The sequence below is a fragment of the Larus michahellis genome, chromosome 9 (assembly GCF_964199755.1).
Source record: "Larus michahellis chromosome 9, bLarMic1.1, whole genome shotgun sequence".
In the NCBI taxonomy this organism is placed as follows: domain Eukaryota; kingdom Metazoa; phylum Chordata; class Aves; order Charadriiformes; family Laridae; genus Larus; species Larus michahellis.
Window position 1 is genome coordinate 46,268,290 of NC_133904.1, and position 140,438 is coordinate 46,408,727.

The 140,438-nt window shown below is 47.6% G+C and overlaps 5 protein-coding genes across 14 annotated transcripts; 2 read left to right on the plus strand and 3 right to left on the minus strand.

Moving 5' to 3' along the window:
* Positions 1-33,980: 33,980 nt before the first annotated feature.
* LOC141748661 (uncharacterized) lies at positions 33,981-45,837 on the minus strand. Its single transcript, XM_074601073.1, has 12 exons — positions 45,794-45,837; positions 45,431-45,686; positions 45,089-45,310; positions 44,628-44,770; positions 44,015-44,196; positions 41,089-41,445; positions 40,131-40,412; positions 39,706-39,801; positions 38,747-38,836; positions 38,169-38,285; positions 37,154-37,175; positions 33,981-36,303 (listed from the first exon to the last, which is right to left on the minus strand). Exons 4-12 carry the CDS (start codon positions 44,645-44,647, stop codon positions 36,090-36,092), a joined length of 1,380 nt encoding a protein of 459 aa, XP_074457174.1. The 5' UTR covers positions 44,648-44,770; positions 45,089-45,310; positions 45,431-45,686; positions 45,794-45,837; the 3' UTR covers positions 33,981-36,089.
* A 3,462-nt stretch (positions 45,838-49,299) lies between these two features.
* On the minus strand, positions 49,300-61,257 carry LOC141748846 (V-set and immunoglobulin domain-containing protein 4-like). 7 transcript variants are annotated; one of them, XM_074601493.1, is made up of 11 exons: positions 61,055-61,257; positions 59,705-59,907; positions 58,979-59,167; positions 57,676-58,032; positions 56,763-57,044; positions 55,824-55,898; positions 55,029-55,106; positions 54,593-54,661; positions 53,786-53,899; positions 52,683-52,704; positions 49,300-51,520 (listed from the first exon to the last, which is right to left on the minus strand). In XM_074601493.1, exons 3-11 carry the CDS (start codon positions 59,031-59,033, stop codon positions 51,325-51,327), a joined length of 1,248 nt encoding a protein of 415 aa, XP_074457594.1. In that variant the 5' UTR covers positions 59,034-59,167; positions 59,705-59,907; positions 61,055-61,257; the 3' UTR covers positions 49,300-51,324. The 7 variants fall into 7 exon arrangements, with proteins under 7 accessions (XP_074457594.1, XP_074457595.1, XP_074457597.1 ...); XM_074601494.1 differs by having other exon boundaries at positions 58,979-59,171; XM_074601496.1 differs by lacking the exon at positions 61,055-61,257 and having other exon boundaries at positions 59,705-59,917.
* Positions 61,258-64,614: 3,357 nt separating this feature from the next.
* LOC141748460 (heat shock factor protein 3) lies at positions 64,615-81,191 on the minus strand. Its single transcript, XM_074600562.1, has 13 exons — positions 80,990-81,191; positions 79,651-79,759; positions 77,841-77,968; positions 74,916-75,040; positions 73,951-74,026; positions 73,162-73,223; positions 72,640-72,721; positions 72,223-72,356; positions 71,131-71,376; positions 69,632-69,737; positions 69,100-69,165; positions 67,866-67,932; positions 64,615-67,278 (listed from the first exon to the last, which is right to left on the minus strand). Exons 1-13 carry the CDS (start codon positions 81,107-81,109, stop codon positions 66,947-66,949), a joined length of 1,653 nt encoding a protein of 550 aa, XP_074456663.1. The 5' UTR covers positions 81,110-81,191; the 3' UTR covers positions 64,615-66,946.
* Positions 81,192-81,358: 167 nt separating this feature from the next.
* HEPH (hephaestin) lies at positions 81,359-113,104 on the plus strand. 3 transcript variants are annotated; one of them, XM_074600653.1, is made up of 22 exons: positions 81,359-81,538; positions 81,654-81,729; positions 84,828-85,024; positions 87,336-87,580; positions 88,294-88,506; positions 89,042-89,221; positions 89,526-89,780; positions 90,373-90,541; positions 91,746-91,885; positions 93,400-93,531; positions 94,121-94,332; positions 96,147-96,297; positions 96,604-96,816; positions 97,622-97,832; positions 98,107-98,246; positions 99,160-99,291; positions 100,483-100,589; positions 101,369-101,594; positions 103,039-103,178; positions 103,569-103,731; positions 105,038-105,070; positions 106,671-113,104. In XM_074600653.1, exons 3-22 carry the CDS (start codon positions 84,861-84,863, stop codon positions 106,913-106,915), a joined length of 3,471 nt encoding a protein of 1,156 aa, XP_074456754.1. In that variant the 5' UTR covers positions 81,359-81,538; positions 81,654-81,729; positions 84,828-84,860; the 3' UTR covers positions 106,916-113,104. The 3 variants fall into 3 exon arrangements, with proteins under 3 accessions (XP_074456754.1, XP_074456753.1, XP_074456755.1); XM_074600652.1 differs by having other exon boundaries at positions 81,359-81,729; XM_074600654.1 differs by lacking the exons at positions 81,359-81,538; positions 81,654-81,729; positions 84,828-85,024 and having other exon boundaries at positions 87,400-87,580; positions 88,323-88,506.
* Positions 113,105-132,608: 19,504 nt separating this feature from the next.
* Positions 132,609-140,363, plus strand: LOC141748400 (G-protein coupled receptor 83-like). Of its 2 annotated transcripts, XM_074600388.1 has the most exons (5): positions 132,609-133,009; positions 133,322-133,574; positions 135,711-135,836; positions 138,151-138,284; positions 138,835-140,363. In XM_074600388.1, exons 1-5 carry the CDS (start codon positions 132,957-132,959, stop codon positions 139,457-139,459), a joined length of 1,191 nt encoding a protein of 396 aa, XP_074456489.1. In that variant the 5' UTR covers positions 132,609-132,956; the 3' UTR covers positions 139,460-140,363. The 2 variants fall into 2 exon arrangements, with proteins under 2 accessions (XP_074456489.1, XP_074456488.1); XM_074600387.1 differs by lacking the exon at positions 132,609-133,009 and having other exon boundaries at positions 133,197-133,574.
* Positions 140,364-140,438: the final 75 nt, after the last annotated feature.

Below are 140,438 nucleotides of genomic sequence, written 5' to 3' on the forward strand. Positions count from 1 at the left end.
AAAGGATGAATGAGAGTGTCTTTGAGGTCTCAGAAAGTCTTTCCCTCAAAGGTAAAACTTTCCAAGTGCTCTCCACCGCAGCCTTTCTCCACCAGAACCATTCTGAACGCATCCATGCTCCGACTGCAGTCCCGACAGCTCACGCAGCCGTGCCTAAATGGTGCCACGCTATCTCAGCTGCAAACCCCACCGATGAATGTGGCCCTGGTCAACAGTATTGTTACCTCAGGTCCTGGCTCACCTGCTCCCTTCAACTGTGGCATTTAACTGCTGCTCCATTTCTAGCTCCAGACCCAGCACTTCTGCCAACACACCAGAGCTACAGTGCTAACTTTTATCCACCATGCCAAATTAAAGAGTGGCTAAGTGCCATGCGTAAGCTTTCCACAAACACCAAGATGAGACCTACATTATCCATTGAACTTGAACAGAACAAGTACAGAAGAGGAGCTTGTGCTCTTGTTGCTAAAGCCTTGGCACACTTCCCAATGCTAAAAACTGTACCCGTGGTCGAAGGTAAAACAAATGCCAAAATGACTGACAGCTCAGGAACACGCAGAGTATTACAGCCCATGAAAAACTCCTACAGCACACTCATTCTAAGGCAGGCAAAACGCTGAGTAGTGTATGCTGTGCTTGTGAGACCTTCATCCATCCGTTACACCATTTTGCTGAAAAAGCAGTGATCTAACCAGGGAGGATCTAGAAAAGAACGATTTGCTGACTGGGGATTTTAAGGGAAAAGCTTATGTAAAGGAATCGAAAAGGAATGAACTGGGAGATCGCAATATGTGTAATCCTGTCCTCTCCCTAGTCCACGCAGCACACCAGAAAAATTTGAAAGCATAAGCACTCAGGTGGGAAGGAAATTATTTATAACATTCCAGCAGGACTTATCTGGGAGCTGTATGTTTCAAAAAACCAACCAAACAAAAAGGTAGAAATAATCTCAGGAAAATGCCTTGACACTGAGACGTGTTAGGCTGTTAATTGTTTCCTGAAAAGAATTGGTGGAAGCTTCATCACCTAGGAAATTTTAAACTTTTCTCCAGCAAACAATGCAAACTGTCCCATAGGAACCAATTCTGTGCTATCCAAGCAAAAGGGATTAGACCTATCAGCAGGTCTTTTCTATATTTAATTTCTGTGATGCATTTATGGAATGCTGCCCATGTGCCAAACCACAGGAAAGTCTTTACACATTCCTAATTTAAAGAGTCCTTGCTGCAAAGCCCCAAAGCCTCAGGCCTGTCCAATTTAGATTCCAGCAGCAGCATAGGCTTTGCTCAGTGTTGAAAACTGTTGGCTCCATGATTATTTTCCATTCAGCTGCATCATTGCTTGAGTAAAAGATCCCATGTAGAAGTACAGTCTGGAGAGAAAAATGGGTATTGGCCTTGTTGGATTGACTTCCATAGGGGCAGATGAAACCTGGTTAAAGGCTGAAAGAAGCAAATTGACAGGTACCTCCTGCGCACATAGAAAATACATAGCTCATTTTCCCATGTGGGACCGTCTTCCTTTATTACTCAAGAAGGACCGCAGTTATTCATGAAAATGCCTGTTAATAAGCCAGAACCTGAAAATTACAAAGGGCTAAGGCATTCCAAGAAAATCAAAGTCTCATCACGGGCAATTAACTCATCATTAAAGTAGGCTGAAAGAGGGCGATGATTAGAGCAGTCTGATTTTGTCAAACTCCCTGAGCGTATTAAAGTTGATAAGCTGCTTCAACAATTTGCGTATGAGTTCAAGAGAGGGTGGAGTGGAGCCATGTGGCCATCCCAGAACAATCTAAAGCCTTTTGCACTAGTTTTTGTCTTTTTGTGTGTTTTCCCTTCATACTGGGCATGTCTGTGCACAAGCATGTATCACTTTCTAAGGCCACTATTTCCAATCCTTAAAAAGAATTGTACATTACACTCGTATTTTCAGCCTTTTGCATTTGCTAATGTTTTAATCAGTTTTAGTACAAGTACAGTATCCTCTAAGAATATGCTCCAGGGACTTATCTAGCATAGAGTTGAAAGGCCTGAGAGATGGATTTAACATTGATTAGGGGTTGTAATGGTGTAAAAAATGCACAGGTAAAATACAAAGGCTTTTGCTGTTTTTCTTGGGAGGTTATATCTCACTGTAAGGTACTTGTTAGAGTCCCCTTTGCATAATTTTCATATTCCTCTCAGCTGTAGGCTTCCAATCAAAATATGTAATTTCTCCCCAGTCTTCATATCTCCAAGCGTGTGCCTGTGCCATCTCTGTGCTCCTCCTTGCCTAGTGTGCAAGGGTTGCCCGGCGTGTATCTCAGCGCAGAAGTCAGCCACGTCATTTTATTTCCTGGATCAAGATCTATAAAAAGTCACATTCCTGGAATCAGAAACCTCCCAAGTCCATCCTGTGCCCAGTGCGACACCGGCGCCATGCTGCAAGGAAACCCCTCCGCCCTCCTTTTGTAAGATCAGTAACAACGGTGCGTGAGTCCAAGAGCCCATGTTAAAAATAAATGACAAGTCCTAAATTGAGCCATTTCCCTGTCCCAGAGCAGGGTAATTCATCGCTGTGTTTTTTTTCCATTTCCACTGCTCATCTCCTTCCCCTCGCAGGATCCCAGCGTGGAGCCTGCACGGAGCCCAGCAGCAGAGTGGTCTGAGACCTCGTGGGGTTACTGGGGACCATACACCATCCTAGCGTCTCTCTCCTTCATCTTCCCTTTCCCCTCTTCATCCACACAAAAACGTGTGCTCAGGGGGCCTCCAAGAGACAAAACCCTCCTCACTTTGCTTAGACCCTGCAAGGTCCCCAGAGCCTTGCTGGTCTGTCCCTCCTGGGGTTCGCTGCGAGGGCAGAGGGGAGCTGAGGGAAGCTGGACAGCCAGCACCCTGGCAGTGGGAAGAGGTGACCTCTGTCTTCGTCACCCTCTCTGAATCTCCACGCTCACCTTGGGAACTGTAGCAAAACCCAACATTTCTGGCCATTCGTGTGAGCACATCTCAAAGAAAATGTGTTGTTTGCACCGGCGCGTGCCTGTCACAGCCTGCCGGGGAGGCTCGTTGGCTGGAGGGTAGGGGGGACCTTGCTGAGTCACAGACACAGAGCAGCACCAAGATCACACTGCAGATGCCGACATCTCTTTTCCTTCTTTCCCCACATGTTATTTAGCTCGTTAAACCTTTGCAAAAGAGTAAAGTTTCCCTCTCACATCTTTTCTGGTTTTTTTTTGCAGTGGGTGCATTTCATGGAGCGAGATGGTGGCACCACTCACACATCCAAAGACATGGATTTGTATAAAGTTAAGGTAAAACTTAGGTGTTGGTGAGCTCTGCTGGGTTTCAGATCTTATTGCCCCAGGCTTGCCATTGCTACCTTCTGTTACAACTCCACAGTGGCTTTGTAGATCTGCACAGTGGAAACCATTTCAGGCTGTTGGGTGGCTGACGCATGTACACCACTTGCTGGCATGGGTTTCTTCTCCTTAAAAGGTATTGTTTTGAAATATCATTGAAAATGATTCTTGCAGAAGTTGGAGGACCCCCTTCCTGTGCCACTGGCTGCTTGGGGAGGAAAGAAGAAAAACAACAGCTCAAAGTATTCACTTTCTCTTGAGAAGCCCGACACATCCCAGTGCCCTTTGCAGAGGTTTGGGCCTTGGTGTGTGTCAGAGCTGTGGGAGGGACCATAAAGTCTGGAGAAGGTCCTCAGGGCCTGGAAACATGGCTTGGCAAACTACAACCCTTCATTTTTATGCCCTGCTCCCTCCAAACACATTCAACACCTTGTCCTGCACTGGTCAAGACTCTAGCCTCATGTCTCATGTAGAGAAGCTGGTCATACACAAAAAAGTAAACCACGACATCTCTCACAGAAGGCAGAGCTATAATACAGCTCTTCCTGAGTTATCTTTTCTTCTAAACAATGAAATAGTTTCCACTGTTTGCTATGATGAGCAATCGCACTTACCTAACCTGCTCCTGAATTTTCTCAATATCAAAGGCTCAGAGGACCTGCTTATCTTCCAAGCTTTCAGTATCCCTTGATGAAGGTGACTCTGTATCCCAAGCCACTCTCTCTTGCTTTACTACCCATCCCAGCAAATGGTAGCAGCAAGCTTTGAAGTACGGCTATGTCCTGAAGTTATTCTTTCCTGTTGACAGGGAAGAAGAATACATCTAGCTTCAGTGGATGTACTTAGTGCCAATAAAAATGGTCTCCACAAACTGTGGAAGGTGACGGTTTCTGCTTAGCTGTGGTATAAACACCTGTTTATAACTGTGCAGCAGGGGAGGACTTGACAAACACTCATCTATTTTATATAATCAGTCAAGCGGATATTGGCTGATTATGCTGACTTCAGCTTGAGTTGAGCAGGTGATGGACTGCGTCAAAGCTGTAGCTTCAGTCAAAAGTCTTACGGAGAAAGTAAAATATCACTTATTGATATGCTTATCCCAGCACAGGATTGCAAAGGCTACGCCTTTGTTATCAACACGCCACCTTCATTCTTTAGCTTCTTTATTTCACGTCCCTCGCGAGTAGCTCCCTTTATCACAGCAGTGATACGGCCAGTCTTTCCTACAGGAGGGTGTGCTTGGTTAAAGGCAGGGAGAAGAGAAGCAGTGGAGGACAGGGGACACAGCCAGAAAAAGGATGGGTGTTAACATCCATCACTGGGTGTAGAAAAGCAGCCAAAGAGCTGTCAGGGAGTAAGGTGGTTTTGTGAGGGTGTGTGTGAAGGTGGTTTCAAAATACAAAACGTACTGAGCTTTGCGCTCCCTTTTTATGAGCTAGCGTAATCTGTCGGGGACTCAATGAAGGGGAGAAAAATAAGATGAGATCTGATCCACTCAAGGAATCAAGAAAGCAGAATTTCTCCTGAGCTTTACCCAATACTTTACTGACCTCCTGCTCTAACACATCCCTCATGAAGACTGCTGGTCTGAAATCAATGGCCTTGACACCAACGACAAGCTCTGCAGAGACAGAAGTGCCCTTACTCTTTGCAGGACCGGGGCTCAACTTCGCAAGTTTTGTGAGATGACATTTCTGCGAACTATTGGACTGCTGATGCTCCCTGTTCTGTGAAACGGCAGTTGAGAGACATTGTGTAACATCTGCCCTTTGATTTGCATGAAATATTCATTGCAGGCAGACTCCCACCCAGACCCAGAGGTACAGACGCACCCCTCCAGGCATAACCGGACCTACAGTGTTTGATTAAGAATTCATGCCCCAAGGCTTTTAAATTTATTTTTTTGTGTGGGTTTCTCCCCCTCCCTTCTTTGCACTAGTGCCACGTGCTTCCTAGGATAGAAATTAGTAGGAGAAAAAAATAATGATGGAGACAGATGAGCAGAAACATCTGTCAGCCAAATGGTCTCTCAAGACTGAAGCTCCAGTTTTTAGTCTATGAACGGCACTTTTTGTCTCCTGCCAGAGGGTGAATCTGGATGGGTGCCCAGGAGTCAAACAAGAGCTGAGCAGAGAAAGCATCAGCACAGCCAGTAATACAGGAAAAGGCGGAATTTTTGTGGAATCTTCACTCTTTCCTGCTGGTTTCCTGCTTACTCCATGTGAGCAACAGAGACAGCTTTTGTATTGGAAACTGAAGCACAGCAGCTATTCCGGGATGACCAGATTGAGAAAAATAGCCCGTGGATAACCCACTGCCACTAACCTGACTTTAACCTTCGTTGTGTTGTACGATCCGGCTAACAACTGCTCTGATATTCCAGGAGTTTGGTCGAAGTCCTCTTTCTCTTTATTTTATTTCTCTCATTCCTTTGGTAAAAAAGCCTGTCAGCCATCCAGCATCAGGGAGGATGGGCACGCTGGAAGTCCGTGCTGTTACCAGACCTACCGATCTCACACATATGCACACGAGCAGCTCCACTTGCATGGATTTTCCCTCTCATGGTCATAAGAATTTCCTTTTATTGACATATGTCGATCTAGGTGGTATATTAATTCAGGAAAACATTCATCTGGAGATCTCACAAGCTTTTTTTGGTGTGAGGACTAATAAAAACCTTGCACTTCATAATCCTGCCGTTGAAGAACAAAAATTAAGATGGACACTCACCAAAATGTTTCTTTCGTTGTGCTTTAGATTTGGTACGGCAGTGAAGTGGTATGATTTATGGCGAACACTACATCCAGCACCAGGCTGGTGTAAGCTACGTAAGTGTGTGTTTTTATAAAGAGTTTACATTTATCTCAAAGCCAGAAGGCTGGTGGGAGAACTTTCCCAGGGTCCTGAGAGTATTTTGCATCGAAAGAAGGAAAAAAAAAAAACAACCAACAACACAAAACCTTACAAAAATACATCATGCTGCAGTTTTGGAATGGCTTACACTACAAAAACCTGACCTACCTGAGAATAAACCTCAATCAGATTAAACGAGTCTGCCTCTTTTGAAAGAAAAGCTTGCTTTCTTTTGAAAGAAAACAGTCCATGCTCCATCCCAAGAAACTGGCCTACAAGCAAGTGCCAGAGGGATGGGAGGCTTGAGAGATAATTCGCCAACCAACCCTCTGTTATCATTATGGCTCAAACATGATTAATTCCTGTGGAATTTGTTGTAATAATATTAGTCCTGGTGACCTCATTTGTTATACATGTTGCTGCCATTAGGACTCCAATGTGTTACCTAAAAGATACTGAGCTCGTAGCCATCTGTGCTGTACCTGCTGTGAGGGTCTCTGGATTTCCTCATCTGCAATTGCTGCCCATTTCTTCCCCCCTTGGCAGCTGAAGCTGTCAAAGGAAAACCCCTGGCAGCGATTCAGATGGTTCAGGACTGGCCCAACGTGCCAGCAAGTTTAGACTTTGCTTTGCTGCTGCTCCACTCACCGAGTTTAATTTGTCTTTGTTGAGTTTTGGCATTCATTTTTTTTGGTCATCTTTCATCGCCCTGGTCGAATCTCTCTTCTTTATCCTTCTTCTTATCTCTTTCTCCTGATGGATACTGGGGTCTGCTGACCGGGACTGCTGCTTCCATCCACAACGTGACTCTCATCTGGACTCAATTATTACAATTACTTGATTATTACAATTAAAAGAGTTTAAAACTCTCTTTTGTTTGCCAAATGTATGTGGGATGATGGCAGCTACTGTCAGAGGTTGCTGGACTCAGGTCTTCTACCCAGGGTTTAGAATACTAATCCATTTTCAGTGAAGTGACCACTACAATTCCCTCTATGCTGTTTAACTCTCATACAATTAAACAAGGTCTGTCAGATACTTAGAGTCAGATTAATGCACTTTTCTTGAGTTTGAGCTCTTCTCCTAAAAGTTACCCACTTGCTGTGTGAATCCAGCGACCCAGCAGGTCCAGAAGGTTCCCGTGTGGGTGCCCAGTGCTGGAGAAGACCTTCTGACTGTGTGGTGGCAGGACTCAGAGCTGCTTGGTGCTTCACAACCCCTGTAATCTTGTACCTTGAGCCACCTTGGTCCTGTGCTCGCTTTGCAGATCCGTGCTCTGAGGTTTAACACACACTGACTTCACAGCCCTTGTAAAACTTCTTTGGTGTCTGCACCACGAGATATATTATTAATGATCAATTTCTTTGTCCTCCCAAGGACATTTTGTCCTGTTCTCTCAATGTGCTCTGCAAACATGACTTAATGCATTTCCCTTGGCTTCATTTCACGTCGTTCTTTTTAATTTTAGCCTGTATCTGAAACCAATGGGATGAAACTGTGCAAAAGGACATTTAAGATTGAAACCCAGTTAGAAAAATGTTCTAGCAGCAAGAACTGCAAAACCTTGGCAGCATTTCCCAAGGTGAGGGCATAGAAGCCCTTCCACTTAAATCATGTTAATCTGGGCTCAGGAAGTGGCTTGGGAATGTGCTGCAGGGAACCAATTTATGCTGGGACAAAGTGCCTTTCTACTCACACGAAACTTCCCACCCCAGATGTGAGGCTTGAAACAGATGGCACAGAGGGCAGACATCTCTTTGTAGTCTCCCTTTTTGAAAAGAAAATAGAGTTTGATTTTCTTCTGCCCTCACTTTCCACGAACAGTCCCTGGAAGAACTGACTGGTAGACATAGCTAAGAAAACATGAACTAACGTCAAAGCTTGCTGAGAACAAATTATAAATTAGGGAACGGCAGCAGAAAAGGCAGTCCCTTGGTAACGGCCATCTCACTGGGAACAGACGAGCCAGGTGTATTCACCAGCAAGGTCAGGTCCTGACTAGTGCATCTGAGCCGGGAGCTGCCTGCGAAGTGACTGCACAGGGAGGATGCGTTCTCAGACTGGAACAAGCAAATAGTTTTAAATAGTGAATTAAACAGAGAAAATAAGGGGGGGAGGGGGGTTTGTCAGAACAGAAAATTTGCAGAGAGTGAACTGCATTGAATACATTACTGACTATGAGTAATTCCTGCTGTGCTCAAGAGAAGAAAATGAGCTGTTTAAAAGATTCTTATGTCCTTCAAAACACATTAAAAGTCTTTGTTCTTAAACGCTTTTTCTTTTAGCTTAATGAGCCTGAAATGTTTGTAACTACTTTTCCACCAAGTGTGGACCACCCTGGATTTTAGGAATAATCAGCAATGATTCCTTCCCAATCCCTACTGCTCCCGTGGTATTTCTATTCCCTACTAATAGTGGGAGCAAAGTAGCTTACTGGGCATTCAAAGAAAAACAACAAAGGCAGCCCTTCAGAACCTTCATCACTGCATGCAGCCCCAATCCCTCTTCCTTTAGTATCCGCAATACCTGAGCATGACACCACGGATGCTACCTGTGGTGCTCTCATGATGTCAGTCTCCTTGGAGAAAAGCCTCCTCCTGCTCTCCAGGTGGCAATGCTCTGCTTGCTGCACAGACCCAGCACGTCCACCACATCCCACGCCTCACACATGTCATCACTCATGATCTTGCTCCTTCAGATCAAAACAACCTTCATAGTAGAAGTAACTTTGTGATGCTTTAGACAAGGATATAAATATTACAGTGCTTGAATCATGGTATAGCGGCTGATGGTCACTGAAAAAGAGCAGCGTAGGAAGGCCCAAGGTTTCCTGGTGCTCTGGGATGTCCCAGTTGGCAAAGCAGTGTATAAACTACATAATTCCCCGATCACGTCCCTCCAGCTTCAGTTGATTCCCAGGCTATGTCTGCGCTGCTGAACAAAACATTGCCAGCTTGAGAGCTTAAGCACTGGACCAGTGATCATCTGTCCTTCTTAATTATTAGCTCGAGTCCTGGCACTATTTTAGCCTCTGCTAATAGTACTCTCCAAAATGATGCCCGAACATTTTTTGGACAATACCATAAATCAGGAACCACCGCCAAAAGGCAGCACGGGCAAGCGTACAGTTTTATGCTATGAAAATATTGCTCTGATGGATTGCAGCACAGGATGTGTGTTCTTTCATGTGCTTTGAAGTAAAAAAAAACAAAAAACACACACACGAAAAATTAAGGCTTATGCCTTGGGACCACAAGGCCTCCACATGCTGGAGACCAAGGACTTCGTAATGTGGACACAACCAAATCCAGGCTGTTTGACCCCAGGGCTCAGGAAATGGCCCGCTCTGTTCGGTGGCGTCGGCAGAGCTGTGTGCTCCTCACAGAAACCGGGTTTGGTCCTGGTGAGAGCAACGCGATGGGGACGGGCCGTGCCCCGCTCTGCGTGAGCAGCCCTGCGCTGCGGACACGGGCGACTGCTGGGTGGGGAGGTGCTGCCTTCCCCTCCTCTTCTCCCTCCTGCCGGGTGGGATGGCCGGCACATCACCTCCCGACCCTCAGAGGGTCCCAGACCCGTGTCCGACGGCGGGCACCCAGGCTGCCCTGTGACTCTGTGCCATCCGGAGCTCCCCAGGGCACTGCTGCACCTCGCTGTGGGCTACAGGAGGGAGGAAGCTTTTGTTTTGGAAGAAAAAACCCTCCTTTAAAGCATGATAAGGACCAGCCAGGAATGAAAGAAAATGGGAAGCAGTCCCATTGTGCCACTTCAGCCTTTACTGGCCTTTATCAGTTGTTATCAGGAGAGCTGGGCGATAGCACTGAGGCCGATGGCCACTTCTGCCTAGCAGGTACCCACCAAAAGTGGCAGGTCTAGGGGAGGTATGATCTGACCAGTCAAATGTTTTCAGCGTGTGGCAAGCTCAAGAGAAATGCTGAATCCACGATTTTGTCAGAAGTTCAATGCTTCCAATCTTTTTTAAGTGAACTAAAAAAACCAGGGAGAGACAAACTTGCTTCAAGCCGTGGTCAGGGTGTGTGTGTGTCTGTATAAAGTGAGAAAAGGTTTAGAAAACAAAAACCCCCGAACTCTCAGGTCACACGAAGTAACAAATGTTTGGGTTTTTTTCTCATGGGAACATGATGCAAAAGGCCAAGAACCAATAGCTGAAAGAAAACAGTATCTGAAATATGCATTTATTTTATTCTTCCCATGTTTTTGCAAGCAAAAAATGTTACATATGGCAAGAAACTGGAGAACCCTTTCGCTTTATCAAATAAATGAAAGGAAATTTGAGGAAGACCATGCCCCACTCCGTATACACACATATTTTCATTGATCTGCAAAAGATTGATTAAAGTGAAAAAACGTGGCCCTGAATAGAGAAACAAAATATTTCAGTCCCTGAGAAAATGACATTGCAAAACACATTTTCGTTGACAAATTGCACCACTGACAGTGTGACTTGGGAGCTGCTCAGAGGGGATGAATGACCTCTGGGTAGCTACGAGCAGGAAAGCTTGTGGGACCTCAGGAACAGGGACCAGAGCCCCGCACAGATCGGCCGGGGAGCTCCAGGTCTGCTGCAGGCGTGAGGCGCATCGGCACCGCCGTGCAGCTTACGGAACAGGCCCTGCTGTTTCATAGGATCATAGAATGGTTCGGGTTGGAAGGGACTTTAAAGACCACCCAGTGCCACCCCCTGCCCTGGGCAGGGACACCTCCCACCAGACCAGGCTGCTCAAAGCCCCGTCCAACCTGGCCTTGAACATCTCCAGGGATGGGGCAGGCCACAACTTTGCTCTCCTTCCCCACGCGCTCATGGGAACTCTGATCCCCACTGTGAAGTGCGGATACTCTTGATGATTCAGCTCAGGTGTCCTTGCAGAGTAATAATGTCCCTTCTTTTGCTCCTGCTCCACTGGGACTTGCAGCTGCCATCACTCTCCGCAGCCCAGCCAGACCCACCTGTTTGCACTTACTGACAGAGCCAAATGCTGGCGCTGCTCTCTCCTGGGGCTGGCTGCCCTCTCTCAGGATGCGAGCAGCCCTCGGGTCAGCTCAGCTCCGCTCAACTCCTCACCACGTTTCACATCCTCTCGGCCCCGGCGCTGCCACCGGCCCCTTTCCTGCGGGACATTCCAGTGGTGAGTACTCACTGGCACCGCAGCTGATGCCGCATCCGCACGCCCAGTGCTTGGCTGCGTGGCATGGTCTTTCACTCACCTATCCCTTTTGTTCCTCAAGTTTCCCCTGTCTTAAGGCATTAGTAGTGTAAAGCTTGTTACAGTGCTCATGCCAACTGGAAACACCTGCAAAACTCGTAGGACTGTAACTGCCAGATAGTGAGAAGGACCTTTGTGAGGGTCAGGCTGAAGGATGCAAAGCTATGCTAACGGGGGAAAGATGGTAGAGCTGGTTTCTGAGCCTTGACAGTCAAAGCTGCTCTGCCTCTGTGTGCTGAAGGTCTGCTTTGTCGCTGCAGAGTGGGTCCTGTACCTGTCCTTGCGAAGGTTGTCTATTTGCTGTCACTTGCGTCTGTCCCCTGACGTTAAGTTGGGAAGGCTGAGTGTGCATCTCCAGGTCTTGGGGTGTAAAAATCATACAGGGATTCCTGCACGTGTCTTCTATTAAGGCAACGATGGGGAGCATAGACCACCTTTGGACCTCACACAAAATATTCACCTAGAGAAGTTTTGCGTGAGCTGACAAAGGGGCCCACAAAGGAGCCACCCAAACAGGATATGGGCAGTTTGGAGTCAGAAGGAGAGTAGTTACACCATGTAACGCAAGCCCAATTGAGCCAAAGTTGGAAGCCTTGACTCTCTCTGTGGTCTGTGCAGGAGGGAAGGTCTTTCCAGAGGCCAACTCAAGATAGGCAGCGGTTATGGTGCATCTTCTGGAGGCACTTCTAGCCAAATGGGATCTATATTTCTATATCAACGATATGCCTAGCAAGGGAGCCAGGGTCTTAGCTTGGGAAGTTAAATTAGGTGCCTGGCACCAGACTGTGGCAACAGTAGGAGTAGTAAGTTTTTAGGTGTGTTAATTAGGAGCTGAGCAATTTAAAATCATCACTATATTTAAGATGCACTTTGCCATGGAGGCCTGGGGCTGCCATCAGCAGTTCAAGGGTTGAACTCGAGGATCACTCATGTGATCTGGCTCCCAGGACCTTAATCATGGTGGTTGTTGCCTTCTCAGTTTTGTCTGTGCTCCATAGTCTGCATGTCCGCTGGGGTAGAGATTGCCTTCCCCCTGTTTATAGGCCCTGGTAGAGTCAGGCCCTGACCTCACGTACAAATATACATAAAAATATGATTGTATTGCATTACAGTTCAGCAGAGTGATTGTGATAAATACTACACCTGCCTTGAAGAGTTTGAAACACAAGATAGATGAACTGCTGAGAGCAAGGGGAAGGCGTCACTTTCAAGGTCTAATATGACAATGAATCCACATTGTGGGTCTGTGCAGTGATAGTATTAAAGTTAATTAAAACTGCCTGCCTTCGATCAGGTAGCGTAACAGATGGAGGTTTGGAGGAGGTATGTGCAGGAGAGGGTGCTGCAGCCCTGTTCAGGGCAGGTATTCTAAATATTTGGGGTATGACAGGCAGCTGTAGGCTTCTGAGAAACATTTTCACTTATAATTGCCATTAAGTACAGACATGGCTGAAAACAGGGCTGGAGAATGAGTCAGAGAAAGCCCTGACCTCCCAGTATCTGTATTCTCCCATGCATGTTCCCTGTTGGACCTCTGCGAGGGTCTCCCACTGGCCTTATGGCATAAGGGACACTAAAGGCGGCAGCATGGAGGGGTTTAAGCAAGAAGTTGACAAGTCAAGACCACCTTCGGTTGCTTTCCCCGGATGCAGTGCCTACATTGACCCGTTTTCTTGAAGAAGCAAAAATGTTTCTGTTTCCTCCCCTACTGCCCTCTCAATTTCTCTGTTTCCAGACCCTAAAGAAAGTAATTAAGTACCCCTGCCAACGTGAACCAGAGACAGTGCTTGCACAAAAGGAACAGACAGTTCACTTCTGCAAGTTTGTTTTCTTGGTGTGCCTGCTTTTCTGTGGAAGAAGGCAGCCCCCGCCTGCCTGGGAAAGCCACCCCCTGCTCGGCTCCGCAGTGGCTCAGCGAGGTGACAGAAGCCCCGGAAGGCGGCAATCCCGTGCAGCCACACAACGTGCTCTGTGACCGGCCACCAGACCCAGCGCCTCTGCTCACAGACGCTCCCAGGGAACGCTGCTGCTGGTGGTCTCTGAAAGCACATGGTGAAGCTGCACGGCGGCTGTGATGGTTTTGATCGTTGCTTGGTTTGGAGGTCGACAAGAACCAGGTTCCTTAAGATTACTGTAGTTAGCAGACCCTTCTGTGTTTTCTTTTCTTAATCGGGTCCTAGCAGAATGCCGGAGCTGACACAATGATACCAGAGGTCACATTTTAGCTGGTAGGAAGGCGATTCCCAGGGCAAAGAATTCAGTAGCGCCGCTTTTATTTTCAGTTGCAGTCATTCAGCAGGACTGCTCAAAGCTGCCTGGGAAAATGTCTCTGCTGCTGCTCCACCACTCCGTCTTCTGGGCCCAAAAGCAGGCACAAATCTTTATTTGCATTATTTTTTTACACGGACTTTAAAAATAAAATCCAACCCCTAGACTGAAAAGTCCTCCTTGTGTTTTTCTGGCTAGCAGCTCTTTCCCTGGAGAGACTGCGAGCCTAGGATTGCAAAGAATGTTCCCATGCAGTTTCCACAGCGCCACCCGTCATGGAAATCGGGTCTCTGCCAATTATCGGGCCATCGGAGAAGCAGCGAGGGCAAGCAGGGATCCCTCGGGCGGGTTGGCCAGGCAGAGCGGGGAGCGGAGACCGGGCTCCCCCGCCCCGGCTTCGGCAGCCGCGCTCCGGCACAGGCGGGGCCGGGGGGTGGTGGGGGGGCAGGAGCGTTTCCAGACCTGGAAACGGCACCGAGACACCGGCACCGAGACACCCGCACCGACGGCGAGACGGGCGCAACGGAGCGGCGGCGACACCCGGCGGCGGCGGGAGGGAGGACGGGGCCGGGGCGGGCGGTGAGCGCCGCGGCCGCTCCCTCGGGTCGCTGCGGGCTGTCGGTGCCCTCCGTCCCCCGGGGCTCAGTGGCCCAGACCCCCGTTTTTGTGGGGGTAGGGGGAGGCCAGCGCTGCGGTTCTCCGGGCCCGAGGGGCGGCTGCAGTCCCCGTTTCCCCCTGAAGCTCCGGAGTCTCTGTGCCCGGTGTGACGCTCGCCTGCGACTTGAAGCCATTTGTCTCGGCCACGGGGATACAGCGAGAACGCTTTGAGCAAGAGGGAGCCTTGCAGGAGCTGGGCACGGAGGCTGAGCCCTTGACCTGCTCATTTCAAACCCTTCCTTTGGCTTTCAAGGAACGTGCTCGCCTTCAACCTCTGCTTCTGTGGCTGTTTCGTGGGCTCTGGTCAGGTCTGGTCACTTGTCCATGCTCTCTAGTCTTGGCCAAAGTGTGCGTGCTTTTCCTCTGGGCCTCTACAGACCACCTCCGAGAGCAAGGTCACAGCTAAAGACAGGCTGTTGAGGACCCAGCTATGTTATCGGGATGTGCAGGGAGCAGATTGGTTTGGGTGTGGAGAGGGAAGGAGGACAATGCAAACACAACCCTAGAGGAGGCTAGAGCAATGTGAGCGCAGGGCGGTGGTTTTTGATGCAGAGCATGTTCCTGCCACATTGCTTTCCCCTTCCTTGCATCAGTCACCTTAAATTTGGCTTTGTATCTACTAAAAAGTTGCAAATCCTTAGGTAAAAATATGATGTATAGAAGTGATACACAGCAGAACAGTTTTTAAAGTATTCATGCCTGTCTCTGGGCCCTGTTGAATTCTGCACTGAGCTTTCCCCTCCACAACACTGCGAGGGCAGCTTTGTCCTTGCTTGAGAACACCACGTCTGCAAACCTACCCATCAGGCTAGGAAGTTACCTGCTTAGAAAAATTACCTTGCCTCACAAAGTCACCCTGTCTGCTCCAGTTTTAAGATTCAACATTCACATTTACTCAGCCTTTGACAGGAAGCCCTGAGAACAGCCCTGACCCTATCAAGATCTCTGATCTGCCCTGCAGGCAGCCTATAGTCCGCCTCTCTGGTTGCCTGCTGGCATTTTAACCTGCTCGGTGGGGTAATCAGTGCTCTGACAGCTAATACCTTGCTCAGGCAATGTGCTCCGATGGGCAATTTGTTGTCTCTCTCGGTGATAAGCGTGTTAAGTTCACTGTCTGGATAAGGCTGGGGTGCTGCTTAAAATACACTTTTTATGTGCCTTGTTGGATTTGTGCAATGTTCTGTAAGCTGCTTTGAAAGGAGACAGTTAGTTTGTTTATATACTTGAACTCTTCAGACTGAGGGTTTTCAAAGCTCATTGGCATTCGCATCCTGGGATAAGATTAAGCCATGAGGTTCAATAAAACCTCTTCCCTCTCTTATTTTCCCATGTTCTTGCCTGAAGGAGTCTGATTCATACCTGATGTCAAGCAACTCAGCTGCTCTGGGAAAGGGGGAGAAATCCCCAATTATTACATGCCGGCATTTCAGCCTGCATCCATGCTCTAGGCAGTATCCATTGCAGTGGGAAGACATGGGCTGATGGAATTTCACTGAAGTGGAAAACACCCTGGAATGTCTCAAGAGCTCCATCATAAAAGGGAAGATGTGCTGGAAATAGATACTGGGTGTTGGAGATATTCTGGTCTGTTCGGTGAGTCCATCCCAGTTCGGCTATAGCACGGAGGCGTATGTTTTAATGAATACTCTCTTAAGAGTCTCAGAAGAGAAAGGGCTGCCCAGGTTATGACTGTGATCTTCTTTCGAAGTCTAGTTTTCCTCTTGGGAAGGGTGAGAAGTGTTGCAGGCAGTCAAGGCAATGCTTACGAAGAACAGGGCTCATGCTTTTACAAAACTTCTTAGCCATGGCACCAGCCCACACAATTTTGTTTGGGATTTTCGTGTCCCACTGTGAAGGGGTCGGATGAAGCAGGTGATCCTGCTATAAGAGGTGGGTTTTGGGCACAAGAGCTGCAAAGATATCCAAACAGGAGAGGACAATGCAACGGTTACAGGGAGGCCCAGCAGCGTGATACCTCATGGACTGAGAGGTCGGTCTGTATGTTGTACAGCAAAACCCCTTTTGTTCTGTTACGATGGTTTCTGCAGCTGAGGAGCAGCTCTGGTCTTGGGGAAGCACTTCATTGCCACAGAGGATGATGGCTGATGTAAACCCAACTGTCACTGTTGAGCAACACAGCACGCTGGCTGCGAGCTGGAGCCTAGTGGTCACATACTTCCCTACGACGATGACTCTGCAAGCAAAGGCAGCAGTGTTGAAATGTCCTCCGTGTGCTAAAAGTGGGGCGAGCGATAAGCTACACATCTGCCTCCTCCCGGAAGCCCAAAGCGAAGGGTCCGAGAACGGCAAACGCTAACATCTTGGCGATGCTGCGGTGGCTGCCTGTGGGAGCACGGGACTGATAAACACACCATTTTGGTATTGTAGGTATTCCTGGTACTGTTGGTCCCGTGTTGTTTCTGCAGTTGTTTCTGAGGCTTAACCGAAGAGCAGAACATCTGCCCGGGGTCAGACAAGGCGCCGGCCACCCTGGTACCCTATCGCTTGGGGTTCGCCAGCAGCAGATGCCAAGGGAAGAGCGGAAGAACAGGGCAACTGGTATCTCTCTAGTGCAGTCCCGGTCTCCAGTTATCTGTGACTCGGGAGCCTTTCCAAAGTGGTATCTCTGAACTTAGAAGGCCTGATGTGTTTTTCTTCCCTGACTTTCCCAATGGCTTTTGCCAGCAATGGCCCCTTGAGCAATGGGAGGGGAGCAGCCTGAAACGACCACCTCAGAAGACCACTCTGCAGAGCTGCTTTTTCCGATGCGTCCCCCTGCAGGAGAGAGCCTGGTGGAGTTCAGAGACTGTAGTCGCAGAGCAAGAGTGTGTGAGTTTAGCAGAGGCCTTCGCTTGCTATGCCATGTAGTAATCGGCACTGCTTTGTACCCAGGATGTTCATTTGATAAGATCTCCAGAAACTGGCAGCAGAGAAACTTGGCTAATACTTGGTTTCTGAAAGTAATATGCAGAGAAAAGTAATTTAGCATGTTCAGTAGAAGACAGCGATTAGCGTCAGAAGCACAATCTCTCCCTGCCTTCATTGTCTGTGAAAAAGAATCAGCACAATCCTCTCTTTTTGACAACTTAAATGCTTGTTAAAACTTTTTTGTGTTTTCTTTTTTTTTTAAAAAAAAAAAAGAAAGAAAGAAAAAGATGTGAATCCATGGCTGTCTTTCCAGTATGCCAGGGCTGGATTCTGTTCTCGGGGATAATTTGTATGGAGCAACTGTATTGACATCGGCAGTGAATAAAGTGCAGCTCCATAGCTCCTAATTTCTTTAAGAGATAAAGTCTATCAATCTTTCACGCCCAGAGTAAGACTTGACTCTTTGCCTACCCCCATAACAAGATTACTGCAAGAGGAAAGATAGTCCATTGAGGGAGTAAATATGGGACAATATGGCTTTGTTTTTCAATGATGTGCTGGAATTAAGGAGATAGATGGCTGCAATATGAGCTTGTTTTGAGGCAAAACCTCTAGGCAAGGTTGCGATTCTTACTCCTGTGAGTAGAGAACTGGTCTCGACTGAACAGGGATGGCAGACTTGGGAAAAACAAAAGGAAATCTGTTTTTCTTCTCCTCGTATAAAAATCTAGATCTACTAATTAAGGTGGACTAAGAATGAACCCAAGCTACCTGAACCCACTTGACCTCTGGCTGGTGCTATTTTTCTACTTCTTCAGAATTACAATGTTAATGCTACTACTACTTGTTGTATACGATCATTATTAGTAGCGTGTGCTGTACAGGATGTCTTTTGGGTCATTCAATGGCTGTAACAGTTAGTGGGTTTTTTTTATCTGTCACTGTCCATCTGAAAAACAGCTTTCAACCTCTTGGTTTGTGTCTTTCTTTTCCTCTCGATCTCTTTTTTTTTTTTTTTTTTTTTTTTTTCCTTAACCAGAGGTCTAAAATAAAAGCGACAAACGCGTAATCAACCATGAACAGAAACATCCTCCGTCTTCTGGAGTCCGGGCTCTGACCCTCACCGCTGTTCACCCGCCTGAAGAGGGGGCGGGAAGGGAGGGCGATATCGCTTACGGCAAAACTGGAAGGTCCATGCGGTGTGTTCATTTGTTTTTTCTTTTCTGAATGAGGTAAAGAATGGAAATGGAAACAAGGTGTTCATGCAACTCGAAGCCCAGGTTAGCCAGTGAGGCAGGGTTCAGCCGTGCATTTTGCTGAAGGAACTAGCAAGCAGGCGGACCAGTGGTGAAGTCTTGTGTCCCCAGGCAGGCTGGTGGTGAGGATGTAATTTCTCTGACCTACCTTGCTGGCCAAAGAGATTCCTCCCCAGCTGCAGAGGTGAAAGGCCGGGGTTGCGGGAGGATCTCCCCAGCGAGTTCCTCTATCATGCACAGCTCAGCCTTCAAGGAATAGTTGTCATTTTTTCTTGCATCGTTGTAGGGGTTTTTTTTTAGTGCCTAGAGCTAAGCTGTGGCTTCACCAACCATCTTCTGGAGGGAAGGAACTGTGACAACACTCACCCCATCTTGTTCCCTGGAGGATCCAGCACCATGAGTGCTTCCAGATGTAAGACTCCGGACTGTCTCCCGTTTCTTCCTCCCCTCATTCTGGTATGGTCACTCATGTGAAAGACCTTCTTCGTACTGGTTTTCCCCTGCGTGCATTCGTGCTAGGCTCACACCGGACCCCCCCAGCTTCGCCCAAACAGCACCTGTAATGCTGAGAAGTGTCAGAGTTCGGCAACATCTGGACAAATTGCCAAGGGCGGTGTTTAGAGCTGACTGCTGGAGGATTTGCTGCCGGCTTCTTCAGAGCCTGGGGCACTGACGCCGTGCTGCAGGGCACGGCACAACTGCTGTTCACAGGGACAGCTCAGGAGAAAGTCCAGTAGCAAATGTCTCTTTGAGATTTCACCTGAAAGCTCGCCAAGCCCCAAGGAAACAGGAAAATAATTTGCAAATGATGCTTAAAACAGTTAGCCAACGCAGGAGTAAATAGTATTCTTCACCTGGGAGAGGAACCTGTGGGAGAGTGGTCTGGTATTTTTGAGGCTGGCGTGTGAAGAATTTGTATTTGCATCTCTGCATACGGTGGCTCCAAAACGGATGGACTCAATTCTGGATGCTGCTGCATGGTAGAACTGGGTTGACTGAGCAAACTGAAATGGCAGACAGTCACCAATGACTGGAATGGGGCCTGACGCGGTAACATACAGCTTTAATTCCTTCATCAGGCGGAGCATGTTGGCTTTGAAGATATTTGTGCAATGAACTCTCCCAAGGAAAAAAAAAATCTCCTGGCATCCTGGGAAGGTACATGCTGACTGATGGATCGAACTCTGCGTTCATCTGGCCTTGGCTAAGCTGGTGTGGGTTAATGAGTGCGGAGCAGCACCGCTGTAGAAAGAGCCCCAATTTGTCTGTGTCCAGGTACAAACCTGCTGATCCGTCAGGCCTTACTCCACGGCAGGTAAAAAGTACAAGAACTTGAAACTACAATGCAAGAGAACTCGCTGCGTGCTAGTCAAATGGCCTGTGACCCATTTTTCAGCCACTTTTTTTTTTTTTTTTTTTTTTTTCAAGTTGTTTTCCAAGAAAGTGTTGTGGCTTGGGGAACAGCGTGCAGAAACCTCTGAGACAGTATTTGCTGGCAGCCTGTAATCCCCCCAGCTCCTCTGCCTCCTTTCTTCCTCTTCCCAGAGCAAGCCACAGAGCTGCACGCTGCAAACGTGCTGGAAAAAAAAAAAAACCAACCAGCTCGATGAGGAAATGTTGAGCGCAATTTCAAGGCTATTGCACAGAGTGGGGTAGTGTGGTGACATTTGCAAACTATAGAGGAAATCAGCTTCGCTGTGAAATACCCACCTTGGACATCGAGGTTGGCCTATAGGACTGTGCAGCAATAAGGTGCAGGGGGTCCCGTCACACTGATTCAGCGTCATTACTGCTTGGGTGATATTTTATTAGTCTTTTTCCTGCCCTGGATGTGTAAAGTCAATAATAATTTTTGTGACCACCCAAGGGGAGTATGAAATACCCAAAGAGCTTTTTTCCACGTGACTCAGATCCCAGATTCGCAAGGCTTGCTACCAGGTATGGCCAGATGCTAGAAAAATGAGCAGGACGCAATCACCAAAGTTGTGAAGAGTCTCCTAAACTCCTGAGATCTAAAGGGCCTGATCTGCAGGAGCCTGTATTTTGGAGGATATCGCGTCCTTTGCCAGAGGGCTGTTTTTACAGCCTATCTGCAGATTTAGTATCCTGTGTTTGGGCATCCGAGTTTGATGCTTTTCGCAATTCATTTTTGAGGTGCAGTGGCCAAAAAAGATCATTTTGATTAATTGCTCTGAGCTCCTGAGTAACCGATGCAGTGCGTTTTGACAGTCAACTTTAGAACGATACGGGGATGTGTGCCGTGACGATGAAGCCAATGCGTTCTGCAACCGAGCATTGCGGTTCATTCAGGGCAATTTAATTTGTGGAGGAGTGTGTAGACGCTGCTCCTGTTCTCCTAATGAAAGCATTTGAATAGTCTGTACATTTTGCATATATATACACACGTAGTCCTGGGTGTGTTTCTTTCTTTCTTTGCCTGGGGGCCTGAATCCTTTCTGATCCACACTGTGGTACAGCAGCACTAGTCCCAGTAAAGTGCAGGGAGTCCCACAGATGTAAACGGCACGTGAGCAGGATCAGAAATAAGCCACGGTACTTTATCAATCGTGTTGCAAACTCAACATAGAAACAAGCCAAAAGGAGTAAATAATTCAAATCTGCTGTTTACGTAGCAAAAGATGAATTAATTATGAATGATAATTCATCAAAAGATGAATTAATTAACTGCTGCTGTTTCAGAGAATAATTGGGAAGATCTCTGCTAAAGATGGATGTGGACTGAGGATTTTGGGTCTGGGTTTAGATCTGGGCTTTTAGAAATTACAAAACGTAGTGGTCTTTGCTTTGGGTGTTCTCAGTCACTCATGATTTTTTTAAATTCAGCACTGACTTATGTTCCAGTAAGAGTGACCAGATGTTTTGTCTTTCAGCGCTTTCTTTGTGCCGCATCCCCACAAACAACGGAAATAAAGCATCTGCCTTTTTTTTTTTTTTTTCCATAGACATTGACCTGGAAGTTCACCCATTTCAAAGCCTTTTGGGTACAAGTAGGAGAAAGAGAGAGTGAAAAAGAAAGCCTAGAAAAAAACTCTGCAAACTACATGAACAAACCTACTTCTTTCCCCCAATTAAAACCAAAGCAAAAACAAAACCAAACCACCCAGGCCTTTCCATTCCTCTTTTATCGTATATTTTAAAACGCAGGCAGATGAAAGAGGAACTGAACAGTAACTGTATTCCTCATTATCTGACTATCCCTTGGGCTCAAGGGCCAGGTTTTGCTTTTAGCAGGAAGGTTGGCCAGGCTAAGCGTCTGCACGGAGGCTCAGGAGTAGCTTGTGAGCGCTCCCAGGGAGATCGGTGCACGTAGTTACTCAGTTACTCGGAGGCGTAAGTGTTTTCCAGACCAGGGGTTTGGACAGAGCTGCAGGAACATAATAAAATACGTGGCTGCAGCCCAAGCATGCTGATAACGTAACAGAAAGCTGCTATATGAATGCAGGCCCCGGCAGCAAGCACTAGAGGATTTCCGTGGGGTTTGGCTGGAGAGCCGGGCAGCAGTGGGAAAGCGAGAAAGGGAAAACCTGAGAGGTAAAAGCTGCAATGGAAGGGCAGCAGCTGAGTGCTGGGAGTGAGAAAACCGGTCCTATGAGCAGGACCCCAAAGTCTCCGTCGCAGTGGCATGGCTAGCTGATGGCAAACACGCTTGGGATAAGGCAGACACAGATTGACATACTTTTAATGAGTCCTGGCCTTACAAAAATATGCTGTCCGGCATACTCGGCATACCGGCCTAGAGAGATTCGGAATGTCCCTCTACAATTCCTGCTTTTGCTTGAAGCGGTTTGGCTTCAGCATCGCGAGTTGTGCCACCAGCTTGGGCACAGGTGGCTCGTTGGCCTCTGTCTACAGAGCTGCGTTGACTGGTCTGGCTGCCCCCAGCCAGGGTAGATGAAGATAGCACTAAGAGGTGATGGGTGTGTACCTTAGAGCACCTCATATTGCAGGTGATCCCAGAGAGGACAGGAGGTGGGAAACAGCGGAACTTGCTTTGGTTGTAACTCTAAACAAAACACTGGTGATTATTTTTCTGCATGGGCGCTGTGGATGTCGAGCTGCTCCAGACCCAGGGACCTTGGTGGACAAGAGGTAACGGGCACAAACTCAAATATAGGAAGTTCCATCTAAACACGAGGAGGAACTTCTTTCCCCTGAGGGTGTCAGAGCCCTGGCACAGGCTGCCCAGAGAGGTGGTGGAGTCTCCGTCTCTGGAGACATTCCAAACCCGCCTGGAGGCGTTCCTGTGCCACCTGCTCTGGGTGACCCTGCTCTGGCAGGGGGTTGGACTGGATGATCTCCAGAGGGTCCTTCCAACCCCTGCCATTCAGTGAGTCTATGATGCTGGAGGGACTGGCAGTGGTGGGAGCGGAGGACCAGCGCCAGCTCTTCCATCAGGTGCTGTGACTGGGAAAGAGAAGCCTGTCTGCCCACGTGAGTGCTGGGGAACAGAGGCATTGCTGCCCGTCCTGTATGTTCAAAAGGGAGATGAGCCCTGTGGAGAACCTTTTGGGGCAAAACTGCCCGCCCAGGCTGGTGAGTCAGCTCTCCCCTGCGAGCAGAGCCCTTCTCCTTACGCAGCTGGAGGTTGAGAGATCCCTCTGGGCAGAGCATCGGAATAACCCTGCCTCCTGAGACAAAGCCTTTCTGGTGGTCTCTGCCCCCATGTCCCTCACAATGGCTCTTCTGGGAGCACCAAGGGCATGGGTTCTGACTGCTGCGGGCCGGGTGGCCGTGAGGTGGCCGGAGTTGGGGCAAGCCGGTGTGGCTGCTCACACAGCTTCCCTGGCAACCTGCCCCACGCCGCCTTCAGCTCGGGTGTGAGGAGGGTGGCCACAGATTCCCTGTGGCCCGGGCCGCTGAGGTGACATGGTTGCGCGGGGCGAAGGCGCGAGGTGCTTGCCCTCCCCCAGCCGCCTCCCGCCCCGCTCGTGAGCTTTGCGCCCCGGCGGCAGGATGGGGACAGCTGCTTTCACAACCTGGACGTGTTGTCACTCGCATCCAGACATTTCCTGTTATCTAACCTCAGCCTTATCTTCCTCATTCGCAGCTTCCTCTCGAAGGAGGAGCGGCCCCTTCAAAAACGAGCTGTGTGCCTGGGCTGTGCCCCCACTGTGCTCCTCCTGTGCAGCCCCGCGCCATGCCGGCCCCGCGCCATGCCGGCCCTGCCCGCCTTGGGCCAGGCTGGCTCAGCACGGTAGGTGCCAGCTCCCCGTCCTGCCTGGTGGAAGGGGTGTTTGGGGACAAGGGAGGATCAGACCCTTGGGGGTGACCTCCTGTTTCTCCTCCAGGAGGTCCCAGAGGACCACAGGGGTTGGGACACCGAGACCCGCGGGGTGTCGGTGTTGCTGACATCGCAGAAAGCTGTCCTCCCACCCCACGTTACACCTCCAGATTTGGGGGGACGGAAGCCAGCTCAGGTTTGAACTGCCTCCCCTCGGCTTCGGGAGCAGGTCTGCCTGAGCCAGAAGAGCTTTTTGGTTCCTCCCTTCACAGGGAAGGTGGTGGTGTTGGGCTGGGTGTACTTTGGTGAGGGTAGGTGAGGGGATGCGATCGCCACCGGTCCCAGCCAGGGACCGTGATTCATTGATGAGGTTGGATTACAATTAATAGCAATAGCGATGCGTACGTAGCCCTGTTTGGTACCGGGATGCACGTGAGCGTGCTCCCCCCCCAGCTCGCACGCACGCACACGCTACAGAGGAGCTGCTGGCAGTAGGGAGATTTTGATCTGAATTAGTCATAGATGAGACAGCGCGCGAAGAGCAGGGGAAGTTGCGGGATGGAGGAGGGTTTTACTGAGGAGAGACGGTGTCCCAGCTGGGTGCGAGCGTGCTCTTCAGCTCCTTTTCTCGCTGTCCCGATGGCTTCAGGATGGCAGACAAAGGTTTACTGTGCACTTCTTCCCTCCCTTGGGGCTTGGTGTGCAAACAGGAGCTGGGACAGAGTCCGGCGTGCTGTGGGAAGGGGCCGGGGGCTCAGGTGAGTGTGGGGGCTGTGGGACGGCGTGTGGCCGGTGGCCTCCAGGGACCTGGGGGTTTATCGGAGCCTTCCCGGGTGCTTTTGGGTGAGCCATGGGTGCCAGTTGCAGTGTTTCTCGTTCCCAGCCTCGCGAGTCATCAACGAAACCCACAACCTCCTCGCAGGAGTGTTTGCCGGCTGTCGGAACGGCGCTTTGCCTTTCTTTCTCACACAGCCAGCTCAGGCCTGGGCTCTGCATCTGGCTTTCGACGGTCCCCAGCCTCAGCGGTGGTTGGTCTGTCCCCCAGTGGGGCAGGTTTTTACTGCGAGTGGCTGCCTGCCAGCAGAGGGGACGGTTTGCTCCTGGGCGCTCCGGGGAAACCTCCCCTGGATTCAGTGTCTGAACACCCTGTGTCAGGAGGGGGCCAGGTCCGTGAGTGCCGGCTGGGTGCCTCCGGAGACCACGCGGAACAAGGGCACCTGCACGGCGTTGGCGTTTCTCCGTGGGTGGTGGTGCCCCCCCGGTAGCGATGCTGAGGGCGCGGGTGGCGGGTGTCAGGGTAGGAGGTATGAAACCATGTGGTTTCTCGGTAGAAGCAGGGCATGTTTCTCTACGGGGGAGAATACTGAATTACGGCTTTCACTTTTTGGAGCAAATTTGAAGAGGAAGTTGGTACTCGTAGGGCAGGATGGAGAAGAAGTTTATGGTGAAGCGGGGCTAGGCAGAGGGGATGTCCAGCTGAGGAAGGAGGGGTTGCTTTTAGTCTTATGACAAAAGCAAGGGAAAAAAAAATCAGTGTATGCAGGGCTGCAGGGTTGGTGGGGTGACAGGGTGGCACGGATGGCAGCAGTGGGAACACGTGGCTGGTTTTATGCTTCCCATAGTTGTCTGGGTCCTCACTGGAGCACTTTGTGCTCTCTCTCACCTAGGTCCTCTCCAAAGCTGGGACAACTGCCGCAGTTGCCGGATCACAGTTTGCAGGCGCTTTCCTTAGGACAGGGCGGCTGCTCACCACGTTGTCCTGTAAACTGCAGCCTAAAGACAGCTGGAAGCCCAGGGTAAGGAGGGCAGGGAAATACCAGTCACTCTAGAGCCGGAGGGAGAGGGCATCACCTCCTGCCTGACACCTCCTGCTTTTAATGACGATGGGGACAAGGGTGTCACAATAGCTGGTTCCCTGTGCTGCTGCTGCCCTGCTCAGGCTGGGGGATGAGTGATTTGTGTGCCACCGAGACGGCTCCCTCTTTGCCCACATGAGCCCTCTTGGAAAGCAGAGCGTGGCCTCGTCAGCAGCAATAGCATCCTTAGCCTGGAGCTGCTCCCTGCAGCAGAGCAGGCAGCCACGGAGCTGCTTTGGCACCTACCAGCTAAGGAGCAGGAGTTATTAATTAACTGGCTGCACCATTTGGCCTCTTCCTCTGTTTTTGTATTGTTAACTGCCTCATCCAAGTCAGCAGATGTGCTACAGAGAACTCTGCTTGGGTACACAAGCCCGGCTTGCCTGCGATGAAGCAAGCCCTTTGGGCTGCAGCTCCAGGCTTTGCTGGAGCCTGCCTGATAGATGAGATCAGCCTTACTGAGCCAAATATTCCAACATTTGTCAGGCAAAGCTCCCAGCAGTGTCAGCTGCAGGGCTGGGAGAACAGGAAGGTATCCTATAAGGAGCAGGACGGCATCCAGTGGAAGTCTGCCACGAGCAAAGCTTCATTTGGGTTTGGCTTTTTTATAACGAAGGCTTCCAGCTCCTAGGAGAAGCACACCCCGAGGTAACTGATGGGCAGCGGTTCAGCAGGCCCTCTTGCCCACAGATCCGTGGGGATTCTTGCTTTCAATCCAGGCTGTGATTTGGGTTTCACTAAGTGGAAAACAGAGGGGGCCTTGAATGCAGTTCAAATCCGGCATAATAAGGTCTTGAAATGGCTGCAGCCCGCGTCGTGGGGCACTGCTGCTCAGCGTGTGAAAACCACACAGCCACACTTTTATGCACACTGTTATTAGCTTTAGAGTCAAGTCTATACAATAATTTTACTTTTCACTTATTTTCATCACCGGTTGTGGGGCGATCTGACAGGCCTGTAAAAATACCTGGGCGACGACATGCAGCTTAGAGGGGGAAAGGCAAAGGTTTTTGTGACTTCGATAAGGGACTGAGTGAAGAATGCGGGAAGAAGAACTCGTTCTGTTCTCCCCTCAGAGGATGCAGTTGATTGCTCAGTCTGTTTTATAACACTGAGCTTTTACTTGGAAATACCCACTTCAGCTCGAAACCAGAAGCTCTGACAATGACAAATCCATTCAGATCAGATCCTATCGTGATGGGGTAGGGTAGCAAGCTCCATTCCCATCTGCTGATAGAATTATCTCCACTGCGTACCCTCCTCTTATCAGTCATTGACAGCAACATTTCAAGTGGCTGTTTTTCCCCTCCGAAAGCCGCAGTGGGGGATTATTTTAAGCTACAATTGCAGAAGCAGTGCTGTCTTGGTTTTTTGTTGGTTTATTACTTTTTTTTTCTCTGCCACTCAAGGCCAGATCTTCCACTGTTAAAAATCAGCATTGAATTTGAGGGGAGTCTTGTCACTGATACCTGCTGAAGATCCCGCTCGGTCGTTCTTCGTGCAGCCTCCCCATCACACTTCGATGTGTCTGAGAGTCCTTTTGGGGACAACAGGTTCATTTTTCTTTTACCCCCGTGCTCTCATTAGTGTGTGGTGTCTAAATCTCACTGAAAATCGCTTTCAGGCAGAGAGCGCGCGTCCCTGCTTTATTAACATCAGCAACAACCGTGCAAACAATTCGGAGCTTGATAAAAAAACTTTTACTTTCCATGGTACAGCAGAGCTCGATGCGGAAGAGGAGTAATTTGACCAACCGCACTGACAGACAGACTTGAGGCAAGGACCCAGGTGTCTTTATGACTCGTCTGTTGCTAAAACCCATAGATCAGAGTATTTTGGATTAAGAAATGTTAACCCGGATCTTTGGCTACATTTAAACACGTGCACAAGGGTGACAAAATGCAGGGAAGGCTCCAGTTTCCGAAAATGGCTTGGCATCCCTCTCCCGCAGCCGGTGCCTGGCTGCTTTGTGCTGCAGAGAGCATCGCGGCAGTGGTGCAAGAGCTTGAGAGAAATAACACAAATCAGTTTTAATTGTGCTTAAACCAGCATGCCTTTTGCTAGGCTGATCTCAAATCAGCTTATTAACACTGTTTGCTAATGCTCGCAAAATACACATGCTTCTCTTATCCCTTGCAACATAATTCTTTTATCTGCCATGGCTGAAAATTCATTCTGAATTAGGAGCCAGAACAAAGAACTGGTCACTATCTACATCTCACCAACGGCCTAATGCGGAGGGCAGGGGGAAGGTAAGAATTGCAAAGCCTTTGTAGTAACCCAGTCTAGAAACTGATTTTATCTTTAAAGCTGTAGCTGTTCCCATGCTGTTAAATCTTATTTCACTCTCTGCTGGTTTCAGAGCACGTGTAAAGAATATGTCTTTGATATTACCATTTTTTATCTTGTGCTTTCACATGAAAAAAACCTTGCCCTTTCCAGGTATATTTCGGTGTGTGGAATATTAGATCATCTGTATAAATTAGGGTCCCAGAAGTTAGAGGTAGAAAAGGGTTAATAAATTGCCCGCTGGAGGATGCTTGTTAATATACCTCAGCTGAATTCTATTTTTGTGTCTTTAATGGTCTACCTTCCAAAATATAGTTAACGTATCCTTTTCAGTTTTTCATTTTGATACTAAAAATAGCGCAGCTGCTTTCTCAGAAACGGGTGCTGCCGGTCACGTGAAATTAAAATCAGGGGACGGGGAAGGAAGCTGAAAGCCCCGTGCTTACACCTCGGCTATGGCTGGGGCTGGCCTGCGGAGAATATGAATGACATTAAAACAGCATCATGCCGAATGGCTGCGGTTTAGGAGCCGTGATGAATTTTTCTGGGAGAGTTGCACGGTGTCAGAATTTCAAATCTGTTTTTAGACTTAAATGCTGAACGGTCAACATCTGAGAAGGACCCAGAGCACAGTAATACTTAGCAATATCTCCTCTTACGTTTTGTTATTTAATTTTAGGTGCGTTTCTGCATTTAATACACACACTTGTTAAAACAATAAGGGGACTAATGGCATTTTTTGGTCTTTGTGCAAAGGAATAGTGTGTGTGTGCGATATGTTCACCCTTAAAGGCCAGATTATGTCAGCGTATAGGGGTGGAAACCTCCATTTATTGCCGGAGAGGCTTTTTCTGCGTGCTGGAAATGAAGGAGAAGGGGGTTAGTTTGACAACAGAAGAGAAAGTTTCACTTCATTCCTGAAGTTCATTGTTTGCCTGTGTGGCGGTCTGGTCTTCATTTAGCATCTGCTGGCAGGCAGAGATGGGGACTGGGGTTTGTGGGGACAAGAGGCTGCTCTGGCTGCTTTTTGTTGCAAAAAGAAACACAAATGGCACCGGCCTTTGGCACTGGGCTTCGGCAGCTGACTTTGCCTCCAACGGAGTCAACGACGAACACCTACATGTATGCCCAGGGGCAGAGCTGTACCTCTTTTTTAGACAGGCTTGAAGAGGTGCCTCTTCTGGTCTTAGGTCTAGGTAAAAAAAAAGAAATTATTTTAGCTATCAGTGGGAGAATAAGAGGTACAACCCTGAGCCTATTCCTGCCAATAGAAATTTTGTCTTTGGCATGCGTGGAGCCACCAACCAATGTTGAATACAGAGGCCCCATCCCATGTTCTTTGGGATCTGTCAGACTGGTTACAACTGAAATATTCACATATCTAGAGTTGGGCGCTTAAATGAAGTACCTTACGACACAAGGACACTCCGGCATGCGTGACCGCTTGAATGCCAAGTTACCACAGGGACCTAAAGAGAAGGAATTAAATGTGAGAAGCCCAAACAACTTGTTTAAATTTAGCAGGTTAAAAATGAAAGCTGTGAAAAGTCGGTTAGATTATCGTGCCCTCATCTCTGTCCAGTGCGAAATTGTTCCCCTGCAATGGGATCTCTGGGTCTGTGTCTAGTCTTTGTGTGTCTAGAGAGACATTGGTCTTCATGATGTTGTACCCAAATGGCATGGCTGAGTGTTTGCATGGACATTTTGTCAATATTTCAAGCTACCAATGTAGCCGTATATCTAAGGCAGAACGTTAGTCTGGAGCTCTCGGCATCATTTTCAGCTCCGCGGAGCTTCAGCTTTTGCATTGAGTGGACATTCTTCCGCATAGTGGACATTTTCCTCAGCAGAAGGCGGCGTCTGCTTGTGTAGGTCTCTCTCACCCAAAGAAAAGCATTGCTGGGGGGAAATGCGGGAGGGATAATGATGATTTTTGCTAACTGGAAAAAGCCCCTGAAGTTAACAGCGGCTTCAGCCCTTCTTTTCCCTCTCCGTTTGCGCAGGATGGCGCTCCGGCGAAGACCTCTGCGACCCCCGCCCCCGGGAGGTGCAGTGCAGCACTGCGTGTATTTGACAAGCTGAGTCCGACACTCAGTGTGCAGAGTGTCAGTTTGTCAAATACCCCAAGTGAGGCATTTGCTGAGCAACGCGGCGGCACACCCCGGGCACCGGCTCCTTCCTGCCCCTACTCCGCTTCTCTCCGATAAACCCGGCGAGGTATTGAACCACCCATCCCATGGTTACTGAACGCTTGCCTCCCATCCTGTGCTGCCAGGTTTCTCTTCCACCCCGATTTCGGAGGCGCCCATCGGGGTATTCCTCCTAACGGCAAATCCGTACAGGAATGGTGCTGGTACAATTCCTCTGCGTTGCGAAGGCAGAGAATTGTGTCCTCCTTATTCCGTGCGGCCAAAGACAATGCTGTTCTTTTCCACAGCACTAACTAGCCGGCTGTTAACTAATAATCCTGCTCAATTAACAAGAACTCTGGCAGCTCTAATCACAACATCACGGGTAAGGGCAGCATTATCCATAATACCAAATGTTTTCTTTGAACATGTAAGAATCTTTTTTTATTTGGAGTACAAACAAATGATGCTGCTGATTAACTTCCCTCTAGCCCATTAGCCAGTGAAAAACGCATGTTGGCTCCATCTGTTTTTAAATTAGGCCGTGGAGTCCGTCGCTTCTCCTCGAAGCCTTGTTGTTTGGAGGAGGCTCCTTGGTTTTGGATGGTTATTCCTAGTCAGCACTTGCAGCAAGGTTGCCTATTGCTTTCCTTGCATTTCTGCTGTCTAGCTAAAGTAATTCCCTCTAAATCATCCCACTTGAAGATCTACCGATTGGTAAGCGTCTTTAATAACTGACTTGCAGCGTATCAGATTTGCAGCCTGAGATATCTCAGGGGGAGGGGGATGACGGGAGGGGAGTGCACAGCCCAGTCTGACAAATCAAACTCTCTGAGAGCATTTAACAGTGAAAACTCAGAAACTAAGAAAAAAATCCCAAGACGCTACTGACTTGTTTTAGGACAGATTTAATATTGAAAACTCAGAAACTAAGAAAAAATCCCAAGCCCCTACCGACTTGTTTTAGGACAGTACCACCAGCAAATTTTGCAGTGTCTGAGAATATTGATAAACTTCAGTACTAAGCTTTCGGGTTTTTTTGTTGCAGCTATTTCTTGCTACATATTTTGAAGAAGTTGGAGTTTGTACAAAGCTGGGACAAATGAATGTGTGTCATTGCCTAAGCAAATTGTGTTCTGCTTTTCAAATAGGTCCTATCAGTAGGGCTTATTGTGCACTGCTGGACAAACATGGTCCTACTCCTCATGACTCACACTCCCGTGGTCTCTCTCAAGCACCTACTCATGACTCACAGGCATCACCCTGATCTTTATCACTGAGGTCAGCTTCAAAAGAGAACAAAGTCTATTATTTCAGGGTTTGTTTTGTCCCCAGCGGATCCCTAAGGTAGCAGGCAGGCAGCTGTGTCAACCCCAATCCTTTCTGCCATTGCAGACCTCAAGGTTTCAACAGACCTAAACTCATCTCCACCACAGCTAGCCAAACGTTCGTTTATGCTCTTCGGCATTGTTTTCTCACGCATTTCCAGTTTTTGCTTTCAGTACGGCTTCCCCCTCTGCTTTTTAGATGACTCCCCCAGCCCCTAGTTCCTTCTAGATGGCTGGGAGGGGGGGGAAGGGGAAGAAAGTTAACCCCTTCCTCTCTTACAAGAGCAAATACCAAATTGGGGTGGGGCAAATTTCTGTGAGACTTCCTCTCCCTTCTCTCTGCTGAGAAGGGCAGGTTCAGAAGGGCTCTGAAGGCCAGCGCAAACCCAGCAAGCGTAAAAGCCAACAGGCCCTCTCCATCGTCCATCCACTTCAGTTGCTCGGAAGCAAGGGGAGCTGCAAATCTCATGACACTGCGCTGGCCACTAGAAATAGTGTGGCTTTTTGGAGGTGGTGTAGTTTCGGAGCGGAAGCTGAGGTTTCCCTTCTGTGCTGGAGCAGAGCTGGCGCTCAGCAGATGAGTCACGTCACTGGGTGAGTGACCAGCGCGAGGAAAGGAGAAGTTCTTTTGTTTGACGGTGATACAACACAGCAAAGCCCTCCGTGACTGTCAGAAGAAAAATGATGTTTCCAACAGGTTTTACTACCAAACATACCAAAAATATAAATAAAATAATACTCACACACTTGCTGCATCGGGAGAAACAACAACCTCGCAGTAGGGAGAGGCTTTTTGTGTTTCCACTGTTCCACTGCTTATGACCAAAGTTGTTTTGCTGCCCAAACTAGAGGCAGTGCCGACAAGAGGTACACCGTGTCTGCTCCAGCTGGAGTATCTGCTACCCCTGTCTTAACTCCTCTTGCCGTCTTCTTCTGCAGCTTCTCCCAGGCTTCAGGTCTTCTGAGGAAGTTGCCCGGACCTTCTCAGAGCAGATCAGCGCTGGGAGGAATCAAAAGTTGGAAAAATCATGGTGTTACCCAGTCAATGAGGGAAGCTCCCTGGAGCTAGGAGCTTATAGTGGCAGAAAAGTTTTGCATAAAACACTAGGCTTATTGAACATTAACGAGGATGGCACTTGGAGGTGGGGTAAAAGAGAGCTGCATGTCCTGTGTTTTGGGCCTGGATCTGCTGAGGTGAGGATGGGGAAGCTGAAAAGTTTTCAGTTCCCTTCCCACACAGCAGTGACCTCGCACCACACACTTCTGCCCTGCATAAGCACGGCTGCAGCTCCCCATTCCCCTCATTTCTTTTGTTTGGCACCATCTCCAAGACTGCTGACACCAGCAGCTGCCTCCAGCTCCAGCCTGGCGTCTCCAAAGCCAGCTTCTGGGAGCGTATGTGCTGGCGACAGCAAACACACTGCTGGGTGGGGTGAAGAACCTCACCCCAGGTACAATGCACGAGAGCCCCTCACACACATTGCGAATGGTCCCTGCAATTCTTGCCCTTGGTCAGGCACAGCTCTTCTCCTCTCCAGCTGGGACAGGGGACCTGGCCAGGTCTGAGACCTGACAGACCAGTGCTTGGAGCGGGGCCTGGCACTGCCATAGCTCCTGCAAGGACAGGTCCCTGCCTCCCCCGGGAAGCGCAGCTGCCTGACACTGCAACACAGCCGTCCCTGCCCATTGCGGTGGTTATGAAACACCAATAATACAGGCGGAAGACTTTTCTCTCTGATCTCGCCTGATAACCACCTCATGTCCAGAAGAAGACAGGCTGAAGGATTTGGGTCTCTTCGGTCTGGAAAAAAGATGACCGAGGTGGGGAAATCGTATCAATGCTTATAAATACTGAAAGGGTGGGTGTCAGGAGGATGGGGCCAGGCTCTTTTCAGTGGTGCCCAGGGACAGGACAAGAGGTAACGGGCACAAACTTGACTATAGGAAGTTCCATCTCCACATGAGGAGGAACTTCTTTCCCCTGAGGGTGGCAGAGCCCTGGCCCAGGCTGCCCAGAGAGGTGGTGGAGTCTCCGTCTCTGGAGACATTCCAAACCTGCCTGGAGGCGTTCCTGTGCCACCTGCTCTGGGTGACCCTGCTCTGGCCGGGGGCTGGACTGGGTGATCTCCAGAGGTCCCTTCCAACCCCTGCCATTCTGTGATTCTGTGATTGTAATTTAGGGCACTAAATGTAGAAGTGAGGCTCTTCTTCCCAGCTCTCGGGCCATAAAAAGTTAGGTGAAGCTGCCGTTAGGCTGCTGACCTGGGAAGGGAAGATCCATGGCAGCAAAGACAAAAGCCACGTGGGTCCGAGTCAGTGCCAAGAAGGAGGGCTAGTGTGACCCAGAGCTCATTTGCTTCCCCGTGCTCCCCCAGCTGCACTGACTGATTTAATAAAAGCCAATAACTCTCCCAACAAATTTGCTTTGCTAAAGCCAGGGGGCATCCCCCCCCTCCCTGCCCCTGGTCTGCTCGCCAAGCCTGTAGGGCAGAGGGACGCTGCCTGGAGGTCTGCGACAGACAGGGAGGGTAGAGCGCTGCAGCAGCACCCCAGCACCACCAGTACATGTAAGATGCAAACCATTAACAATGAGGAAGCAAACCAGGCTGTTGAGTAACAGAGGGTATTGCAGGAAACACACTTTAGTTGGAGGCAGGACCAATTAAGCAAGTAAAAAGGAACTTTTCTTCTGATTTATTTATTTTTTGCTAGAGATCCAGGAGTGCCCTGGAGTGGGTTTAAGCAGCAGTGACAGACTGCACACCCCGCAGCAAAGCTTGCACCCCGTTAGCACAGGGTTCACAGCCTGGGGGCTCCTCGTTAGGACTGCACAAAATCCAGGGTTAATGAAAGTGACGGGTTTTGAACTACAGACCATACGGTTCGGCCCTCCTGCTTGAGAGGAAGACTTTGGAAATGCAAAGCATAACCTTGTAGCTCAGGAAACACCAGGCAAAAAGGAGAAGCCAAAACGCACATTCCAAGAAGAGTCTTAAACCCAATGCAGGGCATGTGGGCTTCTTATTTTTAAGATGATCTTGTGATTTTAGAGCAGTCAGCAGCAGAAGTATGGCTGATCTAGAAGAGACACTGGCCAAACAGCTCCAAAGCCTGCAAGCACCAGAAGAGAAGGAAAACAATGCCCCCCCCTCCTCTCCCCAGCCTCTTGAGCACACATCTGCGGTGCTTCCTCACTTCCCCTGCCTTCAGAGGGCTCCCTCCGCTTCAGGCATCCTCCCTGGGGGTCGGTGTCTCTCGCTGAGCCCTGACATGCTCCAGCTGAGCAAGGGCATTTCTTCCCCATTAGAACTAAAGGAGATGGACCCCATTTCTTGCCACCCCCGCATCTGCAAAGCACCCCCCATTGCTCCTGGCAAACCTTCAGCCCTAAGAGTGCCCAGCTCAGGTGCCGATGCTTCCAACCAGCTCACTGAAATTAGGGTTTTTCAATCATCTCCAGGCCCCAGCCTGAGCTCGTCACTGTTTGGAGCACTGTGCCTTACTGTGCTCTCGCTGCAGAAGTAGGCGGCTGCGGGTTTGTGACTTTGCACGTGGAGGCAGCACCAGGACCCCGACGACAAGCTCCGGGGGCTGTGGTGAGGTCTAGTCATGCCAGGAGCATGGTGTGGGCTGCCTTGGTGCCCCCTCCTGTCCCCTCCTCTTCAAAAGGCAAACCCAAGTCAAACGTCCAAGACAAACCGTGGCCATGACTGTACCCCTGCCCGTTCTGCAGAATTACATCAGAAGACCGAGAAAAAGCATAAATTAGCAGGGAACAGAAAAATGATGGCGCTGGATGGTGAAATACCAAGGAAGTCAGAATTCATGTGCAACAAAATCCCTTGAAGCCTTTTGTATTTGCCCTGGGAAAGAAAATACGTTGCGCTAATCCAGCGCTTTTCAAGGCATTTTACAAACGTGAGCACTCACAGCATGCCCACAACACGGGCCAGCATTAATATCTCTGTTGCAATCAGACAGATTCACTCGTGTCCCACAGAGCGAATCCCCCGCGTCCAGGGAGATCCCTTGCTCAATCATTATTCCAAATGCCTCAAATTTATCTCTATTTTACTATGCTTCTGGCCCCCACACTGTAAAAACAAAATGCTTCGACACCAATTTTGCTTTTCCAGGAGAAAAACAGAAGGTTGCATTTCAGAGGCTCTTCACCTACAGGGACATTCCCCCTTCCTCTGTCAATGCGTTCCAGTCTGATAGCAAAAATGACATTCCTGGGACATCAGTCCTGCTCTGTGGTCCCTTTACCACGCTCTAACAAAAAAGGCTCAAGGACAAGCAGACAAGCAGGATGTCCAAACAGTATTTGTTGAGCTGCAAAGGCCAGAGGACATCCCTTTCCAGCACAACCCCTGGCTCCTCGCAGTCTGGGATGTCCTAGCAGGGGAACATGCACTTAAGAGTACACCTTGCTGGTGAGCAGCATTGCACCCAGCCGCACCTTGATTTTCACGCTAAAGACATCTGTGTTTCCAGCCCTTCAGATCATCTCTTCCTCACCTTGGTCCTTCAGGCTGCTCAGAAATTATTCGCTCTATAAAAGTAGGTGGCTGAGGGTTTCTGCACCAAGGGGCAGGCCCTCAGTTGTCAAAGCCCAAGAAGGTTACGCAGTTCCCCTGGGTTAAAGAAAGCGGTGAGACTGGTATATTTATCAGAGCAGAAGGCAGACAGGAAGGAGAGGTTCCTTTGGTAAAGAGGTTTACCACTCACTAGCTGCAGCCTTGCACGGCTGCTCATGTGGAAAAGCTGATACTCTAGTAATTTTTTTCTGTTTCAAATTCTGATTCCATTGCAGTCACAAGGTTCTCATACTCGGGGTTTTTCCTGATGCATATGCTGCCACGGCGATTGTCTTTCATGGTGAAAGTGTCATTGGCCGTTTCAGTCTTAGAATTTGTCTCCTCCTGTAGACATTTAACAGGGACTTCCATGTCAGTCTCCAACCTCGTGACATCTGCAGTGCTATAGCTGAAACAACAGAGAGACATCAGTGAGAAGAACGACTAAATCCGGAGCCATTTGGTTTACATCTTAGTCAAAAACAAGATCTACCACATAATCTGTGGAACAGCAGAATTTGTATTAATCTAGTGAGGTCCTGGAAGGCTCTGAAAGATACTAGAAAGTAACATTAGAAGAATTACACACATAAAAAAAAGCAATAAACAGTTAACAATGGTACCATAAACTCTCATGGCATTATCATATTATACTCAAAAGAGTTGCCAGAACAGTCTAGTCTTTAGAAAAGCCTTTTCCCCAGTAATAACTGGGGAAAACAGCAATGTGTGAGGCTACAGAAGGCTAAGGTACGTCTCTGAATAGGAAAGTAGTATGAAGGGATTAGAGGTTGAGGTTTAGACAGGGCAGAACGTAAGTTCATATAACTGTAAGCAAATAGGAATTGCACAAAATAATACTTGGATAAGCACTGGGATGCGTTTCCTAAAGAGAAAGGTATGTATAGAAGGAACTCATCTCGAGGGAAGAGCTGAGAATTCCTGTCCTTTGCTTTGTGAAATAATGGTAGGAATTTACTATAGAGAACAGTTTTCCCATCTTTGAGGCAGAGTGAAGAACCCAGAATATCTTTATCTCATTCTGACATTATTAAAGAACAGGCTCTCGCTACATCCCGGACTAAGATGTTAATATCCTCATGCTGCTAACTGAATGGACTGTCAAGGCATTCAGATCCTCCCCCTGCAAGTCAAAGAAATCTTTGGCTTTTCATTGAGCAAAGAGGCTTTTTGTAAACAGACATCAGTATAATGCCTTCAAAGTCATCTTAATGTCCCAGGTGAAAAATTGTACTCACAAAGCAACTTCATAGGCAGGTTCTGGAAAAAACAGAAGAATTAAAGATGTGCGTCAACGTATATGATTAATGCGTCACAGAAAAAAAAACCAACAAACAACCAGCTGCTCCCAGGTATTCCCACCTTCAGGAATAACCCTCCCACCCTGCTTTTTCCTAGAAGGGAACAGCTGGGGATGGGGCCGGGGATGGGGGATGATGGGGATGGGGGTGATGGAGGGGAATGGGGGGAAATGGGGGTGATGGGGATGATGATGATGGGTTTGATGGGGGTGATGGTGGAGAATGGGGGTGATGGGGATAATGATGCTGGGATTGATGGGGGTGATGGGGGGAATGGGGGTGATGATGATGGGGATGGGGGTGTTGGGGGGGAATGGGAAGGAATAGGGGGAAATGGGGGTGCTGGGGATGGGTTTGATGGGGGTGATGGTGGTGATGGGGGGAATTCGGGGTGATGGGGATGATGATGATGGGGTTGATGGGAGTGACGGTGGTGATGGGGGGAATGGGGGTGATGATGGTGGGGATGGGGGTGATGATGATGGGGTTGATGGGAGTGACGGTGGTGATGGGGGGAATGGGGGTGACATGATGGGGATGGGGGTGGTGGGGGGAATGGGAAGGAATAGGGGGAAATGGAGGTGCTGGGGATGGGTTTGATGGGGGTGATGGGGATGATGATTATGGGGTTGATGGGGGTGATGGTGGTGATGGAGGGAATGGGGGGTGATGATGATGGGGATGGGGGTCGTGGGGATGATGATGATGGGGTTAATGGGGTGATGGTGGTGATGGGGGGAATGGAGGTGATGGGGATGGGGATGATGGGGGACAGGGGTGTCGGGGCCGTCCCTCCCTCCCCGTCCCCTCGGACCAGGGCTGCCCTCTACCGCCCGCGGGCCGGCTTTCTCGCCGCTCACGCCTCCGCCGCCCTCCCCGCCCCGGTCCCCGTCCCCGTCCCCGTCCCCGTCCCGGTCCCGGTCCCGGTCCCGCACACCCCTCTGTCGCTTACCCTTCTTCTTCCGCAGCCGCCGGAGCAGCAGCGCGGCCGCCAGCGCCCCGAGCGCGACACCGCCCAGCGCGGCCGCCAGCGCGTAGAGGTGCGGGAGCAGCGCGGCCGGCGGGGGACCTGCGGGCGGGGGCGGCAGCGCTGTGACAGCGGCGGGGGTGTGTGTGTGTGTGTGTGTGAGCCCATCCCAGCCCCCCCGCGCCCGCCCGCCCTCAGCAGAGCCAGGGGGCTGCGGGGAGAAGCGCCCCGAAACGCGCTTTTTAAAGCGTTTTTAGCGTTAAAGAGGCGCACTTTATTTATACCGAGCAAAACCCGCAGCTGCAGCCAGACCCTGGCCAAACCGCGAAGGCCGGGGCTGAGGTCAGGGTTAGCGTTTTCAGCCCCTTTCAGCCAGAAACGCAAAGCATAGGCAATAAACGCGCTCGGACAGGCCTGCGGAGGGCAACTTCTGCCTAGAGAAAACCCGGTGTTTGATTTCTTCCCCGCAGCAGCCAGGTTTGCTGTTCGGTCTACGCACAGCATTCATCACCCTGCCCTTGCCAGTGCAAATCTGGTGTTTTCCAGCATGAAACGCCACTCACCTGTGGCAATGGGAGGCCCCTCCGAAACAGCATCCCTCCGCTCCGAAACGGCATCCCTCCTGGAGCCCAGCGTTGCTGCTGGGGGCAGATCTGCCAAAGCACAAGGGTGGATGCATTGTAACCCTTCCCGCAGCTGCCCTGTGGCATCGGCAGGGCTGGGTTAGCTCTGCAAAGCAGCAGCGGGGCCGGCAGCCATCTCTGCTCGCCGGTGAGCCCCTCCAGCTGCCCAGTGCTGGATCTCAATGGCACAGCTCTCCTGGGCTGGACATAACTGCTGCCCTGAAGCTGCCTGCCCTGTTTTGACGAGCACGCCACTTTGATGCCCTCAGGCTAACACGTCGGAGATGGACGGAAAGAAAACACCCACTGGACCTGCACTTGCAGTGACAAGCCAGATTTTTATCCCTGACGTGTCGTTCTGTGTGTGTTCTGCCAGCAGTCCTGCAGGCAGCGTGTGGCATTTGTGTCCCCCCGGGTCCCTGGAAGTCCTGGCCGCCGTGGTACACCTCTAGGCACCAGCTCTTGTGGCTGGCTACAGCACGGCCAGGGAATGCTTTGGCTTTGTGTCACTGGGACTTATCCAGGTTTCCGCAGGACTTTCTCTCCTACGGTGACTCCCTGGGGTGCTTTACCATCAGCAGCCGCACCTCGAGGCTCCCTGTTGCCCCAAGCCAGGTTTCTTGCCCCAGGTGACCTCCTGCTGAAGCTGCGCAACCCCCTGGTTTCCCAGGACGTGGTCCCTCTAGCCCTGGCTCTGCTGCTGTGCCGGGGGCTCTGACCCCGCTACCCACAGCTGAGCAGCTGCCCCCAGGGGACAGGGTGGACTGTTTCTATCCCACCTGCAAAGAGGACCTGCAGCCCAAAAGGCATGTCAAGTGAATTTGTCTCACTCACCTTCTCCGTCGCTCACAGAGCCCCATGGTGAGAGCAGCCCTTCCCCTGCAGCCCGGGTCACTTACCTGTGGGCACTGGCTGGGGAGCATCGCCTCGGGGGGTGGGCGGGGGTCTGCTGTGCCTGCCGGTCCCAGGGCTGGGCTGCCAACTGGCTGGGAACTCTACGGGAGAAACTGGTCGTCAGGCTGTTTCCCCACACCCTGTCTGCAGTACAAGCCAGGTAAGAGCAAGACGTGCCAAGCGCAAGAGCCAGGCACCCATCCTGCACAGTCCTGATCACAGAGGGACACAGGGGACATTTTCCTGACCCCTGCCACGATCAGGCACACTCTGAAGCAGGGAGGATGCCAGCCCCTGTGGTTTCCTCTCTGGGCGGCAATCAAGACATGATTCGTATTCAGCGTTATGTGTCTGATCCTGCTACGAAAGAGGAAACTCCCTGCCCCAGTCTTCTGCGGTGGAGACAAGGAGCTCCAGGCTGGGAACTCACCTCTCACCCTCAGCTCAACGGCGTCGCTCTGCTGCACAGCCCCGTCCCCGACCCTGTTTTCCGCCTCACAGTAGTACATCCCGGCGTCGGAGAGCCGCAGGCTGTCCCACGCCAGCTCCGCCTGGCTGCTCAGGAGCTGGGCTTTCCCTCCCGGGCTGCTCCTGAACCAGCGATAGCTGATGGGGGGGGAGCCGCTGGCCACACAGGTCAGGCTGGTCCTGGCTCCGGCCGGGACCGTCAGCCCCAGCTTGCCAGCCCTGATGACGGGCTTGGTCACTGCAACTGGAAGACAAAGCAGATGGGGCCCAGGTCAGGCTGGCCATGGCTGTGGTGGGGAAGGTTCTTCCCCCTCCTCCACGGCAGGTCTTGCTCTGGCTTTCAGTGCTTTCCCAGGAGGAAGAGGGGCACCGCTCTCACGGCACCGCTCTGCTCAGGTTAAGCTCAGTTCACCTGTGCCTAAAGCCAGGTTTACACCAGCTATGCCACCATTACTACTGCCGTATCGCACAAGACCCGCTCTGTCGAGGGGGTGTCCCTCTTGCAGTAAGCCAGTTCTTTCCAGCAAACGCTGAGGGTGCTCGGGAAGGGGAGAAGGCAGATTTGGCTAGTACAACACCCACTTGTTGTCCTACTTGCTGCAAGAACCACAGAGATACTGGCTACCCGCACAAAACCTAACCCGGGTCTGGATGTTATCTTAAGCACCACGGGTTGAAGCAGCCCATCGGTAGATCCGGACTGGGGCATATCCTAACTGATCCCCCTTCCCCAGTCCATCCCTACAGCCCCATGAGCGGAGAAGAAGGGCTAACACAGCAAGGGAGGAGGATGCCTCAACACCCAGCCTGGATGCGGGGAGACGGTGTGGTGTGAAAGACTATTCCCACCAGCTGCTTCTTCTACATGCTGTGTGGGTCAGTCGGGCTACACAAGAGCAGGGCTTCATTGCTGGATTTACCTTTGACAACTTTGACAATAGTCGTCAACTCCTTTGTTATCAAGCTGTTATTTTTTGACCTCCAGGTGACTTGACAGGTGTAGTGTCCACTGTCAGGGATTTCAAGGTTCTCAATCAGGAGCGAGGCATCCCCTGGGCTGTGCTTTGGGACGCCGACCCGACTTCGGAACCGAGACAACAAGATGTGGTCACCAGAATCATCCCTCCGAAAGACAGTAGAGGTGCTGTAGTCTCGCTCCATGCTCCAGCTGAGCGTTTCCTGTGTGAAACCTTCTGAGGGCGTGTAGGTACATGGTAAAGTGATGGATCCCATCCATGTGCCCTTGACCTGGTGGACACCAGACAGATCCAGGAGGGCTGCAGGGAACAACAGTCGACGGAAAGAAGTAAGAATGCAGCAGAAGAGGAGAACGTCCTTAGGATAGATGGGAATCACTAGGTGGTGGAAGCCAGCATGTGGCCACATCTTACATGTGCTGTAGACCACGGACAGCTAGACCAGGGCCTGTCCCTACCTCACTGAGCACAGGGAAGTGAACAGTTGCTCTGACCTCATGGCTATTTTTATTGCTTCTCTCTGGACACTTGCCAGTTCTCAATTCCTTCTCGATACAGAGAGGCACAAATCCTGCCGCCGCTGGCAGCGTCACAGCTACAGCCTTCACAAGACCTTAAGGAGCACTGCTGATTCCTGCTCCTTTACAGGAGGGTGTAGCCTTCACACCCTGTTTCTGCTGCTGGGCTTTCTGCTTACGCTTGGACGTGATGAGTCAACCAGCAGCAGCTCCCCCCCACCGACATGGCGTGCTCTGACACCACTTGCAGTGTTGACTTCTACCTTCTACATGGGAGGAAGGATGAACGAAGTCAGTTTACTGCTCCACTGCAATTAGCAATGAATGCAACATGTTTGCATTCGTTAACGTCACTATTTTTTTAGGCAGCTCCCCTGGCGCTCCATCTGTGGATCTGCGTCCCTGGGGACAGCCGAGGGGACTGCTGGGGCTGAGCACAGGGGAGGCTCATTTCTGACACGGAGCTTTGGTTTTCCTTTACCAGATGACTTTGAGAGGGCAGGCACAGCTCCATTCTTCAAATCTCACATCCCAGTCAAACGCAACTCCTCAATATATCAGTTTTTAAAGGCTTTCCATTTCTCTTCTTCCTCTTTTCACAGACTCCCACCAAGAAAATCTAAGAAGGGTGGAAGCTATTTAGAAAACTGCTCAGAAATACCCTCAAGGCATTTGGTGCGCTCAAATTCAAGTATGGTTGCCATCCAGTGCATTTATCTGGACACAATTTTGTTTAAACCTCTCTCCCGTATTGTTTTGCATTGTCGTGTGCATGAAATAGCTGCCAACATCCACCGATTCCCTGCGGAGCAGCTGCGCAGATGTATATATATGCAGGTATACACCCAATTTCAACATTAGCAGGGATGACTCCAAGAGAGAGCTGATTGGAAGGAATGGGAGAAACTCAGCAAAATAAAAATCCCCGAGACAGCCTTTTTAAAAGACTTATTTCCTCCTCATGACAATTCTTAAAGCGGGGATGTAGTCTTCCAGACAAACCATGTGAATTCTCCCACCACAGGGGAACAGAGCTGGACCAGGCGAAAACCCAAAGGGCTATGTTAGAGATTAGAAGGCTGATCAGAGGAATTTCTATTACCTATAATGCATGATGATGGAAAAAAAAAAGATGAACTCATATTCCGGCCCATTTTCTAAAGCAATTGAGCATCTTCCTTCCTAGCCTGCCAGCACCAGCTGTCCTGGTGTCACGGAAGTGCCACAGAGGCAGGAGCCTTTAGGGATCTGCTCTGAAGTACTGGACCTGGAACAGGAGCAGTGGACCAAACCCAATCTTTTTGCTTTAGCCTTAGAGAACTTCAGATCTGACCTCGATTTCTTGGATCGTACCTGCTCCAACCAGAGAAGCACCCTGCCAGGCACTCAAGCGGGGACAGGAGAAGAGGGGGGGGATTTGGTGGTACCCGGCTCATTTTGCCAATCTCTCCATCCGTCTGCCCACTGAGACCACAGCTCCTCTGGGAAGGGCCTCTGGGAAGTAGCAAATTACCTGAATTTAGCTGGACTTGGCTCACCACTAGCTATACCCCCTTATCCCGCTCCCCTTTTCCCCTCCTTCCCAGAAAGGCACTGGTTATGTTCAGCTGCATTCACTCACAATAAGTCGCTCGAGAGGCAGATCCCAGAAATCTGCAAAGCTGTTTTTTTTTTTTATGATGGAATGGGGAACATACTTCAGCCGGTTTTTCTTAATCTCGGTAGCAATGCTGTGCTTCTGTATACAACATGATAAAGCTCCTTTCTCCTCTTTCCCAAAACCTTCCTCTGCCGGTGTCAGTGTCATATGTGCCCTGGGAGTGGCACATATGCCTCATGGGCATATAAATTGAAGAAGATTCCGGTATCACCTCTCCTAATGCACCTCGAGACTCAGCAGATCAGGAGAGACCAAGGGGAATCGTGTGTGCCTGCACCTAGTCTCACAGCTCTTCTTCTCCCCAGGACCATGCTAGTAGAGCATCGGTGATGCATTATTCAATTCTAGAAGAATGCACGTTCCAGCTTCACAAAGACTCTTTGGGAAGCTAACACACCAGCGCAGGTCCTTTCCAAGGGTCCTGAACAATCCTGCTTTTTCCTTGCTTTGGGGCATGGGAGCTGACCTTTTTGCCCAATATTGCCCTGTTTGCTCTGCTCTTAAAAGCACCTTGTTGTATCTGATACTAAAGGAGTCTCTTGTGAATTCTTAGGCTCTATTTTTCATACAAGAAACTAAAGACTTTCCACACTTGATAATTTTTAGAAATTAAGACATTATCATTCAAAAGATTTTCCCTACCTCCTTAGTACTCTGATTTTTGTTCTTATACATTGAAGCATTTACTCACCGTTGCAGCTGATGAAAGCCATCACAAACACCACTATCCGCACAACTTCTCCCATCCTCCCAGAACTGCAGGTCCGTCCTCCTTTCCCTGCGCTTTGTGAGAGCGCCCCACACTCCTGGGACCAGAATGCGAGTGATGAACACTTCCCCTTCTTCTGTCCTTTGTCATCTAGGATCCTCTTTCTGAAATATCACGAGTCCATTTCACTGCTGACTTAGGTGAAGGGTAAAAAGGATGGACAAAGACTACAAGGATCTTCCCAGTTCCATTTCATGTTCCCCTCTCCCCACTCACTTCTCCTACCATTCTTTTGACTTTTCTGACTAGGGCTCTTTATTATTCTTCTTCATAATTGTGTGTTTCTTTATTTCCTTTTTTTTGCTTTCTTCCACATTTGCTTTATGATGACTGCCCAGTCAAGCACCCAATAGCAAGGGAAAGCAACCTTGAGGTGCTTGTGAAGCACGAACTCAGTTCGTTCTGACTTGTGTGCGATGAATTTGCTGAGCGGAGTGCTCAGCATCTCTCTGAGGCATCCAGAAATGAAAGAGCACAGGTCCGAGAGCGCACCATCCCACCTACCACCACGCAGGAGCAGGAGGCAGAGACCAACCTGTTGATGCTCAGTTCCATTTCCTTAGTGTCTTCTCCTGCTGATGGTACTCAGCTCCTCCATCGCACGCATGTACCAACTTCTGCAGCAACAGACTCTCTGAGGACAGCCCCGTTCACCTTCTGAATAGGTCAGGCTGTGACCTGAGTGAGGAAGACAACCAGCCCTAGTTTCTTTGCCAAACAGTCTGAGCCTTTTAGACCAGATGCCACTTTTACTGCTTTTTTCTGTTTTAACAGAAAATGGACAGAGAAGTATTAAAAAAACAGCATCCTGCTCTTTACTACATTAGGAATTTCCCTGCAAAAGCTCCGTTTTCTACCACCTGCCCAGAAATTGTGTCCTCTTGCCGTGCAGCTACAGATGCAGTTATACCTCCCAGGGCCATGGAGAAGGTGCAAGGGGAAAGGAAAGGTTCAGAAGCTACAGTCACCCGCATTTAATGTTACACAAGCTTTTACCATCTACTGATGATCAGATGGTCACTGCCTGGTGCTCTCATCTTCACAGCATCACAGACTGTCTTGGGACACATTTCTGCTGCAATAGCCCAGTTCACGGGCAAAAGTCATGGTGTTTCACGCTCTGCAAGCAGACACGGTGTTTTCTAAGGAGGTGACTTACGACTGGCGGCAGAGGGACTTTAATCCCGGAGACGTTCTGGGTATGCTCTGGAGGGCTGCCTTGAAAAGTACATCCAAAAGTTATCAATAGGTGCTACGCACAAGATTAATATGTGCCTGCTAATTATTACCAAAAGGAGAAGGAAGGTAAGAAACGTGTATAAAAGCAAATCTACTGACCTAGTGAATTCTGTTACAGGCTTTTAATCAGTCACTGAGTCAACTTTTTGGCATTCATTCAATAGACATGCCTTAGCCTATAGTTTTAACAACTGCGCCAGGAGAATACATCTTTGAGCAGGGGTGGAAACGTGGCTTTTGCTGCCTTTTCTTCTTGACTTCTTTGCTGAAGGTACCAGTGGTACTAGTTCATGCTGCCTGTCCCCCATCTGCCCACTCCGCCTCCAAGAAGCCGTTAGGTATGTTTGAGTCCTGCCTGAAAGCAAACAAAGAAGCAAACAAAAAAGCACTTGTTGAAATCCAAGCAATGTCACTGAAAGAATGAGTACAAGTCCCTTTTCAGAGAGGTAATTTAAAACCAACCTTTTGCACACCCTGGCCCGTGACTGGTGATAGAAGCTTGTCCCAGCAAACTACCTATGCAAAAGACTTTAAAAGAAGCTGGATTTTGGGGAACATGCCCTGTAACAAGCTGAAAACCCAAAATAAAACTGCTGACATGACCACTTTCTGAACCGGACATGCAAGACTTCCTGAAGCTGTAATTATACAGGATAAAAAAATGACTGTTTAGCTAAAACAAAGACGAAGAACTGTAGTTCCCCAAACATGATGTACATGACATCTTTCTCTCCCTGAGACAGGGACGTGGCTGCTGGTTTTCTCCCCCCTGAGTCACGTAGTTCAGCCCATTTCTTTCTTACCACAGGGACTCCTCATACTTTTGCATCAGAACACATGAAGAAAAAGCCTTTAAAGTCCCAGACATTATGGCTAATTACCTGGTTTATGATAATGAAATATATTTATTTCAGTGTCTCTGCTTTGGATTGAAGCCATTGCTTTCTCCCTTGCAGCGCCAGGCGGGCAAGGCTCCCTGCAGCCTTTCCCCCCGCAGGCACCCGCCTTCCTTCCACACACCGGACATGACAGGCTTTCAAGCATCATTTCTTCAAGTATCACAGCTCAGACAAAGTGACCAGTGTGACTCTCTGTTCTGCAATTTCTGCTACTTCATCTCAGGCTCATTAGAGGTGGCACAGTAAAGACCCCCGCTTCCCCAAAAATGTGCAGATGGGACCTCAGACCCTACTCCATAGGGACCAGCTCCGCAGAGCCGGCATCTAACACTCATGTTTCTACCTAGACTGCGCCAGAGGATAGAGAAATTTGCTACAATTTTCCTGGTGGCGAAATACGATTTTTAGCCTGCAAGGGGGTGAAATCCAGTACCAAGCTTTGAGCAAACCGCTGAAAAGTAGGTACCTGAAGAAGAAAGGTCTCAAAGTGCTCTTTTTGAACCATCTGCACTCAGAGAAAAAGGCAATTTTCACTGCAAGACTCGAGACGTTCTTATTTGGTCCAACCATAGCCAACTCACGGATCTGACTAAACAGACTGTGATTTTCTAAGTACTTTTTGGATGCCTACAGAAGCTAATTATATGACCCTCTGCAGTCAGGTACACCACAATTCTCTCACATATGCCAGACAAGCGCGCAGACAGTCGTGAAAACACGACCTTTGTTCCACCTAAAGAAACAGAAACTTGGTGAAAATGAGCATCTCCTTCAAGGCCTGTGTGACAGAAATGTGATGTACAAGTCCCTTCCCAGGAATTCCCAGGTCAATGACACCAGTTCTGGGTTACCCATTATCCCAACCAAATCCTTGTAAACACTTCCTAGCGTTAAGAAAGACCCATATATATGATGTCATCTGAGTATTCATTTCCTACTTGGTGTCACAGGTGGGCTTCACAAATTCAGCTATTAGAGCAATACAGATTTTCACCTTTGCCTGCGGGGTATCACACGCAATAGCTACTGATGCTTTTGGTAGCCTCACTGCTACCACAGTGGTTGCTCTTTGCAAGCTTCCCAGTTCCTCCTTTAGGGGCTCCACGAAGGCTGGCTGAGGCCTGGTTTTGGTAAACATAAGTGCTGGTCTGGGAAGATCTGCCTTAACCTCAGCTTGTCCCCCTGGCACGCTGCTCTACACCATCCACGTGCTGCACAAGATGCACAGCAACTGCCCTTTTTCCCAGAGATATCCCACACTGAATTATGATCCAGTCCCTCTCCTGCGTTGTCCAGCTGCCCAACAGCTCATGCAGATACAAAACATACAGAGAACCTAGTTCATGGTTGTCTTCTCGGTTTCATGAGCTTGCCTTTTACTGCTTGCCTTGAAAAGGTTTTGTTTAACATCACCAGCTCCTGGTCACGGTTGTCCAGCCAGTATAAAACTGCTATTTATCCATGTTTGTACAGCTACGTTGCCTGTGGCTTTGCAATGCAACCGGAACGGAATTGGTTTTTGACTTTGTGGCCCAGCTGTGGAATACCTGACAGACGTCATCTGCAGAGTGTCGACTGAGAGTGCTTGATACGCTCAGACCGCGTTGTGACCAGCCTGCCCTTCCTTGGAAAGCCCTTTGTCTCCATACCTCTGTCACTGCTTGCCTTAGTGTGGTCTTCTTGGGCTGGTCACGCATCCCACCACCTCAGATGAACAGCAGGGCAAGTCACCTTGGGCAGCCAAGTCCCTGTTTGGGTAGCCGTGGCAGCCACGTTGCGGTACTCTGGGTCTATCAAGCATTGCAACGCTCCCACCTGAGAAAACTCCCCTTGCAAACCCAGTGCGCTTACTGACACACCGGCTGCTTCTTCCGACTGGTGGCACTTCGACTTCCCCAGAACTTCAGGGCCTTTCATCACCTAGTGCAAAATCCACAATTTCTCTTTGAAAACAAGGATGAAAGGAGAAGGAAAAGCAAGCTAAAGCCCAAGAGAGCTGATAGCGGGGGCGACATTGCTTAAAATAACTGCCTCAGCCTAGCACAGCACAGAGGGTCTTTCCCAGCGAGGTCAAGACCAGCAGTGGTGGAAATACAGGTCTGGAAATACAGGTGGGGAAACAAGAGCTCACGGTACTGGTTGCATTGCTCTTTTGTTCATACAGAGCTCAGCTCTCTCCCGAAGAGCCAAGTCTGCTGGTCTGGAGGGCTGAACCCATCGCACCACTTAGAGAAAGCACAAGCTCTTTTCTCCTCATTCTCCATGCAGCACGAGTCACGTCCATGCTCAGATGTTCACCCTGTCGCTTGACTTTGGAGCACCTCTGCTTCCCAGTTGCTCCATGCAGCACTGAAGCCCCATATTCCCATTGCAATGAGATTGTTTCTGGGACAGAGCTCTGTACGGATCGGCTGCTTTCCAGTAACATTCCCTCTCACTCACTCCCCACAAAACTCATTCAAACACACACTTTTTTAAAATCCCCCTTTTAGAGAACGAGAACATTGCTGCAGGGCTCAAAAAAACTGCAACCTCATCTAGAATTGAAAGATTAAGAAAACATGACAGTTTCACAGAAAATTTCAACACTGTCCATTTGTCATCACATCAACGCGTTATCCAGTCATGATTTTCCTGTTGTCCTCCAGAAAACCCTTTCGGTGGTAAACGCGTGCCTTGCAATACTATTGCAACAGTTTTCCTCCCCTACTCACCTTCCTGCTTAGGAAGGAAGACAGCCAGACTACACTGGCTTTTTACACTCTTCATAACAGAACTCATTTTATTTTACATCCTAAATGTCTCGTTTCATTAGCTCTGAACCTCAAAGTGGACTAGCAGCAGCTCTTGCATCTTCTGTTCCCTAACCTGTGTCTGACTACGGTCTGCAAACATCACCGACACCACATCCAAACCATACCCCAAGCTCCAGCAGATTCACAATAATTCCTCTGCTTTCAAGTAGAGGGAGCTAAGGTGTTCCTGGGAATGTAATTCCTGGGCACACACAGACATTCACGCACACTCACCTTTGTAGACAAAATAAAGAGAAGTATAACAAAATCTACTAACTTTGCAGTCCTGAAGTTTAATGATTTTCATGTGCTTCCCCACATTTGCTAGAAGCTGCATGTACATGTTGACAATTTTTTCCAAGACATCACCACCACCAAAAGCTGCTGGGGCTGTTCCCTTTCCATTTTGGAATCGAGGTAACCCAGCCCTTGATTTTTAAGTACCTTCTTAACAAAGACAATTAGAACTTGTGGTACAGGAAATTCAGGGAGAAAACATAAGGTCACTGCTAAATACCCGTGTAAAATGCGCCTGCCGGTTTCTGGAGTTTGATGAACTTTTATAACGCTCATTGCCGTAATTTCTCATTGAACCTCTGTGTACTTTGGGTTTCAGAGCACTGGATGAGTAGCATTGCGTTCCACACTTATTTCTGTACCGCATAAATAACTTTTCCTCTCCCCTTAAGTGTGCTGCCAGATAATTTTAGCTAACGTCTGCTTCCTTGTCTCTTCAGAGAAACTGTAAACAAATAGTGTCTATTCATCTTCTCCACGCTGGTCACGAAGGGCACACTTCGCTCATTTTGCCTCGTTCTTCTCTTCCCCCCCCCCCCCACCCGCCCAAGATGAGAAAGCAAAATACATTTGCACAGAACTGGTTTCATGCCTAATCATCAGTTATTGTTGTTGTCAGTAACTTTTCTAGCTCTGTTAAACCCTCTCAAGACGAGAGACCTGCACGCATACGTGAGGTGGAAGCGTTCCATGGGTTTTCGCGGTATCACAATCACGTTTTCTATTGCATTGTAATGCCTTACCTAGTGGCACCTAATGCTCTTTTTGAACAGTGGTGAATTTTGAGCTGATCCTTGCAGAGACCTGCAGATGCAGATCTTTGCAGAGTGCGAACAGCAAATCTGGGGGCCCACTACTCCTGTGTCTGCGCCACCGACATCCCCCTTGCCCCTCAGAGCACTCATTTTGTTTCACCTCTGTCTGCATGGCTTTTAATTGGACACGGGATTGCCCTATTGTTCATTATAAAAAGGTTCTTCCATAACTCTGCAGCGTCCGTGTTTTAGATTTACTCAAGGTAGTAGAAATCATGAATTACAAAGCTTCTCGGTTTACCCTTCAGGCCTTCTAAGCTGGGGGCAAAGGACTTCATGAGTATCCACCGAGGAGCTGTAATTGTGAGGGCATTTTAAAGGCGAGCTGGTTGTACAAAAGTAGTCATAGCAAAATAATTTAGGCATGCGTAGACAATCCTATGCACAAACGTATGGAAAAGTACCTACTTTCTTGCACGTGTTAAACATGCATTAAAAGAGAGAATAGAGAAGGTGAACTCAGAAAGGGTGTGCCTTGTTGCAGCGTGAGAATCGCCCAAGCCATCCAGCACCAAAACTGTAGAAAGCGTGTCTGCATCTTACTGCGAGTGCTGCAGGAAGGCTTATGGAGTGCAGCGCGATGGCTGCATAGGGACATTTCTTCTCTTGGAACTGCCGCTCCTAGTGTGGTGACCTTCTTGGTTTTATCCCGGCTTCAATCAGTCTTTCAGCGTTTCTTTAAGGGCGCTCTCATATTTAAAAGGACATTCTACCACCTATGCAGCACTTCAGGTGGATGGGAGGAGAAGAGCCGATTCCCAGGGCAGCCTTATTCTTCGCTTCTCACCCAAAGATGATGGGGATGTTGAGCAGCCCTGGGTGCTGGCTCTACTCCCACCACACGAAGGCTGTGAACGCAGATCCTTTTGGTCATATAAAGCAGCACATTTAGTACAGTGCTCTTGACCCGGGATCCGCATACCCAGGCTTTCAAGGGGATTTTTTCTACAGAGCTGGTGAAAGGGAACCAAAAAAAGCAAAATCAGAAGATCTATACAGCCGTCTGTAAATGAAGTTCCTAAAGAGGTTTGCATTTTCACTGCAGAGATTGTTAAGGCTCCATAAATCATGGAGGAGTAAAAACTGCTTGTCCAACCTACTTTCAGAGGCAAAGGTGAATAGGAAGATAAGTTTTGCCTGGATGAAAGTACTCCTCAGGACCGCTATCTGTAGAGCACTGTTGGTTCTCATGCAGTGTCCCCTACTTCATATTCAGATTCCTGCTTGTGTCCAACACGGTCATATTCATTCTTTTCCGTATTTATTTCTTCAGGTCCTTTGTTTTTCATGAATTCCATCACATAGTTGTTTTCAGTGGAGGAGATGGGTTCCTCATAATGACCCGTACTTTCATGCCTTGAAGCTGCTGCTCTCGAGTTATGTCTGAAATCAAAATAAAATATGAAAGAAGAGTTGCAACCAGAGTAGGCAAAGCATCTCCCTCCAGTCTTGCTCAAAATTCTGATGGCTGTCTGATTCAAACCCATGTAAACCTGGGCCATTGGATTATGACAGTATTCTGAAGGAGAGAAGCTTATCCTTTTCTTCCAGGTGGCAGGAGAACCTTGGACATTATAGCAGCATTGCCTCCAATCCAGGGAGAGTTACAGAGGCAGGAAGAAGTATGTCAGCAACACAAGGATTCCCATAATTTCTTGGAACAGCACAACCTGACAACTGCTCTTTGCAAGTTAAACATATGTGTTTACACACACACACACATATATATATATTTTAAAAAGTGGTGAAGGAATGGCAAATGGTGAACTGAACGCAGCCTGCATCCACCATGTGGCTTATGGCATCTAATATCTTTAAAATTAAGGTAAGTCCTGCGAGGAGAAATGCCATCACACCAGTTATTCAGTTGCCCAGGGTTCAACTACTACTTGAGCATGCTGCTTTATAAACTGCTTGGGAAGCACAGCACCTGGAAAAACACTGTTGGCATGTTCTACCCTGGCACTCAAGTCATCCACACTTTAATTAACATCCAGATAGGTCATTCTCCTTGTATGTGTCGACTGGATTATTAGGCTTTCCAGTATGGCTTGCATCGGTTACAAGTAGGATCAGGATGCTGAAACCTGAGTTTAGAAATAGTTATAGCTTCCTGCCGCGGCTATGATTAAAAGGTTCAGCCGAGGATATTCCGGGGGTAAGTCGGAGTCTAATCTGTGCATCGGGAGCCTTAGCTCTCTAGAAGGGGAATTCCTGTTCTTTGCATTTGAAAAAACACTGGGAATTTATCCTTGGCAATAACCTTCAGTAGGCTTCATTGGGCTGAGGAGTTAATGAAGAGCTCTTACTCATTTTTATGACTCTAGTATTGCAAAGGAAAGGATCTTTCTTCCTGCGTTATGTGTTGTTGTGGAAAGCCCACAGATCATCAGTACAAAGTTCTACTGAGCTAATTTGATCCTCTTCATCCATACTGCTTAAGAGGCATCTCATCTTGACAGATAAGTAGCACCATTGGGTTTTTTTCTGCTCTGATACTGTCCCCAAAGACTCCCCAGTACGTTAGATAAAGGGTTATACTCACAATTTTACTTCATAGACTTGAGCTGGAAAAGAATAATCAGAAATTTGTGTCAATAATTTGTATTTATATTCTCAAAAAAGAATTTCTACTATGTCTCTTTTTGATATAAGAAAGCGACCGCTGAAGACAAAATAAAAATAGGAACCTTGGAGATCATGTTAGGTGGGTGATGACTCCTATTCCCAGGATTCAGTCCAAGAAAATGAAAACAACCCATATCCCAGCTGTAGCACAACTGGGTCAAAACAACTGGCCCAAGGTCAAAGGTAAAGTCAAGTTTAGAAACTAGAAGTTCCCCGTTCCCACAGTTTTCCTATTCATTAGAAGTTCAATAAAGTACAATTGAGAAAGAGGATATTCTGCATTCCTTAAAAAAAAAAAAAAAAAGAAAAAGGAGTGTTTGATAATTATTATTATTAATTGGTAGGGCGGAGTTGTAGAAAGGTAATTAAGGAAACAAAAGGGACAAGGAGAAAAGTATGGCCATCAGTATTAAAAAAAAAAAAAAACAACCAAACCCCCAATATGTTCTCTGTACGCTGCTGAGTGTTATTAGTGAGCAAGGGGACTTGAAGAAAGCATTTGGGCAGGCGTTTTCTAGTATTAGAAATATCTAGTATTTCTTGTATTTATGCTTCTAGACAGAAGCATTCAGTAAATACATCCTATGTCTGAAGGCAAGAAAGGAAATGAATTTCTATTGAACAGGGAGAATTAATGATGACCTCTTTTCCTCCAGGCTTTTCCTAAGGGAAATATCAAACAGCAGCTGGTGCAAACAGGTATTTTACAGTAGCAGGACAAGATCAACTCAATACCAGATACATTAAAAGATCTGATCAACAGGCAGCAGAGGAGCACCCGGCAGGTCCTCCCTGACTGCTGTGACTGGTTTTCCCTGACGAGATGGGGGTTTCTCCGCCTCTTTCGACCTTCCCCCACCTATTTTGATCCATGCACATTTTGATGGAGTGCCTGTACGATGCACGTGCCAGAGCTTCTACAGGTATTTGCGTGCACAGCCCCAGCCCCAGCAGCCCTCAAAGCTACACCCAAGTTGGCCATGCACAGCGCGTTCAAGGTTTACAGAATATTCTACTCACCATCTTTGGGCTTTCTAATGCAAATGATAAGAAAGATGATAAGGAAAAGCACAGCACCGCAAACCACAGCAATGAGGATGACCAGGTACAGGGGCAGGCGACTCCTCTGGAAATCTAGAGCAATACAGCAGAAGACTTTCAAACGGAGAAGCTTCTCCCAGGTCACAGCAGCAGCCGTTACGTGGCACTGACCACTTCCCTGAGGGCAACAGCAGCCAGCCCTCTTGTGGGCACACAGAGTTGTCCCTGCTCGTCCCCAGGGACGTCTGTGGGAGCTGGCCAGGCCTACTGCATACACATCTCACCCAGAGACTGTGGCCGTAGACACCCAGCAAAGTCTCCTAATGCTGAGGGGAACGGAGGCCGTATGCTGGGCAGAAGAGTTGCACTACACCTCAGGAAATAACAAGTCTCAGCTTTTCATTCAAGGATACTCTTCAGTGCTATTTGGAACATGTTTAAACCTACACTACAAAGCTAGAGGAGGTACAGAAGATCTGCCCGAGTTGCACACTAACGCTTTTCTACTCTTCCCGCTTTGACACTCAAAAGATCAAAATGGACTGTTGTTCGGGAGCACAGTAACTCTATATGCTCCAACTGCGAAAGCTTTTTTTACCCCTCCATAAAAACATTCAGAGTCTTTTAAAGAGTGTCCATGAATCATCTAGATCCCTCAAGAACAGCCATTAATACAATTTGCAGCCAAAAGGCAGACCGCTGGTTTTGAGGCTGAAGGTATTGACTACTTAGCGGCCAGTTTGTGTCCCTAATCTCATTCTTAGCTTTGTTTTGCTCTCCACTCACCCTGAGCTGTATAATTCTTTTCTGGATATCCCACACCATTCTCAGGAGTCACTACGGTTGGGGGCAGATCTGCAAAACAAACAGGAGTGAAAGGCCCATGGTGCATTTCCAGTCCTCATTTTAGCACCGGGAGATCCGGGATTATAGTTGTGTGATCAAAAGAGAGTATCTCCATCACCTTTACAAAGCAGTGAAAATAGACAAACTCTATAAATGAGTACTATATATACTCTCTCTATATACTCTCTCTATATAACAGTAATAATAATTATTATGTATTGTTATATTATACTCTCTATATTATAGTGTATATATAGTACTATATATACACATATGATAGATACTATCTATAGTATATATAAACCATCTATACTATGTATACACAAACTCTGTATATATATGCTAGATATATATGTATGTCTATACATGGACACACCTGTAATAGTGGTAGAGTCCCATGAAGTCCAAGAGATTTCTGGGGTACCTGTGAACACCAGCTCCGTTTGGTTTTTTGCTGTAAGAACAGTCAACAATTGTCAACATCGTCCCTTAGCTTCTTGTCACCGATGCCAATTCCCACAACCTGCTGCGTGACTGGTGGGGCACTGTAAATTCAGATTAAAACGCATCCCCCGAATAAACAAAGTTTCCACAAGCTGACCTACTCTAGCCCAGGTCTGAATTCCCACATCCCACAGAAAGAAACTGGGAGTCCCAAGCCCTCCCTCAAAACAACCATCCTTGGTCAGGGAGACTGTTTCCACTCGGGTCTGCAGCAGCTTTTGCATCGCTTGTATCTGCCACTAGAGACACTAAACTGCCTCCCACTTCAGCAGCTTTCATTCAGGACCAGAAAACAAGCAAAAAAGCCCTCAAAAAAAAAAAAAAAAAAAAAGAAAACCACACACCAAAAAACCGGAACAGAACCTAGAACATCCTATATGGTCTACAAGTTAGGAAATGGTATTTCTAGCAGCCTTAAAATGCATACAGAACCTCTCATATGGAGACACAACCTCCCTAAGAGCAAGCTAAAAGCCCGCTACGGACCGGAGACTGAGGAAAGGAGGATGTTCTACATTCAGAAACATCTAGATTGAAAACTAAGGCGTATGGATTAAAGTATATTACTGCGAAGACTGTATTCCCCAGCCACAAAATCCACTGCTAAACTTGGTGTCAAACCATCTCCTGACTCCTCGTCCTTGCTGCCAGCTGAAACTGGTGTTACCTCCACCTGTGGTTGGGTGGTGTCTCCCCGAGGTTCTGCCATCCCTCTGAGAGGCCACTGTGGTTGCGGGCAGATCTGCGAGGTGAATGAGAGGTTCACGCAGCAGTTTAGCCATGTTTGTGATGCTGCTGCAATACAGAACTTCTCCACTGGTGCGGCAAGACTATGAGGAACCAGCCACCATCCAGAGGACAAGTAGGGACTGCGTGCTAGCAGCGTTAACAAGCCTGGCCGTCATTAATTCTAGTTCCCTTGCTGTACACATTTTTCATGCAACTGCTATGAAAAATAACACATCATTTCAGCCATAGTCTTCATTCCACTGAGAGCTCAGGAGGCTTTGCCTCTTCCAAACGTCACCGTGTGGTATCTGTGCTTGGCTCTGCAATCACAGGCTTCATGGCTCTGATGGCCGAGTTACCAACCAAGGAAAGCAGCAAACCTTCCACAAGGCATCCATCATGTACTGTCTTGCAGAGCCTGGATACATCAGAGCACAGAAATGCAGTGTGTTTTCGGAAACAGGTGGCCCGTCATAAGGAACAAAGGCCAGTTTGATTGTTTTTCACCTGCTGAATCACCACCCACGTTCCTCGTACTCAAAATGAAGTCCTGATTCCTTGTCTAAACCGCAATAGGCAGCATTACACAGCCAGCAAGAATTTCAAAAAAGCCAAAGAGGAATAAATACGTGTTTTAAATATAAAACCTCTTTTGCACCAGAAAAGAGCAGTTCCCCTAAAGAGGTGGAGGGAAACTGAATACAGGAAACAAAAAAGGATAGAAAGCCAGAGCCAGTGATGAGAAGCGCTTCGGAGTGCAGAAGGCCAAGGCTTTTTGTGTTTTCTCCTTTCAGGGAAGGGAAGTAGGAACCTTGTTCCGTTCCAGTACGGAAGGGGTCCAGGTGTATTCCATCCAGCTGCGGCTCTGGGAACTCACCTCTCACCCTCAGCTCAACGGCGTCGCTCTGCTGCACAGCCCCGTCCCCGACCCTGTTTTCCGCCTCACAGTAGTACATCCCGGCGTCGGAGAGCCGCAGGCTGTCCCACGCCAGCTCCGCCTGGCTGCTCAGGAGCTGGGCTTTCCCTCCCGGGCTGCTCCTGAACCAGCGATAGCTGATGGGGGGGGAGCCGCTGGCCACACAGGTCAGGCTGCTCCTGGCTCCGGCCGGGACCGTCAGCCCCAGCTTGCCAGCCCTGATGACGGGCTTGGTCACTGCAACTGGAAGACAAAGCAGATGGGGCCCAGGTCAGGCTGGCCATGGCTGCGGTGGGGAAGGTTCTTCCCCCCCCTCCATGGCAGGTCTTGCTCTGGCTTTCAGTGCTTTCCCAGGAGGAAGAGGGGCACCGCTCTCACATCATCTCTCTCTTCACAAGTTAAGCTTGGCTTAGCTGTGCCTGTACCAACTATGCCACCCACTGCACCTCCTACACGAAGGCCTGTCCTGCTGGGTCGATGCCATCTCCATTCCTTTATAAATCACCACTGCCCAGGCAAAGGGAGATTGGGCACGTGCTGATGGAGTTTGGCCAAAGAAAATCAATGCAATATCCCAGGGACTTCCCCTCTGGTACGTGTCCCTTGGAAACACTGAACCATCAGATAGAGGTTGGGCCAGGGACATATTGGTAAACAAGAGGCCACAAATCCTCCTCCAGCCCCCAAACCACAGGATGGTGGGCAGAATTCCTCTCTCTGACCTATTCGCTGCTTCTTGCCGGAGTCTGACACCGCTCAGCAGCACGCTCCTGCATCAGAAGCGGGCGGTCACTGCCTACCTGGTCTATTCAATTCCTAAAAGCCTTCCTGAGCCAAGGCTTCCAGTCCTGTGCAGCTTCTTTCTTGGGTTTACCTTTAACAACTTCCATTTTAGTGGTGATCTCCTTTGTTATCAGGCTGTTGTTGCTGGCTCTCCAGGTGACCTGGCAAGTGTAGGTTCCCCTGTCAGAGACTTCCAGGTTCAGGATGTGGAGAGACACGTTCCCTGGGGCATCCTTCGGCACGCTGACCCTGTCTCTGTACTCGGACAGGAGAATGTGGTCGCCAGAGCCATCCCTCCGAAAAATGGTGCCAGAGCTCTGGTCATGTACCACAGTCCACGTGAGTGTTTGCTGCACAAAGTCCTCCACAGGCACATAGGCACATGGCAACGTGGTAGATTCCTTCCACATGCCTTCAATCTCATTGGGACCAGTCAGGTCCAGAAAAGCTGCAGGAAGAACGAAGAAAGAAAATGAAAAATAAAGCAGAGTGAGGGCAGCTCCTGGGAGACGAAGCAGCGGCGAGAGCATCAGCGAGTGGAATCCACCACGTCAAAGGCCTGGGCAGTCAGTGTAGAAGATGAAGGATGGTGTGTTCAGGGATGGGCTAACAAAAAAGACACGTCATGTGAGGAATCAGATGGGAGAGAGCTGATTGCCAGGGGCACTGCCACGTGCCATGTGTGCAGTTTCCTTCCCATGCTCTGCCTGGTGCTTACTTACAAGCAGGTGAACAGCAGGCGGAGCATCGGAGCAGAATTAGTGGATGATTTAGACCTGAGGGAAGGAGTTTGCCTCAAGGCCGAGTTGTGGAGTTCCCCCGTCACAGCTGCTGTCTGCCCTTGCAAGTTAACAGCAAACCACAGGTTTTATGGTTTTCCCTCCTCTGCTGCCCGTTTGTTCTTCTGAAAGGTGCTGCTTTTTCAGACTAAGCTAAATTTAAGCAACGGATCAAAGAAGTCCAAAACTCTTTACATTTCCCTATAAAGATGAGGTCTGTTGACTTTGTCACTCGTCGGGAAGAGCCCATGCTTCCATAGACACTTCTTTACCCTTTTCTTCTGGTTTCCAAACCTCCCGCTTCCTGGGAACACAAGGACTAACCAGACCCTTCACGCTGGGCTGCTCGCTGTGCTCTGTGAAATAACCGTCACAACGTACACGGGATCTTCGTACTCCAAGTACATGAGCAGCATTTCCATAGCCTTCGTGCACTGTCGCACTCCACAACCACTGGATTTGAAACAACTGAACACCGAGGCAGCAGCAAAGACATTGGCCTTTTTGCCGTATTTCTGTTCCTGAAAGAGAACCAGCCCCCGAACAAACACACACACAGACACACCGGTGCCAGGGAAGGAACTGCCCCGTCAGGAGACCTTTCCATACACTCACCATTGCAGAAGAGAAGAGGACTCAGAAGCACAGCTGCTCTCACCAGCATTCCCATCCTTCCCGGGGCTGCAGCTTCTCCCTCTCGCGTAGAACAGAGCTGCTCTCTCCAAGTCGGGGGTGAACACTTTCCTTCCTTCGCTCACTTTGTCACCAAGAACCCAGGACAGATGATGATGGTTTTTCCTTCCTCTTTCTCAGAAAAAAAAAAAAAAAAAAAAAAAGCGCCTCCGTGACTACCGTCAGAGGTGCGGGCAGAACAGAAGACCTCAGGGAAGGTGAAAAGAGGAAAGTTTAAGGATTACTTCTACTCTATTTCACATTTTCTGCTGAGTAGGCTTTTTCCCCTTCTGTTTTTTAATTCGACTTCAAAAAAAGAAAAAGAAAAAAAGAAGTTTCATTTGTTTCTTTTATTCCTAAACACCTATTTCTCCCGCTTTTCCTCCTTGCACTGCTTTCTAAATAACAACTTTTAACATGCACGTTACATACAAGAAGATCTAAGAGAGTACTCTCAGGAGCCAAACCACCAAGGTCCTTACTATTCATTTTCTTACCGGCTTTTTGACGGATCTCGCCTCTGTGTTTTAAATTAAGAGTCATGAAATGCCCTAAATATTTACATTGCCAGTGTGACACAAATAGTCATTGTACTTCCCTTCCAACTGATGTACTCGACTCTATTTCGTTATATCCCACTTAAGTGGTAGAGATTTTAGGTATACAAACCTGAAAAGAGATGATTCCCAAGAGCTACAGGCAGCTGGTTTGACCATCCCACTCTGCACCACAGATTGATCCTCCTTTCGCATGTAGCAATTTAGCTGCTAGGTTGAATTGATTAATTGCATTCAATTAAAAGCAGAGATTAGAGCCATATGCACCTGCATTTCCCTGTGGACAACTTTGGAAACAGGTGAACAATTAAATGCCTAGAGAGGAAAAAAAAAAAGGAATTTATCAAAGTAGAAAATCTTTGAGACTCCGAAATCATGACTTCTTAACTGTAATGAGATGTGTTATTATTAATTAAAGGTAATATTAGTTATAGTTAATCTGTATTATTAAGTAATTGAGCACTAGACTCCTCTAGAAGTATCTATTCTCTACTGAAACATTACCTTCAAGAGATTTCACATGTCTTTTTCTGCCGTCTGCAGCTCTTAATTTTTCTGTTGCCCTAATGACAGAAATCTCTTCTGCTTCATTGTATACAGCTAAATCGATGCGAGCACTTTGCTGTTGTTACATCCAAATTTAACATTTATAATGCAAGTAACCAGAATAACTGAATGCGGTCAATAAAATCCCAGACCATGTTCTAAAGTACAACCCTCCTTTAACAGTCGTGAGACGATGTTTGCTTCTGTGGAAGCGCAATACCGGAGACCGGAGCATCAATGCTGCTGCGTACCTGATTCCGAAGTAGTGGCAACGTGGAGACAAAAAATATTTCATATAGTCTTATATGTGGCTTAAAGACAGCTCCACCTACATTGTCATTGATAGGCGGCTTCATTAGACTATGTAATTTAACGTTAAAAACAGGAGGTTTGTGTGTACAGCCCTGGGAGCTCTGATATTATCTTATTCCTCTTCTTTCAAGGTCTTTGTTTTCATTGCCATTGCTTGCTTTTACATATATTCTTATTTAAGGGTAGTTCATTGTGCAAAACGATGCCTAAAAGCATATATAGAATTATGATTTTTTTTTTTTGACTACTTGTTATTAACATTGATCTAATTATGAGCATGTTACTGGTATGGGTTTGAATTTGATTCTTTTCAGGTTATAACATTCTGATCTCTGTTTCCCCGAAGCTGGTGATTTTGCTACACGCAATTTTTATGCCTTTATTTGGTTAGAAAACCTCCATATCCTTGTGGTTGTTTAACGGTCTCGGCCTAGAGAATCATCTGTTCAATTAATTTCTTACTGTTCACTGTATTTGCAGTTATACCTGTAATTAAAGAGGACATCTAACCAGCTTAAGGTCTAAATGCTTCTGCTGATATCCTATATCCTACTTGATAAAGTTGAGAAAAAAGGTTCAGCAGAGATTCAAGAGATTTTGGGACCTGGTTTCACACGCTCCTCCCTTGTAGCCCCGTATTCCTCCATCAGAAGTTTTCCATGAGACTCAACTCCAATCTGCAGTCGCTGGGACGGGGAGAAGCAGGAGAAGCTTGTGTGGGCTGCAGTGTCCACGTACTTCTTGGTTCAGAACCGGAAGAAAAAACAACACGTTGAGTTCAAATTAATGAAACCCCTTCCTGGGCAACACGGCTCCCTGGACAGGAGGGCAGAAGCCTAAACCGACTTGGACTAAGTCATAAGGGAACCTACCACTAGAAGGGTATGTACCAACCAGGAAGCTAAAACTCAAGCTGCTTGGCAAAAAAAAAGCGTGCATATATTTATATATTTATATATTTTTATATTTTTATATATATATATATTTACTTTTACATGTTTGGCTGGGGGGACAGAGGCAGGAGAAATCTCTTGTCCTTTATATGCAAGCGCAGACAGCTGTACGCCAAGATGAGCCTCGGCAGCAATCTCTTGCTTCTGCTTTGGGGAGCTGTGATAACACGGATACTACTTTTCCAAACGGGACGGCAAAATGTTGGGCATGGGCTGGAGGAGGTGGAATCATACGGCCCGGGAGAGACAGATCAAAATAAGTTTTTCTCATATTCTGGAAAGCTCTGTGTTAGCAAGCGCAAAGTGATATAAGACAAAAAATTGATGGCTGGGCTGGCGTGGTCTGCGTGAGGAGGGCTAGTCTGAAACGGTACAAAAATAATTATGAAAGGAACACGTGAGGGGCACTTTTCCCTTTCTCACACCATGCTTGCCATGCCTGGGTGTGTCCTGTAAATTCTTGGCACGTGGAAGTCAAGGAAAAGCAACCTTCCATTCCCCAGGTACAGGACACTACAACCAAGCAGTAAAAGCAGCAGCCACGTGCGTTGATGCTGGAGGAGGAAGGAAAATTGCATTATAGTGAAGCAACTGTGGTCACGGGTAACACAAACTTGTTATCCATCAGGTTGCAGTGGTGTAGTAGTCCCATCCAGCAGCTGTTGTACACCACGGGGTTAGTGATTGGCTGCCGTCCTGCCTGCTGTGCTGCGGGTATCACTTGGCTGCAGACAGTCTCTCCCGGCTGATCCTCGCAGAGTCTGGCTGTGGCTCCCGGTGATGACGCCGCTGCCGTCTCCTTGTCCTTATCTAGAAGCAGAGCAGCACTTTTTCATATTATCGTCCTTTTTCTTGGCACTGGAAGTGATGAATAGAGTTCTTTACTTCTAGGAAAATCCCACAAAAACCGTAATGCCCCCAGTGCTGGTTGACCTCAGCACAGGCTCCGCACAGTGTGCCATGCCCGGACCAGAGGTCTGCCTGACGCTGAGGTTATCTGTGCTGTTCCCGGTTTCCTTCTCATCTCCAGTAACATTTTAATCAACACCTTAGGGAGTTTAGGACCTTTCTTACTCATAAGTCTCTTTTTCTCTCTCCCTCCTCGTTTTTTGGAGAGAGAGAGGGTGGGGAGAGCATCTGTCATTCACTTCAGTGGCCAGTCTGGCCCAAACCATGACACGGACTCTACAAAGAACGCCTGTGCTGGTGCACTACAGCTGGCGTAGCTGGTAGAATCCCATTGAGAAATGGCTTTGGGACAGGACAGCGTGGCAAGGGCAGGGCGGGTGCCTGGCTGGCCCCACACCCAGGCACGGGGACACTTGCGCAGTCCTTGGGTGGAGTGACCAACCCGTGAGTCGGCAAACAGGGGAAGAGTAATCTGGGTGGCCCATCCCAGCTGAAATACGAACTCGTCCCCAAAAAAGCAAAGGGAAGGGTGATAAAAAAAACCCAGCAGAATTTACCTCGTAGGTGGTTGTTATTAACACGCTTTCCAAAGAGTGCTGGGAAGTTTTGACCAGGCAGAGAGTTACAAAAGCCTGAGATACGGGAAGAGCTGGCGTGGGTACCCCGGCAAGAAGAACTGATGAAAGAGCCGAGAGGTGCCGTGTCAGCTGGGGGGGGCAACCGCGGCCGCAGCAGCAGGTACAAGGCTGAGGATGGGATCCTGCAACGCGGGACCACCAGTTACGAACAAGCGACAGGGACCCCGGCCAACCTTTCACGCTGTCTCTGCGGGAGATCACAGCCAGGGAGAACTGCACGCCGCGGCTGAACCTTACTGGCAAAAAAACCAGGGCAGAAATCAGGGCAATGGCTCTAGAATAGAATCGTTGGTTTCAGCAATGTTTTTCCTGTTTTAAACAAACACGTGAGTAACAGGACGAATCTAGAAATCAGAACAGAAGTAACGTTAAAGGAAGAAGGCAGAGATAAGTATTAGAGGATACTCAGACCTGTCTGATAACCAACCTCAACAGCCGTAGTCCAGTGAATCTCAGTACACCCCATACGATACACCACCACGAAGTGCTCAGACCTTCCTTTCAAAGGAAAGGAAAGAGATGATGGTACGTGTCTATGCATAAATATGCCCAGTGCTGATTTAAGCTAAGATATAAAGTTTGTCTGTTTATTATAGAGAAAATAGAAGGAGACGGAAAAATGGAAGGGGAGGGAAAGGGGAGCGAGTATATTGGGTGTTCATATGAAGGAAAACACTCCAGCTCTGGGAACAAAGATAACCACTAATGAAAAGCTTTCGTTAATCTTGTTTTCAACAGGTAACAGAGTATCCAAAAAACTTCTGGACTCTTACCAACTTAATGCCATTTCATCCTCCGGGACCTTCACGCAGCGCCCCATCGACCGCTCCAGGGGACTAAAGGGGACAGATGGTTCCTACACCATGGCGGTGCAGCTGAGGCCGTTCCAGAGTTTTCCATTAACCTTGTCCTAATCGCTTTCATCCTATCTTTCATCTTACTCTCCCTTTCACTTCCCATGGATTCACTTCAGTTCATTTGTGTTCACATAGACCTCAGACTACTCAGAGGACACCTCTGCTCCTCTGAGTAATGTCAGAGGATTCAAGGATTTGAAAGAGCAGTAGCATTTGTTTTGCTGAGCCTGGGGCACGGTGGTGATCTTTACAACTGCACTTTTTTGCACAACAAGTTCCTGAAGTTGCCATTTCACAGCACTCAATCCGTCATGACTTCCAGTTGTCAACTGGCGAGCTTTCCACCACAAGTCCATTTCTTGCTAGCACCCGATACCCAATATTTGAGCTTTTACATCACCACCTATGAAAAAAACACTCAATATCATGTTCCCTCACTGCTTAGATGTGAAGGCTGGCTCCCAGCAAGCTACGCACACATAGGCAATGAACATATGCCCAAAGCCAAGCTGGCCCGATACTGTCCGTGGTGGTCAGTCCCATTCCCACAAGCTTTGATTCCATGGCATGTTGAATATGGGTTAACAATAAACATAAACTTCCTTCTTGCTCAGGCTGACGGCTCTGAAAACAGGTGCCAGGCTAACCGTAGCATCTCAGTTCTTTTTGAACCAGCAGCACCTGCATAATGAGATTTCCCCCGGAGGGCATTAAAGCTGTCCTTTCTACAAAATTCGGTAAACAGGTTTGGGAAGCGTTGGCACACACAGGAACACACACAAAAAGAACGTACGAGAAACACAGTAATGGTTTTGCAATTTTGAGTTTAATTACTTCAGCATGTGGGTTTTTCTTGCTCTTCAGCCTTCCCCTTTCCTTTGCAATCTTTCTTAGGAAACTTGCATAAACAAACACTTTTCCTAGACCAGTACATACACCAGACACAGATGCACAAGTTTTTATTTGCAGTTTTCTCAAGCCTTGGTTTCTTAACTTCGGAAGAGAGAAAGTGTATTAAAAAACTATTACGCAATCAGATCAAATATCTGATGGTGAGATGCGCTGAGATCAGAGGACTCCATGATGGAAGAACATGACAGCAATCCATAACAGGAACTACACTTCGGTCTAACCTGTTCAGGAAGTCAGAGTTACAGAAGATCCGCCACTCAAAGAACCTCGCTGTCCGCGCTGTGCCATCAAAACAGCACAGGAGAAAAGTCTGTGTTTTTACTGTTTCGCTCTTGGCAAAATTGAGGCCTTTGGGAAGAAATGGAAAAAAAAAAAAAAGCAGAACCCAAGACAGATACACAATTCACTCATTTCCCTCTCTCCCTTTAGCTCACAAAAACTTGCGACTATTCAACTCTTTGTCTCAAGAAACAAGCAAAAGACAGACTAGAAAAGGCTAGAATAAGACATACTTGACAAAAGGCAATTCAAAGGATCCAAATATAAATGGCCACGAGGTTAAGGACAGTTACAGAAGCATGGGAATAAAAAGACACAGTGAGAGCATTGCACATACACACACACACACAGTAGCAAGACCCTCCTCTCCAACTCAAAAGATTGGCCAAGGAAGCACAAATCCAATTAAGCAAGGCCAGCACAGATAACGTGCATTACCTAGGAGGCTTCAGAATGTCAGATTTACTTGGATTCTTTAATATAAAAAAAAAAAAAATCTCAAAACTTATCAGTTCAGAAGCTTTGGAGAGAACAAAGCCTGTAGGTAGCCTGAATTCCTAAAACTGACAAAAATTTACAAGAAATTGCGCTGGTAGGAAGTATCATGTGATACTACACAATGGGTTTTCTGCCTGCCTCCAGGCCTCTTCTAACCCCAACAGTTTTGTATCACTACAGCAAATTTCAGGCTTGTGTGGGCTACTGGTAGACTGTTAGAAGAGTTGGTATCAGCGAAGCAGAACTTGCTGTTCCACTGACACCAGGGGCTGACGTCTACGTTACAGCTGCTCAAAGAAGTTAGGAAAACAGCGTGGAAAGGAATTTTGGGGAAAGGTTTTTTGATAAGGCAGGCACCATTTTTTGTAGTTCGCTCTCAAAGGATTCAAATGCATCTAGTTAATTTAGCTTTAAGATTCCACAAGCAGAAAATGCAGGAAGAAGTCAATATAGGGTACATACAGGGTCAGGCAGGTGCTGCAAGCAGAAGAGAAAAGTAGGAGAAGAGAAAAAGTAGTAGCTGCTCCAAGCAGAAAAGAAATCTTAATGTAATGTCCAACGTCAATGCAAGTTACCCCGTGACTCCTTTCTTTTTCCCCCCCCACTCTTATTTTAAGGGCAGCCGCTGAACTTTGCTAGACGTGAATCAGTTCTACTCAAAATTTCTGAGGACACATAACTTGTGAGCTAGGTGCAAGTTACCCTAGAAGAACTGCCATGCAATGTGCATGAGAACTCAGCGTTACGCAAGGTGGCAAGCACTTCCTACCACAACACCTACAATCCGTGGCAATGGATGCGTGTTAGCATGTTAAGAAGTAATATTCCACAGTTAAAATGTAATTTTCCATAGGAAAAATGTTCCCTGTACCTAGGAGCAAATCTAGGAGTACGAAAGTGATCTAAGCAGACGCAAACAATTGTAGCCACAAACTATTAAAAAAGAAATCTCAAATTAAAACCAAATTTAAGAAAAAATAAAAAAAATAAAAACTTACTTCCAAACAACTGACAAGCCACCTATTGAAACAGGCTCTCAGAAAGTGTAAAACCCATGTTTAAAATATTACACGCTACATTACTACCCAGCTAATAATAATAATAATAAAAACACAACAAAAAACCCCAGCCAAACTTTACAAACAGGATACAAACAGATTTCCTTTTGCAATAAGGATACTGGATAAAAAGTTACGGAATACGCTGTGGTATGTTTTCAGGGAGGTTATTCTTCCCCTCCGCCCAGTGCCTTCACTCCCACCAGCTCTTGTTTGGAGCTTGTTTTCAGTTTTTCCAGATGTGCTCTTTGCTTCTAGAAAGAGAACTTTCTTTTTTCTATACAGAATACGACACCCGGGAAGCAGGTGAGGAGAGAGGTCAAACTTCTCGCCGATCCATTTCTTCGTTATCTATTTCACACCACTAAGCCAGTTACAGATGTCACGTGAGTTCAAGACGTTTCTATCTCAGAGGCCTCTTCTATGAAGTTAGCAACAGGGCTGAGGAGCAAGAGTGGAAACAGTTTATACTCTCCATTCCCATCTTCCGAGAGGAGAGGTGGATCACCCATTCCCAGAGCATCCAGCGGCTCAGCCTGGCTTGCTGGAGCTGCTAGTGGCAAGACACTTTCACCATCCGACGGAGGATGAAGAGCAGGTTTCTCCTCCAGGGGGGGCAGCAGAAGGTCTTTTGGATCCTCTATCTTCCCTGCAGCTTCGCTCGAAGGTAGTTCTTCAAATAATGAAAGCAGAGGGTTGGCCCTGTACTGTATCAGCTGCATATCTGAGGGAAAACAAACAGTTTAAACTCCAGGCTCCCGTGTCACATAAGCGAAGGCTCTTATTCAAGACAAGGACAACTGGAAAGGCTGCTTCAAAACTTGGTTCACTAAAGAAAACCATACAGCTGAGCTCTGACAGACTACATCCACAGCTGCAAGAGGGGAGCTCAGGCTCCTGTGTCTGTTAAGATCAGTGTCTGAAGCACACTCCAAGCCCCCAACACACACGGCATACAACAGCAACACTGAAGTAGTAAAAATGAGTAGCACTGCATTTTGGGGGGTTGTGGCCCATATAGGAGATACTTCCACAAGGACATTTGCAGTTCTGCTCCCCATTGTGGCACTCTGTCATGTATAGGAAAAGGAAACGGTTAACACCAAACATGGGGCACAGGATGGATGGGGCCTCCCAAGGTTGAGGCATAGCTTCATCGAGATCAGTGAAACATCCCAGTCTTCACAAAAATTTTAAGCCCCAACCAAAGGAGGAGATAAAGCATAGTACAGGCTACAAAAATTCCACTTCAACACACAGTTTTGGAAGAGTCTGGAACTGCCACAGCTCTCAGCGTTCCTTCCTGCCCACCTTTGCTTCCTGCAGTTTCTCTCTCACTCGCTCCCAGATCTTCGGTGCTCTCTGCCAAGTTTGCAATCTGAAGCAAAACGGACAGAGAGTAAGACAGAAAGCTTAACAACAACAACAACAAAATCCAAGTCTTCACTGGCTGGTTAACAAAATTAAAGGCGAAAGGAAGAGGGAAGCGCAATGAACCAGTTGACCAAGGAGCCCATAGTTGCACATGAGGGTCAGCAAACAGGAGCTCTCAAAAGAAGGTACGGTGAAATACAGACAAATGAAAGCCAAACAAGCTTCCGACTAGCAAAGATTTATTTTACCAAACCAGAAGCTTTATTTCAGTCTGTCTTGTTGGAATAACACTGTGAAACTTGATTTCATCAATACAATTATATTTTGCAAGCACTGCTTGAAAACAGCTGCATATTACCTCAGTTGTGCTCTAAGCTCTTATGACTGGGAAGTCCTAGTTTAAATATTATTTCAGGACTACAAAATAAATGAAATTTGAAAAGTTTTTACGTTTTTGTTTGTTTGTTTTTTTTTAAACATGAGTCAATTTTAGGAACTGGACCAAGAAAAGTAAATTTGCACTGGGCTTTTGCATGTCGTATGAGGAAATTCCATACACCCATGTTCAGAATAAGTACAGTATATTGCATTATATTTTTCATTTAATACTTTTCTTTCCATCTTCAGACAGGCTGAAGACAGTCTCATCTGAACTATAACCCCAGACCTAGTTATTACTTGGCTAAAAGACATCATGGGAATCCCTGAGGCTAGGAAGAACAAGCCAAGAAACTGTTCTCACGTACTTAGACCAAAAAAAGACAAGATTTCTACCTTCCTCATTCTAAACAGAAGATACAGAATAAATATGAAAAAAGATTTCCTCAATATAGACACCTGATTCAACAAACACCAGTTTGTTTCCCTCTTCCTTATGTTCTCAGGTATATTCAGAAAGCAAAGAACGTGTTATTCAAAGCAAAGTGACTGTTTAAATCAGCCCACTGTATCACTGCAGCTAGGAACATGGTTTGAAATTATCTTGGGAACCCTCTTAAATTCACATATGCCAACAGGGATAGCTGAAAACATTAAATCAGCAGGACTAGATAAAAGGGCAGTTTCGTTTTGTGCTATCGGTCCAGTCCCTCCCCTCAAACTGCATCAGTCAAAATTCAGTGCTCAACATCATACTAATTGTCCCCAACATAGAAGCAAATCTTACTCTTACATTTTCCATGCCAGGGGAAGTTTCCATCAAGTTCATATCCAGGGCTGGCAGCTCAGGATTAAGTGTCTGCAAATAAAAACAGGCAACGTGTAAGGTCCTTAAAACAAATCTTCAGAGAGCTCCTGAAAAGCAGGCAGGGTCCAGCGCACCGCTCCGTCCACTCAAGCTCAGGGAAGGTGGCTCCTCCACAGGCCTACAGCAATAAGCTTTCGACCTGTGGCAGTAAACTGAGGCCACAGGGGAAGAAAAGGACACGCTATTTCCCAGGAATTCCAGGATAATCAGGATAAAGGCTTGAGAAGGAGAAGAGTCCAATTTTTTTCCTCTTAAGTTATGTGTAACAGAAATACTAAATGAACTGAAAAAGGCTCTCAATGTTACCTCGTATATTGTTAGACTCTATCCACAACTATTTGCTTTTCAGGATTTTTCCCTCTCTTTTGCCTGTTACAACATGGAATAAACCAGTAAAATTTCATACTGCAACCTACTCAGCATTTTTCAGAAATCAGAAAGTGAAGAGACAACTCACATCGCTGAAAGCTTCAGAACCAAAGTTATACTGCTTCCCAGATAACATTGCTTGAAGTTCTTCAAGGCTGGCATCAATGCAATTAAGAAAATCCTGAATTTCTTCCCTAAAAAAGACAAAAGGATACAGCGCTGTAAGAAACAGCTGGCAGTTAGGGCCTTCGTTTGCACCACAGGGCAGGAAAAACCCTTAGTAAAATGATGTGCTGACCCCTCGGGAATTACGGCTGCGGGGCAAGGTGAGAGCCAGACTAGGCTGCTCACAATCCAGAACAGTTTATTGCCAAATGAACGAAACCACACTCCTGTATCGCTTTTCACGGTCCAACTCTTTGAAGTACAGGTACACGGAAGACTATCTGAACAGCACGGATAATCATAGCTATCATATCAAAAAGCAGTTCCTCCTTCCATACCTACTTCCTCCTTCATTTTAATATCTTTTGAATGTTCTCCGATCCCAGCCTATACACCAATACTTGTTTAAACTAAGGGGTGATGGCGTTCACCTGGGGACAATAAATGATAAGCAAAGGGCTGGAAATAATCTGGATCTGAAGGAACACTACCTATTCGGAAACATCAGACCGTTGCCAATTTGTACGCATTTCCAAGGACCGTGGGCAGGATACGAGGGGCAGTGAATGAAGTGGAGAGGAAGCTGCACACACGGTGCCAGTACTGAACTTCTCCATGTGCTGCAAGCTACCTCCTACGCTGGAATACTCGGCTACAAGCAGAGAGTTCCAAGGCATTGCCTCACAGTTTGCAGCGTGGATGAGGCAAGATATTCCAGGGCCTTCAGATTACACAGAGGGCTGTGACACATCATCTCAGTACTTCCTACCCGAAGGTAACCACAGCAGAAGAGCCGTCAGCAGAAAGAACCAGTTTGTTCCTTGATCTGGCTCAGCCTGCAGCCACACGAATGACGGCACCGCCAAAGCTGAGGGGCCAGCGCAGAGCTGGGAACTGCTAAAGCAGCCACGCCGCCGAGCGTGAAACCACAGCCCGCGCGACTGCGACCCTCTGGTGAGGCTCATCTGACAACGAACCTTTGCAAAAATGAGGGGCCAAGAAAGGAAGCAACAGCAAAACAACATCAGACTACCCTCGATACAAATCCATATCCAGTTCGAAGAAACAAACCAGCGCGTGGTGCCCTCCTGAAATCACTACCCCTGATCTTTGGGAGCACTTGGAAATGCCAGCAGTTGGCAACACAAGGGCTGATGTGACAGGCTGACCTCACCAATCCTCACACTGCCGCATCAGACGTCAGGCACACTTATTATCAGAGATGTCACAAGATGAACGTGCCCTGCTTTTACTGTATGATGTTAACACTTGTCTTTGTCAAGACCTACTATCAAAGGGGCAGAAATTTCAGTTCATCAATGACATTTTAAAAGCTAATTCACTATGTTCTGCTAAACACATCCGATGCGAAGATCCCACAAGATGACGACAGCATAACAGCTTCCAGAAACGAGTTAATACCTGTCCAGTAAAGGATCATTTTGGTTTCCAGAGTTGTTCTCGTTCAGGATGGAGTCAATCACTGACACAGGGTCCTCTGGAGCATTAGGCTGCGCGGTATGGAGTTCCACAGCAGCATTTTCCATTTCACTGGATTTACTGACATCATTTATATGAACTGGTGGGATAGGTTCTGCACAACTTAACTCACTTGGCTGTGATACTTGGCAAATAGGTAAGCCAGGATCCAGAGCTGCCTGCGTCTCTCTAGAATAGGACCCAAAGAGAAACAACACACAGGAGAATTCATTAACTGTATCACTACTCATTTCCAGTTTAGTATCCCAAACCTTAATAGCTTACAAAGTCAAGCCAGTCAAAGGTTCAAACAACCAACCGGTCTGTAGAAAAAGAAGAAAACTACCTTCCTAGAGGCAGAAGAAGAATCTTTTACTACAGGTCACACAGATGGCATGTATTAGAGCAAAACACCCTATTTTGTCCGGCCAAAAGCAGCAAAATAGTATATGGAAATTAGGGAGGAGGGAAACCCCTAACGTTGTGTCTCTGGAAATAAAAGTTTCCAAATTGGTCCGTGTTTCACTCTGGATGTTAACAAGTAAATGGGTTTTCACAAGAATCTGATGCCACACGACAGAATGCCTTCCCTTCAGTTACACCTAGCATAATATTAGCTAGAGTAGTACTGAAACTGGAGATAAAACTATACATCTTGGTTGGTTTGTTACTAAACACATTTTGGATGGTTTATTAGTAACCTACACATGCATTCAGGTCCCTGTTCAGTCGAGAAGTTAAGTACGTGCTTATTTGTTGAAGAGACAGAAACGCCTCAGCAAATTAACCTTCAAGTGCCGATCAGCTTGGTAGGCTTCAGGCACTCCTGAAGAGACAAGAGCTCTTAAAAAGCTTTGCTGACCACGACCAATGCTTCAGGCTGTAAAAAAGACAGCCCGCAAACAGGCCTGTCACGCACAAATAAGTAAAAGTTCCAGAGAGGCTGTTTCCCACAATTCTTATGGATCACGTACACTAACATAACTACCTAGTTAACAACCTAAGCATAAATACTTCCACATCCTTTGAACATACCTGCCTCTGCCACTTGTGTGTGCTACAGCAAGGAGACCATCGGTGGCATTTTCCAGGGTATCAGTGATATCTCGAATGATGAGACCTGTACCATTTCCATCCTCATCATCTGCGTTATGTTCAGAAAAAGCCATCTGCAGGATACAGCAAACACAAGGAGTAAACCAAGAGGTCGGACTTTTTTTGATGTTGAAGTTCCATTCTTCTTGCAGCTTCTCTTCCCTGTTCAGATTTCATCTATGACTAGCTGCACTGATTTGCATGATTTTACAGATGGAGAAATGCTTTAAAGCTGCCCGTTTCAAAATGGAGTGCATTTGATTGGAACATCAGGGTATTAATAGCTATAGGGAAGACTTCGAGATCACCGTCTATCATCCTGTTCAACCCATTGTCTCTTTCCCTGGGAAGACTTACTGCTTGGCCACTCTCCACAGGGATGCGAACATACTGACGGCTGTATTTGGAAGGTGAAGCACCTGCAGCATCCGTTAGAGACCTGAGACAGAATACGGCTTTAGTGTGTAGTTCCACAGTAAGAAGCTGTAGCAATGCCAAATACGTGCAGAAACGGTAAGAACAATCATTCTTCCACTTCTAAGAGAACTGGCTTTTGGAAATGTTTCTTAGCAAGTGTTTCTTAGCAAATGTTTCTTAGCACTGCAGACAGGCTGCATTCTAAACATGCTTTTAGTTTTCAGTAAGTCAGTCACTTTTGCACATTTTGAAAGAGTTACCATTTCTGATAAACGTGCCCTTCGAAATTTAAAATGTACAGTATATCCTCTTCCCACCCATTTTTTTTTAGTGGTAAAGTTCAAGTTTGAATATACAAGTGATAAAAATATTCTTCATACACTTCAAGTATCTTGCTTCTAGAAGCTGATTTATCCCTATAATTCACATCTGACACTGATTTGTGACCTATCCGGTAATTACCTTTTCCTTTTGACCCCAACAATATAATTTCCTCGCATCAAACTTAGTATAAATTGAAGAATCTAAAAAGGAAAAACAAAAAACCAAAACAAGGTGGTCAGTATAGCAATCCTAACAATAAATTACTAGTTCAGATAGGTAAGTTAGAAATCCATTTGTGCTCGTGTCTTAAAAAACCAAAATGATAGTTACAAATGGCATTGAAAAGTGATCCCACTTGGACAGGTTTGGGTTTTGTTGGGTGTTTTTTTGTTTGTTTGTTTGTTTATTTAAATGTAATATAACACCACAAGTCACTAGAGGATTCCAGACTAGAAACAGCTGAGGGACAAACAAGAGAAAATTTATTCCAGTGCAGAAGCTTCTGTAGTTTCTGGGTTCCAAGTTGACTTTTGGAGTGGTCTAAGTATGTCTTGGTCCAAGATCTTTCACAAACTCCATTCCACGTGCCTGCAATCTCTTGTTTTAGGCTCCTGTTACCATGCACTGCCTCCAGCCCCACGCTTACCCCAGGTACGTTTGATTTACTGATTTCTCTCCAAATAAGATTCACTGAGATTTCAAACTCATCGAAATTCTTTTCACTACGACTTTTCCTTAGTATTTTGCTCGCAGTTCTTTGCTGCGCTACTTCTGGGACACTCAGGAACTGTGAACATTTTCTTTATGCTGTATTAATATAGCCTGTTCAGCTCTGTGTCATTTGTCATTCTACATAAGCAAAGAATGCCATCAAGTATCACAGAGGCAGGAGTAAGGATGGTAGCACTGAAGATGCTGCAATGGTACCTTAGACAGCAGCTTCTGTTGTTGACTGTGCTTCTGCCTTAGAACTGCCACTTCTTTCCACAGGGCCTTATTTTCTCTGCAATGCAGAATAAATCAGAAGACAGAGGATGAACAGAGTTTACTTTATATGCTTTAGTTTTACAGCTTTCAAACTTTCACAGTACCTTGCAGGACCAGTGGCAACACTCCTTGCGTGGACAACTACCATTCGGTTAATTCAATCCACTAGTAAGAACTCTGGGTTAAATTAACTCCATTTGCTATCAGGCAGGACCAAACACTCACTAATAAGGACATTCTCACCCTCCGCTGCTCCATCAATAATCTTGTTATGAAGTATTCCTTCAAAGCCTCAAAGCCTTAGAATAAGGACTTGGTGTTTAGAAACACACTGAGCGTAACACAGACCACCTCAAAACAGTTCCAAAGTTTGTGTTTGAGATTTTTTTTGTTTGGTTTTTTTTTTTTCATTTTTTTTAAAGGAACAGAGGGAGTGGAGTGAAGGTATCTCCCGAACTTCGGTTGATATCTACTTGCATACCAATGATCTGAATTAATTACCAGTGCCTATACAAAAAGGATCTGAGAGAAGAGAAATGAGGATGTGCAAAGTCTGCTTCCAATTAGAAAGAAAACCAAAGACTAATTCTCGCTAACTGCATCTAACCCTGTTTTGTGTTCAAAAAAGGAAATACTTTGATCACCCTAAAAAACTACTAAGGTAATGGAAACCAACATGAAATCCCAAGACAGTCAACAAACTCCCAGTCTTAATCTCTGGTCTGCGACTGAATTATAAAAACAAACAAGATTCAGAATGTCATGTGGGGTGGAATGGGGATTCTTAGGAAAAGAGTATAGCTTCACCTGTTTCCAGTTCAAATGAAACCCACATTTAGAGTCAAGCTCCATTAGATATAAGTAACGTTCAATGTTTAAGTGCCTCTGAAACAGATGGAGTCTACCTCCTCATGTTAGCCAGCCTGACATCCATGTTGTTCTGCTGCTCTCTCATTTCCTGGACTTCAGAGAGTACTTTGTGCAAATCCTCTGTGCAGACCTTGAGATCCTCAGTTCTTACTGCAGATACCTAAAACAGGACGAGATTACACATGCTTTACTATGAACAGTGCCTTGCATACTCCTTTCTACAGGAACAGTGTAGCTAGTCTGTAGAAGAACAGGTACAAGCTCCATTAAAAGATTAGGTAACACTATAATTCTTATGTATCACAAAACACTGCAATAGCTATAGATGACCGTCCTTAGGATAGTCTACACTGTCCTAAGTATGAAAAAAAAACCCAAGATGTCAATGGAAACACAAGATCACCACTTTGTATGAGTAGACAGTAGATTCACCACTCCAATTCATGACAAAAACCTACCACTGACTGAAAATGGCCTTCCCTAGAGGGTTCTTTGACAGGTCTGGTGACAGCTTGCCCTCTAGTGTCACAGCAAGACACCAGCCAAAACCAAACCAGAATTGATAATGGAGTAAGAATGAGATGATCATATTTCTTTTAGGTGTGCGTAAATCTGCCAGCACAGGAGTAACAAATTTCCATTAAGTTACAGGGAAGGGGTGGAGGGGGGAAAAAAAAAAAGAAGAGAGAAGAGGAGAGAGGAGAAAAAAGGAGGTATCGAATTAGATGCATCCTATCCGATCTGAAAATTTGTCCCACACCAACTAAATTGCAGATTCCTACCCTGGTGTTTCCCCTATTACCTTTCTGCTCAGTGACATTCCAAAATTATGGAATGTCTCCAGAAAGGCAGAGTCCAAACTGTTCTCCTGCCCACAGCAGAATCCATGAACGCCACCTCTTCAAATGATGACGGAGGAGTCATCAGAAAGCAAAAAGCTCCCTTTCTCCTCCCCGCACTTCCATATTCAAAATTTCCCCAATTCCCTCAGCAGCTCTCTCTACGGTGGTGGCACTGATGACTAACATACAATTCAGAATTTTGGAAAAAGACAGGCCTGGTGCATCACACGTCTGAATGACATGTCCAGGTTTTGTGGGCATAATTTTAAAAACCATTTAGCCAAATACTGACCATCATTGAACCAAACGGAGCTGCACCAGAGAGCCACCAGATGTCCCTTCCCACCCACAGCACACTATGGTTTTGCTTATTATTCTACTAAATTCCAAGGGGGAAGGTGAAAGCATGCGGGATTGGCCCGCTGAAGTGCTAGATAGCTTCCACGCATGTTGGCTCACAGATCCCCTTTTTCCCCGCCAAGGAGAAGGGAATGGTCAGAAATGGACCTACGGTGTTATAAAATAACATCCCATCACTTCATGATGAAACAGAACGAAAGAACTAACGACTTTCTTAACATAAACCAGTGTTACAAAGGATGGACTGAATGGCATGACAGTTCTCTCTCTGTCTACATTTTTAGCTGCTTCACTATTTGTTGCAGATAAAAGCTTATGCTAAAGTACATGAGCTGTATCCCAAATGGAATTCACGGCCATCTGATTTCTCTCTGTGGGGAAGACGCCCAAAAGATGCAGACAGCAAGCGGGGATTTCCAATGCAAGTCAGTCTACCTCCAAAAAAAAGGGCGAAACAAAAACATTCTGCCGAAGTGCAAGGAATTGCTCTCTTCAGAGTCTCTAACTAGATAATCGGGATGTCAAGACTGATGCACGCCAGCAGCACCACACTAAAAGGGAGTAAATAAAGGAAATCCTGCATTCAAACTCGCATTCCTGTTAGCAGCTTGAAATCTAGTTTACAGCAAGTACTGAATGACTCCATTCCAGACAGTAAAAGAGCAGGAAAAAGTAATGGATGTTTTGCAAAGAAATCACTAACATTTCCTGTGCAACAAAGAACGTTTCCCCAAACTATTTGATAGTTTCATATGAACATCCTTGGCACTAACTAGAGCTTTTGTCTTTCCAGCTAGACTACTCCACCCAGCGCAACACTCCTGGGATCCATGATGCCATACATAACACCGGCAGCTGAGCGCCCCAACATACCAGCAAGCGAGGCGTGCAAGCCAAGACAAGTTAGCGATTACGGCATCTGGGAAGAGCACAGGCTTGAGTCAGAGAAGCAACTGCACAACTATTATTTCATGAATTGTGATCCTGAGCAGAGACAGCTCAGTGAAAAATCAATCAAAACACAATTGTGACTCTCAAGCCGACCCTGTGCTTTTATTAACTTGGGCAACGTCGCTGCCACATTATGACATTCTAAAGAAAAGATTCTGCGGTTCAAATGTCAACATGATGTATCATGATACACTCTTTCATTGGCAGTCAGGATATTATGGGCTGTAATGTGCCAATAGAGGATAAATATCCATGCAGAAACAGGTCAGACAAGGCCTGAACATACAAAAGCAAACTGGAAAGCACTAATGAAGAGGTAGCTTAGGGGCAACACCGTTCTGGAGGAATGAGGTAATTTATACACACTTGCCCAAATTAACTGATTACTGATGCCCTTGTTAATTTTCAGTGAGCACCAAATGGGTACGTATTTACTTTTACTTCTTTCACTTCGTGACTCTTTCCAACTCTGCTACGCTGGCAGGACTGAAGACCGCGCTAAGCTCTAACGGGATATATAAACTCTCTGTGGAAAAAGAGCTGTAGTTTGACAGCTCTGAAGAACATGGTCCTACTCCAGTACATTGCTAAACAGCAGCAGGGTGTGTTTTGTCTAAGAGCTGGCACCAGGAGGCCAAGCCAAGCGTTAGCCTGGCATTCAGGAGGGAGTTACAAAGGCTTGCATCATGATGCATAACCTTGGTTCCCATGGAATTTGTTGGCTGTAAAGTGTTTGAAACCCCCAGACACGCTCTTGACAAGCTACTTTTCATAACAAAGTGAAGTAAATACACGCTTAGACTGTACCTTGCGCTTGATGTTTTCCAGTAAATGTGCCTTCCCTTGCTTGAAGAAAGGGTGCTGGAACTCAATGATTGAGCTTTTGTCTGCTGTAATCATACCATTTTCCAGAGCAATCACCTTCCTGAAACCATCTGTGGAGAGGTATTAACAAAGTCATTTCTTTCAGTGCAAAGCTGACTGTTACAACACATAGCTAAAGAAAACCCCAAGGCTACTGAAATACCTACAGTACTGCAGTCACGGGAAGCAGAAGCTATGAAAAATAGCCAAAGTAGCTTTTCTTTGGTGCTCAATGATTTGAGTGCTTCGATCCTCGTAGCTAAAGAACACATCCACAATACCATCAAATGGCCTTGCAGGTTGAACAAACAGCACGCATGGCAGAGGCCAGCTAGTGTCCGTAAGCAGGACAGTGATGTCCAAATAATCACAGAAGTTGCGTTAGAAATGAGATTTATTAGGACATCTTGAATAAAACCTTGTCCCAGTGGAAGCAGTGGAGCGGTGCACCTTCCCTTTCATTCCTATAATCCCAGACAACTACATATCAAAACAAATGCCGTCATGTACCACCAGGGTCTACAGAATAAAGTAAGGAAGAGAAATTAGTTCTCAGCCTATGCAAACACATGCACACAGAGTACTTTCTCCATACCAGGCTGCCTGCCTGAAGAGAGACATTGCCAGCTCTATCTCCGTCACTGCTTCAAGTACCACAGGGTAGATAGAGAACACAGTTGACAGACCAAATCATATCTCCCCTCGTTCAAGTTTTTCACATAGTTAATGTATTCTAGTTTCACTGTGCCCCAACAGTGCTACCATTAGAAAACTTTACTCGAAGCTAGGATAGGTCCAGCAAGAAAAGGCCATCGCGCTGCATGTCTCCATAGGAATATCTGCATTTTAGCGTTTACCCTTGCTACGAGGCATCTGTCAATTGTTTGTTCGCATTATCCTTTGACACTCAAGTGATGGAGTCTCAACATTCAACACAAATGGCAACATCCACCCTGTGTCAAGGGGCTAAATGTATGCTTTCTCTCTCATGCCTGACAAAATCTAAATAGGCATCGGCTAGAGAGACCAGGGAAACCTACTGGGCAAGGACAGAGAGCTCCTCTCCCTTACTCCAAATGGAAATTTTAAATAAGGCGGCCATCTTCTACGCAGTTTGTACCTTCACCCAGCCCATAAGCTATCTGCTGCAAACCAACTATTTTTGCTGTGTGTTGCAGGCCCCCCCATCGTACCGTACCTCTGAACAACCACCTCACTCCAGCTTCTTTGCCTGTACAAGCTGTACGTGTGTTATACAGTGGATGCTACATGATGCCCACAAGTCAAGCACGGAAAACACGATGAGAAACTTAGTCCAACTCGATCCATCAGTGTGACTAATCTTGTTTCAACACAGCAACGCAAGCAACAGCATGATCTAGGCGTTTTTTTTCATAAACTAGATGCATAGGTGTAGATACAGCCTTTGTTCCTCCAGCTAGGCATAAGTTTGCTGTTACCATTACCATACTACTGGAGCCCAGTGAACTCTACCCAAGCTTTAGGCACCAGCACAGGAAACAACATTTTTACAGTCTTGCTCAAAAGGACTCAGAGCTGAAACACAAGGAACAAAGACTATGCCAAGCTCTACTGTTATTCTTTTCTTTTGCAAACTAAACTCAAGACCAGACTTCAGGTTTTCAGGGATGAAAGACCTGCCAAGTCAATTGATTTGCTTAAAGAAATTCAAATTGATGCCAAGTAGCAATGAACTTGGCAGAAACAATATGTAATAACAGATGATGCTTACACATGTTAAGCTGTCGTATGAAGCTGGAGATATTGTTGTGTTTGAAGTACTTGGGGAGTAGCTCCTTGGCAAACCTCTGCTCATCCAGAATGCAGAAGTTCTCACCATTCTAGGAAATAAGTAAAAGTAACAGTTAGAGAACAAGCACAATTTTTCCAAGGTGTTGCTCATAAGTCAAGACTGTAAATCAACAGACACAGTTCCTACAACAGGGAAGGGCAAAACACTGAGCAGAGGGAATTGTCTGTGTGAGCACTTCTGAATTCTTGGAACTGCACTAAAAAGTTTGAATCCAAAAATACAGTTACATGAAACATTTCTATCGAACGGGAGATATTTATTTTTTTTCAAGCCTTGAAGTTTTGACCTTAATCCAAAGAAAAACAGTGCTAAAATCCCACATATTTGCTGCTCTTCATCCACAAGAAACATAAATATTGCCCAAGCACAATAGAATTCATGCCACTAGAGGGCTTTTATCTCCTTGATCAGAGTTTGTCCAGCTCCTGACGAGATTCTTCCATTGTATGTACTATGTCACCACTAAAAATAGCCAAGTAACATTGCAGAGTAACTAAAAGTTCAGACAACGCAACCCCGCAGCAACAAACGGTAACTGTGACACCCGCAGTTTCAGATTTATCATATTCTCAAGTTCAAACTTCCCAAAACCTGTCAGCTCTTTGTATCGTTTTTATGCCGTTCACAACGAGAACAAAAATAGTATGTTTCTTTTCATCTTTGCCTCTGTAAAGGCGAAACCTCTGAAAAAAAGTCGGGTAAATCCTACGGATTTAAAAACGACCCGGGACAAAAATCAACTTGTGTCAGATGTCAGACCAGTTTGTGGATATTTGTCACGTCCTACGCCTGAAGACACACCGGACCAACCAGGCCCGCCTTCTTAATTTCAGGAAGAAAAAAACCCACAAATATTCAAAGTTAATTACTTCTTGAAGTGCCTTTCCTACCGAGCGTCACCACTTTGAGCTCATTACACGGAGTTCCGAGATTTTAACGCTCCGCTGCGCGATGCCGGGTCGCTTTGAGCCGTCACGCGTGGTCCCCGCGCAGGCAGCAGCATCCCCCGCCCCGGGGGCGCCGGATACCGGGTACTCGCCCTCCCCGCCAGGCCCCCCCGCCCCTTTCTCACCTCCCGCCCCCCGCACCGGGGGCACCGGGTACCCGCCAGGCCCCGCCGCCCCCGCCCCACCTCCCGCCCCCCACAGCGGGGCCGCCGCCGCCCCCTCCCTGCCCACAGAGCCCCGCAGCCCCGGTCGGGCCTTCCCCGCGGGCCGCCCCGGCCCCGCCGCCACCGCCCCCCGCCGGCCGCCCTCACCCTGCTCCAGCAGATGACGTCGTCGCTCTGCGGGTCCTCCACCAGCGCCCAGAGCTTGGCCAAGAAGCCGGGCACCGGGGCGGCGCCGGGGGCGGCGGGCAGCGCCGGCCCTTCCCGCATCCTCGGGCCGGGCCGCGCTCCCGTGCAACGGGCCGGGGCAAGAGGGCGGGCGGGGCGGGGGACGGCAACCGTGACGCTGCGCGGGGGCGTTGCCTCCGGCTCGGAAAGCCCCGCTCATTGGTGCGTGCCGCCTTGGCCCCGCCCCCTGGCCCCGCCCGGCGGCGGCGAGCGTGACTCTTGTTGTGCTCCCGGGGGAGCGCGGCGCGCGGCCTCGTGACATCACCGGGTCGCTTTAAAGGGGCCGCCTCCGCCCCACCGCACCCACTGCCTCCCCGGGGGCCGGCCCCGGCCCCGCCCGGCGGTTAGGCGCCGGTGCCCACGTGCCGCAGCTCCCGCCCCGCGTTCCCGGGGTTCGCCGTACCGGCTGGGGGGGCCACAACCACAACCCACCCGCCTCCCGGCCGGGGGCAGCGAGCCCGGTGCCGGCAGGTGCGGCGGTCTGGTGGGGCCCCGCCGCCCGGGCTCCGCGGGGCCGGGCCTGCGGCGGGAGGCGAGGCAGCGCCCCTCCTTACAGCCCAGACTTTGTCCCCTCGTCACTCTGCAGGCTCCCGCCGCCGGAGGTGTCTCCCCGCTGACGGTCCGGCCCTTCCAGCAGCCCCGCGTCCAGCCCTGCTCCGCAAGTAAGGGGAGAAATGGCTTCCTTCCTTCTTTTAACACTTACTTTATTTTCCCCCCTCTTTCTCGGGCAGTGGTTTCCCTGCAGTCAGGTGTCGGGAAAGAGCCCTGTCTGCCTTGTAAAACTGGGAGTTGGTTAATTACCAAATAGACCGAAATCTTAATTTTCTGTTCATTCACAATTCCTGTACTATTGAAGTATCAGAAAAAAGAGAAGTCCTGGGAGTAAAGATTCTGATATAAAGTAGCAAGGTTTGGGGATGAATGTAATATAAAGTTTGTGTTTTTTCTTTTTCTTTAATCAAGGCATGTATTTCAAAGAAAAAATAACTTTTTTGAAAAGAACTTATGGTTGTCCATTTCCTTCACCTTGCACTAGTATGGTAACTAAGTGGTGAGATTAATTACATGAGACCAGACTCAGTCCGGCCTCCCGAAGCTTCATTAAGTGCTGCTGCTTTGTTATTTCTGAAAATTGCCACAGAGGTATGTGCAATGTCACGTTCAAACTCCAGCCTGAGGTCCTCAGCCCCAGTAAGGCTGTCCCAAAGACTCTGTCCTTGAGGTTTTTTTCAGTGCCAGAGCACATTCACGAGGCATTGAGATTGCCGTGACTTCTGGTTGAATCTGGTGTCTCTGGTAAGGATCCTGATGCCGCAGTGCGGAGCTTTGGTAAGCAGGGACTCTGCCCCACAGAAATAGTGGGCTAACGCAGCGGGGATTTGTCCCAGTAGGCAGTTTTCACAACCAGCTTTAAGAGTCGTTGTTCATCCTTGGTATAAAGTCTAAGCTCTGCCCTTTCCGAGGATTTGATATCGCTTGCAAAAACCATTAGCGTGAGAGGACATAAAGATTAGCCCACTCCGACTGCCCGGGCTCAGCTGCTCCCAGCCCTCGAGGACGGTCACCGTACACACTGGGCATGCTTTCCCCGGAAAGCTGCTCCTACGTACTTTGACCCACGATGACAAGAAGGCCACTTCTTCAGCTGAGTCAAAAGCATCCCCTTGCCCTTCCCAGCTGGGCGTGTGCTGCCAGGAGGAGAGGTTTGGGGCTGAGCACTGGCTCCGCCGGCTTTGTTGTTCCCCATTGCTGTCCCCACTGCCTTTTGCTGTTACGGCGTGTGTGTGTGAAGCAGCCCGGGTACAGCTTTCTGAATTCCCTGCTTGGAAACCTCTTTATTGGCCCAGTGAGTGGGCCAGCGCAGGTGTTTTACTGGAGCAGCTGTAGCAGGGAATAAGGTCGGTGAAGTTGATGGGATAGTGTGTAGCAGCTGGATTGAGCATCATCCCTCCGCCGCCAGCGCCACGGGGAAGGGGCTGTTCTGTAGCCGAGTTTCGTCAGGTATGTGACCAGGACCTTCTGAAGGGCTTGCTGCTGGAGCAGAGCTATACCGCGTTGACGGATCAAAAATATCTTGGATTTAGAAAGATCCCTGCAACCTCCTTTTGAGAAAGGAGGGAAAGAAAGTTGTTTTTTTTTTTTTTCCCAAGTTGAGAGTTGCTTTCTCTCAACTTCTCAATTTAATGACTGTTAGGAATCAGTAATACTCGATTATCACTAGCTTCTGAGAATAGTACAGCACGTTTGGAAATCAGAAGTACAGGCTCGGAGGTGCTATGAAGAGGTACCTAGTCCGTTGCTGTGTGCTGGGGTTGAATCCCGTATATTGGGTATCAGATTTCGCAGCTTCTCTGGGAAAGCTGTTCCAGTGTGACGCTGCGCTAGCTGAAAGCTTACAGAATATCCAGCTTTGCTGCAAATAAACCTGATCTATTCATGTTTCTATTACCAAAGACAGAAAAGAATAAATAATGACAAGATAAAAAAATATTTCTGTGTTTGACATGGTGTTATGTCACCATCCCCTCAGTTTTGAAGTTAAAGAAAACTGACTTCTTTAAGCTTTCTTGCTGGGTCACATCTTTCTAATTCTGTTGTTTTCCTTTTTTCTCTGAACTTTTCCTGCTGTTGTGTCTCAAGAGCCGAACATCTATTTCAGATGACAGTTTGATTATTGGTTACATCTCGCTTTGTTAATTATATCACTGGATGAGATCTTTCCTAAGCATTTTCATGTGGGTTTTTATTTAGTTTGTCACGCATTTTAACCCTAAGCTGTTTTCTTATCCTTTGGTATAATTCTGCTGTCCTGTATTGCATCAGTTTCTCCTTCGCACAGGTAGTGTTTTGAACTTGTATTTGCAAAATTGTGTTCTGGTGATTGCAGACAGTTTCTGCAACTTGTCCGGGATCTCTCTTCAGAGCATTATTCACACCGAGCTTGCTGTCGATTGGAAGTGCTATAAGTAAGCTCCTTACTTCGTGTCCTAAATCATGGGGAAAATACTTAATGGAACTAAACTAAGCAGAAAGCCTCGTGCAACCCATTTGAGGTGCACGCCCTGGGTTACAGCGAACCACTCTTTAAGAGCAATCTTTAAAGAAGTTAAAATTTAAAATTACTTCACAGTGACTAAATCATACTTCCTCAGCTGGCTTAGTAGAATAGACAGATCTTGGCAACGGTTTAAAATATAAAGATACTTGCTCAGGATTATTTCCCCGGTCTTTGTATGTCATCTTGTAAGATGATTTGGGACATCAGAGGTGGTGGGGAAAAAACAGTCGCTTGAAATTACACTTTCTGCTCGGGACCCCGCTGCCTGAAGATGGTTACACAGCATATGGATTCGCGGGTGCCTTTGCTGCTAATATAACGCTTGCTGCGAATCTCTTCACCTCATGTCGTACGGTGTGAAACCTTACCGAATTAGCAGTATTTTCTCAGCACTATGGAACAAAGCATTTGGAAGAACACTACAGGCAAAAAAAAAAAAAAGGTTAATCAAACTGTCATGAGAGAAGCACATTTGGTGTTGGGGACTGATTAGTGAGACATAATCTCCATCCGCCGTGTGTGTTAATTTTATTATAGGAGTGATTTCCTGTCTCAGAACCCATGGGTGTTTGAATAATAATCCCAACAGGACTTCTACCTGGTTTCTTCATACCCTCTGAGAACATCCAGTACCTTCAAATCATGCGGTCACCTTCTACTTCCGATTCATTATGGTCCTTTTTTTTTTTTCCTCCCAAATAGGTGTAACCTCCAAAAGAGCCTTCACTTCAGGCTATGATGGGATTGTTTTGGTTGTTGCTGCTTTCCATCCATGTGCTGTCACCCACGTTTGCTGGAGGTGTCACCCGCGTCTATTACCTGGGGATCCGCGAGGTGAACTGGAACTACGCTCCAACAGGAAAGAACGTCCTCGCTAACCAAAGCATTGCACATAACCCGTATGTTTAGTTTTATAAGAATTTAGTCCGGTGCTGACTTAAAATAGTAATTTTACAAGTAATTTCACGCAAGTATACTGAGGCATCTAAGCAAGCAAGAGACAGGATCTGGTAGATGTCTGATCTTTATGAGCGTAATGGTTAACTTATTTTATCGTAGGAACAGAGAAACTGTATGAATGGGGGAAAAAGAATGGTCAGTTTAATGGAGCATCCAGTGACTGGGGCCCCCACGCTACAGGGAAGTCCAAACACTCTTTAATAGACAGATTGTGCAATATTCTGCCCTGGGGTTTCATTTTCCTTAGTTCCAGCTGGTGATCAGCTTGTGTATCCTGAGGCATGATGACTTTTCACCTTGATGTAAATGACTTCATGGAGCCGGCTTGTTTTCCTTTAAATGGAATTTCAAGCCTTACACTGAATGGATCTCCCCGCACGAAACTTTAGGGGTTGTTTGAAAAATGATTTTGTTTTTGTTGCAAAAGTAAATCTGGGAACTGCAATAATTACTTTGAGTCACTACAAAAACAGGTTTTAGTTTTAGTTTTCAGAACACCAAATCTTTTTCTTCGGTGTTTTTGTTTTTGTTTGGTGGGTTGTTTTGTTTGTTTTTTTTTGACGTAACTTTCCACAGCTTTTTAAAGGCATTCGTGGCTTTCCCTGCATTTTCTAGGGCAAATAACTTGTATTTTTTGATCTACTCTCAGTCATTTACCCCTCCATAATGAATAACGCTTGGGTTTATACATATCTTTCAGAAACAGCACAGCAGGAATAGGAGGGGTTCACAGGAGAACATCAAGGTCTGTCAGTTTAGCCTGGAAAAGTCTCTGTTCTCTGGAGGTGCTGAATAGACTAAAATTAGTTCACAGAAAAGGGAACCCCCTAAAATTCAGGATGAATAAGGATATTATCGCTGACTCCTGCAGTGATAACGAATGCAATAGCTTTTGTTTGCTTTCTCTCATAATACATGAAGAGAAGGAAATGCAATTCAAGGCCATTAAACTTAAAAGCAACTTAAAAACTGTTCTGTTGCTGCAAACAATTACCAAATGGGACTTGTTTCTGCACTCACTGTAGAAATCAAATTGCTGGTAGTAAGAAAAGGATGTGATATTGATATGAATGACAGAGGTAGTAAAATGCTTGAAGAATATTTTTTTTTGTTGGGAAGAAATGGACTATGTTGGGGGGGAAAGAGGCATATCTACAAAATGAAGTATGAATTACCTGTAAACTATTTGCTAATAGTGGCTGCAGGGATGACTTCAAGGGGATGAGCTCTCGATTGTATAGCTGGAGCCCAGCCCTTTCACTATATTGGATGACAAGGGCAATGCTTAAAGTTTTGGTCTCAAGTGTTCGTCTTCTGGAGATACACATTAGAGTTTGCCTGTATTTCAGAGCTATTTATATTACCGCAGGGTAATTGATACTAAGGGGAAAGCAGGGGCAGTAACCTCAGCTCTCGTTTAGGCCGGTCCCACTAACACCTGGGCCATGATTCATCTCTTATCTACTAACAATTAGCCATACACTCATTGCAAATATAATCCTGAGTTGAACTTTAGTACCTGTGTGAGGTTTTAACTCTGGAAGCTGATTCTGTATGTACCTGGGTATGTACCTACCTGACTTGTCTGCCATTCTGTGAGTAATTCAGAATCTGTTTAGTAGAAAATCATCTTTTAGACTGTAAATTTTGGTGAGAGAGCTCAAGAGTTATTTCTGCCCCCACCGCTTCCCCTTGTGATTTAGCTGCAAATGGCACAAAGACATCGAAGTGAGTTTCTAAAAGGCCAACGAAGGCTGAAGCAGGGTTTGAGAAGGGTTTTGGTCTTCCATGTGTCACCTCCATGTGGTTGTCCGAGAAGCACCGTCCTTCCTGTTCCTCATTTGCACTGCGCAGTTCAGGGGTGCACTCTGTGTCTGTTCGTGAAGCACTGGGGAGGAGGCCGTGGCCATACATGGCAGCAGGCACCTGGCTGTACTTGTGGCTGTGGTCCCAGGCTCACCAAGCTGTTCCTGTGCTGATGTCCCCTGTTGCGTTTCACACGTAACGGCCAGTGCTGCCTGTTTCTCAAGCAGGCTGTGCTCCCCCTGTCGCAGCAGTCGGGGGTGGGAGGAGGAAGTTCACGGAGGGTTTGGGGCATGCCAGGGTAGAGCACAGGCGGTCCTCTGTAATGCCAAAGCTTTTGGGCTTACCTGGGAAAGCTGTGTATGGTTGTCACTCTCCTGTGTTATGGACCAGCTGTTTGATATCATGCGTGTCTGATGGTGCCTTTCCCTTTTCTGAATTTAACAGCAAGGCCTCAGCATTTCTCCAGCCCGGCAAAGACAGGGTGGGAAGCATGTACAAGAAATCTGTCTATAAGCAATACACGGACTCCACGTACACCACTGAGGTTCCCAAACCTGGCTGGCTGGGGTTCCTTGGGCCCATCATCCGAGCAGAAGTGGGGGATACCATTAAAGTACACCTAAAAAACTTTGCTAGTCGGCCGTATACAATCCACCCTCATGGAGTTTTCTACGAAAAGGACTCTGAAGGTAAATGAGCCACTGCCATAAAGGAGGCAGACTTTTCTCACTGGGAATTTGGGAGGGTGTACTGAGAGATGTCTGTAAAGCCACAGACTTGGTTAGCCCAAAGCTATTTTGCTGGAAATCAACTGCACTTAGGTGATTAGTGAAGTCACCTGATGTTGGGTTAGCAGGTTTAGGGATCTGGGAGTCGTTTCCTGACCTGGGCATTACAGTATACAGCCCAGACTTCTTGATTTTAGAAGAACCTCCAAAAGCTTGCTAGTGGGAGAGTGGTGCAGAAAGAAAAGAGCTATATTAATTATTTGAAGTGCCACAGTACAAGAGACATGAGCTTCAGGGAGTTCACAAGAATGGCAAAGCGTGAGACCAAAGAATTGCTATTTGAAGCAACCCTAGAGATCGTAGAGAGGCTGAATGTGGCATGTAGCAGAGTTGAAGGCAAAGTAGCAATAGTCAGAATGGGAATCATCTTTCTGACTTTGGGCTGACCCGTTTACTGGGCAAGTTGCCTTACAATGGCTCTGTGCCTCAGTTTCTCTTTGAGAGAACGATGATTAAACACTATTTCAGCCTTGGGATGGCGAGTCTTGCTTTGAAATCTGCTACCCAAGTATATACGTGCAGCTCTACTGAGTGAGAGCGGCTCAGGATAAGGTTACATGTGTGGACATCTCTGCTCTTCTTGAATAGATGTTGTGATTGCTCAATTGTTCTAGGATCCCTGTATCCCGATATGTCCCCCCAGGATCAGAAGAAGGATGATGCTGTTTCCCCAGGAGGGAATTACACCTATACTTGGACTGTCCCTGAAGATCACAGCCCAACGGCTGATGACCCAAACTGCTTGACCTGGATCTACCACTCTCATATTGATGCACCGAAGGATATTGCATCTGGATTAATTGGGCCATTACTTACATGCAAAAAAGGTAAAAAATCCAAGGGTTTTTTTTACCTTTTTCATACTGTGAAGATTTTGTGGTGACTTGCAGCTTCATGGGAAAATGCAGCATGACTGGAGAAGACAGTGCCTGTGTTCTAGATTGGTTCTGGTCAGTACATTGTCTTTATCACTTAGTGGCTGGGCAGGTGAGCTTCTAGGCCTCTTGATCTGAGCAAGCTGTTTGAATCCATGTTAGAAGCAGGAATCTTGTCTGAGACCTAGCTTGTGTATTTAAAAAGATGAGGACTGCTCGATTTCAGCAGGAGTAAGAACACCAAAGGTGTTACAGTTCGGCCATGCTGTGGCAGAGCTGTTTGGGAGTGAGAAACGTGTTAGCAGGGATGTGTTAGAAAAGACTGAGCTTCCTAGAACTCTGCAATGAGCTGTGCTAGGATGGTGCGGGAAGCATCTGTTTCTAATTTGTGTGATAAGAGTTACTCTTCTATTGGTGTGTTAATCCCTTGATTGCTGTCTGCTTTTCTGCCTGGGTGGGTCTTCACTCATCTTTTCTTTCACCCTAGGAATACTGACTGGCAATTCTCAGAGACGCCAGGATGTGGACATTGATTTCTTTCTGATGTTCAGTGTGGTGGATGAGAACCTAAGCTGGTACCTGGATGAGAACATAGCGTCGTTCTGCACAGATCCAGGCTCCGTAGACAAAGAAGATGAGGAATTTCAGGAGAGCAACAAAATGCACGGTCAGTGTCACCTTTATGAAGCCACAGACTTTGCCCAGGCACTCCAGGGTTATCAGTGCTCTGCTATCTTGAAGTGTTATTTTGATTTAATCTCTGGCTTGAGTGAGCCCTCTGTTAGTTGTTTGGAGATTTTGAATATACTGCACGTTAGGAATCACTTGTGGAGCTGGGCTTTCCAGAGCAAGAAGAGGAGGATGAGTTCTGGTTAGGCCCATCCTCCAAAGATGTCTGTACTGGGACCTGCTGGCAGAACTCTGAAGGCCCTTGTTCTAATCTCTGATTTTTGACTTGCTTGGTTTTGCAGCTATTAATGGTTATGTGTTTGGGAACCTCCCTGAGATGACGATGTGTGCTGGGGATTACGTTTCATGGCACCTCTTTGGGATGGGCAATGAAATTGATGTTCATACAGCCTACTTCCACGGAGAAACGCTCAATATTCGAGGCCATAGGACAGATGTGGCCAGCCTCTTCCCAGCCACTTTTGTTACAGCAGACATGATCCCCAGTAACCCTGGGAGATGGCTACTGAGCTGTCAGATCAATGATCACATACAAGGTAAGGCAGAGTTTGGACTATGTCCTGCACTCTGTGGCCTCCCTTTTTTCTCCCAATGCGGTCCCGTCGTGTACAGTGTGGTAGGGGACAGTACCTTGGGCACCATTCCCACTAAAAATGTCCCGAGATGAGTGGAGTGATTCCTTGTCTTGTATAAATTGGGGTGGATTAATTATTAATGTGCGGGCCAGACTTACTGGGGATGACTTAGACCACTGTTTGATGTTCACGCTGGTCAGTGGTGAAGACAATTAGTTTGGTACAGCTGAAAGCTAAGATGGGGCAGTGCCTTAAGAGCTCTAGTCCTTATAAGAGGCACTTGCATGGTATGTCCGAGGATAGCAGAAGGCTCTATTTGCTTTCTGTCCATGCATCCATACCATCCAATATCTAAGGTAAGAAGCTCTGTTCACTAACACAAAAGACTCCTTGCTGTGGGAACCACCTGATCACCTTCTCCCAGCCATGTACCTTTTGGGACAATAGAGGAGGAATGGCTGGTTTGTGGTAGGAAGGTGGGACTGCGTTCGTTACCTGGTCAAACTGGCTGAGAGGGGTTAAGCATGTGTGTCCTCCACCATGTCTTGGACAGCTGGGATGGGGGCGCTCTACGAAGTCCGGCCCTGTTCTCGGCAAGCTCCGGCACCCACCCTGGAAGGGAGAGTTCGGAAATACTACATAGCTGCAAAGGAAGTGCAGTGGGACTACGGACCTTCAGGGCTTGACCAAAGCAGTGGGAGACAGCTGGCTGAGGCAGGCGGGTAAGCAAGAGGCTGACGGGCTGGGGCAGTGTTTGGGGGGCTCTGGTCTGTGTTGCGCAGGCTGCTAAGGAAAGCGTGGATTTTCTTTCTTATCAAAATACGTGCCCGCAATTCATTCCTGGAAAGGCAGATCGTTCCATCTGGAAATGCAGGCTGCTGTAGCCAGACCGTACCGAGAGCAATACTAGGCTCATAGCCTTACCCACGGACTCCAGGAGGCCCAGCTCACGTAGAGCTGCCACACTTGTCTCTAGGCTTCATTTCTGCTTGCTGTGCCTGACCTAGGAGCAGACCTGTGTATTTGATGAACTGTTAAGAAAGCCCATCTTTCAGCAGACACAGGGTGGCAGAGCTAGCCGGCAGCTGTGCTTCAGCGTAGCCTTGCTGCAGCGAGTAATTTCTAGGAAATCAAATGTGGTGACCTCGATGACAGTCTTCCATCCCATATGTCAGGCCGTTGTGATAGCAGTGGGTGAGTGGTTTCCCGTTCAGACTTTAGCTAACCGAAACAAAGACATTCCTCCCCCTCTACTCCCTTCCCGGGGAAGCTGTTGGAAAGGATTTGCCCCTTTTCAGATGGAGAAGTAGAAATGTGGGGCCGTTAATGATTTACCCAAAGCCACGCAGCAACTCTCTTACAGACCTTAGAACTGAAATCTCCTTAGACCTGTGAGCTGGCCTTGTAACTAAGCTGCCTCTCCTGCAAGGCGTGTTACGTGTGTCTGTGTGTTTGGAGAGGGTGGTGGCAGCGGAAATAAATCTCTTTACAGCTGTTGCGTGGTTGTTTGGTGCTTGGGTTTTTTTTTTTATCAGTTCAGATTGCAGTTGTCCCCTGGCTTCTGAAGAACTCGGTGTTTTAGCACTGCCTTTCCATTTACTGCACTGCAGTTTTGTTCACTGCCCCCTTGCACGTCTTTATAGAGATGCTGTTCAGACCTGCGCCATCGAACCTGGCTGTTTCAGCTGGGAGGGGGCTGCGTGGCTGGACGTGCTCCCTGAACCTACACGAGTCTGTAGGACAAAAAAGCTTCACAGAGACAAGCTGTGCTTGTTCCAAACCAGAGATGCTGTCCTTGTCTGAAAGGCTGCTGGATTTGGAGATGCTGCCGGCATTGCCGGAGGGATGTGGGAGGGAGCAGGAGAACAGCAGGACTGATTTTTTTTTTTTTATAGAAATGACCTGATATTTGCTTTTTGCATTTAGCCCTGCTGAGCAGTTTTTCAAGCGTAGCCCCTACCGAATTGGGGGAGTCTATTGGAAGGCAAAGTATGTGGAATATACTGATGAGAGCTTCCGTGAGGAAAAGCCGCGATCAGAAGAAGAGGAACACCTTGGGATACTCGGTAGGAATCATCCAGCAAGACAAATCCTCTTTCGGTGCCGGTGAGAATGATGCCGGTGTCGGGGGTACCAGCCGGCTGTAACCATCCTCTCGTTTCGTGGCGCTGGGAGCGGCACAGAGGAGGTGTTTCACAGCGGTTACATCCAAGAGCGAGGGGGACAGACTGAGGATGTGGAATGGTAGAATAGCCAGAATCACTTTCCTGCCAGGGCAGGCCTCAGAGGTTAGTAGTAAGGGCCGAGGGTCACGGTATAGTATCTGTAACTAGAGCTAAACAGGTCATGGAAATAGCCCCTGGTTGTGTTTTTGACTGAGCATCTTCAAGGCGTGCTACAAACCCTGCTTTCTCCCAGAAAGCTTCCTTTCTCAAGTGGGTGCTCTCTCTGTTACAGCCAAGTAACAGTGAGGGTGGCGAAGAAACACGAGAGAAGAAAATAAGGAGTCTGCGGGGGCAAATGAAGGCTGAGAGTACACGGTAGAAGCACATAGGTGTGGTCCAATTTACTGCATCAGCAGTGACTAACGAACTAATGACACCAGAAGTCAGCGATGGCAATCCCAGCAGGGGCCAGAGAAGGAAAGAGCACGTGGAGTGAAATACAGATCTGGGAGTGGAGAGACTAGTGAAGAGAGGCAAAAGAGCAGCTGAATAGAAGTGAAATAGTGCAGTTACACACGGGAGGGATGCAGCGTAACTGTCAGGAGCTGACAGTGTCTTGCTAGACCTTGGAAACCAGGGGTGGGAAAAAAGGGTTGGCATGACCAGCAACAGCCACATTGCTGTAGAAAGACAAGTGACTGAGGGAAAACTCGGATATATATGACTCTGTAGAAAGATATTACAGGTATTCTCTACTGGTAAACTAAAACCACTGAAGGATTAATTGATGAAAATTCCTGATCAGATAAACAAGTGGTATCTGCTGGGGGACCCGAGCATGTGGAGGCACATGGAGATGAGCACATCGAGGCTGGGTCTCTGCTGGGCAGGAGCCTGGTTTTCCTCGTGCCCTCCTGTGGCTGGCAGGAGTGGTCTGTGGACCCAGGGGTCTGCAGGCTGGTGGGAGCCGATAGCCATATTAAGGACTCATGGTTTCGGTCTATCTGGCTGGGGCTGTGGCTCACAGAGAGAGTGCACCTTGCACTTCTCTACACACCAGGCCTCAGGCCCAAGGCACCCATCTTAGAAGGCAGAGGGGGCCATATGTAGATGAGCAAGAGACGTGGGCCTTTCCTGAGGGCATTTCAGCACATTTGGCCATTTTGTTACTCTGTCTGTGAAGGCCTGAAACCTCTTCTCTGCAGACCCAAAATTCTTTCAGATAGTTCTTGTCAGCCCCCTGCTCCTGCTTTCAGGGCCAAATGGCCTTAGGTGGTGCTGACATGTTGGGTCATCCACCCTTCTTCATCTTTTGCTCCCTTCAGCCTGGGTGAAAGGTGGCCCTGGCTTCTTTGGTTTGCTTGGTCACCTGGGGAATTGCTCCATTGCTGACATTCTCTCTGCTATTTGTGTAGGTCCAGTGATCAAAGCTGAAGTTGGAGACACCATCCTGGTGACATTCATTAACAAAGCCTCCTGGCCTTTCAGCATCCAGCCTCACGGAGTGTCCTATGGGAAGGAGTGGGAAGGGATGCGGTACCATGATGGTTTGTGGCTCCCTTTTCTCGAGTGATTTGGTGCTAATGCTGGTGGTGGAACTCCACAGCCCATACCTCCTCTGTGCTGAGGAGTTTCTGCAGCCAGGAAAGACTGAATGTCCTACTGGGTGGAAGCCAGCCTGGTCCTCCAAGCTTGTCTGAGGCCTCACTTAAAGACTTTCCACTGAACTGGTGCCCAGGGAGGGTACCAGAGGATGTACAGTTCCACAGGGGCTGTTTTTCAGATGAAAATTGTAAACCAAAGCTCAGACCGCTTCTAGCTGTTTGAGACACCGTGAGCAGAGGAGTGTTCCTAGTACGCTCCAGCCTAGATAACCACATGCTTTCAATTATCTCTGCTTTATTTCCCATCACTGTGTCCATCTCTGCCATGGCACCAGTGGGATTTTAGGAGAATTTAACGGTACTGAGAGCAGCTCCTTGTGTTCCTTGTAAATACACCCGCATGACACCTCAGAGGTGCTGTGTATTAGTGATATGAATGCAGTGAAGCCCAGTGTGAATGTAGCTGGTGAGAAGATGTAACCGAGCTTGTACAGGGACCTTGGGAATAACCGTGCCAATCTCTGTTTTAAAGGTCTGTTCCAGAACGGGGTTTCTGTTGCGCCACTGCACAACTTTACGTACCGCTGGACCGTGCCGAAGCACGTCGGCCCCACGTCCAGCGACCCTCCCTGCTTGACCTGGATGTACAGCTCGGCTGCGAATCCCGTCAAAGACCCTAGTTCGGGATTAGTCGGACCTCTGGTCATCTGCAAGCCGGGCACTTTGGATGACAACAACAAACAGGTAAAAGGGGATTTCCTACCACGTGCTTACCAGATTGTTTCTTTGTAGAGAAAGGAAGCATCAGCAAAACATTAAGGAACATAATGAAAAAAATTGGATTTTTTTCAATTGGGATTTGGATGCCCCTTCCCTGGAGGTGTTCAAGGCCAGGCTGGACGGGGCTTGGAGCAACCTGGTCTGGTGGGAGGTGTCCCTGCCCATGGCAGGAGTTTGGAACTAGATGATTTTTAAGGTCCCTTCCAGCTTGAACCATTCTATGAAAATAAATGTAGTCGCACAACAGTGCGAGTTCAGGAGAATTGAATCAAAGCCATGAGGCAGGCTGACATCGGGACAGCTGGTGTGTGGGTCCCACATAGGAATTACTAGTGTTCGGGGTTCCCAAGGGCTGTCCTTGAAATGGCTTCTGGGCACTGCTTTAACATTCAGATACACTTGTCTGAACAGCTGTACCTTGGACGTGACTCGATAGGTTTGTCCTGAGACTTGCGTAGCAGGCTGCTTTCAGAGGCACGTGGAATATTCATTGCAGTCTCGGAAACATTGAAAAGACATTTTCACTTATAGGTGGTTTGCTTGAGTGATACAATGCTTTGAGGTTTGGGTGACCTTCATTTCTTCTGCAAGATCAGTTAATTTTCAAGCAGAGCTGGCTACAAAAAAGCCTGTGAAAATCCGTGTCAGTCTTTATGCTTTTGATGAAAGAGAAGTGAAATCTGAAGGGCGACCAGAACTTCCTCTTGGAATTTCACTCGGGGAGAGTCTAGTCACGGCAGTAAATTAATGTATTGGGGAAATGCAAGACAGGTTAGCAGAGCCTTATTGTGAGAAAAACAGCCTACTGCCATCCTTGCCTACCTTGCGGTGCAGATCAGGCACGGGCTGACAAGCCTGAAAACAGCTGCCACGAGAGCCTCCCTAGAGGGGTTTGCTTTCTCTCTGCTTTCCGTGGTGGCAAGATGTGGCTAAATTGGGAGTGGAGGAGAGGTCGGTCTGTTTACACAGGGTGGAAATGTGAATCTTCTGAGCAGAGGATCATGAAGGAGCTGTGATCATGATAAAACATTTGCAGGTGTTGAAAGAGTGTAAACAAAACAGAGACAGACTTGTTTGGAAAGGTAGGACAGGGAAAAATCACCTGGGGCAGCAATTCTGGCTCCACAATCTTAGGCAACCCTTTAATCAATCCTTAATTGGGAGAGGTGCACGGCCGGTCTTCCTGCACCCCTGTGCCGCAGACTGGGAATCGTGTAGCCCTCTCTGCAGGGCATCTTCTTGGGTACCGCTGAGGAAGCCGACAGCAAAATGAGAATCTGGACAACACTGGGGATGCCCTTTTAAGGGGGAAGCACACCATGCTTGGGAATGCATTTCTTAGGAGACCGAACACTTTCAAGGATTTAGGGTAACAAAAAAAAAAAAAATCCCCAATCCAAGCCTGTGGTAGGAGAAAGGAGGAGTGGAGCATAGTCATCATCACCATCGAGGGCTGGGCTCCGATCTCAGGTCTGATTTGGACAGGTGGTGAAACCTACACCTGAATGTAAGGGTGGTGGGGGAAGGAGGCAATGACTTCATAGCCTTGGCTGGATTTTGATCCCTTGTGTGGAATATCATGGAAAAAACACAAGTGGTGCCTCTCGTGGAATAAAAGAGGAACATTCAACATGAGTAAAGGGACAGAGCCCTGGCCTTCAGTGAGCCAAGTTTTTGAGTTAAAAGGGAACATGAGTCAGGCAAAACAGCTTTAACTGTAAGGATAGTTAATTGGTGCGTTTTGAAAATTAACAGCCATCATTATGGTTATATCTTAGAAAGGGATCGACAAAGAGTTTTACCTTCTCTTCAGCGTGTTTGATGAGAACCTCAGCTGGTATTTAAATGCAAACATAAAGTACTACTTGAGAACGGAAGAGACTTCTGTGAATAAGGATGAAGGCTTCGAGGAATCCAACAGGATGCATGGTATGGCCTGATGCTGTTCCGCAGGCGGCGGCAATGAACCTGCAAAACACGGGGGTGGTGTTCAACGAAAGACGGAGCTGGGAGGCTGGAGTAGCTGTGTTGTGTTGGCCTGACATCAAGCGAGCGGGTGGGACATGGGACAAGAAGCACGGCTCTCTCTTGGGAAGTGTGTCCTGGGCATATTTGTAGGTGAATTAAAGCAAATCACACTTCTGCTGGCAGGCCTGCCCTGTCAAAGTGTATGTGCAAAATGAATCTCTTAGCTGGTACCTACCCGCAGAGAGCTGATTGTTTTCTCCTTTGCAGCCATCAATGGACTTATGTTTGGTAACTTGCCTGGGCTGAATGTGTGTGAAGGAGACAATGTGTCCTGGCACCTTCTGGGCTTGGGCAGTGAAGCAGATGTGCATGGAGCTGTGTTTCAAGGGAACACCGTGCAGATAAACGGGATGCGGAGAGATTCAGCCAATCTGTTCCCCCACACATTTGCTACTGCTTTCATGCAACCCGATAACGAGGGTAAGTGCCTGCACATCTAACTTAGCAGCGGGAAAAGTCTCCTGGTGTTGTATTTTGTCCTGTGGCTGATTCTTTAGCACAGTGTAAACTCTTCCAGGGGGAGCTGTGCTTTAGATCCTGTTCGGTCCCATTTTTGAGGCCACAGCTCCTGCCTTTGCATCTGATTCTGGGGAATAACAAGAGATCCAGGATCTTGTCCCGTGTTGTCCCAGACTGATTCTCTATAGGCTGCCACTTCCTATTAAATGTTTGTAGTAACAGCCCCGATGGGCATTGCTGCCTGTGACCCACAGAAACATGCAAACACGTTGGTCAGAATAAAATAGCAGAGAGTTGCCGGACCTTAACTCCCCTGTCCATGGCTTGCGGAGTTTCACGTTTGTGACAGACCCCAGTCTTCCCCGTTTGCGGGACAGGCACACAATACTGTGTCTCATTCATACAATGTGACGGCCTCAGCTGCCAGTTGTCTCCTCCCCTCTGGCATTCACAGGCTAGATCTTTTACTTAACCAGCCTCTCAGCAGTCGTAGCACAGCTATGTCGCTTTATTCGTTTCTGATAAGCTGGTTATTGTGTAAGAAAGCCTCCTGAGATGATTTTTATGTAGGACTTTGTTGTGACATTCCTGCTGGGTTTCTCTAACAACCTCTTTTAATCTCGGCCTATGGCAACCAAGCTCCCTAAACAAACACCCAGATACACACATACCAATGTCAAGCACGTCACAAGCTCTGCATGGGAAGCAGCTGTTTCCTGGGACCTTTAAAAGTAGCTGATTTCCTTGTTTGTGCTGCCTCCCTCAGGGATTTTTGAGATATACTGCCAGACGAGCAATCATTACCAGGCTGGGATGAGGGAACGCTACTCCGTTTCCAAGTGCGGAAAAAGGGATCCTGCTCCTGCCACGCAGTACAAAGGGGTGCGGACATACTACATCGTGGCAGAGGAGGTGGTGTGGGACTACGCGCCTGACCGGAGCTGGGAGAGGGAACGGCACAGCCATTCTGCACAGAGGTAGAGCCCTTCTTCTGGGGAAGCCTTTGGCAAAGTTTCTCAGTAGACCTTGGTGAAGCCTCTTGGGTATCTTGGCCATCTTGCGACAGGGTGCGTACGCCACTGCTGGTGGTGCTGCTGATGGGAGCTGCAGCCCCCCACGTCACTGTACCCACCTTTGCAGCCAAAGCAGGTCTCTGGGAAACCCATCCAACTGTTGAACCCCCTGCCACAAGTTAGCTGTTTATTCCCGGTGAGCTTTTTGGTATCTCAGCACTCATTCTGCATTTCTCAGCTACGCCGATGTATTTTTGAGCAACGAGAATGGACTGCTCGGTTCCAGGTACAAGAAAGCTGTTTATAGGGAGTACACCGATGGGACTTTCCAGACCCCCAAGGCCAGGATAAATGGTGATGAACACCTAGGGATATTAGGTAAGGATATGTGCGGAGGGTACACTTACTCATACAGCGATGGGACTTGGACTCTAGAACTTTGGTGGATAAGGACTGTAATCTGAAGGCCTCCTAGATATTTAGGCATCTGCTGTGTACGCAAGTGAGGAGAAATTCAGACTGTCTCCCAGCCAGGTCTGCCAGCTTTGGAGACAGCAGTAAAGAGGGTCCTGAATGCAGGTTGCAGTAGAGAAGACTGGGTTCTCCTGCCTGCCTTTGCGTCAACTTGTGTCTCATTTTTCTCACTTGCGTTTCTCTGACTATAGAACAGATATTCTAGACTGACTTCTAGAGAGCAGTCTGAAAGAGGTAGGTGAAAATCTGTAGCTGTGAGGGAAATGCTTTTGAGGCAAAAGCAGACAGACCTTGGGAAGTAGGGAAACGCATTACAATGACCGATGGAAGTCTGTGGAGACACAGCTCTGTGTTATGAACCCAGGACTATAAGTGGTGCCAGAGCAGCAAGGCTGAGGCAGTATATGCCATTCAGAGTTGGCTGCAGCTCTGATTTGTGACACTGGCAGGCCAAACTGAATATTACCACATTTTTTTGAAACCAGCAGCAAGACATGATCAAGGCATTGTGAAACTTAGCATAGCAGTATTCAGAAATCAAGCCTTAGTTGTACTGGGCACAGTTAAAACACGTAACAACCTTCATTTCTCTCACTTTCAAACTCGCAGTCTGTTTTTTTTAAGACTTACTGGGACTGACCCCCAATTCTCTCTTTGGGAGGTAGAGATAAGGTAGAGAAGAGGCAGGGGAATGAACATCATAAATATTATAAGGGAATATCTCTGGGGAGATGATGATGAGAGAGGGGTGGGAATATCCTCAGGAGCTACGTTGACAGTTTTTGCTAGTCTCAGAGTACATTCTTCCTACCTCAAGGTCCTTTTCTGTGGGCGGAAGTGGGAGATATTCTCAACATCGTGTTTAAGAACAACGCCACACGACCCTACTCCGTTCATGCACACGGGGTGCTGGAAAGGGAGACAGGGCAGCCGCAAGTAGCAAACCCTGGTAAGTCACTGCTCTCCAGGTGTGTTCCTGTATGGGCTTATGAATCTAACTTTAGCCTATAGCTGGACCGGTTTCCTTAAGGAGGCTTAGATATACTTATTTTCTTATGGTAGAGAACTGGAACTGAACAATAACTGGTCTTTCAGGTTCACACTGCAGTTCTAGTGATATCACCAGGGAATGGCGGCCCTGGGAGTTCATAGCCTGCTCCGACTACTAGGATAACAGAATCACAGAATGGTTTGGGTTGGAAGGGACCTTAAAGATCATCCAGTTCCAACCCCCCGCCCTGGGCAGGGACACCTCCCACCAGACCAGGTTGCTCAAAGCCTCATCCAGCCTGGCCTTGAACACTTCCAGGCATTGACAACTTCCCTGGGCAACCTGTTCCAGTGCCTCACCACCCTTACCATAAAGAATTTCTTCCTGAAAAGAATTTCTTCCTGAAACTTTTCTGTGTGCGGCCTTACCAGACGTGTGGTTTGTCTGGAGAAAGGTGATGGTGGTTCACAGCTCAGTCAGTCCCTGGTAGCCCTGGGCTGATGGCCCATGATGGCGGAAGCCTGCCTCTGTTCTTTGGGACCTGTACTTTTTGTGATGTGCGTGATAGTATGAAAGTAGCATGAAATAGAAGAAATGCATAACTGCTTGCCAGGACACTGACTGAAATCACCCATTTGTTTCATGGTCCAGATGCCAATTTGTATATTTTTTGGTCCCCTTCAATTTACGCAGGCTGTCTAAGCAAGAAACAGGTTTTCAGTTGGGATCTGTCTTTCTCAAATGTATTGCTAACTTGCAAAGTAGTAATTTTAAAAAGGAATTTGAATGAACATCATAAATATACTTCAAAAAGAGGAAAGATCTTCTCAAGCTCCGTCTGTACTGAAGAGAGGTGGAATTTCCTTGGTCAGGTCCAGTCTCAAAGGCAGTAGATAAGACAGAGTTGTGCTGATGCCAGGTACTGTGTGCATCCTGAGACCCCTCTGCTTGGCTTGGGAGAGGGGAACTTCCATCCGGCTTTTCAGTGTTTGGGGAAGGAAGATGCAATGTCCAACAAAATCAGAATTGAATTTGCACTTGGGGGACAGGATCTTCTCTCTTTTTTTTTTTTTAAGAAGCTTTGCATGCTCAGCAAGCTGGTGAGTGGGTGTATCACACTGATGTTAATGGTGCTTCTCTGTCACTCAGGTGACATTGTGACATACCGGTGGGAAGTTCCTGAGAGATCTGGTCCAGGGCCAAATGATTCAGCCTGTGTTCCTTGGATCTACTACTCCATGGTGGACCCAGTAAAGGTAAAATAGAAGTTAGAACCAGAAAAGCCCAGTTAGAGTAATTTTTCACCCCCTCTAGAAAACAATATGAGCTGGGTACAACTTAGAGGTTGGCCCAGCTGAGAGGCAGAAGAACCACCTGGTGACATATCCAGCATTCTCCTGGGAGAATAAATCCTCCAAGTGTGTTCTGATGTTTGTCCTTGCTTTTTCCTAACACAAACCTTCATAAAACAATTCCACTGTCCTTCCTTTGACACTTGACACTGACCTTCCTTTGGTTATTTGCAGAATATGAGAACATCTCCCACTAAGTCATGGTTTCTATTAAAGAGAGCCATAGGGCTAATCTAGAAAGGCAGAAATTGTCCAAAATTAGGCCCCATGGATAAAGCAGGAAGACTTGAGCATTGCTAGGATCAGTTGTGACAGCGCTGATTTCACAGGGAAACAACCTGGAGGATCCTGTAATAAACCATCACATTCAACCCGGAGATCATTGCCTTTTTATCTCAAGTTGCAGCTGTTTTTGCAGCCACAGAGTGGAGAATATTTTGATACCGTTCATATTTATGGCTTTTGGATTTGCATTCATAAGAGCACGTATAGTCTCTGTTCTTGTGCTTTGGTAGCTAATTTTCACCAACGAGAGTACTTACACAGCAGCACGTTTGCTTTAAGTGGGGTCATGCAGGGAACAGAAAATGTGGTTGCTGAAAGGCAAAGAACTGCATACAAAAGAGAGGCAGAGAAGATCCTTGCCTCAGAGGTTTTTTTTTTTTCTCCTTCATTCTGATTAGGATGTGTACAGTGGGCTGATCGGACCCCTGAAGATCTGCCGGAGAGGGGCCCTGCAGCCTGATGGGACCAGGAAGGATGTGAAAAGGGAGTTTGCTCTGCTGTTCCTGGTTTTTGATGAAAATCAGTCCTGGTACTTGGAGGAGAATGTGGAACGTTACAGTAAGGGAAATCACAAGGAGATGAACCTGCTGGATGCCAAATTTTTGGAAAGCAACAAAATGCATGGTAATGCCTGTTAAGCACCTGAGCACCCATTACTATCTACGCAAAGTTGAGGTTGACCCTACGACCTCTGTAAGTGGTCAGCCACCCAGAACCCAAGAGCCTGACTCCTAGTGAATGCCCTCATCCTTTTCCACTGTCAGTGGCACAAACAGAATTAAACTGTCTGTTGTTCTCAATATTGCAGCACATCTATGGCACCCATCTTTGATCTACAGTGAAGGGTAATCGTTACGGCTGTCCCTGTCAGGAGGCAAAGATATGGGCCAGAGAAGTTAATCTCTGATGTGTCGAGTGACTTGGGCCAGGAAACAAAATCAAATGTGAAATTAACTTGTCAGACTAATTCTGTTCTGTTCGTCTTGGCACCATTCGAATATGTTAGATTTCAAATTGATTGACTGAGCTATGTGGCTGCAATACATGGCTCAGTTGTTTTAGCTGATTACCAAAACGCGATTTCTACCATAGTAGGGTGAACACGTTTTTTAAATTAACATGTTATTTATGATAGTTTTTCTCCCTATTATATATGGGTCTATTTAAAGTATTCTTAGCAAAACAAGTCCCTTGGCAGTTGTGGAGATAAGAATAGTGAGGAGTTGCATTATGTGTACTGTCTTTACTACTGTTTTAGTGCAGGTGATATAAGGAATCTCCAAATACACATGTCCGTTATTATAATTGTTAACCCAATATTATAGCTAGCAAAAGCAACGCACTGAAGTTGGATGCTTGTTTTGGGGTACAGAAAGTGCCTCTGGCAGACCTGGGAGTAAAACACCGGTGTTCCTGCCCTCAGATCATGTCTCTTTCCGTTTCATTCCCTCCGTTGTCATCTGAGCATTCAGTTCGCTCACTGTTTTGGTCCCTTTCCTGCAAAGCAATAGTCCTTCTGGCTGTGCTAATTATGAAATGAAGTCCTGCCATTTTACAAGGGATCAGCGTGTAATGTGTACAGCCAGCACGAGACACAGAATGACCGGCTTGTCTGTTGGCAGGGTCTGCCTGTTTTCATTGTTCAGCAAATACATTGTTCAGATATATGTGTATATAGATATATAAATGTATTTCCTTATGACTGGACTAAGGTGGCCGTTTTTACACATCTTGACTTCTAGAAACAACCGCCTCTGCTGGCTGACTGCAGGTTTTCAGCAAGAGGTAGTTCTTGAGGTTTATTTGAGCTGAGCTACAGCATGGCCTTGGATGCAAGTCACTTTACTTTTCCTATCTGTTAACAGATAGGAAAAGTAGTGAGCTGGAAGAGAGACTGCCAAACTTCTGAGAAGTCATACGGAAGACACTAACTGCTGATGCACTGGTTGCTGTATGAGCTTTATAACATCTAACTTGCCCTGCATGTTCTTCCTCTGCGATGGTTCGGCATCTTTGCCGTTTCAATAACAGCCTCTTCTGTTCTCTCTGTATGTTATTTACTGCACAGCCATCAATGGGAGGCTCTATGCGAACTTGCCTGGGCTGACCATGTTCCAGGGTGAGTGGGTGAACTGGTACCTGCTGGGAATGGGTCAGGAGATTGATGTCCACACGGTCCATTTTCATGCCGAGACCTTCATATATAAGGTAAGAATATCCTGCTGATGATAAAGCAGAGACTGACCACCAGTGTTGCTTTTGCTTGACTCTGGTGGACTCGAACTTCTTGAATGACTTCACAGCAACTTCACCCCGCTAGGAAAGGGGGGTGATTTTACACATCCAAACCTGACTCACTGGGCCTCTGTGTTGTGCCAATGTGTCTAAGTAACCCTTCTTAGGGTTAGGCATTACCAGATTGTTTTGGCTTTCCCAGCTACAGCCCTGGAGCTGCTCTTTGAAATCTTTTTTTTTTTTTTTTGAGCTTTTAAAAACTAGTAGCACTGAAAGGGTCTCCAGTGACACTGTAATGAGAATTTTCTTTCTGAAACGATGCACAGAGCTCTGCACGCTAACAGCCTCCCTTCCCTTTGACAGAATGGCAAACGCTACAGAGCAGATGTTGTGGATCTGTTCCCTGGGACTTTTGAAATGGTGGAGATGTTGGTTGGGAACCCTGGGACGTGGCTGCTTCACTGTCACGTGTCTGATCATATTCATGGTGGTATGGAGATACTCTTCACAGTCTTGCCCAGACCAGGTAGGGAGTTATCACTGATTCTTACTGTCAAACATCTAACGGCACTTTCTACTACCACTGCTAAATTTTGAGTGTTTGCATCACGCTTGCAACTCTTCCATACCATCAACAGCCAGTTAATTGAGCAGATAATTAGTTAAGTACTATTAATTTAAGATGTTCCGTTTGAATATGGTAATACTTGCAGGTGGAATTAATAAGAAATTGGTTTCTGGGGTCTACATTGCCTAGGTTGTTATGAGTTTTATTTTAGCTTGTGTCCGAGAATCAGTGTTCAGCCATCAACTAGTAATTATTCTTACTAAGAATATTACCTGTAATCTAAATGCACATGCTAAGGCTTCTCATTTCACCAGGAAAACACTGGAAGGTGCTCAAAGGTGAGTGACACTCTGTGCTAGGTTTGGCTGCGATGGAGTTAATTTTCTTCATAGAGTCATAGAATGGTTTGGGTTGGAAGGGACCTTAAAGATCATCCAGTTCCACCCCCCTGCCCTGGGCAGGGACACCTCCCACCAGACCAGGCTGCTCCAAGCCTCATCCAGCCTGGCCTTGAACGCCTCCAGGGATAAGCAGCCCATACGGTGCTGTGTTTTAGATTTATTACCAAAACAGAGTTGATAACACACCGATGTTTTAGCTATGGGTGAGCAGTGCTTGCAGAATGTCGAGGTCTTCTGTTTCTCACTCAGTAGGCTGGGGCGTGCAAGAGGCAGGGGAGGGACACAGCCAGGACAGCTGACCTGAACTGACCAAGGGACATGCCATGTAACATCAAGTTCAGCAATAAAAACAGGGGAGAGTTTTTTCCAAAGTGGCTGTTGCTCAGGGACAGGCTGTGTGTCAGTCTGCTGGTGGCGAGTGATTGCTTTTTGCATCACTTGGGATTTTTGGTTGGGGTTTTTTCCCCCCTTACTTTATTAAATTACCATTATCTCAAGCCACAAGTGTGGTTTTTCTCACTTTCGCCCTTCCTATTCCATCCCCGATCCCACTGTGGGGTGAGCAAGTGACCCTACCAGCCGGGGTCAGCCCACCGCACCCTCGGAGACTTTGATTTTGCTCTTCTTTCGAAGGCCAAAAAGGGTTGTGCAGTGGCAGGAGCGGGTCTGCTTTTGAAGCAGGTAATACAAAACCTCTCTTGGTGTGATACGGAGAGGGAAAGCACTGATGGGAGAAAAGAAAACCTGCGAGCCCTGGAAAACCATGCTGCTTCTGGATCTGATCCTTGCCAAACGTGCCGTGTACTTGACTCTTTATCTGTTCAGCCCAACGCTTTCTCACCCGCTTTTTTGTTTCCTTTCAGAGCCAGTGCTTCAAGTCGTAAACTACAGTACAGGTATGGTTTATGTTGCGTTCCTAAATAGCGTCTGTGTGCGTGAGGCAGAGGAGGGAGGGAGATCTCTGATCAGCACCGAGACTTAAATCTGCAGGAGGAGAAGGGAGGAGCACGAACACCACCTACAGCCGCTCCTCTGTCAGGCCGGGCAGCGTGTCAGTCGGGGGCCTGGCCGAAGGTGGATAACAGGGAGGGTTCCGGGTTGGCTTGTTTATCTGTCCTCCAAATGTCTGTGCTCTGATGATAAAAACAAGGAAGTTGGGCTTGTTAGGCTTGTTGACCATGTTAGGTGAAAAAGTTTAGTGGCCTCGTGTCCTGTTGTGCTTGCGACGTATGGACCCGTCTCCAAAGGAGAGGGCAAGCTTAGAAACTGGCAGAGATTCAAAGGGTTTTAAAGGAGGGTGGTTGCAAAGGAAATGATTTTTCTTATCCCTTTTAATCAAAACCCAGGGGGCGCCTTAGATTAGTTGTCCTCCCTTCTTGGACTGTTAATGGCTGCGTGCGTGATGTAGGGAATTTTGACATTCACCATTACTAGCTGAAGGGACCGAGTCAGCATGCAAACAAGCACATCTGCCTTCTGCTCTGTTTTTCCCCCCAAGAAAAGAGCCTGAGCACATGCCCTGGGTCTTTCAGGTATTTTAAAGAACAGATATGAGAAGACAATTGGTTGAGCAGCACCAGGGGGTAGTAGATAAGGTCCCTTTAAAATTTTCTGGAAGGCTGAATAGTTAATGGTAGTGATTTATTTCCCTAATTTTTCATCTTTCTCCATAACTCCATTTTTCAGCTGCTGGGAGTAAATCCAGCTGAGCTGATTTCAGAGCCAGCTCAGCCCAGCTGAAAATACAGCCATCTACCTACAACTCTTCAGTCTTTCTCTACTGATATTTCAGTCCTTTCCTTCCCGACAATGTTTTACTCACTCCAAATGGGTCTAAGGAAGAGGAGTAGGAAACCTGTCAGAGCAGTAGTGCCAACATTAAATAATTTTATTTTTATACCATATTCAGGCATCAACCTGTGTATGCTCACCAGGCAAAAACCTTCGTCGACAGTTGTTACCTGTGCAAATAGCCACTTTTCTCAAAAGGTTGCCGCTACCTTTGAGTGGAAGCGTAAGAGAGCTCAGGCTCTTAAGTGACTTGCCGCTGGCATGACTGCGCAAGTGCACTCTGAAAAGTGGTGGTTGGGATAACAGCCGTGTGCGTGGGGAGCTTGGAGCAGGCTGGGGAAATCGCAGCAGCCCCAGCCTGGGCTCACGTTCTCATCTCCATTCTTTTGTGCCCAGCCACTGACTCCCCACACAAACTCAGCTCACCGGCCCCGTGAGCGGGGACAGCGATGGCTAGCTGATTGGGCTGAATAGCTGTGAAACACGGTGAGGTGCTGGGATGGAGTGGATCAGGGAAAGGAGCATTCATTCTCTGTGTAACCTCAGGGATGAGAGTCAGTTGGACTGACGGTGACCGGCTCTCCTTTGACTTGTTTTGATTGTGTTGGGTCTTTCTTTTGCTCCTTTTTTTTATATTTCTTGGAACCATTCAGTTGTGGTGTTTCTGGCTCTCATGGGAACTATCTTTTTTTTTGTGTCTCTCAGAGTTGTCACCTGAGGATAAGGACGAGTCCGAGAGGATCAGGCTTTTTGGAGCTAAGTTGGCTCAAGGGCAGATAGAAGCCACACTCATCGGTCTAGCCGTTGCAGGGATGATATTATTCCTGGTCGTCATCTTCCTTCTGGGAGTGGTCATCTATCTTGAGAGACAAAAGAGGTTAAGACGCAATCGGAGGTCCATCCTGGATGACGGATTCAAACTCATGTCTAAGAAGAATTCGGGATTATAAAAGCCATGTACAAACTTCAGGCTGTGTGCTTGGAGCAGAGGCAGGATTGTTGTCCACAGCAGAGATTTTGGGCCATCATTTCAATTGTACACTGTACTTTTAGGTGAAAAGTAGGAACCCTGACCTCTTCGTATATCCTCCTCAGCACTCTGTAAAGAAAAAGTCCATCCAGGAGAGATCCAAGGATCCTTTGAACTGACTGAAGACAATTAACAAGAGCAAAAGGTCCTTCTGAAATACTCCTCTTGCCCAAGACAGAGAGGAGACACTTCCCGTATTTTCTTCTCTCCAGAACAACTCCACTTGGTCTTTCTCAGCAGACTAGCTTAGGCCAGATTCCAGTCATGCTCCGTTGCCAGAGCTGAGTTGGGCATTGTCTCCCGAGAAACTGTGAGCCTTTAAACTAATTAATCTGAAGGGGGGAGATGATCTTTTCATTTTTGTGAATCAAGTAAGAATACAGAAGAGAAAATGTTAATTTAGGTTTGGATTGCTGGGGTTTTTGATGAGTAATTGGACAGATGCAAATTCAGGGCAGTACATGTCACAGCGTTTGAGAGAGCTCCACAAGGAGCATGACCGGAGCTGTGCCTCACCATCTGCCTTGCTGTGACACGTCCTTCTGCTCCCGGCACCCCAAGCAACGTGCTTTGAATCGGGCATCCTGTGTCTTGTGCTGGGAGAAGAAGCTTTCCCAAGTGCTGCCGAGCATCCTGGAGACTTCCCAGTTCTCCGTGTCTGTGCGTGGGAAGGGCTGTCCCTCAGCCCCTCTGCAGCTCCTTGGGCAACAGGATCCAGGATGCCGTGATGTTCTGTGATGTGGTTTGCTCTCTCTTTCTTTCAAATACATTTTAATGAAGTTATCTCCAGAGCTGAGCTGTTGCCGTGTTACTGCTGGGAGCCAAGCCAAACCCTCAGTCCCCTGTGAGCTCCTTGGGACAGAAAAAGTCAGGGAGCGTTTCCCCCATCGTGGTGCAGCGGCAGTTTTGTCCAGGCAAATGTGGCATCAGTGAAGAAGGAGAAAGCTGAAGTGCTGGTGGAATTTAGCAGCGTGGAGAAAACGAGCCGCAGTGTTGAGGAAGTGCGGCCAGAGATAAGGGAATGCTTGCTGTAACGAGGGCTTGCGCTAAGGGGACCCTTGCCTTCTAGACAGCACAGAATCACAGACGTTAGAGGTGGAAAGGCCTGGCCTGATACATAAATGCTCCTGGAGCGTTGCCGTCTACTGAACCCTCTGTGCCTAATGACAGTCTCCATGGGGAGAGGCGCTGGGTGCTGGGGGGAGCCTGCGTGGCGCCAGGAGGGGATGGGGACACGGTGTCTCCTCTCTGGCCCTGGCTACACCTTTGCACTGGGGTCGGACACCTCCTGGTGCGGGCTTTCTCACTACAGCTGCCTGCCAGGAGCCAGACTGTGGGGGTGGGTGGTGTAGCCCGTGACTAACCCCAGAGCTTGGTAGCCCACCTGGCAGGCTGTGGCAGCCACCCTCCAGCAGCAGCCGTGCCCACACACATCACGGTCACGTCGCCCTGCGTGTCAAGTACCAAGCGGTTCCCTATAAAATATCTATCTTCCTGGCTCACCCACAGAAACCCGGTTACCTAAATGGATGCAGGTTAGTGCTTACATATTTCTGTCCCTGGTTTGAAATTGGAAAGGGCATAAAAGAAATCCTTTCTGGGTGGCTTTCAGAGGCAATTAAAGCAGAGCCAGCTAAATGGCTGTAATGACAAGGGACTGCTGTAGGCTATTTAGGTATAACAGCACCATTTTATTGAGAACAATAGTTATAACATACTTAATCATGCTCAATTCATATTGGGTCCCCGCATATTTCCAGCTGCCCTTTCCTTTGGCAATGGGGACAATGCTCATTAATTTCCTTTCATTACACTTCATTAAGCCTGGTGAGGAGCTGGAGGGCTGTTGAATGCTCTGAACGTGGGTATTTTTTGCTGGTTGGCAACCCCGGTTCAGCTGCTGTTGCAAACCAGAGGTTTACAAGACCACCAGTTCTGGATGAATTTTTAGAAGCTATGTCATCAGAAGTAAGAACCAAGCAGGAAACCTTAATTATTCCCCCGCCTTGGCTTATGGAAAAAGTAGATCAAAAAATGTTCTCAGCCCACACTGAGACAAAGGAGTTCTTGAAATGTATTTACTGTATTTGAGAAAGCAGAAAGGGAAGTCTCCCTTTCTTCAGTTCTTCAGCCGGTAGCCAGGGCACTGAGCTGGACGACAGCGGACTTGGGTTTCAGCGCTGGCTCCGAAGCAGAGCAGCACAGGGACTGGAGCTGGGTCTCCAGATTTGCACGCATTCCTTACACAGCAGGCTGCCGAAATTCCTCCAACTTCATGTTTTTTGGGCCAAGTGGAGCATCAGCGACAGAGGTGTCTTCTCCAGCGTTGGTAGTTAGGATGCTCTTGAGCCCACGCTTCAGAGGCCTCAGCTGAGTGGCTGTTTTGGAGAGGGCTGTGTCCTCTGATAAGCAATTCCACCCCAGACCGAGAAAACTCAAGGGAAAGCTTTGGACAAAACAGATCGCTTTGTTAAAACTTTCTGTTGCAACAAGCTGTGAGGAAGAACGGTTTATCAGCAGCTTCAGAACCGCCGCTAATCAGAAGTTGGCTCTCCCAGTCGGTGGGCTGGGGAGGAGGAGGAGGAGAGATGTTTCACAGTTCTGGTGTTGCTGAGCTGGAGCCGGTGAACAACTGTGTGTTTGCTCTGGCAGCAAGCCTTCTGTCTGAGCGTCCTACAGCATCTTGTTTGTGCTTATCCCTGATGCGATTTTTGGCTACCGAGGAGTCGCCTTCTCCAGAAGACAGCAAGGGGGGCAGGATCAGGGCCTCGCTGCTGCTGCTCCACAGGGAGACACTGGGATGGCAACAGGTCCATGCTGAGCTGAGGCAGTAGATGAAGCGAGTGCTCCTGCTGCTTTTCTGCCAGTGCAAAATAAACCAGCTCAAGGTAAAACCCTCTTCTGTAGTGGCTCCAGATAAATAGTTCACAATAACACACACTGAAAAGGATTAGAAGCGCTCACGTGATTCATTAGCGTGACTCGGCTCACGGGGACAGAAGGGTGGAAATACATGTATACATGCTTTTAGATAAGTAAATACTGCATTTAAAAATATGCTATATTTTAAATCCTTAAAAAAAAAAAAAAGCCAAACCAACCAACAACAACAAAAGGACCAACCACAAAAATACCCCACCCCACTTCAATTCATGCTGCTAGTAAGAGTCCAGAACAGGTTTATCTTCATGGAAGAACTAGTCTCTCAGGTTTTTATATGGGATAAACATAAGAAGCAGCTAATATTTCCTATTGTATTCACTTCAGGTAGTGGGTTTTTTTGTCTGCAGTTCTAATATTACCCTTCCTGGGCCCCAACTAGATGTGATAGAACTTCTCATAAGTTTTACCTAGATGATCACTCACCTGTTTAAAGTTACCCACGCTCTTCCAGGCTGTCTTAGGGGACTGCAAAGCTGAGTTACTCGTTTACGTGGCAGCAGCTGGATGTTTGCAGCAGGGCTGAGATGAAAATTCCTTTGTTAGTGCTGTCACCTTGCTCAGTAACGGGCACGACCACCACTTACATCACTTTAGCAGGTAGGCATTGTGTCCTTACTCCGCGTCAGTGCCAGGCCGGTGATAAGCTGGCATTCCTTTATACTCCCACGCATTCTATGGATCTGAGAGATGCGTGAGTCAAAAGCAGGGTGCCTTTTGGATGTGCATATAAAATGCTGTCTTGAGGTGTGTTTTGGTGGGTTTTTTTTTTTCCCTCCCCCTCAAACCCCAAAAGTTAATCTCAAATTAACGTGAAGCACGCCATAAAAAAGACTAACACTGCGAATTGTCAGCAAAAGGATTTGAATGTCTTTCAGGTATAATGTAGTCTTTGGTTCTGAATTAAATGTGTGGCTTAACGTGCAAGCTTGCTTCGTAATATATAATCACCATGTGGGCTGTTTACAGTGGTTATAATTTTGTTGGCACAGCAAATTACAGGAGTGATTGTAAGTCTGGAGCTATGTGCCGATATACTGCCTGGGGAAAGGAATTCAAGCACGATGGCTGCCAAAATAAAGTGATCTGCAAGATCACAACCAGAGGATGGATCTGAGTACAAGTAAAATCTGGCCTCCAGCTTATTCCTACATGGAATATAGGAGCAAGGCCATATGCGTACACAAGGTACCAAACTTGCCAAAGCACTAGTCTCAGAAACAATTGATGAATTTAGTCACAGACTAGTCTGGCGATGTGAGAACAGCAGGACTGGGCATGTGGTTGATGAAACAGCTATTACTGGAAATTAGCATTTATGGTGTTAGAATGCAAAGACAGCCTGGTTTGGAAATCAATTGGTTTGTTAATTTGCTCCTATTTGGGGGAAAGTAAATCTATTACTCAGCAGGTGGTCTTGAGAAACCTCAGATCCTTTGGTGTTCTTGAGAGACAGGTTTCGTTCTGCATTCTTAAACCGCAGGAAGGATGAAGAGATAAAATAGTCACCTATCCCCAGTGGTGAGCCCTAGAAGAAGAGTAAGGGAGTGATTCAGTCTATTGGGGGAAGGTACGGGCAAAGATCCTGCTGCGTAAGGGACAGTTAAATATGTGCGATGCTGCTGGCAGCGTGCCTGATGGGTGCAGGAGAGAAAAGTTCTCTGTTATTCAGTATCATCAAGAATAACAAAGAAATTGCGTGTTATCTTTGTGTGCAGAAGGATGCTGATGTAGTGAGAAGTTTTGGAATCTGTCGCTGTAAGGATCTTACAGAAAACCGTGCCTCTAGGACCTTCCTATCAGATCCTTATTTTTTCAGATTTAGGGGTTATTTTCTTCAAATGGAAGCTTTGACTTTACAGGTAAGCAAAGAGCCAGCCGTCTGCTTTTGGTCAGGATGACTCGCTTTGTGAGAAACAAGCAGAAGACAAATCTCAGGATGCTAGGAGAGCACAGTGCATCCCTGCCGGCCCGTGGGCTCCTTTTGCCAGAGGCTGCATCCAAAACAGCAGTTGCCGTGCCACAGGAAGGAGGTTCAGGGCGTCGTAGGGAGGTTCCTTCTCCACTTGTCAGCGTGAAATACAGAAAGGTCCTACGTCAAACACAACATGCCCTAAGAGTCCACTGGTGTGTGCTCTTATAGCTTCAGTCACTCCAGGTTTGGTGTTTACCCATCAGTGATTTTACAGATCTCTGCTGTCGCCGTGGTTGGGAGACAGCGGGCTTCGTGATTTACGGTTAGGTTTTGAAAAGCCCACCGAAATCCAACGTGTTGAGCAAAACTGGGCCTAGGGCTAATGACTAGTCCAATTTACAGACTCTCAATTTGTTAAGCATCAAAAAAACCCACCCCAAAGTGTAACAGCAGCATGGGTTTTAAAACAGGTGCCTTGTTAGCTGGATCACACTTAACTGAAAGCGCTGCCGTGCTCTGGCTCGTCTAGCGGAACTCATTAGTGGTGCATTGAGCTGGAGTATTCTTCAACCTTCTTTCCTCAATACTTTGTGACTACGCGATTCAGTAGGTTACAACTGGCATGTCGCCCCAGAAAGCTTCCTTTCTGCTGCTTTTTGTCAGTGCAAAAAGAAATCATTCTTCGCGGGGAGAGAAGAATGTTTCTATTTAATCTGTGCTTTGGCCTAATGTTCAACACCACGTCTGTAAATCTGTGTACGGATGCTTATGGACAGATTGACGTTTTTGTACTGGCCCAATGTACAATATCCTATTGAAATGGTTGTGTAGCCACACAGGAGAGTCTTCATCGTCCTCTGCCAGCCCCGTGGCTGGTGGGATCTCCTGGCCTGCACGAAGGCCTTGCCCTGCTCTTCCCCGTCCAGCTCTGTGTAAAGCTGAGCAGGCAGGACCGTTACACACACACACACACACACACACACACACACACACACACACACCAACGCACATTTCCTGACTGAAAGGTTTTGGTTCAATAAAACTGAAACAGGCGTTCCAGCTCTGATTTCTAAAAACCTGGGGGAGATTTATGTCAAAACTCTGAGCACTCTTTCAAAAGGTGTTCACAATGGAAAACAGAAATTATCCCTTCAGTTTACACAGACGTTTTGATGGTACTGGACTGTTTCATTTGTTTTTTACAAGGTACGACTGAAACCTTAACAAAATAGATATCAATAAAGTCTTGACACAAGTTTTTCCTGCTGTCTCTTACCTTTTTGTATTTCAGGAGATTTACCCATTCCCTCCTGTCGTCTGAAACTTAAAGAGTAAGGATATCTATTATTAAAAATGTTAGCCGTCTAACTAAACGAGAAGGAGAAATACTGTTGTCAGTTTTCGTACCTGAAAATTGTTTAAGGAACAAATAGCTGGCTTGCTCAAGGTCAGAGAGGTAGAAAACTGGTTAGGGTGGGACTAGACCCTACAGCGACTTGATTTTGAGTTTGTTCCTTTCTGCAGCCATCGGCACAAAGCCACGGCAGCTTGCTGGGAAGTGACAAGGAACCTCGTGAAGCGAAGTTGTCCCCTGAGTGCGACGGCTGCCCCTTCCCTGTGAGCCCACGTTCCTCCCACCACCTCCCTGCCCGTCTACTCTCTGTCTAGAGACTTGGCTGCAAGTCTTGTGGCAGGATAGCTTGTGGCTCTTGGTTTTCCCTCAGCAACTTTTAGAGATCCTCATCTTGGAGCTGTTTCACGAATTAGGCTGGAAGACCCAGCCAGGATCCCTTGGTGTTGCTAATTGCCAGCCTGAGAAGCCCAGTGTGTGATGAACTACCTCTGGGCATTGTGGTCGTGTCTCTTATGCCTTCGTTAATATTCCAGATGCGTAGCTCAGAAATGGCTCCCTCATGGGTGCTGTTCTCTTCCTAGAATGAGTGGGACCCGCAGGGTGGAGAATTTGGTGTGAAATTGCAAATTGTAGATGTAATAAATATCAGGTTTTAATGTTGCTTTATAACGAACCTTCTGGGAAATCTGTTGCTGGTGTCACGGCTGAGTTATGTGATTTCCCTTGGGTGAAGCTGCATAAAGGTTTGATAAAACCGATTGCAACGTTTCATTAGCCAACAAATTCCCAAAAGGCTGATCATCCATCATGGCATCCAGTCGCTGTCAGCAATGATTCAGGGTGTGAGGCATGGCCACATCTTTGAGAAACTCAGATAAATTGCTGTCAAGGTAAGTCATCGTGTTCAAGCGTGTTAAAAGCCTGAAGACTGGTTACAAGGCTGTCGTGGTTTTGGCCAAATTGGCCAATGGCCAGTGACAGATGCTCCCCCCCAGCCTCTCGTGCACAGAGGGGAGGAGGAGAGATAAAGAGATTTATGAGCTTAGAAGAAACTAAACTACTTCAATGAAATATTAATAATAAATAAAAAGGAAAATAATGAAATAGATACAGTATATATAAAACCCCATTAAGCTCCCAGGATGACATCACTGGCAGGCACTGGAGAAGTCCCAGACTGGACTCAGCGATGGGTGGGAACTGGATTCCACAGATGGAGTCAGGAGCACACGGATCGGGATCAAAGGCAGACGAACAGACAGGGTGCTCCTCGGACGTCAGCCATTGAACGAAGAGGGTTGACCCTTTGATCCCTCAGCTTTTATACTGAGCATGGGGCAGATGGGATGGAATACCCTGGTGGTCAGTTTTGGGTCACCTGTCCTGTCCGCTCCTCCCCGCAGGTGGGACCCCTCTACGCTTTTCCGCTTCTGACCCTCCAACGGGGCAAATAACGAAATGAGCTGACCTTGGTTGTTAGAGCAATAAGTATAAGCAAGAGCCTCTCTGCACACCATTCCTTGGCACAAACTGTCTTATCACTCTGAACGAACCATTTTAGACGCAACGTGCTGTTAATTTCAGAGAGTTAGAAGAGGCCTAGCTAAGAAATAAAACTACGGAACAGAAAGTTGGTTCTGTTTTACCTCAAACCAGGACAAAGGCTCACAACAGAAGCGGAGGGGTCGTGGGGGAAGGAGGCTTGAATGGTTCAGCTCAGCCATGGTAGTGCAATGGGTGGGAATGCCCAGGGGCACCAATTTAGTTAAAATAACAGTTAATGCCTACGTGCTGTAACCTAAGGTACTGGCATCTTGGAAGCTACACAAGGCTTCAGGAATAAATTGCTACTAGCTTCCTTATTTTCTAAGAATTTAAATAGAAGTAGGTGATGTTGGCATTTCATGCTGCATTACAGACAGCGATTCCATTGTTATCCACGGGAACGTCAGTATTGCTGATACAAAAACCATATCAGGATTTTGGTGGATTTTGAATAGCCAGGTGAAGTGGAACCAAGACTTAAAATTCTTCTTCCATTTTGCCCAAGGAGAACCTGACCAAACCAAACGCCTTCTCAGATTTTGCCTATCTTCCATCAGTCTTGCAAACACTAATTCACTAATCATCAAATACCTGTGTCCTGAGCCATGCAACCACTGTAGTTAGTCTCTGGTCTCTGTCAGCTCTTTAATTACGCAGGCATGGTCCACTAGGACTTTCCTATTAATACTTTTCCCTTAGGTTGCTTTCTACTGCATTATTTAACTGACTTTCTAAAACCCCACAGCCTCAGTACGGCTTTGTGACAGCAGCTGCTTTGTGGGTTCCATCCCTGCAGGCCCACCAGGGTTTGTCTCACTGACCACCCGCCTCTCCCAGGGTCTCCTGATGCTCCACACGCTCCTCTTGGACTGGTTCTGCGAGTCATTTGTAATGTCAAGCTTTGCTGCCTCTTCTCTGCGAGTTATTTGTAATGTCAAGCTTTGCTGCCTCTTCTCTGCGAGTTGTGACTCTTAGAAAAAATGGCATATTTGTTTCAAAAGGGTGTTGCCATGACAATGCCACATCTGGATCTTGTAAATATTTGGGAAGTGTATATTGTTAGTCGGGGGAAGACGAGACTCACCTCAGTTATGCATTAGGTGCCTATTCGTAACCGGGCACCTTCATGTAAGTGAGAGTCTGGGGTCAGAGGAGTGGATGATGGTTTTGATGGAAGAGGGCATGCACGTGTGCTCTCATGCTGTCCAGTAGGTTATGAAAGCACATGTTCAGAGAACCCAGGGGTGGTGATTTATGCCGTGAATATTGCCCAGCTCTTGAGGAACCAAGTAAATTCTGTAAAAAGAGAAACACTTTCTGCCTACAAGACTAATTCCTGTAACAGCTCTGAAACAATGCATTCGCTCTCCCACGTCTCTAAGAGCTAAGCTCTCAAACCTTATCTAGCTGTCACTTAAATTGCAAGTTTTAACTCTAGATTGGATTGATGAAGCCCCATGTTCGTTCACTCACCCATTTTTTATCTCTATCCCACAGTAGAGTGTGGATAATCAGGCACCTTTCTCACTGCTTTGCAAACACAGCGAGAGTTCATCGGCTCACCGGGAAGCCATACATATTTATTCTGGCACCTGCTTTTAGATTACTTTCACTTCATGCAGAAATCAGCGTCATTTACAAACATTCAGAGAAGCCTGGGAACCTGCAGTTTGTTCCCAGCCATTTCAGCCCACGGGTGACTCCGCAAACGAGCCCGTCAAAAATAATGCCTTTGGCAAAGAGCCATGCGACAAGCTCTGAGCTTTCCTCGCCGTTAAGAAGCCTTTTGAAAGTTCAAAAAGCAGTGGCTTCTGAGGCTCTCCCCTGGCTGCTCAGCCCATGCCATTGCCAGGCGCTGCCGCCGTGTTGCTGTGTAATTGGGCTGCGATTGCAAATGTTCTAACAAGCGCGTGTTCTAACAAGCGCTACGCAGGCTTCCAGGGTCTGGCAGCAGCTGAGATTTCATGCTGCTTGACGGTAAGACTGTAAGTGTATAAAGCACTCGCTACCAGAAAGGTAACCATGGAGTTAGAATTTTCTGTTCCCTTACACGAGAAACAATCCCAGCGCTAAAATCTCCCCAGACACGTCTTCCTTGCACAAACCAGTCTGTACCCACCTCCTAGGAAACCAGCTACGGACCTGAATGCTCTACCCGAAATAATGGTTGAAAGCTCGCTCAGGAGGTTGTGCTTTGAAACGTGGCTGGGTGAGCAGCTGGGGGGAGCTGGGAAGTCTGATGAGCCCCACCTGAGGCTTTACATAGGTTCACCTGCACCTTTCTGGGGTCTACCCTTAGACCACAAGATGAAGGTGTTCGCCCGGCTTTCTGTAGGCTAAAGATACATAAATTACTAAACTGAATGGAGGAGAGTCAACGGATTCCTGTATGCTTTGTCTTAAGGTAATGGAAAATAAATTTCACCCTGTGGGAAGGAAAGGGAGCAAACATTAACTGGGCTCGTTCCACTGGGAGGCCCAGCACAATGAACTCCCTGCTGCAGGGCACAATCCCGCCAGTGTCACAGCTCAGCTGGGCTTCTGCGACACTCTCGTTTGCTTTATGTGATAAAAAAGAATCTTCTCAGTAGGTCGTCTACCTGTTGCGTTTGGCATTGTGATGCTGAAACACTGTGAAGAGACAGCGATAATTTTTCATTACTGCTGGGTTCCTCCTTAGCGTTCCCTAGTTATGGATTACAGCAATAGTCAATTGGCTGTGGCCAACCAGGATCAGCTGATTCTGCAGAGCGCGGCTTGGAGAGGCAGAACGTAGAAAATTCATTGAGGGAAAGTCTGCAGGGGCTGCGGAAGGGAAGGAGGCTCCCGGAGGAGCTGTAGGCAGAAATACGAATTGCAGTTCATCCACAGGGCTTCCAAGCAGGCTTCTCTTAAGGAGTGATTTTCATTTCTCTCATGCCTCCATGAGAGACCCGTGTGATGACTTGCTCCATCGTCTCCTGGCAAGATGTGGTGAGCTACCAGATGCAAGTACCCAAAACTACCAATAAGCCACGTGCAGAGAAAGCCGAGGATTCCCCTGCAAATCATAAAGACTCCTAAAGAGTGATCAGACACCAGTGAATGGCTTGGGGAAGCCAGGTTCCTCACCTACTGTCATGGCTTGGTGTTTGACCTGCTCCTGAGGAGTCTTCTAGGTCTGGCAGGGAGCGAGTGGTTCCTTACACTTGTTAAGAGTAGATTGCTGCTACTTAAGTAAGAGCATGTTTTGAGAGAGAAGGACTTAACAGAGTTTTGCAGCTAGTCAGAACACGCCAGCAGTTTACAAATACACGTTTTGTTTCTAGTTATCAAGGAGCAGAATACAATTTAGCATCGTTATTAACTAAAATATTGAGGAATGCGCTCTAGAAAAACTGCTTTATCCCTTTTCTGGGCTCCAGGCAGCTGCGTCAGAGCAGAGATAAGGGAGATTGCTGAACTCCTTGACTCGCATTTCCTGCGGCACCGAGTGAAACCCAAGCGCTGATTCCCCATGTCACGATGGGTGGCAGTGTCTTAACAAAGAAGCGAAAACATAGCGTAGGGAAGGTGTAACCCTTATGACACATCCCACAGTCTGACAGACTGCTGTCTTATCTCCTTCCTACATATACTTTCTACCTTCTTTAATATTTAAACAAAAATCAAGGCAGGCAGAGATAAGGTATCTCATATGGGCAAGTGCAAGGTATTTGCTGGCAAGAGCGTGTTATTGGGCACGATGGTATATTGGTGAGGAGGAAGGCGGGTTTCAGAGGGGAAGATCCCCATGCCAAATGAACCTGGATAGTATTTATTTATTTATTTATTTATTTAGCAATGAAGTGTTTCTCATTTCTAGTATGCTTTAAGAAACAGAAGAACTGTTAATGCCCATGTCAGCTTTTGGTTTCTGCAGCATTCCCCCCCCTGCTCCGGTTCCCAGCGTAGACGCAGCTCCCTACCGAGCCCCTGCCCGGTGCTGGAGGTGGCAGCTCTCTTCTGGGCACCTGTAGTGGGACTGGCCTGGTGCTGGGGGTGGCAGGGACAGGGCTGAGGTCTCATCCGGAGCCGCAGCCGCCTGACAGAGCGGGTCCCCACTGCTGCCCACCTCAGCCCAATGAGCCCGGCTCCTGCCAGGGCTTGCTGTCTCCCCACGGGTCATCGTCAGCCCCATCTTCTCCACAGGCGTCTGGTGCTGGGGCTGTTCCCCAGGTGTGCTCAGCGCTTACAGCTGCAGCCCGGGGCAGCGAGTGCTGCGCTTTGTGGCAAATGTCCCAGAAAAGCCTTCAAGGCTCGTAACTTCGGAGCTGGAATCGCCTGGAGGAAGTATTCTGCATTCTCAGAGCACTGTCAAATAGAAGCCCTGACTTTGTAGACCAGACAATTTTCTTTTAACGCAGGTTTTGTTTCATAAGTGTATAAACATCATCTCCATTATTCCACACAAGTCAAGCAGCCAGAAGGGAAAAGCAAACTGCAGTTCACCCCAGACGTTCAGCTGGAGAGCGTAACGTTTAAAGTCGTTACTAGCCCTCCAAGTAACACTTAGGGGAAATCATCCAAAAGCATCTGTAATAGATAACTCTGGCCCACGGCACAACTCTGCCGGGCAGAGCCCACCCCGACCAGGAGGAGCCACCATTCTCTGGCGCAGCCTCGTCCGCAAAAGTTCTTCCAGGGCTCCTCACTCCTGACTATCCGCACCCCGAGCCAGCGTCTGCCAACCTGGAAGCTTTAACCTCCTCTCTGTTTGTCCGAAGTTTGCGGCAGATCTCCTCCGTCCGGAGCTGGGGGTTCCAGTCCTGGGTAACCCCCGCCCAGACCTTTCCAATATGCTATCCGAACAGCTTGGTTTGCGCTGATATTCCTCACTAACGCGCTGAGACACGCTCTTCATTGCTGTCAAAGCGTTCGGCGCAGACATCAGCGCACCTCCCGGGTCCCGTGTTTCAGCTCGGAGAAGTTGGCTGCGTAGAAAACGGAGGGGAAAAAAAATAAAAATCCTTATTGTCCGAGATGCTAATTAATAACAGACAGACCAAGGTGGAGACTAGAAATTCAGGGCTGTTTTTGTCTTCACATGGCCTGCTTTTTCTATAGCAAAAAGGCACTAAAAAAAATAAAAATCCTAAGCCAAGTATTTATGCAGAGCTACTTTCAGTGTTTTTTTTTTTTTTAACACACGTAGGGATCTTTTAAATGATTATGTTTTTTTACTGCTTTACCTTCCAGCAATTCTAGCTGCTCAGCGTTTGCTCCAGAAGCGTTACTGCCCAACACATGTCAAGGCACAACCATGGATCATGGAATAAAAAGGCATTCTTTGTTTGCAGGGCTTGTTGTTTTGCTTCAGGTTGACTCACAGCAAATGTTCCAAAATGACTCAGAAAGAGACGATACTTAATTATAGAGACATTCTGTACTCGCATCTGAGGTTCAGCAACTTAAGATGCTGTTGCCGATAATAATAACTTTGCACTAATAGCCACTTCCATTCAAGACTCTGAAGGCTGTTTGAGCATTATCCTGTTAAGTTGGCTGAAGGGGCCTAAAAAACTGCCAGGCACAGAACCCTCTGCCCAGCTTGGGAGAAGTTTGGATGTAACCCAGGGCTACTTTGCTTCAGATTGTCTATAATTAAAAATCCGTAATACCTTCTGGAGGTAAGATTTATGTGCAAATCAGATGCACCCTGGTGGCCAGCCACGTAAAACCTTTTTTGGCCGGGGTTAGAGGTGCTGTTGTTTTGAGCGGATGAAATGAGACATCCTGTTCCCGGCCAGATTATTATTTTTGATCTTTCACGGGGCTGAATTCTGGGAAGTTTTAGGAAAACACAGACAATAAGAACCCCATTCATTTCAAAGGGAGCAGGATTAGAGCTAAAGACAGGACTAACAGTTTTTGCCTCTAGGCTACTTTTGTGACATTAGGTGCGTTTCTCGGCGTTTTGGCTTAGTCTTTGGTCGGCACCTTGCGAGCTGCTGGGATACCATTTAAACTAGACTTGCGCTTCCGAACACTGTCTTCAACTCAGCTGAGCTGGAGGAAAGCAACACAGGACTGCAAGTACCTAAATCGCCTTCCTTCAGGTGATCATCCTTCGGTTCACCATCGCCTTGGCGCCAGGGACAGGGGACCATTAAAGCAGAACACCCCGAAAGCCCAGATGCCCAACTGGCAGCGCCTGGCGCGGCAGCCCCACAGCCGCTCGGATGAGCTGCTCCAAGGCTTTTGGAGCTTTTTGCAAGTCTGTTGTGTTTTTTCAGAAACCCGCATCTTTATTTCTAGGGCTGCTACTTATGCTATTGTTAATGTAGTCACAGCTGTTCTTGGTTTAAGACGTTAAGCAGAGTCCCAGGTGCTCATTTTATGGAGGTTAATAATTAACTGGCAATTTTATAAAAGAAGCGCTGCTCCTGGTAAGCAGTTCCTCAACTGCTTGGGCTGCAAGAAGGATCTTTCAGAGTAAAATCTATGTGGTTCCTCTTTGTTCGAAAGCAAATCCTGCTCTCTTCCATAAGCTTGAAGAGACCTGGAGCCTGGGAGTTCTCTGGAAGGTGAGTGGCTTGTGACTTTGGCCAGTTCTGCTGTTGTTCCTCCCTTATTACCTTCCTGAACCAACTCCAAAGTTGTTACAGACCTGCAAAGTAAAGTTGTAATGAGTCAAACCAAATAACTAAAAAGTGAACATCTCCAGCTTAGATTATTTGACTCCCCAAAATTGCCTCCCCCTGCCCCCTGGCTAATTTAGGACAGCTGCAATGGCGGTATGATCTATTGTTGAACAAAGGAAATACAAACCATTAAAGAAAGTGTCTGCATTTGTTTAATGCCTGTGTCTGCCCAACCTGAAGAGAAGTTCCTTAATTTAAGTAACCCACAGCAGGAATGAAAAAGTGCAGGAAGTTGTAGTCTGTGTTGGAAACCTCCCACGTAGGAACGCCCCCGTAGACTTTTGTGTTTCTTTTCAAATTCTGACTGTTAGGAAAGAAGTAATACAATCTCAAACTTTATTTCTTTTTCTTCTGCAGTTGCCTCCTTTAAAGTGTTTCTTCCAAGCTGAGAGCCTCATAAATTCCTAGCAACAAGTGCAGTCTGTGTAGGAAATTAGTTATGATGATGACTGCAGCCCCCGTGGCGTCGTTGCTGTTTGAAATGCACCACTATTAAAGAATGAATGACACTATCTTAAAAAATGTTTTCTGGAGGCATATGAGGCCTTGTCAGACTGTGTGATAAAGCAAAACCTCTAGGGCAGTTTGACTCAGTCACTTTTTTCTTTCCCTTAACACGTGCTTCCCTGCGCCAATGGACTCCTGTTTCCGGTGACTCAATCCTTAGTCTTTCAAAACAGCCCAATAGAGAAAAAGAATGGCTTTATCTATTTTTTTCAGAAGCGTTTTTGCCTTTATCGTTACATTAGTTACTTCCAGGACAGTGAACAGTTCAGAGCCTGCTAATGGGTCTTGTTGAGCTGTCTTCTTTCTGATTCATAGGGAACAAAACATGAAAATGTTCTTCTAGTCCCTTGCTTATTTTAGCTGGACGAGGTACAAGGGAGCCTCTTTGATTATTTTTTTTTTTCTTGCACTCGCTCCTGTAGATCACATTGCAGAGAAATAGATAAGGGTAGGTGCTTACCTAGTATTCTTTCACCCACTTCCAAGCAGCTCTTCTTGAATACTTGTGTGATGGGGGAAACAAACAAGACTGAATAATTTCTACTCTGCTAATCACTAGTAATTTACACTATTGCAAAGAGCTTTAAAAAAGTAGTTACTATTTTAGAAATATAATATATTTCTAACTATATATAATTTCTATATAATTAGAAAAAGGTGTTTCAAGAAAGGTTTTAAAGGGGAAACTGATGGCGGAGGGACTGCAGACGTGCCTGGCGCTATCACTGAGCCAAGGGGGCCCGAAAGCAAAGGGAGAGCAGTGCTGGATGCGGGCGTGATGCTCGGGAGCAGCAGCATGGTGACAGGGCACTGATTTTTGTGGTCAGGCTTCCCCTGTGCCACAGGACCGGTCAGATAAGTTCTGTTGCCTTGAAAGCATTTTGGTGCCTGCAGCCCACTGACTGCACTGGGTGGGTGGAGAATTCCCCTGGGGTGTCCCCAGGCTGCTCGGGGCAGGTGGTGGGCACGAGACTCGGTGCATTGCAGCAGGCACAGCTCGCTCCAGAGTGCCCGCTCCGTCCACACATGCTTTGGGCTCCTTGTGACCCCCCCAGGTCCCAAACTGAGAACCGCCCCCAGCGCGGCTCAGTTCTGTCTCGAAGGTAACGCTGCTTCTGCTTTCTGCAGTGTGCACGGAGAGGCGAGTGGGGCTGCTCCTGGGGGACAGGGCTCAAGGGTGTGCTGACACCTCCCGTGCGTAACGGGCTGCAGCAGCCCTGCCTGGCTCCCCGCCCCGGTGCGGTGCAGGCATCCCCTGCGCGCTGGGTCCAGCAAATCGCAACCGCTCGGGGATCCATGCCGTTAAACCCAGCCCCGCTCTGCTGGGGAAAACGAACTCGCCTCTTGGGCAAAGATAAGAGCACAAGAGGTAGAATGTGTTTTCACGAAGGTGTTATCCAGTTTAAAGCTGTTGGCAACACACCAGCCTGTTATCTAGAAGAAAACACCCACGAAGCATTTCAAGGTTTCTTATTTCACTTTTCCTTTCGAATAATATTTTGTCTTATGCATCACTTATTAAAGGAACGGGGCTCTCCATTCCTATTTGGACATTTGTGGCGGCTAGTAAAATCTGATGAGTTTTTTGCTTGTTATTTTTCAGCAACTTCAGAGCAGTTTTTGGCCTCGTGCATCTTCCCATCCTCCCAGAGGAGTTTTCTTCAAACGAGGGCGGAAAAAAAAGGGAAGCCAGAAACTTCCACAGCAACTTGTCTACCTCTGCCAATGGGACTTGACTCCAGAGCAGCTTGTCTGGCTTTTTCTCCCGGTATCGACTTCACTATAAAGGAATAAAATGACATTACCTGAACCTGGCAGTGCTCGTTTCCACCTCCCGATGGACTGTGATAAGCAGCTGCCGCATCGCTGATGATTGCCTCCTCTGTATGTCTTGTCTTCACTAGCAATCAAGTCTTCCTTGCCAAGAGCAGTTTTTCAGGATTAGCATATGTGAAATTTCATGTTCTGAACCGATAGCGTGTCCCCTGGTTACGTTGCCGTGTTTTGACTTTACAGCCATTTCATAGCCACAGGAAATGGGAAATAACATGAAATTTTAGAATACAATTTTGTCCTTTCTCACTGCTTAGAATTATGTGCCTATAATCCACTGGAGCATTTTGCTGTGGATGACCTGTATGTACTAGAGCTGATCTCTGCTGTGTGTCTGGCACATTGAATTAGAAATAATTGCAGGCACATTACAGAAGTCACGGAAAACCCATCAGGTACATTTGTACCAAGCTTTATAAAGGCGACTGGCCAGAGCTGACTCCCGCTCTTGAACTGGGAAGTTCTCCCTCTCCTGGCAAGGGTCACATCTAACCAACGCTGCTCTCTAGGAAAGGAGCAAAAGAGGGAGCCCTCGGAGCCGAGTTCCCTCTCAGAAACGCGTATCTAGTGCAAAAGTGCGTGTTTGGCAATAAGATGTGATAACTTATGCACAGGCCCTGGGATAAGTGAGCTGGTACGAACAAACATAAACTCCTCTGAGAAGAAATTCGATGGAGAGACTTTTTGTTTCACATACAGTCCTGCCGTTGCAAAAAGAAAGTAGCAAAGGTACTCGAAAGTCTCTTAGCACAAAATATTGGAAAGGTTTGCGCTGGTTCCAGGCTGCAGAACTGCATATTTTAGGTGTTTCAGCATAAATATATGGGGTGCTGTGCATGGCTCCTTTTAGTTAATGTTTGCAAACTCCGTTCCATGATAATACAGCGTTTGGATCACGAGGTCATGTAGTTCCTCACCACTCACTGGGGATGTTTTTACGGGATGTGTCTATGTTAGTCTTCGCTCTGGGAGGGCTGATCCCGCGTATCCAAAAAAGTCATTTTCAGCTCCTAACTCAAGCATGAGCACCCCGGGTAACCCCACGCAGCTCCTCTGACCATCTCTCCCTTTCCTCTGCCTGCAAGATGGCAGTTGTATTTCACTGCCTCCCAGGAAAGCTGTGAGAATAAAAGCTCAAGTGCTAGTTCAGGGAGATTTAATTAAGTACTTTGGCAGATAGACAGTCTGTTCCCAGCACTTTTCTTTCACATTTTTCCCCACAAAGAGGTTTTTTTTTTTTTCTCTGTGAAGAAAAAAAAAAAAGACGCTGAAACTGTACAGTGTCTGTTTACCTCAGGGCGCTCCATCCCACTGAAAAGAAATCACAGCACTTCAAGGAGGACCTGAAAGTAATTAGCGAGGTTTACTTTGCAACAGCTAAATAAACTTGTGTTCCACGTGCCCCCATTTTGGCTGAGCATCTTTCTATTACACGATTCATTTATCTCTTTGTTTATTGATGCCGCTTCTCCAGGTATAACCTGCTGTTCCGAAGCCCTGGGGAGCAGCCTGGCTCTGGCAGAAGGGCTGCAGGTGCCAGGGGAAGGAACGAGGGCGGCCGCTCGCCCCCAGCCCACCCCAAGCACCGAGAAACCCACCTGTGCTGGAGGCACCGCTGTGGCCCCAGCAGAGCTGGCAGCTGGCGGCACATCTCTGATTCGTAGCGAAGGGAAAACGATGATCCCTCTAAGGAACACGCAGGATTTGTGGGCTGAAATTGGCCCTTGGGCACAATTCGGAGCTTTATGTGTTGTAATTCTCGGAAATGTGAAGGCAAAACCCAAGTGGGGGGGCAGATGCAACTGAAGATGAAAGGAGCGCTTCGCCGCTGCTGGGAGCTCAGCCTGAGCGCGTTCGGGGTGCGAGCGAGGACGTGACGCCTGGCTCCGCTCGGCTCATTGTTCGCAGAAGCAGAACCCCGTCTCAAGTCAAGATAATTGGCTGGAATAGGTTTGTCTTTCCCTCCCAGCTTGTTCCGTATAACGTGTTCTCTTAATAGTGGACTCTTCCCCATTGTGGTTGGGAGACTAGAACATCTCTCGTCTCCCTAGAACATCTAGGCTGAGGGACTTGGGTCTTTTTAGTCTAGAAAAGAGACGACTGAAGGGGGGATCTTATCAACGCTTATAAATACTGAAAGGGTGGGTGTCAGGAGGATGGGGCCAGGCTCTTTTCAGTGGTGCCCAGTGACAGGACAAGAGGTAACGGGCACAAACTTGACCATAGGAAGTTCCATCTCCACATGAGGAGGAACTTCTTTCCTTTGAGGGTGGCAAGCCCTGGCCCAGGCTGCCCAGAGAGGTGGTGGAGTCTCCGTCTCTGGAGACATTCCAAACCCACCTGGAGGCGTTCCTGTGCCACCTGCTCTGGGTGACCCTGCTCTGGCAGGGGGTGGGACTGGGTGATCTCCAGAGGTCCCCTCCAACCCCTGCCATTCTGTGATTCTGTGATGTAAAACCTCTGAAGGAATTGGCAATTTCACAGGCTTTTAAAGGTAGCACAAAGAAATTCATCCAACCCCCCTGTCAGCCGGGAAGGAAGTTTTGCAGCAGATTTGCAGTGACTCAGGGCGAGTTCTTGGATAAGGGTGTTCTGCAATACGTCCCCACCTTGGAGCGTCTTCTCTCCCGGTGGTCTGCTGGGTCTCCCGGTGGGAGTAAACAGGCATAAGGATTTCAGAAAAGGAATTTGTGTGCTCACATGCTGAGCTAGGATTTGGCTTCTCCTGTTCAGGAATCCCATAGTTGGAAGAGCAGGTTACTGGAAGAGATGCAGGACTTTACCTCCCACTGTGTCACCCAGAAGTGGAGGCCCAAGCAGCTCAACCGTCTTAAATAATTTTCCCCAATTTTGCAGACATCCAGACCTTGAGTCGTAGGCCAACACCCATGGACACCCTGTGTGTTAACTTGTGTTGCCGTGCCCAGGTCACACTGGAGGCAGCAGAGTGACCCTAAGCACAGGACCAGGAAAAGGGAAGCGGGAGGACAGAACGTAGCCATTTACTTCAGCGTATTTAAGGGAGAACTAGTAAAAACAGTAACTAGAACTAGTAGAAACAGTAACTAAACCACACCTTTCACTGTGGGAGCGGGGGCTGAAAGAATCTGAAAGAAAGAAGTAGTACTGTAAGGCTGTCCTACCAAAAGCCACTCTTCTTTACTGCAGATTGCTGAGATCGGAGAACAGAGTTGTTCACTCTTCGACACTTATTTGACTCTGAGCAGGTCCTTGACGGTGCTGGAGGCAAGGCTGGTTGTGGATAAGGGCACGTTACCACAGGCAACAGCAGCCCTGAAGCTCAATGGTCTCCTCCGTAGGTAGTACCCTCTTCCTTCTTGAGAGTACTTCTCCACCAGGTTTTCTGACATTGCTTTTCAGGCTGCTGTTCTCCGGAGCAGCGTTCCTCTGCCTGGAGGGGATGCGGCCCTGTGGGTCAGAGCCCATCTTCTCCATGGCCCCCAGCTCCAGACTGCCTGTCTGTAGTCCTGAAAGCCAGAGACATTGCCAGCAGCTCCAGTGGCTGAGGCTAAATGCTGGAAGAGCTTTAGTTCGGTGTCCACATCATTAAACACGGCATTAATTGGATGCTGAGACAGATCGGCAGACGCCAGGTAGGATGTGCAATCATTTGCAGGTCACACCTGGAGGGTTCCTGCCTGGGTCTGAATTCGATCACTTTGACAAGAGATACGGGGTGCTGTGCTTAGCAGAGGGGGCTCCCATTTCTGGGCTGCACCGAATCATTTAAGCATTCACAATGTGAAGATCAAACTGCAGTTTTTCTAGACTCCCTAAATAAACCTCATCTGCACCAAACACACCCATGAATTTTATTGCCATCATGCAGATACAGAAGGAATTAGTTGCCAGGGAATGCTTCTAATTTAAATGTTAGCAGCTGTTATTATTTCAGAGTGGCAAATTTTATGATTTTGCCTAAAAGTCTGCTCTCGGTAAATTAAAACGTTTTGTAAAAGCTGGATTATATCTGCAATGCCTCCCACATATCGAGAGGGGAGGGCAAGAGAAAGCCTACGGTGAATAACGTTAGATGAAGGAGCTCACAGATAAAACTGGTCTCGCCCAGTGCTGTGGGCTGAGCAGGTCTTTTCCTCTCCAGAAGCCAAACCTTGGTGTACCTGCAGAGGAAAGAGTTCCCCAAAGCACTCGGTGTCCTTATGCCCTGGAACGGGCTCTGAACACCTTTTGAAGTAAATGCGTTGCTTCCACCCGTGGTGGCAACCGCAGCAGTGCCAGCGGGGCCATTTGGGCCAGCGCAGGCGAGGCATGGGGCTGGCTCTCGGCCGGCTGCCATCCCTCCCATCCCTCCTCGCACCGGGCCCTACGTCAGGACATGCCAAAACTCGCCTGCCTTTCCCTGTCTTCAGACAGTCTACTGCCGGCTTTACTATTGCCATGACATTAAGCTGTTCGCGCAGTAAAACAGCCCCTAAGTTAAAGACATTTTGTGCTTTTGAATTGTTAGCATCTGTCTGGATTGCAGAGCCGCTTTATTTAATTCATTACGGGGGTATTCGCTCCATTATCGCTAAACGTGGTTGATTTATTAAGTCTTGTTATCAAGTCCATGAAACGTCCTGCAAGATTTCTGTGCCTGCCCATCCCACGTTTTCTGAGTCACAAACGCAGGGCCAGTCATTGCAAACGAAGGGGAATACAGCGTCCTCAGTGCGTTAAAGCAAACATAAAAAAAAGAGAAATGGTTTTTGCGGTTTTCAAGGACTGTCCAAACTCTTATTTATAACACACCTTTCGAGTGAAAGAAAAAAATCTAGGGGTTGAGATATAGCTCTCCCTGTTTTCTGTTATTTATCAAGCCTGTATTTGAAACAGAAAAGTGTGAACTAGTAGCTTCTCCCAGGAACAGGAATCTTTCAAAAAGCTGCCTGATGTAACAGGCACATTGAATGAATTTTTCCTCATTTAGACTTGGGAAATTTAGCTGTTGAACTTTCTGCCTCTGGACAAGGCTCAAGCACTGAAACTTCCCGTCTACTCCAGCTGCTTTCAACCCTGAATGGCAAAGCAGAGACATTTTCTTTTTCAAGCCAGAAATCTCAGTTTTTGCACCAGCAGACCCTTTTTTTAGGTTTTGCTCGGCATGGTCCCCTGCGGACCCTGGCCTGGGAGGATGGAGGATGCTCTTGGAGGCACGGCCGGTTTCTCTCCGGGTTGCTCTCTGGATCTCCTTTGTGTGTTGCGCAGCAGAAATGGCTCAAAAGTGGGAGACGCGCTTTTCCTTGGGCTCCCACGACTTTTCCCCGCCAGCGTGGGAGGCCCGTGCTCGGCACCAGCAACGGAGCTTGGAGAAGGACAGACAGAGACACAGACAAGAAGCCGAAAAATGCACCTTCGGAGCGTGATGGGAACTTTTGCATTAGGAAAATGTTTAATGTAATGGCTTTGTATTCTTGGTATTTCTCTGTGCCCTCTTATGATGTCTTTACCTACCTCATAAATATGAAATACAATAATCTGCGGGGACCTGTAGGGACAATTTTATTCATCTTTGCAAGCTCAATATTCCAGTAATGAAACATTTTCTTTACATCTTCATGGGAGCAGACAGGGACAAGCATTTTAATACGTGTACCTACTAAGACTGGGGTAACAGCTTGGGGACAAAGACTCCATTACTATTATGATCTGGCTCATCGCTAAGTACTGTCCAGTAATGAAGATGAATCATGTCTTTAGAAGCCATTTCTTTAAAATTAGTTTAGATTAAGGTGCAGGAGTGAGCAGCCTTGACCCTGGACACTTTTACATACTGTACAATGAAACTGACTGCTGAATTATCTGCCTTATCTTCTTCAGACAGGGAAAAAGTCCCTGCAGGCAAGTACTGGGAAGATACCGTGAACCCACGACGCCCAGTGACTCAGTCCTAACAGCCGAGCAAAGGCAATGCGGTCCGTGCTTTTGTCCGAAAGACCGTGCTGTCCCTTGTTACTGGTCGTGAGAGACTTCTCTGAGCGAGAAAGGTGAAGATCAAGCAAAACACCATCTGAAAATAAGCCGTAGCAATGACCTGTGAAAATGTTTATAATCTGGTGTTCCAATGTTGCCAAGCGCGATGAAATCCCTAGGTGCTTACACCTCCAGACCCAGGGACTCTCCTAAGAGACTGGTTAGCTGCACTGGTGAGGTGTGAGTTTATATTTAAAAAATGCACCTTTCGACTCCCAGGCAGATTACAAAATCAGGGACAGGAATCGAGTCAGATCACGTACGCTGACAACATGAGTCATGTGACTAGTGTCTGGTGATAGTGTTGGAAAATTTTAATTGAGAAGTTCAGACCTTTTCTTATTTTGCCTGTCAGACTCCAATCAAATGTATATATTTTATTTTTGTTAAAGCGCATGCTTTGGTTCTTTGGTATTTAGATTTGCTAGACTACTGAACAAACAAGGATATGAATTTTTATGGTACAGCTCTGATTTCTTTCATAGAATCATAAAATGGGTAGAGATCATCTACATCCAGCTCCCTGCCCTGGGCAGGGACACCTCCCACCAGACCAGGTCGCTCCAAGCCCCGTCCAACCTGGCCTTGAACCCCTCCAGGGATGGGGCAGCCACAGCTTCTCTGGGCAACCTGGGCCAGGGGCTCTCCATCCTCGGAGTAAGAGGTCCTTTGGCCCTCGTCAACACTTAGTCTACACTAGATCTGTTCAGAAAATGGATCTTCACCTCAAGTGAAATTTCAGCAATTTATTTCTTTTTTTGTCACAGAAAAAGCACCAAAAATGAAGACGCTAAATGATGTCATGAAAATGAAAAGTCCCAAAAATGTTTGACTCAAGGAATGTCAAAGTGAGAAAGCCAAAAATCTTCCATAGAAGAAAAGGTTGACGCTGCGCAATTCACATGAACGTGTTTGAAAAAGTACAATTCTCCCTTGCTTTCTCTGTTTGACTTAGAGGAGCCAGCACAAACGTTGTTATGATGCATGACGAGCACTGAAGTCTGCTAGAAGCAGCTCAGAATGTTTGTAAGTGGATAATAACCGCAGCAAAACAGCAGGTGATTGCTTAAGTGTTTGAACCTTTGACAGAATAAATCAGTTCTGCGAAGAATACTGTAGTATGAGAACAGCAAACCTTGGGCACGCGGGGCATTTCGCAACGATGGGGTTTAGGCGTGTGCGTCTAAATGCTGTTCTGCCAAGTCGTTCTTCTAATGTATGACAAAGGAACGAAAGGGAACGCCGGGAAATGAGCAAGTAACCACACAGCGAAGGAGCTGGAGGATGAAGCCCTGCGTGTTTTCGCAGCCTCTGTGATGCAGCTGTGGTGACGCCCGTGGGTGCTTGCCCACCCCGGAGCCGCTCAGCACAGGATCCCGGCTGCGCCAGGGCCACCGCCTGTGTCAGAAAGGGCATGTGTGTGCATAGATACACACATATACGCATGGCGGCATTCACCGCCAAGCCCTCAGCAGTGATGTCTGACAGCCTGCATCTCCAGAAGCCAAGTACAGGAAAATGGTTGCCATTTCTCCTTTGGTCGCAAGAGCCTTGATCTCATGTGTTTCAGAGCCCTCCACCTTTACGGCTGTAAGTGATTTATTTGTGATTTACCACCCTCCACATAAAATCCTGACCGAGTTGATTAGGATCCTTACACAACAGAAACTATGAAGGAAAAGATTTCAGGAAGAAGTTCTTTGCTGTGAGGGCGGTGAGCCCCTGGCCCAGGTTGCCCAGAGAAGCTGTGGCTGCCCCATCCCTGGAGGGGTTCAAGGCCAGGTTGGACGGGGCTTGGAGCAGCCTGGTCTGGTGGGAGGTGTCCCTGCCCAGGGCAGGGAGTGGCACTGGGTGGTCTTTAAGGTCCCTTCCAACCCTGACCGTTCTGTGATTCGGTGATTCTGTGAAACGTCCCACTTGCCAGTTCGTGCCCTGACCCAGCCACGTGCCTGGCTCAGCCCCTGGGAGCGTGCGGGCCAGGAGAAAACAGGGGCCTGGGGATGCTGAGGAAGAGCAGAGAAGCCTGGTGACATCTCTGAAGACACATATGACAAAACCACTTATGGCAAAAGACATTCTGTGTTGCCAAACGAACGCTGGGATGGGATGCCGAGCCTGTCAAAAACGAGAAGTAGTTGACTTTTGTCTCCCATCCCGTTTGCAAACCTGCCTGTTCCCCGTGTATCCCCTCCTGCCTGCCCAGCAGCCAGATGCCCCCCACCCCAGGACGCGGGGTCCCACTGCAGGGAGGCAGCACAGAAGGCTCTTCCCATCTGAATTTCTGAGCCTGGAGCCTGAGCTGCTCTGCGAAGGACTGTGTCTGCAATGGAAGGGAAGGAGAAGAGACAGGATTTCCACCCATGTTGCTGCTCTTTGCTCCTGCTCTCCCCCGTCCTGGCTCAGTGCACAGAGGACCAAGCTGCGGCAGGAGTCTCCCTGGACACCCAGCAGCACCCTGAAACTTCCACTCTCATTTTCAGGTTGTATTTCACTTTTTCACTCTGTCCTCCGTGCCACGGGAGAGCGAGAAGGGGGCAGTGCCAGGCACAAAGCTGAGAGCTCTTTGGAGGCAGAAATCCTCGGATGTTCTCTATCTGCTAAAACTCTGTAACAGAGAGAAAGAAAGATGCTGCAAATTAGTAAAGATGCTTCACCCCACGAGCTGTTGTGCTGGGTACCCAGAAAGGAGGAGGAGGAGGAGGAGGGAGGAGAGAGGGAAAATCAGAGCACATCCACTCTCTCTGCGTTTTGCTGCTCTGCACATGTCAGACTCTCCCATCGTCGATGTGTGGGGTTGCAATACACCTCAGGAGAAAACTAGGAAGAGATACACTATTGGCTATTTCATATGCGGTGTGTCATCTGGCAGGCTGTATATATCACAGGGAAAGCAGGGACCACTCAGCCTCCGAGCAAAGCAGCTTCAGTGGATGGCTCAGAGGGATACTTTGAGGATGGAAAGAAAAGGGAAAGGCAGCTCTTGCTTTTCTGATTCGGGCAAGCTCTGAAAACTCTTGGGAAACGGCGACCTGACAGACGAAGGACTATGTGGAAAACCAATACAGCAGATTTCCAAGGAGAAGTTGCGGGGGAGAAGCAGAACAGTGCCCGAAAGGAAATATTCACTAGGATTTCTTTCTAGGTGCGGAGAGAAAGCGTGTGGGGATCTCTGATATTTCTGCATCCGAATCAGCTTCTGTACGTAGGACATATGGGACTGAAAAGGGAAGAGCAGCTGGAGCACCCCTGGAGCCAAGCTCACAGGTAATCAGCGCAGGAAGAGGGACCCATTTATCAACTCTTTTACGCAGTTTGCAGCCCAAGGGCAGAATTTTAAAATGCAAGGGTGCGTGTTCCCTCCTGCGGCCACAGCCTTCAGCAGCTGAGCTGGCAGAAAGGAGGGCAGAGAAGAGTGTGCAGCCCGCCCGGGGACACGGGCAGCGAGAGAGCCATGAGCAGGCACACGTGGTTCCCTTTGCGGTACATCTCCAAGCCCTTCTGGAGAGCGGAGAATCACAACACCACCAACTTCTTCTCCGCACTGTACGGCTTCCCCAACCAATCCTTCTTCCACAGTGATTTGGACCTGGAGGACCTGGGGGACTTCGACAGCGGAACCAAGTACGAGGGCGAGTCGCAGAGCCGCACGGTGAAGGCGCTGCTGATAGTAGCCTACTCCGTCATCATCTGCATCTCCCTCTTCGGCAACATCCTGGTGTGCCACGTGGTGATCAAGAACAAAAGGATGCACTCTGCCACCAGCCTCTTCATCGTCAACCTGGCCGTTGCCGACGTGATGATCACCATTTTGAACACCCCCTTCACGCTGGTGAGCACCCGGCTCGTCCGCGTTTTGCTGGGGTCCGTGTGTGCCTGCCGGCTGTGTGCACGTGTGCTGAATGGGCCAGTAACGGGCTGATAGGCAGAGATTCTTCTCGGTGTGTCTTCCCCCCTTCCTTTTGCCTGCCCGACAAGCTGCGGTCGTGCCCCCCACCCTGTCCCCGACACCCCCTCGCACGCAGGCAGGGCTCGCTCGTGCCCCCACCTCGCAATCCTGTCGGGAGGCGTCGCTCCTCCCCAGCTTTCCTCCCTCTTCCAGCACGGTGGCAAGGCACGGATGTGGAAGCCCCATGCGCCTTTTGATGGGGAAGGAAGCGGGGGACAAGTTTGACACTAGAAAGTCCAATTAACTGCCAGCTTCCTACGGAAAGGATGCAAACGAGCTCAGTCCTTGTGAAGGCGATGGCAGGGGAAACTGCCGGGTCTGTGCTTGGCACGTGTCTTACTCAGGCTCCACAAACCGTGCTTCTCGGGGCTGATTGTCCTTTGTTTCTTTTCGGTTACCAACTAATATAAGACATGCCAAAAATATTAAAGGAATGAGGTGGGAAGACTTAAACGGACTCATTTCTTCCCCCCCAGTCACAATCTATAAACGACGTGTAAGCAGAACTCTGTATACCTGAATTTGACGCAGCCCTCTGCTTCCAAAGCGTCCCAAATACTCCTGCTTCGGTCCTTGCCCAGAGCTGACCATAGCGTTCTTCCGCCTTCCAAAAGCAATAGCTGAATTATCGGTTTGAATTTGCCTCTTCTTAAATGGGTCCTGTTTCTTTGGTGGGATTTCTCTGCCTTGCTCTGAAGGGATTCGCGTCCCGTAAGCTGTTCAGGGAAAGGATAGTGCCCCCTTGTGTGTTTGCACAACAGTCGCACCTTAGGCACGAGTAATTAAATAACTGTAATCTCTCTTAGGAAAGAGCTTTCATCAACTTCAAAGAAAACAGCACTTTGCTACACATTCAGTAACAGAGTCGTTACTCCCAGAGTTGTCTCTATAGGGAAATTACTTAGATTAATTGAAAAGAGAGTAGCTAGCCTTGACTAATTTTCTGTGGGGACAGATGCTTTGTAATAAATGTGCTTTATTTCAAATTAGCTTAATCTGCTTCCAGAATGAGTTGCGTTAATTTGGAATAAATATTGCGCAGCCATAAATGACAAGGGAATGAGACAACAACCGTTATTTGGAATAGTCTCCTCTGCAGAAAAGCCTCAATAAGCAAAACCTCTCTGGGAACCGGTAAGAAATGCCATGCTGCCCTTGCTGCTGCGTTCTCCGGGGGGTGTTTAAGTGTTCCCTCCCTCCGCCCCTTCCAAGAGCAGCTGGATTTCATGCCCAGGTGGAGATGGCTCCCGCACCTGCAGAGGTCAGATCAATGAGGAAGGCGACGCAGGTTCTGAAGTGCGAGTTGCTTTTGCAACGGGAGGGTAAAATTTTCCTCTCTCTTTGTGTTAACTTCATTGACACCTCTGAAATTGCTGCTTGACGTATCTCACACAACGGGGCGAGAGGAGAGCTGGGCTTAGAAACCAGCGTGTGAGCAAGACCCTGCCACCCAACCTCCGTGTTCCTGAGGGCGGGTGGTAGCCGCAGACCCCAGGAAGAGTGTGGACACGGGGCAGGGATGCTCCACAGACAGCCGGTCCCTAACTCACAGGTGTTACCTCCCTATTTCGGTGCCCTCGATGATTTTTTCTTCCATGAGTTTATCTCGCTAAAGTTTCGAACCCGCACAACTTTCAGCATCCACAAATTCAAGCGTTTTACCAATGACAGACATGTGGCTGTTTTTAAGGAGCCAAGCTACTGTTTTTCCCTGCAGAGTTGAGCTAAGATTTCTTCACGTTTTCCAGAAGGGACATGTTACATGTACACCTGCACGTGCAAACACACGTACGCAGGGCACTACTCAGGCAGATTTGTTTGCTCAGTGTAATAAATCTCACCTCTGTTTCAAAGCCTCTTGCAGTTTGCTGTTTTCCCCAGAAAAACTGAGTATAATGCATCTACAAAGCATGAGGAGACTATATTAAAGCATTTCTTCCTTACCATACTCCAGGGAAGCCTATTTGCTGCTTTTCAGATAATGCGCACTGTTTTAATCCCATTTTGTCCGTTCTCCAGGTGCGGTTTGTAAGCAGTACCTGGGTTTTTGGAAAGCTGATGTGTCACATAAGCCGGTTTGTTCAGTACTGCTCCGTGCATGTGTCTGTGCTCACCCTTGCTGCCATCGCTCTGGATCGGCGTCAGGTATGCGATATATTCACCACCCCTATGTTTGCCAGAAAATATGGTGCTAAATACACAGGTTTTTTTCCCCTTCAAATCCCAGAACCTGGAATCCCGCATTGTCTTTAGAGTCAAGGGACGGAGGGGAGGATTCTAGCGTTCGTGGTGGTGGACAAAAACACCCACTTTTTTTAGGGTGAGACAGATCCAACCCAGGAAGGGGCTGCCCACAGAGGCTGTGGAGTCTCTGTCCTGGGAGATATTCAAATCCCAACCAGAAACAGTCCTGGCAGCCTGCTCTAGCGGGTCCTGCTTTGCACGGGGAGCTGGACGAGATGATCTCCAGGGGTCCCTGCCCACCGCAGCCACTCTGTGGAGTGCAGCCCTGAAAGCAGGGTGGGAATATATCCTGAAGTTCAAACACCAGCAAGCCAATACATTATCTCAGCATTTATTTATGAAGAGTCGTACAGGTTTTAGGCTTGCCACATTACTTTGGGATGCCTAAGACTGGAAATAGTGAGAACTGTGTAACCACATTCAGTTCAAGGTGAGAAATTCTCCTCTCCTCTCCTCTCCTCTCCTCTCCTCTCCTCTCCTCTCCTCTCCTCTCCTCTCCTCTCCTCTCCTCTCCTCTCCTCTCCTCTCCTCTCCTCTCCTCTCCTCTCCTCTCCTCTCCTCTCCTCTCCTCTCCTCTCCTCTCCTCTTCCCTCTCCTCTCCTCCCGATACTTTTTTGGTGAATACCAACCAGGAGAACCTCACAGGTCCAGCAATGAGGGTCAACAAAAGGGTTTCCTTGAAGTATAATGCAGTTTGTGATTTTTGCTAAAGCTGAGGAATGCTGTGCACTGGGAGAGCAGATCCTGCAAGGTGTGCTCTCAGGCCGACTGTCTATTTTTCTTGCAGTGCTGGAGTCACAAAAATAGTTGTTACTGAAAAGCAATTTCACATGATAAATGACATGGCTAGATGAAGTTCAAAACAACAATGGATTCCATTCTGATTGTCTGGGATGTGCTCCATCTGGTGTCAGAGAATTACAGGGACTGACAGAGTGTACATCATCCATTTCTGTCTTTTTTACCACAAAAAGTCTGGTAGCCTGCCCGTTCTATGTGCAACATTACAGCTCCTGAAAGCAAAGCGTTTGGATAATGATTCATTTTAATCAGTAGATTCTGGGTTGATAGCAAAGCATGGCTCAGTATCAAGAAGCGTTTGTTTAACTAAGGGCAAACACAATACCTGCCATTAAATTCAGTGGAGTGGGTTCCTCAGAACTGTAATTAGCTAGTATGGCCCAAGGAGATAAAAATAGAAGTAAGGAGATGTCACTGAGCAAGGAGAAATCAACACTTGCCTCTAAAAATATTGCTGGTCCTGAGAGGTACCGGAGCAGACAGATGCTCCAGGGGAGTTGTAGGAGCTCGATTAACTAGATATTTATAATGAGACTAGAAAAGACATGCGTAAAATACCAAAGGCTTCATCAGCCAAAAGATCATCTGGATGACATGATAGGTCTATTTTTAACCATTGTTTCATTGCCTAATATAATCATCCATAGTGCATGTAGCTCAACAGATATCTAACCATCGTGATCTCTGAAGCCAAGCTGATGGGTGACACCAAGCGTGTTTCTCTGCTCAGGGCACTGGGCCAGCAGTAACACTTAATACTTGCACATCTCTTTGCATTTTCCACCCCTTATACCCTCCGAAGTCCTGTAAAATGAGTCTCTCCTTTCTGCCGTTTAACACTGGGGGGATGCAGAGCTGCTGCAGCGCCTGGAACTGCAACGTGAGGCTGAAAGAGTGACCAAGAGGTTGTCAGATACAGTAGCCCTCCGTAGCAGCAAACCCACCTGGACTACACCATGCTGTAGCCAGACCCGCACGGGGCAAACTGTGACTATAAAAGGGACCAGCCTTCAAGTCTGTTAGTGCTATCTTGGCCAAAGGTTACGTTCAACCGTGGTCCCCGAGCATCTCGTCTCTCTGTCTTGTCAGTCCACCAAAGGCCAAATGTTGTGAGCCCCGTGGCTGCCATCTGTATTGGAGCCCTTGTCCGTAGTAACGAGGAGATTTTTTGCACTATAGTACAAGCCCGAATATCCTCTTGGCTTTCAACTTGTGCCACCCTTAATGACCATGTTGAGCATTCCTTGCTGTCCTGGAAAGCACACATGCTGTTTGCCTCTCCCAGTGATCGGCGTGAAATGCTTGCTCCTGGCCATGGATAAAGCGAAGGTGCATTCTTTTCTTTCTAAAGCTTGCAGCTTGTTTTTATCAATTGAAGGCACTGTAAGTCCTCAGGATTGGTTGTTCTCCGCAGGTTATCATGCACCCTCTCAAGCCGCGCATGTCCATGGCGAAAGGAGGGATTTGCATCATTATCATCTGGGTTATGGCCAGCTGCTTCTCGCTGCCTCATGCCATTTATCAGACTTTGACAAGATTTTATATTGGGTAAGACATTTACATGGTGCTCTTTTTTTTTTTTTTTATATGACATATGCAACTTAATCAAAGCCCCACAGATCCTAAGGCACACATCTTCCATCTGTGTTATTAAAAAAGAAAGTATGGTGAAACAGAGAAGTCCTCCTTCTCTTTGACTAGGCAGTGTGTTTCCCACAAAAGGACAATGAAAATCAATGGAATTGCTTTCAGGCTTGTTTGTTAGTTGATTTTGGCTCAGAGATTCAGCCCTGTAATTTGAGGCAGCCCTGTAATTTGTAAAAAGAGAGGAGAGGTGAGGTGCACTTTGTCATTACGGATGTCCATATGGATTTGTTTTTTCTTTTCCTGGGGATGTATTTAAAAAATCTTCATTGGGCCCAAAAGTCAAACTTAAAGAAAAATTTTCCATTGAAAGTGGCACTTGCCCATGTTACTGAATGAGTTCTGCTATCTGTACCTTTACTGAAACTTGTAAGAACATCCGAGATGTTTGTTCTCCAGGTGTTGTGTGCATCTGGTAGTGGAACTGACGGTTCTTTCTCTCTCTGATCTTCAGGAACAGAACAATACGAATGGTCTGCCTCCCCAGCTTCCCTCCTCCTGCTGATCTTTTCTGGAAGTATTTGGACTTGACCACTTTTGTTCTCTTGTACGTCCTGCCCTTGCTTGTGATCTCCATCACATATACCATGGTGGCCAAGAAGCTCTGGCTCAGAAATGCCATCGGGGACCTCACCATGGAGCAATACTATGCCCATCAACGGAAAAAGAAGATGACCCTGAAGATGCTGATGGTGGTGGTGATTGTGTTTGCAGTATGTTGGTTCCCCCTGAACTGCTACGTGGTGTTGATCTCCTGTAGGGCCATCCACAGTAGCAACGCTCTGTACTTTGCTTTTCACTGGTTTGCCATGAGCAGCACTTGCTACAACCCCTTCATTTACTGTTGGCTGAATGAGAGCTTCAGATCGGAGCTGAAGTCCTTGCTGTGCGTGTGCCGGCGAAGGAGCGCAGCCCAGAGTCATGCTCTGCAGTCCATCTCCCCGCCTTTCAGGCATGCCTGGGTTGAGAACTGCCATTATAAAAGAGGCAGCACCTGCCAGAAGACAAGGGCATCCTCCCAGAGGAACTCCGCAAAGACAGACATATCCAGTGTTCAGCCAATTGTGGCAGAAAGCTAAACCCTTCATCTGATGGCCAGGCAACATCGGGTTGTAATTGCAGAAACACGGGAAAAACTGAGTTGGAAAGGACTGCTGGAGACCATCTACTCCAGCCTTCCACCCAAAGCAAGCTAACATCAACGTTCAACTGGGTTATCCAGGACCTTGTCCAGTCAGGCTTTCAAAAATCTCCGGGGATGGACTGCCCACATGCGGGCTCCAGAATGAGGGGTGTCGAGTAAATTTTTCATCAGAGTAGTCAGCAAAAATGGAGAGAACTCTTTAACAGCGCACAATATCTGTCATAGCCTAAGCAAATAAGGGGAAAATTAGTAAAAATTCCTGAAAGGAAAATGCGTTCTGTTTTACCTCAAACTGGGACACCTACACTGATTACACCCACTCTGTTTCAAGGTAGATGGCTGTTTATGCATATAGAAACACTGTATTGATTCCTTCTTTTTATTTATTTGTAATTTATTCAAGATGAATAACACTTGGAGCCGTTCCCAAATGTACACCCAGCACACCTCAGCCGCTTGCTCTGCTGTTACAGAGGTGCCCCAGCTCTGCCCGTCCGCCTCCTCGCGTCCCACGGCCAGCGGCCGCGCCTGCCACTGGAGGGGGAAAAGGTCTCAAAAATCACAACGGAAACACAGCTTAGGAGCAGGACAGCAAAAATTCGCTCCATACTTGCAGGCGTTCTTCTTTCAGTGGCTCATTTTGTTCTGTAAGGATTACCAGTAGTCACCTTAAAACATTGCTTGTGGTCAAGAAAGAAATTACGCAAGTGAGCTTATTCTCCCACGCTAGCTAGCTGAGGAACCAACCCTTTCTTCAAACAGATACCACCTGCCATTTTGCTGAGGGCTAAGCTAATGCCCACTCACAAAACCCCACCAGCCACCCAATAAATAGAAATGGTTCCAGAGGATTTTTTTTTTTTTTTTGCACTTTCTACCTTGTTTCTTTTTTGATGCATTTCTGTTATCTACAT

Bases quoted from the DNA above. Each gene is read 5' to 3' on its own strand.
- HEPH (XM_074600652.1), top strand. From the start codon at position 84,861: ATGATGGGATTGTTTTGGTTGTTGCTGCTTTCCATCCATGTGCTGTCA. The intron at 89,781-90,372 runs GTAAGGCAGAGT...TGTCTTGGACAG, and splicing joins GATCAATGATCACATACAAG to CTGGGATGGGGGCGCTCTAC. The intron at 101,595-103,038 runs GTAATGCCTGTT...TTTACTGCACAG, and splicing joins GGAAAGCAACAAAATGCATG to CCATCAATGGGAGGCTCTAT.
- LOC141748846 (XM_074601493.1), bottom strand. From the start codon at position 59,033: ATGGGAATGCTGGTGAGAGCAGCTGTGCTTCTGAGTCCTCTTCTCTTC. The intron at 58,033-58,978 runs GTGAGTGTATGG...TTCTTCCTGCAG, and splicing joins TCCTCTTCTCTTCTGCAATG to CTTTTCTGGACCTGACTGGT. The intron at 54,662-55,028 runs GTGTGTCCATGT...TTTGTTTTGCAG, and splicing joins GGACTCTACCACTATTACAG to ATCTGCCCCCAACCGTAGTG.
- LOC141748661 (XM_074601073.1), bottom strand. From the start codon at position 44,647: ATGGAACTGAGCATCAACAG. The intron at 44,197-44,627 runs GTTGGTCTCTGC...GTGATATTTCAG, and splicing joins ATGGAACTGAGCATCAACAG to AAAGAGGATCCTAGATGACA. The intron at 41,446-44,014 runs GTGAGTAAATGC...TGTTCCCTGCAG, and splicing joins GGCTTTCATCAGCTGCAACG to CCCTCCTGGATCTGTCTGGT.
- LOC141748460 (XM_074600562.1), bottom strand. From the start codon at position 81,109: ATGCGGGAAGGGCCGGCGCTGCCCGCCGCCCCCGGCGCCGCCCCGGTG. The intron at 74,027-74,915 runs GTAGACTCCATC...TCTGCATTGCAG, and splicing joins AGGCTGGCTAACATGAGGAG to AGAAAATAAGGCCCTGTGGA. The intron at 67,933-69,099 runs GTAAGAGTAAGA...GTTTTGCTTCAG, and splicing joins CTTCCCCTGGCATGGAAAAT to ATTGCAAACTTGGCAGAGAG.
- LOC141748400 (XM_074600387.1), top strand. From the start codon at position 133,197: ATGAGCAGGCACACGTGGTTCCCTTTGCGGTACATCTCCAAGCCCTTC. The intron at 133,575-135,710 runs GTGAGCACCCGG...TCCGTTCTCCAG, and splicing joins TGAACACCCCCTTCACGCTG to GTGCGGTTTGTAAGCAGTAC. The intron at 135,837-138,150 runs GTATGCGATATA...TGTTCTCCGCAG, and splicing joins TCGCTCTGGATCGGCGTCAG to GTTATCATGCACCCTCTCAA.